The sequence below is a fragment of the Pholis gunnellus genome (assembly GCF_910591455.1).
Source record: "Pholis gunnellus genome assembly, chromosome: 9".
NCBI classification, from domain to species: domain Eukaryota; kingdom Metazoa; phylum Chordata; class Actinopteri; order Perciformes; family Pholidae; genus Pholis; species Pholis gunnellus.
Window position 1 is genome coordinate 24,378,445 of NC_136535.1, and position 141,523 is coordinate 24,519,967.

The 141,523-nt window shown below is 43.8% G+C and overlaps 6 protein-coding genes across 6 annotated transcripts; 3 read left to right on the forward strand and 3 right to left on the reverse strand.

Annotated features, from left to right (window-relative positions):
* Window positions 1–26,143: 26,143 nt before the first annotated feature.
* pax3b (paired box 3b) lies at window positions 26,144–50,598 on the reverse strand. Its single transcript, XM_079165691.1, has 9 exons — window positions 50,515–50,598; window positions 49,771–50,006; window positions 49,438–49,564; window positions 48,837–48,980; window positions 35,265–35,464; window positions 34,394–34,559; window positions 33,611–33,825; window positions 30,375–30,654; window positions 26,144–26,779 (listed from the first exon to the last, which is right to left on the reverse strand). The coding sequence occupies exons 1-9, from the start codon at window positions 50,567–50,569 to the stop codon at window positions 26,745–26,747; spliced, it is 1,458 nt and encodes a 485-aa protein (XP_079021817.1). The 5' UTR covers window positions 50,570–50,598; the 3' UTR covers window positions 26,144–26,744.
* A 7,242-nt stretch (window positions 50,599–57,840) lies between these two features.
* rnf228 (ring finger protein 228) lies at window positions 57,841–58,611 on the reverse strand (the record flags this gene model as incomplete). The annotated part of the gene is made up of 1 exon (XM_079166835.1): window positions 57,841–58,611. One exon carries the CDS (start codon window positions 58,609–58,611, stop codon window positions 57,841–57,843), a length of 771 nt encoding a protein of 256 aa, XP_079022961.1.
* Window positions 58,612–61,228: 2,617 nt separating this feature from the next.
* sgpp2 (sphingosine-1-phosphate phosphatase 2) lies at window positions 61,229–73,744 on the forward strand. The gene is made up of 5 exons (XM_079165936.1): window positions 61,229–61,554; window positions 63,418–63,579; window positions 70,553–70,732; window positions 72,443–72,532; window positions 73,081–73,744. The coding sequence occupies exons 1-5, from the start codon at window positions 61,318–61,320 to the stop codon at window positions 73,624–73,626; spliced, it is 1,215 nt and encodes a 404-aa protein (XP_079022062.1). The 5' UTR covers window positions 61,229–61,317; the 3' UTR covers window positions 73,627–73,744.
* Window positions 73,745–74,253: 509 nt separating this feature from the next.
* On the reverse strand, window positions 74,254–87,537 carry farsb (phenylalanyl-tRNA synthetase subunit beta). The gene is made up of 18 exons (XM_079166029.1): window positions 87,443–87,537; window positions 86,955–87,010; window positions 86,616–86,770; window positions 85,692–85,764; window positions 85,454–85,569; window positions 85,018–85,168; window positions 84,830–84,938; window positions 84,674–84,744; window positions 84,527–84,588; window positions 84,324–84,375; window positions 83,973–84,034; window positions 82,093–82,300; window positions 81,928–82,008; window positions 81,570–81,662; window positions 80,902–81,019; window positions 80,407–80,559; window positions 75,564–75,711; window positions 74,254–75,188 (listed from the first exon to the last, which is right to left on the reverse strand). Exons 1-18 carry the CDS (start codon window positions 87,498–87,500, stop codon window positions 74,417–74,419), a joined length of 2,538 nt encoding a protein of 845 aa, XP_079022155.1. The 5' UTR covers window positions 87,501–87,537; the 3' UTR covers window positions 74,254–74,416.
* A 7,694-nt stretch (window positions 87,538–95,231) lies between these two features.
* acsl3a (acyl-CoA synthetase long chain family member 3a) lies at window positions 95,232–113,885 on the forward strand (the record flags this gene model as incomplete). Its single annotated transcript, XM_079166779.1, has 14 exons — window positions 95,232–95,627; window positions 96,892–97,069; window positions 100,669–100,778; window positions 101,729–101,867; window positions 104,158–104,308; window positions 106,090–106,213; window positions 106,312–106,383; window positions 109,255–109,394; window positions 109,492–109,664; window positions 110,554–110,628; window positions 111,088–111,279; window positions 111,514–111,628; window positions 112,079–112,236; window positions 112,314–113,885. The coding sequence occupies 14 exons, from the start codon at window positions 95,232–95,234 to the stop codon at window positions 112,469–112,471; spliced, it is 2,181 nt and encodes a 726-aa protein (XP_079022905.1). The 3' UTR covers window positions 112,472–113,885.
* A 1,203-nt stretch (window positions 113,886–115,088) lies between these two features.
* On the forward strand, window positions 115,089–117,198 carry kcne4 (potassium voltage-gated channel, Isk-related family, member 4). The gene is made up of 2 exons (XM_079166099.1): window positions 115,089–115,156; window positions 115,663–117,198. The coding sequence occupies exon 2, from the start codon at window positions 115,705–115,707 to the stop codon at window positions 116,248–116,250; it is 546 nt and encodes a 181-aa protein (XP_079022225.1). The 5' UTR covers window positions 115,089–115,156; window positions 115,663–115,704; the 3' UTR covers window positions 116,251–117,198.
* The last annotated feature ends 24,325 nt before the right edge of the window (window positions 117,199–141,523 follow it).

The following is a 141,523-nucleotide window of genomic DNA, read 5'->3' on the forward strand; positions in this document are numbered from 1 at the left end:
CGCTCTGCTCTTCTTATCACAGAGAGTTAATTAGAGCTCAACGTGTCAGGTGACTAAGGTGACATCACAGCTCAGTTTACCGTAAATCATTGAAATGGTATTGAAATGCATCGCATCAGACAATCTACTAATTCAACTGACAGACAGTATACAGATGCAATATCAGTAGAAACATAAAATCAAAGTAGATTTTCTGTACAAACAGAGCTCGACTCTTTTTAAACTCCAGGTACGTTTTTTTGTCTGTGAGTGGACTTTCATTGTTTCGACACTGGTACTCATATTGGTGGTTTGGTAACACTGTCCCATTGAGGGTGACCTGACACCACTGAGGGGGTCAAAGGTCACCTGGTGAAGAAAGGGGATACCTGCAGGATTGGGTCAAAGGAGGTAAAGAGGTGAGAGGTGGCAGATTTGGTTTTGAGAGAGGCTTTATGACCTACTTTTTGTCTCAGTGTTGCCGTTTGGAAGGAGCGATGTCAGACCACCTTCCTCCACCAGAACCTAATTTCCTAAATTACCACCAAATTAACCGGCCCAGTGTGTGTGTGCGTAGGGGAAAATACAGATAGCTGAAGATGTGTGTTAGTGTTTTTCCAGTTCAAGTTCCAGTTGTGAGACCTAGAAATGTCTGGAATGTTTGCGATTAACGACTTTTGTCGTCACACCAAGTGCAAAATTATGGAAAACATTCTCTGACCACAAGCCACTAAGCATGCCACAGTTTAACGAGGGGCTCACACACACTAGAGCGCCACAAAGAAAGAGAATGAACAAGAGCAGGAGACCCTGCCTGGAGTTTTGTTTTCTGGACTCTAAGCCCATCACATGCCAAGCAGCACCTGTGATTCAGCGGCTGTTGGCTGATGAGCCGACTGATAAGTGAATATTTTCTGCATCTCATCCTCCCTCGGTTAGAAAGAGCAACTGTGTGTTCGCTGCGCCTTTAATCCCTAAATCCCCGGCGCTGTCACCCTTTCACCTCTGTCTCCCTTGGGACACCAGCCTGCTCTAACCAACTGGACACCAGAGTCTTGAGGCCGAGACGGCTATTTAATTGACCCCTCTGTGAATGAATAGGGAAGCGGAGGGGAGCATTGCTCTGGTCGTCAATAATTAGAGCGGCTTCTGTATTATCAGCCATTGATTATGTGCGAGTCATCCTCCGAGGCCGGAGCCAACTCTCTCCGCTTGCGTTTAGCCCATTGCCCTGGATTGAATGACGAATCACAGATCAATAGAAACGGTTTGATGAATCCCCACTTGGGATGGCACCAAATCTGGATTTTATTTCCTAATTCCCCTTGATGTAGTGCTAAATCTGCCTTTTATTGGCCTCTTTTTTTTACATCCTGCGGTGGTGTTTCTCTTCAGTCTTGGCAGGACTGCGAATGAACCGCCGTAAAAAAGGGCAAAACCTGTAAAACACAGTTTAAAGATGTCATGTTTATAAATAAATAATTAGCAAAGCACCATAAGGAAGAGTGGGGGGAAATGTCTGTCATATTTATGACGCTGGTATGAAAAAACAACGTGTGAAATATCACCATGAGGACATGTGAGCAGCCTATTCATTTGGCTAAGTGAAGATGAAATAATGCGGCAGAGGGTGAGAGTGGGGGCCCTGCCAGGGGCCCGTGCCACCCACTGGTTTACCCACAATTCCTGTAGTTGATTGAGGCACCCCATCGTCCTTCATTACATTACAGCTTGTGAACCACGGGGCCAATTAGAAAGATTAAAATCATAAAAGCGCCCAGAGCCATCCCTCTTCTTAAGGTTTAAGCAAAATCAGGTTGACCATGAGCACAAATGTCCTCATTAAAGCGTGATAACGTTAAGTTCCTGGATGCCTCTGGAAACAGTTCAGGTGGCACTACCGTTTCCTCCGTGCCCTCTTCTCCTCCAGGAGGAGCCTGGCCCCAAAGCATGTCAATGCTATTATCCAAATGACTGAGGTGACCTTTAACATTGGCGCCATCACGTTCCCGGTGTCCCGTTGGTACAATATGTGTAGCTGGTAATTACATATTTAAATTCTGCTTGCTCTTGGACGCAATAAAAGCTACAAATAGAGAAATTTGCTGCAAGTGTGTGTGTGTGTGTTTCAAGAGGAAACAGGAAATGGCAAAAGCTTCATCCAAAGCGTCCCTCCCAGCGGGCACAAATGTAAACACATTCCAATCCTTTCTCCTGCGGGTACGCTCCAAAGAGAATAATTTCAATCTTTTATTCATGCAGTTTAATGTAACCCTTTAATCTGGGTGGGAGCCCAGGGGGCCTCTAATCCAGGAGTGCCAGCCGCCTGGTGTGTGCTGTACACCGCTCTGAGTACACGAGCCCCTATTGTGGCTCCAATCAATCACACTCTCATTACACCGGCACTATAAATGCCAAGGCATGCCAGCAGCCGTGCCCGAGGCCCCCAGTCGGCAGCTCTTTCCAGATCATGTTTCTGCCAGGCCTGCCAGTGTGTGGGCATGATTGCCACCTCGCCCACCCTGGCTGTACTACCGTGTCAGTATGTCCCGAGCGTGCCAACGCTGTATTGTCATGATGCATGGGCGCTGTCTTGATGCTGCAACAGTGCTTTCAGGCTGTACGAGCCCTCTGGTAATGCTAATGTCTGTTCCAACCACCTGTGATTATTCATTCTTCATTTGCCCGCCAGCAATCTGCCGCGTGAATGGAGAAACGCACAATGGAGTGATTGGGTTATTGTCAGATTTGAAACGATCGGTGTCTTTAAGTTTCTGTGTCATTCGGGAAGGAGCAGCGCCGGGGTTCATCTACAAAGAAAGCTATCGTCTCAGCCGGCGAGGCATTTGCTTCACAAGCAAACCTAAAAACACTAAAAACGTCTTTTGCTGCCGCTTCTCTGTCGGTCGTTTCGACGGCCATTTGAAGAGAGTGCCGGTGACACCTCGCAGCAGTTAACCTCCTTCCTCTCGGATAGTAACGACCCGCACGCTGCCAAGAGGCAGGAGGCTGCTGGACAGAGGGGAGCGCAGGAAGGAGGTGAGGAAAAGAGGACAAAAGACCAGATCCAGAACATTTGGAGCTACCTTTACCTCCCACAGCTGTTTCAAAGCAAGTACATTACCAGCCTACCATTGCTAAGCTATGATTGCACAATAATGTTTTTTTTTTAGGGTAATGGTTTAGCACAGTGGTTCCCAAACTTGTTCACTTCAAGGACCCTAAAATGACACAAATTAGACGACAGACCCCCATTTGATAAGATTTTGGCTTTTTCGAAATTCTATTTCAGAGAGTGTATGAAACCCATCACCCGAATCATCTGTCATTGTGTCACTCATGGATGGAATTATATTGAAAATAAATGATTCCCCTTTTTTTGGCTGGGGACCCCCCTGAACCTCCTCAAGGACCTCTGGGGGTCCCTGGACCCCACTTTGAAAACCACTGGTTTAGCGAATAGTTAGCTGTACCAACTGAACAGAAGGTGATAAAGATGGTTAGCATTAGCGGTTCATTTCAGTGACAGAAATGAGCTTCACCTCCACAACACGTGATTAAAGGAATAAAAGCATCAGTGGTGTCCACTCTGTTTAAGTGGCGAGCAAAAGTCTCCATCATGTGTACAAGATTCATGTCTTTGTCCAGTAATGGTCCATTTTTTGGCACGATTGCATTTTAAAAAATGATGTATAATGTTCCTAAAAATATAAAAACCGACATTTCATTCCCTTCTAAATGTCAAGATGCAGCAGGTTTAATTCAAGCATAAATCCCGAACAATATATTGTCATAACTATTGGATTTGTGTGCAATTCATCTGGATGAACATGGTGTACAGGGACACGCTGCCTCGGTTCATCTGCACTTGATCTGAGGCTTAAAATAGAAAATGGATAGTTAGAGAATGTACCGTACACTAATGTAATAGCTTTTACGTTTGGTTTATTACAGCAAAGTTAATGGTGTACCTCAATGACAACAATCTAAAATGAAATAGGAAGGAGTCCAACAATGCATTTGGGGGTTTAAGATCAATGGGGGACACGGAAGAAGGCCGACAAAAATTTCCCTCAAAAGCTATAACCTCTGCAATCAATACCATTAACACAATTACTGTTACTGCCATTTCCTTTTTCCACATTACGACGTTGTACTTCTTTCCTTTTCAGCCTCCAACCACGTGAAATGAGGTCACGGCTGACTCACACTCTGCTGCTCCTCCTGAAGCTCATCTCCTCCGTTTCTGCTCCGGTCACCTGTAGCTTGTCCCCCCCTGGAGGCCACTTCGGCTAACTCACACAGCGAGTGGTCAGCTGTAACACAATAAGATTTAAGAGGGTTATTGTAACACTTTTGTCTTTGATTCAAGGTAATCACACTCTTTAATACGCTTTATTAATAAGTAATAACTATCCACTCAATTGGTAAATAATTGTAGCAAAGCATTTGGTGACATTAAATGAGCTGCTGGTGTTTTGATCATGATTTTAAAATCACTTCTTAAATGTACAGGATGTGTTAAGTGTGATGTGAAGTATGTAAGAAATATAAATATAGAATAAAAGAAAATTACAATAAAAATATACTATAAAATTAAAAAGATGTACAATATATCTGAATAAAAATATAAGCTGAGGAAAAATTCAGTGAAGGTATGAAAATACTTTATAAATATGCACAAAATATCTGAAATACAATGAAATAACTGTGCAGTTTTTTAAATTGGTAGAAGTTGTATCGTGTGCAGAAATGTGCAAAACTGTCCAAGGGATTTGTCAAAGTTTACAATATGAAGAATAAAAGATAAAATGCAGATCTATAGTCCCATCAATGCATTAGTGTAACGCATACAGACGGTGCTGTTGACTGAGGCAGGAAGACAGAACGTTGCAGTCGTCTAGTCGAGAAAAGATAAAAGTATGTGTGAACTCTACAGCATTGAGAGATTTCATTTAGGAGAAGCAGAAAAGAGGCCTGAACAGTTCTCTTTAAATCATTCAGTGGCCCCTCGTGTTCTGTACAGAAGCTTCTGTATTTGTTGTGTTTCTCCACTCGTTCCCTTTTTCCCCTTTTCCTTTGTGTCCCATTAGTCTGTTCAAATATAGTTTGACTTTATTTCATTGATAGACTGGATAACACTAAGCCTACGAGTCATTACATGGAACATTTGTATTTAAATGCTTTTTGGTTTTTCATTTAGTGGGTAGACATATTATTGAATGTTGAAAAAGACATTTCTTTTCAGATAATATGAAATATGAAGTATGAGAAAAAATCAAATATTTAAATGTTTTGGGAATAATTGATATACAATAAATAAAACATTCCATTCAGGATATCATAAGCAGCCCATGAGCCAGGCTGATAGTGAACCATTGCCACCATGTGTTGTATGTATTTGACTTGGTGGCCGGCCCAGCACCGGCCCTAAATGAACAGTATGCACAGAGCAGGGGATTGAACCAACCATTAAAAAAACCAAGTGGGTGTACAAGAATAGTGACGGGGTTGATAATAAAGCACGGTGCAGAGAGTTTGGCCCCTGAGCCGGGAGAAAACTAGAGGCCCTGTGTTCTTCCCTGGAGTCATATTGACCTTCCAACAGTGACAAAGATTATTAGGATAAGCATGGCTGCGGTGCCAAAAGGAACACTGTTAAACCATTTTGCTCCTGGCATAGTGGGATATTGTGGGACAATTCATTGGCATTGCTCTTTCCTTATTCATGCCTTTAGGACCTTTCCTGATTGGCACTATTGTCTCTAAAAGAAAAAACACGCTGAAACTGTTTTATCTTTTCAATTTAGCTGTTTCACCTCTTGTATTGTGTTTAACTGCACCCAGGAAAGTGTCTTGCCAGGGGAAATCAGTTGAATTCCAATATTTCTATCATTCAGCGTGAGACCGGCGAACGGCTGAAGGTATCAAGGGTACAGACAATGTCAGCGGAGTTGTATTGGCAGCATCCTGCAGAGCTTGCCAAGTCGAAGCCCGTGCTTTAATGGGTTTTTTCGCTCAATAACAATGGAGAGACAGAGAGCACCATAAAGACACGATTCAGCCAATCCTTTCTGAATCTTAATAAGGATGGGTGCATTTTAATACGAGCATAAGCCCGCTTTTCCGTGTCGGTTCTCTCGTGCGCTGCCAATCAAACAAGTTGCAGTCATTTACAGTCTGGCAAGAGTTTTTGGAAAACAGCCCGGAGCAGTTATAGTTACAGTATGCGTTTTCTGTACGAGGCGAGGGAGCAGAAAGGCTTTTCTAATTACAGTCGCTGAAGAGGAAAATATGTCCCAAACAAGTCCCCGCTGAAATCTGAACCGGAGCAGCCGCACCCAGCCGCAGCATGCATGAACAATCAGAACATTCACGTTGTCTCCTCATGCGGCGGAACGACACGTCAGGCCTCGGACAATCAATCACTCCGATGCATCGTGTGTAACTCGGTGTTTACAGAGTGCATATCGCTGTTGTGACTCAAGTGGAACTTTTCATGCATTCTTTTTTTCTTTTCTATCAGTCAATTATTGATGTTACCCGGTTGGACGGTAGAGACAGCTTGTGCGCAAACTCAGGGGCACTTTAGCGGTTATGACGGCATGCAAGATACATATATCCATATGTATGTATATATATAAATATATATAGTATATGAAGAGGGTACAAATATAGGCAAGCAGGTGGTGTGAGCTGAACAGCACATGCTGCATTGCACGGCCGAGCCGTGAAGCTGCTGGTACGGTATGAAATGGGTCAGTGGGTCGGAGGCTCGCTATACCTTCCACACACGCTAGCTGCCCGTATACGTTGTATTTATTATCTCCACACCGTAGAGGTTGACTCAGCGTACAGCATCCAAGGGGCAATAAAACTTCCACACAGAACGGTGGGAGGGAATTTGAAGTATACAAGCCGGATTCAACTTGTAGAAAGAGAGTTTTTGCGCTTTCACCGATATTACATAAAAGGGTGTCACAAAGATGGAGAATATTGCCACATTGCCTCACATATATTGCCCCTTGGTAGATGTTTTTCTTTCTTCTATTTGAGGGTCCTGAATATGGAAAGAAGTTCCCCTGATGCTGTTGTGTATCTTTTTTTTTGAGGGGAGAGGTTCTTGCTGACTCACTCACGGAGAAAAATCATCTGAGGAGCAAACTGTGTTGAAGCAGCGTCAGCAAGGATGTTTGCTAAGCTGGAGATAGAAGCACCGGGAGAGGCAATCATCAAAATGTGACACTTGATTGAGTCCTAAGGAAGGTTTGCCTCTCCCCCACTGGGGAGGTCAGATCCAGATTTGAGCTACTAAACAACATATTCTCACTCCTTTTATAAGTTATCAGTTTGGGTTATTCTGTGAAGAAGTGATTCACTTTTTTCTGTCAGGACAGTGTTTTTGCTACTTTTACTTCAGTTTCTGAATTTCTTGTTCCCAGAATGTGTTTGCACCTCCTGTTCAAAGCATGTGGCTGCATTGCAGCGTGTTTCTTTTTTGTTGGAAAATGTGATAAATATGTGCTTCTTATAATGGAATTGTACCGGCTGCAATGTAACGTTTGAATCAGAGGGACTTAGCATCACATGCTGGCTCACTATTTGTCCTGTCAACAGAATACACAACAACAGCAACATTGATCCAGTACTACAGAGCACACTGACACTTTTAAATCCCCTTTAAATCAACACCTCTAACTTCAATTTTTTAACATCTTTTCGTGTAGTTTCTCCCATTCGTGGCTCTCGGGATTGCAACGTCGGTTTGTCTGTTGGTTGATCTGCCACTTTGGTCCAGACTGAACTATTCTAACAACCACAGGATGGATCGCAACTTACATTCATGGTCCCGAGAGGATGAATCCTTGTGGCTTTTGTGTTCCTAATCCAAGATTGTCGAAAAATTTGGTACAGACATCCCTGTTCCTCTCAGGATGAATCTTAAAAATGACATAGGACGTAGTTATTTTGAATATTCGACCTCAGACTTTGTCTTCTTTTACTTTTATATTATCAGCTTTGTGTTCTTGTTCTATATTTTTCATCCATCTCTTGCAATTTTGGTCCAAGCAATATATATATATATATCAAATGAAAGGTTATTATTGTAAACAATACATAATCTGGCCATAACACCATCAAATACAGATGCTTGTTTATGTAAAGAGTGTGAGGGAAATCACTGTGGGTGAGAATAATATGTGAAGCGCTGCTCTCTCCTCCTCTGCTCCCCCTCTATTTTCTGATTTGAAATCTCCTCCACCTTGTCCCACTCAGTTGTATGCTGAGGGCAACAAATTGCAGCGAGACCCAATTCCCCCAGTGTTTGTGTTTCCACAGCAAATTGCCTCATCTGTTAAAAATGGGTAGGTGATGCATCTGGAGGGATGAAACATTTATCGGAGGACGATTTTTCATTACGGCAAGGAGAGAGCCTCCATCAATATTTCAACGGCCATGCCTGCCCTCGGTGTGTCCGTGAGGGCCAACCTCCGTGTGTGTGTGTGTGTGTGTGTGCATTTTAGAATGACCAAATGTCCTCACAAGAACAGACAAAATCCTCCAGAGAGAGGACAATATGGCAGTTATCACTTCTTCAAAGGGCTATAGGTTAGAGTGAGAGACTTTAAGATTTGAATCAAGACTAGATTCAGGTACAGATTTTAATACAAATGTATTTCAAGTAAATACATAGGCCGGCAGTTTTTATTCCCTCTCATCGAGCTGGTCATAATCTGCCATTTCCCTCGTAATACATGTGTTTGTGTCTTTCTGTACGCCACAGTTTGCAGCCTCTACACACTCACATGCTGCCTCCCTCTCTCACAGCAGCAGCTCTCCCTGCGCTTTGCCTCTGGATGGCTCTTGTAAGCCGCTCTCCTCCGAGCATTTTCAGCTGTCACACTTTTTCAGAGTTCATGGAGCTGGTTTTAGTCGCTGGCATCAAATATTCATAGAGGGAGAGAGAGACAGGAGAGGCAGGTTCGCAATGTGCTCGTCTGTCCTCCTCCCATCTGACTTGCATCCCTCTCTCTCTGGGTGCCCCATAAATCTCCCTGACTAACTTCCCTGTTGTTGTCCACGGCTGTTTTCTTTTTTTTACCCCCGTTTTGGTCTCCACCGCCAAATTTCATGCTTTATGTCCAACACATTTTTAGACATGAAATGCTTTTGGCGTTTAATACGATCAAAAACGGTTCACAAAATGTTTACAAGTCGTACCGTATACATCAGAAGACTTTTAAAAGAGTTATGAAAGTAAAGATGAAGCTGTCTTTCCCCTTTCACCTCCTGTTTGAGTCCATTGATCGTAGCCACACATGACTCCATAATTAATAGCTGCTAACCTCGTCTGCCTGCTTTTTGGAGCTTGGCAGGTCGTGTACTGTAGGTTTAAATTATACAGTCATTTTATCCGTTTTAATGTAAGTGGAGCTTTAAAGTTTAAAATACACAGAGGGCCCGTTCATAATGTTTAATAAGGATTAATAATACCGTTGCATTAATGTGTAAGCACTGATGTTGGAGATATTTAAACTTCTCTGTCTCTTCTGCTGCAGTTTTATAATCTGATCGTATATGTTTTATGGGTAAAATCGTAATATTCAAAGCAACTAGTAGCTGTCAAATAAATATAGTGTTAAACAATAAAACAATATTTATCTAATATTTTTAGGGTAGAAGTAAGAAGCAGCATGAAATGGAAATAGTCAAAGTACAAGTAGCTCAAAATGTTCTGAAAGTAGTAAAGTAATCTCCTCAAGCATAACTCCAATCTTCCTTAAATGTTCTTACAGCGACTTTCAGCGCGTTTATCTTGTCTTTTTCTTTGCTCTGTATGCGCCCCTGGGTAAATATGTACTGTTGGGTCCCTATTGGCTCCCCACCACCACCCACCATCTATTACCTCAGTACATTGTGTATGTAGCCTGTACCCATTAAGTAAAGTGCTTACTATTACTTTACATGGCAGGTTTATTATGCACCCAGAGACGTATTCCTATACGCTGCGATGGCCCCAGGTTTTCAGTTAGTTTACAGCACAAACACAAGGTTTCTTTTAAATGCGTGTTAGTGCAATATATATTAAAATAAATATGTTTTTAAGACTGGATTGTGTCACAGGGCCAGACGAGGTAAAACAACACATGCCACCACTGTAATATTTCTTTTTGTCTGTGTTTTTGGGGGGTTAAGAACAGATAGCTGCATGTGTTTCATAGGACAGGTGAGTGTGATAGTTAAGCTTCCACTCAGCATGCTTCAGCCCGATGTTATTCTTTCAGCTCCGTCCGTTTTATCATCACGTGTATATCATGTTTGACAGCGTCACACTGCTCCAATATTTTCCTTCGGGGAAATGCTGTGCATGTCGCTCCGACGTGTGAACTGCATGTGAAGTGTGACCCATACACGACACACATACACTTACAAAGGTTTGTATGGGAGTACGGGAGTGAAGATGTGAAACGTGAGGGGGCTAAAGAAGTGAGAGTGACTAGAGATGACATAATGTGGGGGTTAAACACACTGGGTAATGGAGGGAGGAGGAGGGAGCGGGGTGATGGGAGGGCATATGAATATTTGATCTTGCGGTATGAGGGGGTTTGGCGAAGTGGGGAGGGCCGTCCCAGAAGCCCTCGTGATGAGCGCTGCTGTAAAAATATTTACCTTAAAACACAGCACACGAGCAGCAAGGAGGGAGAGCGAAAGGAGGAGAAAGAGGAGAGCTGTGATGTCCTTCCTTCCTTCCTTCCTTCCTACCATCCATCTCTCCTTTCCCTCAGCCGTTCCTTCCCTCTACCCGGCTCCCCGTCAAATAAAGTGGGTCAGCATTACACATCAGTACAACACGCCGGAGGGGAGGATTTAAGCGGCGAGAGAGAGAGAGATGGATGGGGAAGATGGGAAGAGGTAAGGAAAAAGAAATGTGCTGCAAAGAGAGAAGAGTGAAGTGTACACACACAGAGAATGAATGGTGAATCTGGTAGAAGCGAGGAGAAGGAGTTTGAGAAAGAGCAGAGATGGAGGAGTAACGGGTGACGAGAAGCATGGAAGAGAAGGCAATGATTAATTCATTCATTTTTCGGTGGGCCACGATAGCAGCACGGATCTGGCGGCTGAAGGCCCAGAGAGGCTCCACGTGACGGAGAGTCGGCCGTTGCCACGTTTAAAGCGCCGCCTTTCAACATTCTTCTCATCCTCCTCTCACTCCTTCACTCATTTAGATCTTTACACAAGTTTTGTTTTCAAAGCGTGGCTGAGGATGAAGTAAAAGAGCCGAGGGAGTGGAAGAGAGAAGTGAGAGGTAGATGGAGGGTAAGATTGAGAGCCGGATTAGCTCGGTCACGTGTCAGCCTTGTGGCCGTATTTACCCGTATCCGGTATCTCTGAACACATGTTGGGCCACCTCGCAAACATCCGCGGGCCTTCGTCATATTTCCCTGAGACGGCTCTGCGTGCCCAACACAGGCCAGAGCGACATCAGAGCGGGAGAAGATCGTCACTGACTGGTTCTCATTCTGGGCAGAGCGGTCACTGATACAAACACAGGAGGAAAAATAGGAATAATTCTAAACAGTTTGTGTACTTCACTTTGAGCAGTTTTCATTGGAACTACTTTGTCTGGAAGAAATAGTCCAGATAGCAACAGTTTACTCTGTTCTCTGTTCTTCTATTTTTAGGAAAGAGATGTTGCTGTTACATTTCTCAACTGTGAGGGGGAAAGAACTGGACATTCTGAATGGTGTCAGTAAGAGACTGAATGGCCAGCAAAGGAGGGCAACAGCTGATAATAAACACAGTCAGTGTAACATCGTCCCCCCCTGAACCCCAAAAAACGCTCCGGCGGGATTGAAAAGCATATTTTATTTAAACAATCAACCAAAAAAAATAGACAGTGCATCACAGCCAGGAGCTGTGAAAACAGACTCTCGTCGGATTATTATCTTTCCCACGGTCCTTGAACATAACATGTGTGACGAACGCTTCCGTCAGTAAAAGAAACCAAATGGAAGCTTAACATTTCTAAAGTCTCATCAAAAACACTTAATTATACGTGTTTCATTTAAAATAATGAGCAGTTTGAACTAAACAGATCCTAAAAACGTTAAATTCTGCGCTTTTCTGCGCAACTGTGAAGCCTCGATTGACTCTCCTGAGACCAACAGTCACGTGACAAAGAAATCCGCGAACTTTGACTGCAATGGTGGATTGGAGAGGCTGTAAGGAGAGGAGAGGAGAGGCTGTAAGGAGAGGATGTAAATATGTAAATAGTTCAATATTTGAAGCACGCGGAGCATCGGTTTTCTTCCAACATTAAGAACAATGTTGTTTATGTGCATTCTGTTGTTTTCTAATTGTTGTCAAATAGATTATCAAAGAAGGAATTTAAATTGTGTATTTTTATTAGAGGTGCAGAACTTATATATTGCAGTAAAAAAAGAGTTCTGTTGATATGTTTTCTCTTGCTTGAATTAGTTTTGATGACTGAGACATTGAGATTGAGATTTTTTAGGGATTTTTTTCATGACTACATTATGATTTTTTTTGTATGTTGTAAAAAAATCTTTAAAAATATAATTTAATCTAATTATGCTATATTTTGTTGAATAAAATATTTTTGCTATGCATTATCATCCCACTTATAACAATGAGCTCATTCCCGGTCAAACACACTATCCCTCAATGACAGTTGATAAATGGTAGATGTTGACGAGCTATGGAGAGATTTTGAGTTGTTGATTTTGCCAAACAGACTGTAACTCGGTGTAGTTCCAGCTCCTCTCTGTTTACCACTACATCACCTCTTCCTATTTCTCTTTCAGCATCTGCCAAGACAAATCCAGCACATCTTAGGCATCTCAAACTGTGCAAACCTTGGTGATGTACCTTTGCCTGATGCCATCCAAACCCACCTCGGTCCCTCTAAGCCTGCCAGCGGAGGGAAACATCAGGACTTTTTTTTTAGGCTTTAAAAAAAAAGAAGAAGAAGAAGAAAACTACAAAGCAAAAAGGGTCTTTTTAAGTCTGGCGCCGGGACACCGTCGTGGGCGCATCGCTGAGCTCCTCGCCGACATCAAACGGTTGGCAGAGGGTTTGCCAACCAGCTGGTGCAGATGGCCGGACTCAAACGGGACATTCTAATGAGAAGCAGGTAGGACATCAGTAGTCTGGGCAGGGTGGCAGCGCCCAGGAGACCGCAGCAACACACACACACACATACATGCAGCGCGAAACCAGCAATATGCACACAAAAAAAGGGAAGTGTGTGTGCATGCTTTTAGGGAGTGAGGAGGGGGAATAAGAAACCAAGATGGACTCTTGACGGCTCACTTTATCCTGCAGACATATTCACATATATACCCACACACATCCACCAGCATGCATACAGAATCATCCCACGGCCCAGTCAGGCAGCACACAGTGTCAGACTTTAAACAGCATAAGACAGGCTCATATCTCTGTCACAGTGCTGGGAGGTGGAGGATTCTCTCACTCTGGGGGTGGAGAGTGGGGGTTAATCGGTTCACGAGCTCCAGTTCAACAGCAGGCTACCACTGCCACCTGGTGGGGCTGATGGGGAGGAACTCACCCTGCTAGGGAAGATGGGGAGCATTTGTGAGCAGAAGTAAGAGGATGCATCCACGCTATATGTTGAGGGCTACTTTGAGGCGGTGTGATGTGAATAATATTAGAACTGTCTTCTGATGGAGTTGGTCACAACGTAAAGGAGAACAAACAAAAACAAGATGCTTCCATCGAGGGCAGGAGACACATTTGTAGAATCTAGGACGAGGAATACTGAATCTTGAGGCAACACATTATTAAGACAAACTTAATTTGTTAACCATCAGTATCTCGTTAAATAAACAATCTGGACATTTTCTAAATAATCATCCAGAAAGTCAGACAGCTATGAAAGTTTAACAACAAATCCACAACAATATGAAGAAGTCAGGTGTGACGTAGAACCTTCCAGAAGAGGAATGGAGATTCAAAGTCAGCATTGGCTCACAAAACTAAACAGAAGATTCGTTCAGTGTGGATTTTCCAAATGGAGAAGCTAGAAAAAAAAGTGAAATGTGTAAAATACGTTGGTGTATTGTTTCTATAACTACTTCGTATCGGTAGATTGTTTTGTATGATATGATACTCAAAGCTTCACTGCAGTTTCACACTCAAAGGTAATGTCTTCTGTGGCTCTGGAGGAAATGTATTTCTCAGCTTGAGACAGAAAGTCTGATCGGCTGGAAGCATTCATCAGGCAAGATGCTGAGGTGCATTGTGGGAATTGTAGGATCCTGTGTTTGACTCACTCCAGGGACGAAAAGTTAAGATATCTCGGCCTCTGCCGAGGCAATTTTCACCAATAATTTTTTGTATTTGTCTCTTAAGAGCCTTCAACACCAAATCACTGGAGTAGCCCTTTAATACCTCTACAACTTAGCAGTTTTAACTTCAAACTAATAGCTTTATTGCTTACACAATATTGCATTTCAGCACAATATTAATACAAACTAAGATCGTTGTATATTGGATAATCCGATGCAGTTCGAGGGTCTGATTTGCGTCCAGTGGGAATCTGTACTATGAAACAGCTCCAGTATGTGAGCTGTTTTTGGATGAGTTGGAGTTGAACTCCAGTGTTGTTTACAACAAGTGTCCAGCAGAGGTCTGTGTTCAGCAGCGTACGACGAGCCACTGAAGCTGGAAACCAGCTCCTGTGGAGAACGCTGCCCTCAAGGTAACTTTCTAACCCCGAGTTTTAAACACAACACAGCATGTTGCACATTTAGGTGCTTTAAATAATTGGTGTTATTTAACATTCCGACTGAATGCAACAAAGGCGACATCAGAATGTAGTTTAAAAAATAAACTGAATTGTATTTATTCACCGGACAAAAGTAGAATGCATGAATGGAAGCCTTTATTCCTCCTCAGTGTGTGTTGCATTAAGCCACCAGCACACATGTGTATGATGAACATACATTACACATTAGAAGAAGAAAATAGAAAATATACATTATATGACTTTACTCAAAAAGAGACAGAAGGGAAAAAAGATTTCAGATGCATAATAAACTCTTTCTCAGTATTGTAACAACAAACAAACATAAGATCGTTGATACTGTAATAAAACATATTATAATGCACTGATTTCAATAACATCACCTTCACTGTTAGTTTCTCACATGGTTTGTGAACTCTGCATCATTGGTCACACCTCAATAATTTAGATTAAAACGTTTCATCCTCCTCGTGGGATTTTCTTTGTTGGGTTAATTGTGTGCATAAAACATCAAATTGCATTGTTTCCAGCTGTACTTGAAGGCAGCACAACGTGGAAATTCCTTGGGAAAATATAGGCTGAAGTAAGCTTTACACTGGGATGTGCATTGAATGAACATCAGTGAGGAAATTGTTTGAATAGTTTTCTTTCTGTGTATTAAGTTGAATGAAATCAGTGTTTCCATTCAACTGAATCACAACATATTGCAGTTTGTGAAGCGTCTTTGTTGTCTGAGCTGAAGTTAAAAATATCTTTTATGTGTTATTTCTGTTCATGTTATTGCTGATGATAAATCCCCCGCTGCAAGTTCTTGAGGAAGTGTGATGTTGTTTGCAGACTTTAATTCAGTTTGATGTGTTGTGGATATTTTGGAGGCCCGAGCGTCTGATCAGTGTCACTCAGCTTCTTCCATCTGAAAGGTTTCATTTTTCTATCTGTTTATAATTAGCGTCCTTTGTTTTGCCCCCCCCCCCCCCCCCTCCGGATTGGATTCATCGGATTTATACGACAACACAAAAAACAACTCCTGCCCCAGCGATGTGATGGATGCCAATGGGTCTGTATTTGATAGCAGATTATAATTAATTAGCAGACAGTGTATGAAACTGTGGAAATGTTTTACAAACTCCATCACAAGCAGCCGCGCATGTTTATGGAGCGTTGTTGTGTTTTCTTACATACAAACCATGGTTCCGTGTTTGTGGATTTATTTTCAGGAAAATGGAAAAAGTGAGCAGATATGTGGAATCTAAACGACCTCCCAGAATTTGTTTTTATTAATTAACACATTCAAAATAATAACAAAAATATATGTGGTAATTTAAATAGATATTTAGTTTAAATTATTGTTAATGCCTATTTGTCTGAGCTGACTTGGGAAAAGAGCTAAATCGTTTCTTTATTTATCTAAGCTATTTGCAAAGTTTCAACTTTTTTTAAAACTTTTTTTTAACTTTTTGTGTTTATTGAAAGAAAGTCTATAAAAATCTGCACGTCCGCGTGCCTTTGTTCCAGAGATGACCGCCGCATAACGCTCGATAATTATCTGAGTCCATAAAAACGCGGCCCGTCTCTTTTGTGGCCCGTAAACTCGGATCATATGGGTTCACTATGGGTTGGAAATCAGTCACAGTCTGTCTAACTTAAGTCAAGCAGACAGGGATGATGGGCTTTAGGAAACCATTCATTGCAGCAAACATACACTTTTCAAGCCCCATTGAAACACTGACCTGCTCAGATGATCAGAGGGCAGAGTATCTGTTGCGGTTACATCACCGCTCCCTCCTTTTGTCTTTGTTGTTTTTACCCCTTCTTCTTCTTCTTCTTCTTGCAGTTCTTGTTTCGTGTGAACCAACTTAAAAAGAAATATGTGTGATTTTTTTATATTTTACTTAGTATTTGTTAGTTTTTCTTCTTTTTCTAAAGCACTAAAAACTTTTAAACTACTGAAGTTGAACTTAATTCACAATGAAACTCGAGAAGTTGGACAAAACTTAGCCCATAAGTCTTCATTATTTAAACACAACGGAAAATAAATCTTTGTAGTTATTGTTTTATATTTGACATTTTGACGTAGTTGTGTGTGATTTAAGTTTTTATTCTGCACAATGTCAAGTTAAACAACTTCTAAGCTGTTTTATAAATTAGCTAGTTAAATGAGTTAGCTTGTTAACTTTGATTGTGTTTGCGTACCGTGTTAAATGTTGAGCTGTTACTGTGCCAGACTTCACACAGTGATGCTACAACAGTATATATATGGCTTTCATTAAATGCACTGGCTGGTGTAGTTTTACAACAAACCTTAGCTGTAGCTTGTTTACTAGCTGAAAAAACTGCTTAGTTAGCTAGCTGACGGTGCAAAATAAATAATAATAATTTTATAAATAAAATAAGTTTTGAGTAGAAGATTAAAGTATAAAGTACAAAGCTTTATATTACACTCTAATGATTTAACTAACAATACCAATGATATTTTAGACTTATCTCATAACCTTTTCCTGGCATTTCCCAGTTCTGAGGTTCCACATGTGCATCTTCACCGTGACTGTGTGTGTTACTTGTTTCTGTCACTTTGCATATTTGATGTGCTCTTCATGCATATAAATGTTAACTGTTTTATATAAAATGTGTGTGTGGCTTTCAACCACATTTTCAGGTTTGTATCTGCAATGCACATAAGAGCCAGTTTGTTCCCATCATGCCTCTGTGTGTGTGTGTGTGTGTGTGTGTGTGTGTGTGTTCCTTCATCCCTGCCAGTGTCGAGCCAAGGGCCCATCTGGCTCCTGTGAGGGCCGCTGCTTCACGGTGCCTCAGCCTGATTCATGGGCGCTGGACAGCGTCAGCTGCTATCCCACTTCCACCGTTTTACATCACATACCGCTCCAAAAAACACTCTGCATACCTCCCACCTCCCACCGCTCTCCCATCCGACAAAACAAGCTCTGCAGAGACGCTGTATTTTCTCAGAGTACGGGTAGTTCCCTCCAAAGAAATGTTGGCCATCATTGACATTTGCTTCTGTCAATCTGCTTAACGAAATCCCTGCTTGTCGTTGATGCGGTTACTCTGCAAAGCCAACTTTGTCTTTTCCTCTCCCTGTGCTTTCTCTCAGAGATTACAAATGTCCCCTCAAACGCCATCCCTCTGTGCCACGCCCTGATGGACGAACGCGTGTGCTAATTACAGCCAAACTTTCTCCCCCATGTGTTGTTTTTTTACTTTCTCTTCCCTTTAAATCGCTCCGCATCTTGATCACTCACTCTCTTGTCTTTTCGGCTTTCACACTCGCCAACGTGACGCAACCGCAAATACAGGGTTTGCCAGTTTGTCCTCAGACTCTCGGCCAAACCTCGTCGCGTTGGCTGTGCAACTCGCAGGCGATTCTGTTGCATGATCTGCACCCACGAGACACATGTGAAGTCTCAGATATGCGCTCGCCTGTCAATCATAGAGCAACGCCGCAGAGTTCCTGACAAGACAAAGGCAAATAAATAGCATGCATTGTGAGCGCATGTTGACAACTGGATTGGATTCATGTCATTCGTGTGACAGTCCTGGCCTGCAGGACACAGAGAGGCACACTGGTTCAACAGCTTCACTTGTACTGTGGGAAAGAAAAGCATTCTGGAAGAAAGCTTATACTGTTTATTGATGTGAAAGCAATGCATTCTGGGAGTCATAATGATTGGTCTCAAGTGTTTTGTTTTCTTAGTAATTATGGCTTACCTCTGACAAATTACTGGACATTTTGATTACAATAAGTTACCGTGTTTCTTCGATATATGAAATTGCTGCTGCTGATTTACTGTAATTTTACAGTAACAACATGTTACAGTGGATTCTTTGGCCCAGATTACAAGTTGTTAGGCCTTATACAAAGTCAGTGCTGAGTTTTTCAGTTTCACGTCAAAGTGATTGTTGGTAATCTTGAGAAACTAGCAAGAGTACACTATAGATTATTTCTAATTATCCAACCGAGAAACTCCGCCAAGTGTTGCCAACTCTTTTTCCAATGAAAATAGCTAGCAGCACCAAAAGTTGCTAAATATAACGAGAAAGTCGCAAAGTCGGCAACACGGACAGCCCGTCCCTTCCATTGTTGATGCAAGTCCTGACAAAGACTGGTATCCATTTCAAACGCTCCCTTGGCATTAAAGACACGTTGTCATATGCAACAATTGTAGCCCTTAAAAGATCAGATTGACACTGATTTCCTCAAATACAAACCCAGCTGAGACCGTAAAAAATAAGTGGTTGAAATGTACAAAAGTAAAAATTCTAAGTTGAACAAACTAAAAAAAGTCAAATGTATAACTTTGTTGCAACTTTTCAAGTTTGAGCTTGAGATGTTACAACGCACACCTCAATGCAATTGTATCAAAACGGAGACAAAATGTGCCAACAACCTTATCATCTTAATAATAGATGTTGATGGGGCAATTTCCATATTATAACCAGAATGTCTTTTTGCTGTTGTTAAGTCTGCAAACATAATTCTATATTTATGTAGATAAGGTTAGAATGATTCATCATTACATGTAAAGCTATCCGGTATGTCGGAGAGGATGGACATGAACCCAGAAGGAATGCACTCCTGAGCATTTCATATACGTTTAGCTTCTTAGTTATTTCTGAGCACATATGGTATGCATAAGGGATTTTAGGTCATTCTTAGTTGGCATCTTTCCTCTGCGTTAAGTAAAATCTTTGAATCGGCAACATCATTCTGTACTGTCAAAGTGTTCAACATTTTGTGAAATATGCTTATTCTTGCTAATATTAGATAAGAAGATCGATACCACTCTCATGTCTATCCATTCAATTTGAAATTACAGCTGGTTAGCTTAGCTTAACGCAGGAGTACAGCTAGCTTAATAGGTGCCGTATTTCTTTCCATCAACATTCCACGCAGCAACACAACCCACATGCCTTTGTTTTGTATTTGCTTTTTTTCCTCCAATGCAGCTTGCTCACAGTGACTGTTACTCATCATGAAATACAAACAAATCCTAAACATAAAATGCATCACTGCCCGTGACCCAGACACTTATATTTCCACTGAAAGGCCTACTAACAGAAAAAGACCCAACTGGCTACTGGATGAGTGGGACATGGAGTAGAAAAACAGGTACGATTTGTTTCAGATTTTTCTTTTAAGCAAAGCGAAAAGTCTATAAGTAGAAGCCACGGGTTAAAAAAAAAAAAGTCCACATGAGCAGGGTTTTGCCGACAGATGTCTCTATGTTGGTCCAGATGACTGTCGGGAAAGATTAGAAAGAAAATAAGCCCTGCCAGGAAGTCTGTTTTAACTTCTCGCGTTTCCGGTGCTTTCCTGTTTGTGCATGCAATCAACGCTCCATATCATCACCTAGTCACATCAAAAACTGTTATTGCATCACTATCACGATATTAACATTGTTCCTTTAAGTCAAACACTGCACACAGTAGGCCCCCGGAGTCACCGTTTCACCCTCTGACAGTTTCAGACATGTGATTTTTTTTCCTCTCGGTCAAGTAAGCTCCTAAAACCAATGCTGAAGAGCGCCACAACGCTCGTATTGATGCAGTCACGTTGCTTTTGTTTTGCCAGCCGCCATTCCTGTGAAAATCCCGTCTGATGTCATTCCTCCAGCCCCTTTCCCTCTGAACTGCATCACCGTTGGCCAGTTGTCTTTTCGCCTTCGCAGAGACGCAAGCTAGAACGCACACACTGAAGGCTAAACCGCTTCCGCTGACATACAGGAAAATAAAACACTGTACATATTGTTGTCTGCAATGCTCTGCTCGCTCTCCTTCCCTCGTGTAATTTCCCTCTCATCATGTGATTCCATAAATACTGAATCAAGCCAGTCCTGATTCATTTCTTGTTGGTGCTTTTGCTCGGCTCCACCGCTGTCAAAACAGTCTCTCTTGGCTGCTGTGGATTAGGCCCACCCTCAAAGTGATCCTCCACACAAAATCTGTCATTTGAGTATCAAACACTCACTCAGTGTTGGCTTGAAGATGGCTGTAAAAAGGTCTGTAGTTTCCTCGTTAGAACTGCAGCTGTGGTCAGCTTGGACTCAGGTCGTGGCAAATCGGCTCCAAGTTTTCACGATGGAGAAAATGAAGGTATCAAAACATCTTTGAAAAAGCTACACCATGAAACCGATTCGGAACTGTCCATCAATGAGCAGCATGTTCCAAACATTCACAGCTTTGCCAATATGGCTTCATTTACAGCTTCCAGCAGAAAAGTGGCTATGATTTTATACCAAAGGAATCATTCTAATTTTCAGCCTATTCACCTTCTTGCCAAGTGTAAGACGAGAAGAGCGATACCACACACACGCTCGTTTGTTCAATATGAAGCTACAACCCGCAACTGGTTAGCTTAGCTTAGCATAATGACTGGAAACAGGGGGAGAAAGCTAGCCTGGCTCTTTCCAAAGACTTACACCAATTCTAAAGTAATGAACATATTATGTCTCGCTTGTTTAATCCATATAAACTGTACACTATCTGCTCAGCACCAAACAGCAGACGGACTACGTTAGCGACTAGCTGGTGAATATATTAGCATTTAGCAGCTAAAGACGGCACAAGCTAAGCTAAATGAGAGGGAATGTTACTTTCAGCTAATAAAAGTGTTACCAGAGCATCGTGGAGCATACTGACAGTGGAGAAGTGGGAATAAAGACATATTTTCTTTCTTATTTCTCAATAAGTTCGACTGGTTCCGTTTCTCTCAAGGGGCCAAGCGTGGCCGAGTCTGGTAAACAATTTCTCTCACAATATTTCTCTTTGTGCCTCTTTTAGTTCAAATTATATATACGGCTAAATCATAATGACGCTTCACTGATACCCACAGGGGGGACTGCGGCTGCGAAGCAATAAATATATCGAAATTCGAGGACATTTCCACTCAAAGTCTGGAGAAAGAACAAACAGAGGAAGAAAATACAACATCAAATTTACTGGATGGAAAACCCTAAATGTCAAACTTCTTTCTCATTAAGACTGTTTGTAATTCAACCACCATGTTGTCGTTTTTTCTTTTCTTCTTATAAATTCTGAAAGGGTGTCTCCTAATCCTCAGAGCTGTAAAGTCAATCTTAAGAAAGCCAGGTAAGGGAAATATATGTATATGTAGAATGTTTTCACATGACAAAAGAGATATATCGTACAGACGGAGACGAGACATTTAACAAATGAGAGCAATAATGTGTCACTTTACAGTTGAGTATCATCTGTTGGCTGTCTGCCAGTCTCTCTCTCACACACACACACACACACACACACACACTGATTTCCCCCTCTCCTCCTCCTCCTGCTCAGATGCCCTCCCTCTCCTCTGTCGATGTGTTTTTCCGTCTGGAGGTCCAGAGGTTAAGTTGTCCCCAGCATGTGTTAGTGCTCAGGTCAGCAGCAGCCAGGGACCTGTGATGACAGACTGTGTGAATGCCGGGGAGTGTCAGGGGTTAAGTGTGTGTACAGGGATTGCATGGCAGGCCGGGGGTATGCAGGAGACACCCCGAAAAATAAAAGAATAACGCTTCTTTCCACCTGGTTACCTCCTGTGTGCAGAACGGTTGCGACCGTGAAAGAGGAAGATGGGATGTTTTGATGGGTGACATATATCATAGCTACTAATGTATGTTGATAATAAGGTAAAAAATGAAATGGATAAAAAACTAAACATGGGTTGGTGCATGAAAACATCTGTAGTTGAGGAAGTCTAAGGTCAATAATCATTAAGATACCTCACTACACACCAAGAACCTGGACTTTGCCTATTAACAGGGTTCTGTAGTGAACGTTTTGATATTTATCTGACAACTATGATGGGTTGCGTATGCAATAAAAGATGATATTTACATCATAGATAATACGTCTCATTCTTTTTTTTTTGACTGCTCATTGTGTTTAGGACTCATATTTAAACGGACACGTTCACAATCATCTAGCTGGAATTCACATGTCTTTGCATCTTGCATGTTTTTTGGTCAGTAGAAGGAAACCTGAACATCTGGGGCGAACACACACCAACTCGGGGAGAACATGCAAACACCAGCCAGCTGGTCGTCCGATTCAAACCGAAAACACCTTCTACCCCAAAAACACAGAGTCAACGTGCCAACGGGTTTCTCTCCAAACTATTCTTTTTACGTTATCTACCCAAACAAAGAGCCGCAGCACACATGGTGGAGACGTAGACAATCGGGGAAAAGGGTTCAAACGCACATTTAACGTTGTGAGAATGACAGAAGCAGCTGCTGGCGTGATCTGGAGGTCGTGTTAGATCACAACACCGAAGAAAAAAACAAATTCTTTAACCCAGGGGGCTGTCTAAAGTTACTGGATCACATGCTTATACAACAATACACGTGTTTCCCTCAGTGTGTGTGTGTGTGTGTGTGTGTGTGTGTGTGTGTGTGTGTGTGTGTGTGTGTGTGTGTGTGTGTTATGGGGGTTTTACGTTGGAAATGTTTTTACTTCCTCCACTTTACTACATTCATTTCACTCAGAAGTCTTTTGTCTCAGCGGGAGAGTCTTTAAAACCATCACCTCACACTTTGCAGAACGTTTAATGAATTTGATGAGTAACTATATCGTAGCAAAGAGCCAACAATCCAAGTTCTCTTGGAGCTCACACAGGTGTGAACCTTGAGCCAACAGACAAACGAGAGATGTTTTATTTTCATGATTTTAAGTGTGTGTGGGGGGAGAGAGAGAGAGAGAAAGTGGTATAACCTGCAACAAAGGCCAGAATCGTATCTTGGACGTTGCGGTTATTTGGCATGAGCTGTAACCACTCGGTTATCTAGGCGCTCCGAGGGACGATACTATTTTGTGTACAGCTCTAAAAACTAAAATCACGTAACACATTTGTAAGCCTAACACGCACACGTGGCCTGTGCCACATGTACATATCGTCTTAAGAAGAAAGGCTGCTTGTTTAATTTGGATTTATTTGGACTACAGCCGTGTGTGTGGAGCTGCCAGACGAGGGTCCGACAATCCAAAAATCTGTCATTATCTGACAGTATGAAATGTCATTAAAATAGTTCCGTTTAACTACACTCTGGGGTGTATTAAAGAAATAACGGCCTTTTCAGTACCGGGGAGGGTTCATTAATAAAAGTAATGTCTGAGCTTTTGGAATTTCGCAGGTGTGATTTGTCTTCATCTTTAATGGTATGGACTGATTAAGAAAGCAAACAGTGTGTGAGTGTGTGTGTGTGTGTGTGTGTGTGTGTGTGTGCGTGTGTGTCCAAATGTACCTACATGCAGTGTGTTCACATCTGCACGCCTGTAAGTGTGTATCCGCAGTGTTTGTGAGCGCCGCAGGTGATTAGAGCGCCACTCTGCTTGTACTTTTCCAGTGAGTGTGTGTGTGTGTGTGTGTGTGTGTGTGTGTGTGTGTGTGTGTGTGTGTGTGTGTGTGTGTGTGTGTGTGTTTGCTGGCGCGTGTGTCTCTGTGTCCTCTCATTGGCTGAATTATTGGGGCTCAGCAAACAGAGCTGACAAGACTATGAGTGATCCTTGACGTTGTTATTGACTTAGACTTTATTTATAGAGCGTGTGGCCCCGCCCCTCTCCGAGGCCTGTAAGCAGACACGATTAATCAGAAGAATGTTATAATTAGGCTCAATACCCTCAGGCTGCACGAACACACACACACACACACACACACAGTAACTATATGTGAAAATGAACATAATGTATGAATGCGTGTGGTGCACAAACACACACACAGAGTGGGCCCTGTCTATGCAAGCAGGCTGGATGGGTTGCAGAGGTTTATTTGGAGGGTCCGGGTGTTGCCGTTTGTCCAAAAAACGCTTTAAGGCTTCGTCATTGGAGAGGTTGTTAAACAAAAGTCAGTTTGTTACAGTACTGGGGGGGGGTGGGGGGGTATTAATACACACCAATGCAGATGTTGGAGCATTTACAGCCGTCTGTGAGAAAAGCCTGTTGTGTTCAGTGTCAAAACGAACGTCTGGTGATCCCGATTCGTCCGGGCCTATTTTTGGTTGGAGGGTTCATGAACGCCTTCAGAGTACACATTTGTCTCTGAGTGCTCATGCTATTCTTCTACAGAGTCAATCGCGTTCTTTTTTTCTCATGTCGTGGCAAAAAAAAAACACACACAAAGACTCTATTTAGTAATTAACCACCAGATGAACAACAACAACAACAAAAAGAATGAAACAGCAGAGGCAGCTATTTTCAGAAGTTTTTTTATTTTATTATAAATAGTAGTGATAATGCACTTGTACACGTGACGTTATGTCATATCGCTTTGTCAAATAATACAAAAAAATATATCAAAGGAATGAAAGGACTGTTTCATTCTAACAGACAGACGGACGAACAAAGCGAGAGCGCTGGTGAAGGCACTCGTAGTTCGATGGATAAAGTATTTGCCACTCACTTGTACATCGTGGGGGATTTATTTTTTTTTTTTACGACACTGTCGACATACAGAACATTTTTGAGACAATAAATATGTCCGGAATGAAACCTAATTATTATTATTTATATCATATGCAAAAACGGAAAAACAGAAAAAAAGAAATAAAGAAATAAAAAATAAAGTACGGTTTTGGCTTTGTCATTCCTGGTTATTTTCTGTTTACGTCGGCATTTCCCTTGATTCGTTCTTTTCCTCGTGACACCGCACTGACTTAAGTCCTTACAAATGTGGTGCTCGGTGTGCTATGACAGCAGGATTAGCAATGTTTCATATTTGTCTTGGACCCAAGAGCCTTCAAAGGCACATGTGTTGTTTCTTTTTGTCCCAAACTAGATCCAGAGAATGAATCCAAAGGGTTTCGTTCGACTTTAAGACGTTTTTTTTTTTATTGTTTTAATGGTGAAGTCGACTCTAAAGATACATGATATTGCACTTCTGGTCAGCTGGGAGGATGGCTGTCTTTAGTCTAAAACTCTCTCGGTCGTGACTTGTGACCTGGTGGCTTTTTTTCTCGCCGGGAGAGGATCTTTAAAGGGTTTTTAACCCCTGTGATCGATCTTGCCTATCACCCCCCTCCCTCCCCCCTCCCCCCCTTCCTCTAAAGCCACTTCTCCGCCGCCCTCCTCTACTGCTCTCTCATCTGTCACTTTCCCTAAAGTCACCCCCTGACCTCCACCGAGTCGCTCTCTAAAACTACAAAAGGGCCGAGATTCCTCCTGCCTCACCCTCCGAAACATCAATGAGACAGAGTGAGTAACAGAGAAAGGCGAGAGGAGAGAGAGAGGGGGGGGGGTGGGGGGGGGAGGAATGTTTGAATGAACTTTCGCTGCAGTACAGCTGTGATGTACATTAAGAGTTTCTGATGCAATAAAACCCCACAGATTCTCTTGCTCACGTTTGTTTTTTCTCCGTCCCTTGGAATTTCTCTCCGAGCGTGGGATGCGGAGATCTCAAATAAATGCAAAAAAAAAAAAAAAAAAATCAACAAAGCCCTTTTCTTTTTCCCGTTTCAGGATGGATACATGGGAATTTTCATATATACTCATGTGGCCCTAAGATATGTAAACATTTTCCAAGGCTGGCAGATTATGACGAAAGAGATTTGGGTTCGCCGTCCTCACAAAGACCCCCACAGGCGAGAGTCCACGGATGGTGTTTTGGTCACTAGAGCAGCCTGTAGATGGTCTGAGCTCCGCTGCTCCAACCTCAGTCAGCGCCGACGTCTCTGCCGTTCATCTACAAAAGCACCGACGCAACGTTCACAGTCGAGCAACAGTTTTTTTCGTCACATGTCAGTCGAAAGTTTTTTGGTCTGATATTCCTTCTTGTGGTCCCTTCTTTTTCTTTTTCTTTTTTTTGTCCATTTCTCCAACAAGAATTAATAATAAAAAATGTCCTGCAGAGGAGAAAATGTGTCCCGGTAAATGGTAGCAAAATAAAATTTGGTCCAGATAATAAAAGATTTCCTTCGCTGTACAAGCAAAATGTCCCTTCTGCCAAGTCCGAAGCTCACGATCAGGAGATTTCAGGCCTCAGATAAGAAAGGGCATCTGTAAAAGAAAAGAAGAAGAAGGGATGAAACAGTTGTTAAATTATTAGTGAAAAGGGATTTCCACCGAAAAATAGAGAGATGATAAAAGAGATATATAGCCGCAATAAATTTTGGACACATGTTTTTGCATGACATTCCACTCACATATGGCTATTGTTAGCATAGCATGTGCTAACAGTGGTTCGGGGTGTAAGGTCAAAGACAAGCTTTTTTTTTTCACACTCAGAAGCTCAGAATCTTATAACCAGGGTGTGATAAAGGACACGTGCATCATTCAGTGTTGAGCGTTACATAATACTCAAGTCCCGCCCCCAAGAAATGTTTAACCCGACGACGGAAAAAGTCTCTAAAATGTTTTATAAATGCGGTTGTAGTTTATGTATTCAGTTAAGTGTTCACTTAAACGTTATTTCCTGACGTGGCTAAAGGCTGCTTTAAAGCTTCCTCTACGCTGCTAGCAATGGGTTTCTGAATAATGTATATTCTGTGCATCTATGTAGTAAATAAATAGTACAATTAAAAAATACCGGAATCAGCGGATTAAATACCCATCATCTAATATTTCTAAATAAATGCATTGATTAAAACTCAATATATAGAAAAGGTTTGAAGAGGTAAAACTTTATTTTTGATGAAGGTGACAAAATATGGAAATTACACAAAAATAATGTTAAATATGTAATAATATGTGTAAATATATTATATGCATGAGCAAATATGCATTTTGTTGTTTAGGTTACAATAAATGCACAATAAGTTATCCTTCAGTCCAGAGAGGTCAAACCAAACTGTTACACAGCTCCAATAAGAGAAATAAATGCACTTATTAGTGAGGAGTCCAGTCAACACTGACCACAGATACAGAGGAGAGGAGGATCTATTGTTTTGTATTAAACCATGATTTACAGCCGGAGTCTGGAGACCCAAAAGACAAGTTACGTGTAAACATGTAATCACTTCAAAAAGTCATGGTTATGAGCGAGTAGAACACGCCTGATAAAGAAGGCCCCAAACAGTTCAATAAACTATTTTTACTCTTAACGCGCATTGTGGTTGCAGACAATAGCTCCGACGCACAGGAAGTGACGTGTTTCATCGTCTCCGTTCCAGGAAGACGTGACCGTGAAAGAAACGCCATCACCAGAAAATCCAAACAGAAAGATTCAGGACTGACAGGTAACCGCTGCAAAACGTGCTGTGCAACAACAACAAAAAACAAAAAAAACAACACGACCCGCTTAGCAACAGAGACGTTACCTAAATAAAAGCAAAACAAGTAGTTCGTGGATTACCGCTGTAGTTTCCGAGAGGCGGTCCAGTGGAGAGCTACATGTCGTGCACGGGCCGCTTCCACTGGAACCCTGGAGCAGCAGTCTCCACCGCTGCTTCCCCAGCTGACCTCAGTCCTAGCACCTGTTTCTAATAGCCTGCCCTGCCAGAGGCTATTAGGATCCGTCCACCCCCAGAAAGGACCTTTTCCTCTGCAGCTCCAAACCCAACCGCACACCGGCTATCCAGTCGCACTGATTAATCACATCAAGATGGCCCGCTTGGTGCTTGCAACGCTGTGGAGGTGTACGTGGGTGCGCGTGCTGTCTCCTGGTGGCTGCCTTTGAGCTTGTGTGTGTGTGTGTGTGTGTGTGTGTGTGTGTGTGTGTGTGTGTGTGTGTGTGTGTGCGTGCACGGCGCCACATGCCAGAGGCTTTTCCACGTGTGTCGCCCTAATTCTTTATTCTGTTCACTTTGAGATATCCGACCGAGATATTTCATTAGACGTTTCGCCGCTCTCGGATATTAAGTCAGATATTCATTCGATACACGCGGAGCGCCATGCAGTCAGACTCGCTGGGCCGCCGCCACGCTCTCTTTGAAGGGCCCCGGGTTTTGTCTCCAGGTCGCGGCAAGGTCAGTGGATGAACCTGATTGGTCAGCCCCCCCCCCCCTCCCCCCCAGTGGACCAAAAATTGGAAACGGCGGCCGCTGTAATCACGCTGTGACGGAGAACGACGTTGCCCCTCCAGAGTTTGTTTGAAGTTGATTTTAACCCTTCAGGTGACGGTAACGTGAAGTGACTCTCGCTGCTGGACAGGTAGGTTTCTCTAACAGTCCGAGGAGGGCCAGCAGTCACCACCGGAGCTACTCCTCACCCTGATGGGAGCCGACTCTGCGGTCTGCCGAACCGCAGATTTCAGGTATCAGCGCCGGGCCGATCGCTTCATAGATGGAATCAGATCCGCACAATTAACCCCAACACTCGAGACCGCATGATTGGACCCCGCAAAAAAAAATGTCAGCTGCCTTTAACAAGCAAAACCTGCAGCAACCTGTGTTGTGCTTCATTTTCTTCCCCATCGCTGGAATCAAAGCGAGACATTTTATATACTGTATCGGTGGACTTGGTTCAAATTTTCATCTGACATTGGAAAACTCTTCCAATTGCTTACGGTCATATATTTTAAAAAACAATCCTGTGGCTTTGTTGTTTGAAGCCCTGAAACAAGGATATCCAAAAATATGTATTCTTCCAATATTTTGACAGATAACTCAAGTTACATCCAACATTTCAGCAACTGCGAGAGCCGTGCAACCGTTTTGTAAAACTCATCACAAAAAAACGTGCTAATCATCACTGATTCCCCGTCATCTTTATACCGTCAAGCTATGTCAGTGTTGGTTTTTTTTCATTGCTTTATTCCCATTTAGTTTGTTCAAACTAATTGTTGCACGAAGAACTAAAACTACAGAAAAACCCAAAGAGGGCAAAAGAAAATGTAATTTATCGGATCTCAGTTTGAAACCCCAAATGTTCAGACTGCAAATACTCTCAGACAGAAACACATGAAGCTCATCAGCCCGTCAATATTCAATATGATTCAAGTTTTCATGTCGGGAAAACGTGGCCCATTCTTTGATGTCGAGCATCACCTGAAGATCATAAACAGTTGGTGTGAATCGAGTCACCTGACAGTGGTTTACTTGAGTACAATTTTAAAGTACTTGGCTTGACCAGAGTATTTCTGTTTTATGCTACTTCATACTTCTACTCTGCTACATGTTGGAGGAAAATATTGTACTTTATAAAATTGTGCTGTATTTACTGACTATACTTTGACTTATTCGAGAGCTACAGTTACTATTTATTTTGTAAATTAAGATTTTTACACACAAAACATATGATGAGCTAATAAAATATGACACATTGTTTTAGATTAAACTACCCAAGAGTTTACACGGTAGTTAAAGCAGCAGCCGATTGGTTAGGGCTCAAAATGACCTGAGCAGCAAATGGTCGGGCCGGAACCATTTGTCGCTTTCCCCACATTTCCTGTCTCTCTCTCTCTCTCTCTCTCTCTCTCTCAATATCAAATAAAAGCATGAAATGCCCACAAAAAATCTTTCAAAAATGTTAATTAAATTTGCTCCACCTTGACCAACCAGAACGTGGTTTATTTATTTAATAGGGACAATGATTTATTGCACCCGATATAGCTGAAGCTCATTTTTTTTCATTAACGGCTCTTTAAAGCTCTTGATTTTTATTTTAGTAAATGAGTAAACGGTGAGAATAAAAAGGTGGAGTCTATTGACCTTACTTTGTCCGTACTGGCCGTACTGGTAGGACGCCACGTGGTCGACGGTGTAGCCCGGTGAGCTGTAGGAGGCGGGGCAGTAGGACTGGGAGCTGGGCAGGGAGGGCAGGGCCGACATGGAGGGAACGCTGGTGAGGCCCTCCAGGCCCTTGATGTGGTCCATGCGCTGGCTGCAGCTGGTGGCCATGCCGGCGGGGGGCTCCAGGCCGCCCGTCAGCGGGGAGATGGCGTAGTCGCTTTGGGGCTGGTGCGGCACGCCGCCCGGGTTCAGAAGACCCATCACCTGACGGGAGGGAGAGAAAGAAGGAATGAAGGAGAGAGTTCAGTTTACTGTCAGAGCGGCTCTAATGTCAGTCAGACGAATACGGTTCACTTGAGTTGAAAATGAGCAGAACACACTGGATTTCTCCCCTTCTATATGTTTGCTCATGTAGACTTCATCAATGGAATTATGTGGATTTTTTTTTTTTTTTTTAATCAGTGATCGGCCCCCGACCCCAAACCCTAGCCTGCAAAGAAAAGGGGGATGTTCTCTGTTGTGTTTTTAGTTTCGGACAAGGCCTTACAATATATTAAATATCTCTCATTTTTCGTCTACAAGCACCGGGAGGGGGCAATATGTATCAACACAGACGTCGAGACAAGCACACAAAGGAAATCCCCCCGTCGCGGACATCAAACGAGCCCGTTTCCAGACAGAGATAGCACCAGAGAGGAAGAATTAAGCAATTTGTCTCAGATCCGCGGTTCCACTTACTCTAAAATTCCCTTTTGACACCGCTCCAAAAAGAACCCGTGGCACAAGATAACGACTTATCTCGGGGGGGAGATATGCCGGCAAAGATAACACAAAAGGAAAGAGGCCTGTGTGAGCTCGGGCTCCGTTCAACCTCCCGAGTAGATTTTAGCAGTTCTGGAAATCCGTTAGCTCTTGACCTGGTCTTTATTAGCGACCAGATAATCAAATTTGGGGGAATATTCGTTGGCCAGCAAAGGACGGAAAAGAGCCCGCGGGGAAAAGTGTTTCAACTGGTTTTCAAAAACAGACTTACCACCGACCCCCCCACACACACACCCCCCCCCCCCCCCCCCCCCCTCTTCAACGCTCTCTGACTTTACCTGTCCACATTCAAAGTCCTCAGCAGACCGTTAGTAAGGAATCAAGACTGGCTTTATTACTTATGAAAGTAACTCTTAACTGAATCTGCTACCTCTAAATGCATCGCGTCCCGCCTCCTTTCTCAACAGAGCGAAGGCCTCAAGGCTCCTCCAGTTGTCCTAATAAGAAGCAGGTACGCTGCTCTTTGGGTCCTCTAAGTGACATATTATTCCACATCCACACATACACATGGTCCTGCTTAAATCATTTCCCAAGTAGGGGAGGTGAATGGAGGAGTCCATGTTGATTTGGAGAGGGGAGTTTGTGTTTCCTCTCGTGCCGGGTAACGTTTTCCTAAAGGAATTAACCTGCGTTTGGAGGGTTTGGTTCAAACGGAGAGAGAGTGAGGACACGCTTTGGCTGAAATAAGCCACATGCAGACGGGAGGCATGCTCTTTAAAAGTGACGGATTCTAGTTTGGTGACTTTTGTCTGTTTGCCTCTCTTTAGCCGATACCCATCGTCCCTCTCTCTCCCTGCCTCATGACATGCCTGCTGGCCCGGCCCATCCAGAGTCTTTCATATTGGACCTCTTGCCCGTCGCCAGCGGCCCCGAATCAGTGCGTCCACGACTTAGCATGGGAAGAATGTCGGGACGGTTGGGGCGAAACATCTTGAGACAAGACATTCCTTCCCCCGCTGTATGAAATATATACAGATAAATTAGAACTTTAGAGCTTTCTGGTGGAGGAATGTCGAGGCAAACATTTTGAGAATGCAATCACGGGACGCTTCCCTCGGGGCTGCGCGGTACAGCGTGGAGCCGCGTTTGTGCACGTATACGAGACGGCGAGGAGGCCGCGTCTAGCCGCCTACGTACACACAACGTGGTTGGATCCGGTTATGTGCATGCAGCAGAGTAGCTCTGCATGTTTTTAAGGCTTGTTCAGTGTGTTAACATAAAAACATGAGGACCAACTCTGCAAAAAGTATTTTTTAAGAGGAAGGAGTTCCTGTCACGACACACACTTATTGTCCCAAACACATACAAGAAAATGGCCAAAAAATCTAAAAATAGTGTGAACTTATTTGTAAATAAAAAGTGCTTGTTGCTTCTGTATTTTTATATATTGTGAAAAACATACAGTTATCAATCTTCCAATCTAAAGAGAAGGTTGAGGAGCGGACTTAGCCATGCTGCTCAACCATGTCGTGTACTATTTGAGTAAAAGATGTAGCAAAATCCTTAACTGATCCTCCAAACGTCACGGAGTTGATCAATTATCTACAGTGCGTACGTGTGTGTGTGTCCCTGTAATTATGAGGACCCGCGAGCGTGAGGGTGTTCGTGCGAGCTCGTCTCCGTCCTCACACGGCGGCGGCGACGGCGGCGGCGGCGGCGGCGGCGGCGGCGGCCCGCTCTCCTGAGGAGTCGGACCGAGCCGGGGCTGGAATCTCATTTTCTGCCTGTTAGGGCCTCTGACTCCTCCGTCTCCTCTGCTGCACCCTCTGTCTAGGTGCGGAGACCTTGGGACTTCATGCCTGGGTAATTGGCTGTAATTGTCTTTTCACTTCTCATTTGTCACACACTCACTTGTCCTCTGTCCTTCTAGAGTCATCTTACTCCCCCCCCCCTTCAGACGGTGACCCTCCAGTACAGCCGGGGGGCGATTGTAGAGCGTATAGTTTATAAGACGAGTGGATGAATCGGGGAAGCGTCTTTGACACGTGGGCGAAATATTACTCGAGAAGTGTTTGACTGTTTTTGGAGCTCTTGATGTTTAGTGTGCGGCTGTGTGTCTGAGGGGAGATCGTGTGCTTTGAAATCTAATTTGAAGCCTGGGTGTGACATCCGTGCAAGTCAAACTATCTCAGTCTCTAGAGGCATGATGTACAGAATCAAACTCACACGTCTTACTCCTGTCAAACCAATACACTGCACGAAAACACACAAAGTTGTGTTTTATTTAAAACAACAACAATACTTGTGTTTAAGAATTAACAATTTCAACATTATTAGTATTTATATGGAATCAAATCAACTTGTCTCAACAGATTTCCTTTAAAAAGCTGAGTTGAATTATATGAATGTATTAAATAGACTGAATGAACTTTAAGCAGCTCAAACGCTGTGGTCTCACCTGTGGGGAGAGTCCGTTTCCTAGGGCGGGGTTCATGGGGTTGGCCGGTCCTCCGGCGCTCACAAAGCCGTCCGAGTAGCCTGAGAAGGAGTGGCGTCCGGAGGCGAGGCAGTAGGCGGAGCCTCCTTCCACCTGCCCTCCGCCACCACCGGCCTGGTGGCCCGAGGAGGGAGGGAGGGGCTGGGGCCGATGCAACGTGCTGGGGGGCTCCGACACTACGGGAGGCATCGCGGAGAAAAAGTTCAAACACTTGTGGGGACCGTCAGTTAAAAAGTTGCAAAACATAACTGCTAAGTTGTTGGAACCTGGATCAGGGAAAAGTGCAATTAAAACCAAAGCGAACTTGTTGTTCCTGTGTTTGATTTTACACTTAAGTAGAAGCAAAACTGCTGGATTCTATATAAACGTACAGTTAAAAACACGTCTGTTCAAAATGTATGAAGAGTAAATGTTTAAGTTTTTTAGATAAAAATGATTTCTCATGAAGGTGATTTAGATGAAACTATTCCAAAAGTAATTGTTTCAACAAATAAAGAATAGTTAAGCAGGAAATAGCAACACTTCTGTCAAAATATACTTATTTTAAATATAAAATTATGGATTTCAAAAAAGCGCCTCAAAATAAAAGCCATCAGAAAAAAAACAGATTTTTAAATCTTAAATAAACGATAACTTAGTTATTTCTAATAGATGTTGGCTCATTCCCCCTCCCCTCACATATAGTTTATTGTTTGAATGAATACTTTGAACCGCATTATTCCAGCAGCGAGTCCCGTCTCTGACCTTGTGCTATAGATGAGGGGGGGTAGGGGCTGTCAGAGAGCTGGTAGGGCCCGATGCTGGACATGGCTGAAGGTGGGAACCCTCCTGGGATCAGGTGATTAAACGCCATCAGCTGACTGGCTCCCGCCTGCTTCCTCCACCTCGCCCGCCTGTTGCTGAACCAAACCTAGAGGGACGACGGTGACGACGTTCGATCAGACAGTGTGTGTGTGTTACAAGCTACTGTGAGACATTACAAGTGTTCCAATGATCAATGTAAAAAAGAAAGGAGAGAAAAGAAGGTTGTGTGTTTGTTAAGATTGACATGCAGTGCCCATGTGGACGGGGCTCATGCTGGGCCTGCTTACACTTCCCACATGGGGCCTGTGGAGGAGAATTTACTGGACTCCAGATCAGAACTAGAAAAAAGGCCAGATTGGGCCCCTGGGAGTGAGGATGAGTAATCGCATGTGTGTGTGTTTTTATGCTGTTGTGTGGCGCAAACAGATCAGCAGGTTGCCTTCAAACGGTCGGAGTGTGTATAAAACCACGAGGTGTAAAAGTGTGTGTGTGTGTGTGTGTGTGTGTGTGTGTGAGGGATGTTCGTGATGGGTCATTAAGTGCACGCTGGTGTGTCGGGTCAGCCAGAAGTGAAAGTGTGAGCAGAGTGTTGCTGCCGTCTTGTAAACACGTTCATGTTTGAACTCCTGTTGAAGGATTTCATGGTTCCCCGTGAAGCTGAGGTCAAACTCACAACCCTCCAGCTTATAAAACCCTTTTTTTTCGCAAACCCATCATAGGAATTCCTGTGTTTCACGAGCTGGAATCTGCTTTTAACTCTCTGCAGTTCTTAAATGTAAGTGCGTGCGGTATTGACGTGTCGCCGGCGTACCTGGACCCTGGCCTCGGTGAGTTTGGCCCGCTGGGCGAGCTCCTCCCTGGTGTAGATGTCGGGGTAGTGGGTCCTCTCGAAGGCCCTCTCCAGCTCCTCCAGCTGCTCCGCCGTGAAGGTGGTGCGACTGCGCCGCTGCTTCCTCTTAAGCGGCAGATCGGGCTCTGACTCCACGTCCGAACCCTCGTCGGAGTGACTCGCTGCTCAAAACAAAAGGAGAAGGAAAAATAAGAAAACAGGATTTTTCTTTTCCCCCCCAAAAAAAGCAAAAGTTGATGTTTTTTCCTGATCCGCACATACACACTCGCAGATTTACAGCTTCACTCTATAAATCCTGAAGTGAACTTTTTAACGTTTGAAACTGTTGAAGAGCAAACATGCTGGTGTTGTGGAGGTGGATTATTGTGATAAGAAGGGCTGAAACATTCACTAAATGTCAACTAATTTGCTCTCTGCTTTGTTTACTTATAGTTTTCACTTGGTGGGTTATTTCCTTTCTTTACACACACACACACACACACACACACACACAAACATGCACCATAAGGCATATCGGTCCTCCTCGTGGTCTTGTGGCCAAACAGACCTCCATTCAGAAGGAATATTCTGAGCCTAAGGAATAATCCCAGTGGACGAGATTCCCAGGGCACCACAGGGGGACTAAAAGCCACACAAAAGGCTAATTTGGATCCAGGGGCCATTCTTTGAGCGTGTGTGTGTGTGTGTGTGTGTGTGTGTGTGTGTGTGTGTGTGTGGACAGTAGCAGCGGCTGCCTGGACGAAGGACAAACTGTTCAGTCAGGTGAATGCTGGTCTGCTTTTCTGAAAAACCGAGTAGATGGGAATCAGTTTTTCAAATCTCTCTTTCTTTTCCTCTCTCTGTCTCGTCACCAGTATTCAGTATTCAGTGCTTCTGCTACATTCTGGAAGTGATAATCAGATCTCATAGTGGGTCCGTCTCAAGTCTCAAGATGGAAGTCGTCGAGTCCAGAGTCTAAATGGGGCTTAAACAGTTTGGTGAGGAAAAAAAGAGAGTTCTTCACCAATTTACAGTGATAAAGAAATAGATCTTATAATTGAAGTCTTAACTAGAACACAACTAATTATTACTTATTATACAACTAGAGTCTAATGTCAAGCTAATCGTATGTTGACTCCCCTAATGTCTGATACAAAAACACAAAATAAACCCTCAGTGCAAAACTTTCATTACCTATTCCTTTTTGAAGAATTATTTTTGTCGTCTAAATGTCAGAAAAAAAATGGAAAATGGCCAGAAAAAAATCCTTCAAATGACTTGTTTCTTTCCGACTAACAGTCCAAACCCCAAAGTTATTAGATTTCTGATCATATGAAACTGAGAAAAACGTCCTCGCACCGAATATTTGGCTGTTTTGCTTGATATAAAAAAACACAAAGTATAACTACAAATGTTGTCTAACCATTTTACATCCGCCTACAAATATACATAAGAAATACATAAGTTGTGTTTGTGACTCGTGATCCTGGGCCCGGCTGAGCTGCAGTGATCTTATGTGACAGCTTTTGTGTTCCTGCTCTTTATCTCAGCCTCAGATCTGCATCAACACTGTAGCGAGCTGCGTTCTATCCGCTCGCTTCTCTGCTCACTACTTCAAACACTCCGTCTAAAGTTCACCGAGGCCAAAGCACCCACTTTTTGTGTTTTTTTTTGTGTTACACTTAATTAATTCCCCCTCAGCGTAGGGGAAGTTTTGTGCACCAACACTGTATTAGTTCCCCCTCAGATGCAACAATAAAATACAAGAGAATCCAAATATCTCAGGGCCCCTCATGTGAAACTGATCCTCTCTCCCCCTTCGGCGGTTTTCTCCTTGCAACACCAATAGCAGTGGGAGTCAACTTAACATGCATTAGGGGCAAATTGGTAAAGAAACATTCAAGCATGAGGGAGGCAATAAGTAAAATATTTTCAAAGGTGGGGGGGGGGGATGGAGACATTGCCTTAAGCCTCTGCTGAGTATCTCGCAGTTTTGCACTCGTCGATTTCTAGCCTCTTTATCAACCGGTGTGTGTGAGTTTAACACTTTAAGTCATTTCAAAATGGCCACCGTGGATTAAGACTCAGTTTCATCAGCTGTTTTGGAACTTCACAGCAGTGCGGGCGACAAAAAGCTTTCTAGTTTCGCAGGCCCCACGTCGCTCACACCCAAACTAAAAAAACAACCGCGACGATTAATGTGACTGGTGCCGGTACAGGACTCGTGTTTTTCGATGGCGGGGGAAGGAATTCAGCTAGCTTCGGATAGCTTTGGAGTTTTTTGGACGGCACGGCTGAAAAACAAGAGATGAGGCCTTTTTTTGTTTTTTTGCAGCCTCCCCCTCCAGTTCCTGCACGGAGGAGGGCGGCTAGGAATGCTTCCTCGCAACCCCTTCCCCTCCCCGCACTAGAGCAGCATGCAACGTTCCTCGGCATTTCACAGGGATTTGGGTTCCTGGGAAAGCCGAGGCGGCCGGGGGAAAATCCTTAATCACTTTGGAATTACCTATCGGTTATGACTGCTACCGGGGTTTCCAGAGCCCTTCAAAAGAAGCGACAGAGTGGCACCTCTGGAGCCTCGGGAGTCTCGTCGTGGTACGATCCTGAGTCATATCATTGGTTTACCCCGCATTGTCAGATCGCTACATCACTTGATGTTAAGATGCAGACGATGGGGCGAAATGATAAAGATGATTATGATACCACGAGGGTAGAACACTGGCTGATAAAAATGTCTACCAGCATGTATAAAAAAAATAAAGCCGCACTTCAAAACAACACCAAACTCCTAATTCGCCAACACAAACTTTTTTTTTTCCGCACACCACCCTCCGTAAACAAGCACCACCTTCTCCTCCCTCTCTCGTTCCTCCCTCCTTCTCACCCTCTCTCTCTCTCTCTCTCTCTCTCTCTCTTTGTCTCCCCATCTCTCTCTCTCTCTCCCCTTTTTTTCACCCATATTTCTCTCTGTGACTCTCGGGGGCTCTTTGTTGCTCCACAGAGCCGAGGTCTTTGCCCGCGATTTCCACGCTCCATCTGTGGAATCCGTCATGGCTCCCTTCGGCCCTTCACAGTGGAGGGCTGTCACCTGCCCCACGGGGGAGCTGAAGGGTGGGGGTGGGGGTGGGGGTGGGGGTGGGGGGGCGTAAAGAGGCTCGGCAAAGGGGATCGGGGGGGGGGGGGCTAGATGGGTGCACAGCCGGGGGCATTTATAACCCCCATTCCACCCCCAGAAAAAACACCCCCTTCCTCCAGAGGGAACCGTAGGAGCACCTGAGGGGTGAGAAGGGCAGCGGAGTGGGCCGACAGGGGCCGTTGTTGCCGATGTAAATGTCCCCGTGGGGATAGTCCGTCTGGGCATCTGTGTTGGTTTTTGTTGTTGTTGATGTTGTTGGCGGAAGCGCAGCACATCCACTTGTTTGTGGGCCTTTTCTCAATGCTGTGAACACCAGCTGAGCTAAAAGGAAGAACTCTAAGTGAATAAAATCAGCTGTTTGTGCCTTGTTCAGAAAAATACACGCGTTTATCGGTTTACTGTGAATGATTAAAAGGTGAAAATAAGATGCGAACAAATATGTACAATAGAAATTAAAATACCACTTGCATGGTACTGTTTATTCATGGTTAAACCATTTATTTTACACTTAAATTATAACGGGATATATCATGTTTTCTCACATTTCTTTAGGAAGATACCCGCGCTCATGACAGATAAGAGCAAACTGTCCTCATCACAAGAACACCGTCACCTGTTTCAATGGAAATAAACTTTTGGACGCAGGTGGACATAAACTCTGGGTGAGAATCAATAAGAAAGTAATTTGCTGCTTTTGAATGTCTGGTTACTGCAAGGCAGAAATCACAAAAACCTTAAAATCATGAGTCTATATAAAGATGGTATTTACATACAGACTCCCTACTAAACGTAACTTTTACTGTGGCTTTCAACTGAATGCAACTTATTCTGGCGATGGATGATAATCTTTCTGACATGCTCACATTTTTGAAGACACCAATTAGAGAATTATACAGTTTTAATTTAACCATATCTGGTAATTGCAATACAAACTGACAATAACTTCCTGGATTTGGTTAAACACTTAGCTAAGCTTAGATTGCAACAACAACAACAACCTAAAAGAAGTTAATTATCCCGCCGCACGAAGCACCCACATGCCTAATACTATATATACTATATATAATACTATATAATGTGATGCAAATTAAAAGAGGCAGGTGATGAAGGTCCACGGCGTGGACGCGTGGGGTGAAGAGGGTGTTTTGGTGGCAAACTTGTGCCAAGACGGAGGGGCAGCCACCCAGTCACCCCTGAAGCTCACAAACACACACAAAGACTCGCAGCACTTCGAGCACATGACCCTGTCGGGGCTTCCCCTCCCCGATTCCACGAGCACTTTTGAGGCTACGTTAATCGAGCTTGTCAACCCTGGAGGCGTCTCCAATTTAGCGTCCATTAACAGTGATCCCCTCTGCTCACAGGCCTTTCAGTGTGGTCAAGCAAACACACACACACACAATACTCCAAAAAAAAGGATCTTAGTATTGATGAAACATAATGCCAACTCAGCATCAGGTTGTGTGTTACCTCTCTGTTGCTTGAGACAAGGAGAGGGCCGAGTAGAGGAGGCTGAGACCTTTCCCCCCTCTCCCCTCCTCGCTCCACGGATCTTATCCAACCTTGTAAACCTGTGGTTTCAGAGTGCCCCGTTTGCCGTCATCGCCTCGCTATCCCCAAGATCTGATCACATCGATTTGGCACCGTCAAATAGCCTTAGCCAATCAAATTATCCACTCTAACCTTCGTATCGCCGCCTGGTACACATATGCTATATCTTAAAATACTGTATTTATGGCCCCTGTAAACACTCGACTTCTCTCTGTATACTTTTTCTCCACCTCAGCTTAAAGGAGCAGGGGGGGGGGGGGGGGGGGGGGGGGGGGGGGGGGTTGCAGACATGTTGCTGGCTCTTGTCAGTTCATCGAAATATGAGAAAATATGAGCCTTAAAAGGGTCAAATTATCTGAGAAGGGCCTGGAAAAGCGGGATCGCCCGGGAGCCGAGGAGCATTAAGCCGCAAAATAAGAGAGGAGCAGTTGGGAAAGAGGGGGGGGGGGGGGGGGGGGGTAGGTAGCTGGGGCTGGAGGAGAAAAGAAAACTGTTTAATTTAACCAAACTGAAGCCCTCAGAGGCACACAGGGCACGGGACTCCGAGCCAAAACAACCTCTCCGAGGGCCAAGAAAGCCCCAAAATGGATCCCACCGAGCAGCGCCATCCCAGGGAGGAGGGAAAACAAGGAAGGAGAGGGAGGAAGGAGGAGAATGGAGGGCTTAGCTGAAAACAGACTGTTGGAAAGACTTTCAGCTTTGCTGTTTTTGTTTTGAGACAGTACCGCGTTGAGCATTTTACACAAGACAGATAGAGAGGGAGTGAAAGTGGGACGTGGCTTTTGGGGGCTTTGGGGAATTGATAGGCCATATGGGAACAGTTTACACCCCTCTTCGGACATCCCAGTAACTCTTCTGGGGCTCTGGTTAATAGTGATTCCCCCCCCCCCCCCCCCAAAACAAAAGGCAGAGGAGACAAACGCAGCGTTTATTTTGGGCGGGCCGACCGTGCTGCTCCCATTCAGGAGCCGGGGGACTAAGTGACTGGCCGACTGCATTAAACAGTATATAGAAGTCAAGACAGGCAGATGCTGGGCCGGATAATGGCTTTACTGACAGCTTATGGACCCATCTGTGACTCTTTCTGGTGGGTTGAGGAAAAAAAGATGCTGTGTGTAGGAGGAGGAGGGGAGGAGGGGGGAGAAGGAGGGCGAACTCACTTGACTTGCTAAGGAGGAGTTTCAACCTTCACAGCTGCCCTGTAAGCGAGAGTGTGCCAGAGCTGTGTGTGTGTGTGTGTGTGTGTGTGTCTGTGTTTAAAGCATAGGGTTGTGATTACACACACACAAAAAGAATGATGTGAGCAAACCATCAATAAAAATGACACGACAAAGTGTGCGAGGCTGTCATCAACAGGACTTATGGGAGTTGTGGAGGACGGAGGGGTTATCAGGAAGTGGTTACCTGTCATTTGGAGCTAAATGTGTTGCTAACCCCGTTTCCTGTGCAGCGCTGGGGGAGAGTGACCCCCCGCGACCCCTGCGGTTCTTCTCCGTCTTTTTAACTCACAGCTCCAGTCGGCGGAGCGATCCAACAAGGTGAGCTGTCACTCTCACTTTTTCTTTCTGTTTTTTACACTAACAAGGAGGATGTTAGACAGATTCATCTCTCTGTCAGCCCCCCCCCCCCCCCCCCCCCACTGACTACAGCAGCTATTCATCCTTTCAAGAAAATGTAGGGTCGTCATCAACAACACAACTGTAGTAGTACGTCACGTATTTCCTCCTTAAAGGGACAGTTCATCCCAAAAATAAAAAAATACTTGTTTTTCCTTTTACCCTTTTTGTGCCGTTTTTTAATCTTGGTTGTTTTGGTGTTAGTTGCCTAGTTTTGGAGATACTGGCCGTAGAATTAAATAAATAAAAAAATGAAAAACTCAGCAGCAACTTCTCTTTCCAAAACAACAAGAGCAAAATCATGTAGGAACTATTTTCTTTCAACCACATTTCCAATATGAAACTGGTCACAACAAAGTCTGTGGACTATCTTGAGTAACCGGGTCATCGCTGTTGAGTTTTTCAAGTGTATTTTTACATCTATATATATATATATATATATATATATATATATAGATGTAATATAGTTCTATCGTATTGGTAAGAAGGCGAATAATTCCAAACGTGAACACTTAAAACAATCTAGATTGATAAATAGCACTGCAGGTAAGAGGAGAAATAGGTATTTTTGATTTTGGGGTAAACTGTCCCTTTAATATCGCGGTCATGCTTAAAAGAAATTATAGAAATTTGGAAAGAAAGGAATCTGATCCGGTTCAACTCCTTTCTTTTAAATTATAATGCAAAAACTCAAGTAAAAAAAAATCCAGTGAGGCATGTAGAATAGCGGTAATGTACTGTATAATGCTGCATTCATGGGACACGGGTGAGTGCAGATCTGAGTTTCTTTTCCTCAACTTTCAGATGGCAAATATTAAGGAACTCCTGGTTTTGGCAGAGAATCCCTATTTAAACAGGGAAATACCTGTAATCCGGTTCTACAGAGCCGTACATTCATTGGAAAAGCCCGAAACCAAATTGATTGGTTTCATCCCAGCGCTGCGCTGTCCAACACCATGTAACGACTAAGTGTGACACACAGATCTATCACAAAGTTTGAGAGGGATATTCCCCACATGGCACCGAACTACAGCGTCGAACACACATTTCCGAGCCTCTTCGTCGACGCGGCACAAAAGCTTCGGGGCTAATTAGTCAACAGAGCTCTGAATGGAAAGTCAGGCGTCATCGGCCGGGTGATTGACAGCTGCCTGTCCCCCCGTCAGCGGCATAGATGCTGCGTTTACTGGCCTACGGCTGGCCTCTGCAAACTTTGACACTCAACCCTAACCCGCCGATACACACTCTCACACACACACTCTCACACACACACACATACATACACATTATGCAAACACATTTTTAAAAAACGACAGTATACTCGCAAACCGACAGCAAGGCGACGCACTCACATTCTTCCTTATACTTTCTCAGAAACACACACAAACACACTCATTGCACATTAAAAAACAACCTCTCTCTCCCCCCTCCCTCTCTCTCTCTCTCTCTCTCCCCCCCCAGCTGTTGTGCCTATAGTGCATACTTGCAGCAGATAAAGAGGGGCCTTATTCTAAGGCGAGCCATTCTACTTGACCTTCGCTGGGCCCTTTTCACTCTTTCACTCCCTTCAAACCGTCTTTGGGGCTCAATGTGGCTAGTCCATCACGGGTGAAGGCTGGGGCGCTACAGCCAGCCTTGAAGGGGGGGAATACCCCAAATACCCCCTTCCCCCCACCTACACACACACACACACATACACACACACATGCACGCACAAGCCTCCCTCCCTCCCTCCCTCCCTCTCAGAAATCACCCTGACTTCAAAGTTGGTGTGCATTCATTAATTGCCCTTTGAATTGATATCAGAGGGTCACAATAAGAGTGTGAAAGGAAAAAGAGGCTTTAATGAAGCATAGAGCGGCCATTCATTTGCAGATAACTATGTTTTCACGCTTGAATAGTCATCGTGCATGGGCTTATTAGAAAAAGCTCACGAGAGAGGGAGGAGTGCGGGATGGGGAGAGAGACAGAGAGAGAGAGAGAGAGAGAGAGAGAGACGGAGAGAGAGACGGAGAGAGAGACGGAGAGAGCCCCCGGGGGGGAAGAGGAGAGTGATTTGGCCACTTGGCCCTCGTGCCCCTCTTGGCCCTCGTGCCCCTCTTTGCCCTCGTGCCCAGGGACTCGCTGAGTGACGCATTCATTCTTTCAACAGACAGACAGAGAGCCCTCTTCACCAGACACTTGGCTCCGGCCAGTAATAGCCAATAGCTATTCTAAGACCCAGTCCAGAGCTCATTGGTTCTGTCTTTGTCAGGTTTGACGGGACGGGAAGCAGCAACGGGCGATTTATTAGTCCTGCTGGGGGTTTTTGCAGATTATTCGATCAATCATCTGGTCTATGAAACGGTTAAAATTAAACTTAAAAGTCATAAAGTCCAAAGTGTTGTCATCCGTTTTGTTTGTCCAACAAATAGTCCAAAACATTACAGATAAAAGCACCAAATCCTCACATTGGAGAAGCTGAAGCCACAGAATTTGGGACATTTTTGCAAAAACATTTTTAAAAAGAAAGAGCTCAACTATTAATCCTTAATCTAAATTGTTCGTATTCACTGACTCATCGCTTCAGCTTCATCACATACTCATCATTAAACTGAAATATCATGTATAATATGCGAGTTCATTCTGTGTGTTTGAAGCACGTCTTAACTTTGCTCCCTACAGTTTGTGAATATCAGAGCACAGGCTGCTTTTAAAAGACACAATTGAGCTCATTGATCAAAACAAAAACATGTGCAGCTGGAAAAACATGAAATCTTGTCATTGTGGAAAAGTTTTATCAGTGAACACTTGAGAGTCTGAGTACTTGACGTTCTTCAGATAACAACTGCAAACCGCTGATTCAACGGTTAACGTGAAAACTCTGCAAAACACCCTGGCCACTAAACACACTGCTCCGCCTGTGCTCTCCAACCCATTCTCTGCTCCCTGGCTCCTCTCCTTCATCACTCCTCTCCTTCCTCCCTGGGCCCTGGCGCTGATCCACTGTGTGCCCACATGTTACTTTTTGCAGCACGCCATCCTTCGCCACCCCCACCCCGAGTGGCGGAGAAGGAAAAAAAAAACCACGTTCTTCATTCACTGGCGTTATTTACACAAACAGAGTCCCAACTCCGTTTCTGTGACAAAGCCAGCTAAATCTTTACGGCTCTTTCATGTATTGTCTGCCCGCGGTTCCCTTTTGTCCCCCAGGCCATTGGCCCGGGCCCTGGATACAATGAGCCCGGGGGAATGGAGGCAGATTGAAGGAATGCGCCTCAATAAACCTAATTATGACATGATGACTGCGCTCACCATGGTAGGGGTTTTTCAAAGATCCTGGGCTTATTCAATTAGCCCTTTCCAGGATCCCCTTTCACCAAATAAAGTTATCCCTTTGACTGTTTGCATTGCAGAGTGGAATGTGCGCGTACGTGTGTGTGTGTGCGTGTGTGTGTTTGTGTGTATGTGTATGCATGCGGTTGTCTGTATGTGTGTGCACACACACATCTCGGGCCTAAATGGAAATGTATCGGCCCTCAACAAGGCTCCTCTGTATTATCTGGCTAATTTCACCTAAGTATGGACTCTAGAAGATACACTGTGAAAATGTGGAGCAGGAGGAGGGAGGAGGAGAGAGGAGGCGGGGTCACCGTGACTGTTTTAATCATTAACTTTGTCTCCGGGGTTAATTACTATGAAGCTGGGAGTTTGGTGTGAGCCCAGCCACAGGCCTGGAGGGCCAATGTTGCTGCCAGATACATAAATATTTGATGGAACGTGGAGGGGGCTGTTTTTTGAAACTCGACTTATCGTACAGGAATTTTGGAAGAAAATGTAGCTTCTTTATATTTATTATTTATTTATTTATATCAAAAGACAGTGATGGTAATAACTCTCAGCTTTGGCTATGTAACTGTGAATATTGATGCCGCCATTCAAGACACACAACAGTTTGTAAAACTGGGCTAAACGTTTCAATGTTTTGGTTTGTGTCATAATATTCATCTCAAAACGGTATAAAATGCACTGGTGTTATTTTAAAAGTTTGCAGTTATATTTTTTTGTTCATGAAATATACTAACTCAAGATATTTTGTATTGAAAAGTCACAACAAATATTTCTTGTTCCAAAGCAGACAGCTTCACACACATAAAGATAAAGGTGGTGGCCAAAATATAAAACTAAAACATATTTCATTTATAAATACTAATCAGATCTAGTTACTGCAGTCATTTTAAAGCATGTTTAATTGCAACTAAATATATTTAAAATCAAACTACAAAATGTTACAATAAAGAACTTATTGAGACACTTTATGGAGTGATTTGACTTGGTGCGCTCCGCAGGATGGAGCCCAGATACGAGACGAGCCGCAGGCTGAGAGAAACAGAGAGGGGGGAGAGAAAGGGAAGGAAACAAGAGGGAGAGGGGCGGTGTGGCTCTCCAGATGAAAGTGGGATGAAATAAAAGGGTCGATTTAATCTGCTTGAAGAGATTTGGTGAGCAAGTGGTGGAGGAGAAGGAGGAGGAGGAGGAGGAGCGGGAGGAGGGCGAGTTTTTTCGGGAGTTGCGCGCATCAGCGCAGGACGGGTGGCCGGAGGGGGGGGGGGGGGGCATTGTGAAGCTGCGCTCCGGGCCAGACCGGGGCTCTCCGGGGAGAACATTGGTCCCCATTCACCGAAACCACTCTTTAATACACTCCCTCCGTCATTTAATGTGACATAGCACAATATCGACATCATTTAGAGGACATTATTAATGTTCCGAGGGGGGGGGGGGGGGGGGGGGGGCAGCGAGGCCGGGATTCATCAAAGAATCAATAATAGATCATGAGCTGCAGGCCGGAGACGGCTCCGTGTTCTTGGCATCAAGGCGGAGAAGCTTCATCAAAAGCTGCTCGTCTTTTTCTGTTAAAGCTCTGACATAACAAATGCAAACCGGAAGTAAACAAAACAACATGTAGCCTATGTAACTTTTTTTTTTTTTTAGATGAATCTAAATTATAACTTGACCTAAAATATGTCTTACTGGCTTGCCAGCTTTGTTCCTCTTCCTGTCATATTATATATTTATTTGCATTTTTTCACTTTAAAAGTGGCACATCTTACATCTGCATTTGTGCGCGCGCACGAGTGCAACAGCCAGGTTTTTAGGGGGCGAGCACGCATCCTTGGGGCAATACGTGAGTGGGTTTCAGAGGCCTCAATTGTCCCTGTGAATGGCAGACGGACCCCCAAAAAGGGAAACATTTTGTAGGTGAAAACGGCCATTTTCCCTCGCTGAACGGGGCCCTCTAAACCGAGCCGGAGCTCCCTGAATAATTCATCCTTCATTGCGGCCTCAGTGTGTTTTGTCGGGCTTTTTTCTCTGTGGAGAAGCTTTTTTTCTCTCTCTCTGACTGAATTATAAACAGGTTGCCTTCTTCTTATAGCGCGGCGGCCAAAGCTGTTTCCAAGCTGGCCTTTTGTCCGCGCGCAGGCAGCCCAAGCGTGAGCCTCAAATGGACTCTCGCGCCTTTGTCTCCCAAGTTCATCCTTGAGCGTCCCGTTGTGCGCGCGAGGCGCGTCTTTGTGGGGAGTTGGAAACCGTTGAACAAATGTTTGATCAACTCATCTGGGGGACATTTTGTCTCCTCCGACTAGGGTCCCTTATCTGTCCTCCCCTGTTGTTGACATTTCGCTGCTTAAACTGTTTCCCAAAGTGAAAAGAGAAGAGATGGAAACGGTTTGAACGCCTCATGTTAGGGGCCGTAAGTCTCCGGTGATAGATTATGAACTGGCATGTTAAAATATGAAATATAATAAGATAGTTTTTCCCCCGGAATGAACCCGCCCCGTTCAATTTAGCTGTCACGCAGCGTGCCCACCTATAATCAACTTTCCCAAAGTAAAAAAAAAGAAAAATATTTGAATGGATTTCATCCTCACCGCGAGACGACTGCTACCCCTGAGAGGAGAAGATGGAGCCATTATGGAGGTCAGTGATAATTTGGAAAATACCAAATTAAAGTGTGACGAATTGACACACTAATGACGTAGGCAGATACTGACATTCAACATATTAAATGGGCTCCAAACCGCTCTCACGTCTACCGTCTAATGAGGCAAATGAAGAACATTTTATTCCTTGGCTTGCAACACATCCTATCCCACAATATAGTTTCCACTGAAACACCTGGGCTGAGGCCAACAACACTGGAAAATATTTAAACTATTTTAAAAACGTTTTTAGCAGGAGGGGGATTGTTTTTCTTTAAAAAATAATAAACTTTCTAATTAAACTTGTTTCGAAAAAAATCACTTTTAAAAACGTCAGTTAGATCAGTCTATTGCGCCTGCTCCAAATCTACTACACAGTCATTACATTACATTTGTTTTTGTTTAATAAATAAAAAAGTAATTATTTATTTGGTGGTGCACGTTTTACAGTGAACGATGTCGTTTCAAACATTAATTAAAAAATGTTTTTTTTTGTTGCATGAAACTATAAAACACAAAGCAAAGCAACGGGCCAAGACACATGTGATGTGTTTATAATTCATTAAAGTAGTTAAATATATTGATTCATAATGTCTCTCTTTGTAATCCTGCAGTCCACGAGAAATAAATAACAAAGAAATCTATCTTTAAATATGTGCGTCCATACAGGCTTACTGTGGCTGTTCATCCACACCAAACACTGCACGCTCTCCCTTCCGCACAGAGAACGTCACCTGCTGTTTGATTTACGCTGCACGGCCTCATGGGGGGGGGGGGGGGGGGGTGCATTAGACGGAGAGATATGGTCGATAAAGAATTCCTAACAAAGGACGAGACAACGCTCTCCACCCCCATCCAACAACTTTACAACATGCTAAAACTCCACAGAGAGGCTCGTTACGCGGCTAAATAAAAAGCATTCTCTCCTTTACGCTCTGCTCGTGAGCAATCAACAGGTTGGAGGTGCTGAACACGAGACGTTCACGTTTGTTGAGGAGGTTAAGCTGCGAAATGGGAATGTATCCCTCTATAATTCAATACTGGTGGATAAATAGCCTGTTAGCTTTCCACTTTCATCCTAATATTCCCCAAAGCACGGCCTAAATAGGCGATTTAGCGAATATATAAATAAAAAGCGTGATTAAATTCCTCCCACGTGGCCTCACTGTATCTGATCAAACTTTGCGCTCTAATGTGCGCGTGAGGTCACTGATGTGACCCCCAGCTACAGCGAACAGCCAACTATTGTCCTCCACATCACCGGCCAAAGAACTTGGAGAGGTTCACTCACATCTGTCTCCCAGGATGCCTTCAATGCTGTGTTTGGCCCTCCGGTCGTTCTCCTCCAACTCCTTCCTCTCGATCTCCTCTTCGTCCTCCTCTTCATCGCCTCTCCCCCCGAACTTACTCCGCATGGTGCGACTGATGGAGCTCACTGCGAACGGTCGTTCAAAAAGTGGAAATAATTACGAAAATAGAAATACAAAATAAATCATACATTAGAAAAAGTATTTAATATTAAATAATTAGCACTACACCAAAAGATGACAAAACATACATTTTAAATAATAATAACATAACATATATTATATATTATATATTAATACGGTTTATTTATTATATATATATAATTAATAATTAATTTATTATATATATACACATAATAAATAAGCGTTATAAAGTTGTCGAAAGTTTCTAAAAACTAAATTACTGAAAGAAACGGGGCTTTTTTAAACTTTACTTATAGTTTTTTTATTATTATTATTTTAAAAGTATCTGACAACCTGTTGTGGTGGCAGTTTAACTTGATACATAAAGAAATAAGAAAAGGTAAATAAATAATAATATTAATAATAATAATGTGTAAATTCATCCATGTCTGCCCTTTTTACCTGAAGGTACGTTGTTGCGGTCACATATCCCATCCTTCAGTAATTTATCCCGAATCTCCCAGCTAAACATACCCGGGTTTTCCCGCTTGTAATCTTCTATTCTCTTGTCTACGTCCGGCGTTGTTCCCTGCTTTGAAAAGGTCAGAAGAGTCGCAGTGTTGATTCACTTTGTTGTGGCCCTTGGGGCACAATGCATACATCGCCTTTATGGGCAATGAAATCAACAAGTTAATTAATGTCCACGTTAAGCATGCAATGTGAATGTGCATCAGTATTATTCATAAGGTTATATTCTGCATATCTGCAATACAACCTTATGATCTGAGGGTATACCTTGGGTTTGCTGCCACCGATGGCCCCGGGTCTGATGGAGCCCGTCTCCTGGTACCGGCACAGGATTTTGGACACGCAGCCGTGGGAGACCCGCAGCTGTCGGGAGATGACACACGGCCGGACGCCGTGGTGGGCCATTTCCACGATTTTATGTCGGATGTGGTTGGGCAGAGGTCTGCCATTTATGAAAACTCCCCCGAGCTGGTTCACACGGCCTTGACCCAACGGGGTAGACACTACATGTAATCCCAAAAAGAGAAACATATGAGAGGAAATTGTCACCAAAGTTGATCCAGTGCATGTTACAGAAAAGTTGCGTTTAACAGACCCAAAAAATGTACCTGAACACATCAATAACAAGATAACAAAGCAGCTGTTTTCTTTATATAACTGCTCCAAAAAAACAACTGACAATAAATATGTTTAGGCAATAATGTAAAGCACAAATATCCCCTTAAAACATCTACACTATTTATTAAAATATAGCATCAAGTTAATAGACTAGCCTGCAAAACAATTGTGCTAAAAGTTGCTTCAATTAAATTAAATGTGAGGAAAAAAAACAGAAAAGCTGTAAAAGTAGATGAAACTAATGATTTGTCAGCTCAGCTATAGTGAAGTAAGATGTAGTTCTACTGCTATAACACGTAGAACTGCACTACGTTTTGCTGGAGAAACGTCCAGAAAACAGACATATATCTTCCGTCAACATCCTTTTGGTGCAGTGTGATGCTTTCACGTTACCTTCCAGAGGGAAGCCACTGCGGGGATAGTTGTGAGCCAGCGTGGGTCGCATCATCCTGGTATCGACCCCGCCAACGCAGTGATACCACCAACACCCCGCGGTGACTCCGGATACCTCCTTTAACGGGGAGGTCGGCTGCTGCTCCAACACAGAGATTGTTCCGCAGTAAAAACAAAAGTCTCAAATCGCCTGAAGAAGCTTCCTGGAGGAAGAGGTTAGCCTCTGTTAGCCGCTGTCGGGCTACACAAGCCAGGCACCAGAGTCCCGGGACGGCCGCAACCCTCCGAGGAGTCAAACGGGACGATGAAGAAGAAGGAAATTGGATAATGTTTTTAAATGTTAAAAAGAGTTTCTCAGTCTCCTCGGTTGTTGTTTTCACTCTCCGGTGTTTGTGCTCTTGTTAATGCGGGTTGCCACGGCGGTGCAGCCGGGGACGAACATATATTGTTGTTGTTGTTTGTTTGACACCGGTTCAAAGTGAGAGGAGACCGTCACAAGTAGCGGAGCTCCTCTCTCTAAACCCGGGTCGGCGCTCCCCGGCTGTGATTGGTCGAGAGGGGGTACACCGCGAGTACGCAGCGCGGCGCCGATTGGCTGTGGGGCTGACAAACTTTCGTCCTATCAGGAGAGAGAGACGCTGTCACAGTTCCGCTCAGATGGAACAGGGGCGTCGATTCACACAAAAACAAACTCAAAGTGACTTTATGGAGGAAAGCAGAGCAACAAATAATGACTGAGGAGGTATAATTATGTAGTTAATGTGTTTATTATTATTAGCACTGGTGGAAGAAGTATTCAGATCATTTACTTCAATAAAAGTACTACCAAGCTCTGAAAATACTCCAAAAGTCCTGCATTCATAACTGTACTTAAGTAGAAGTATGTAAGTAGGCAGCAAAATGTACCTAAAGTATGAAGAGTAAAAGTACTCACTGTGCAGTAAAATGATCCGTCAGTGTTTTACTGTTATATATATATATATATATATATGATGTGTTTTGGATGCTGTAGTATTGCTGCATGTTTTAACTCCTTTATGCACTGTTGGCTGGTTTAATTATATTCTATAAGATCCTCGTATTTGTAGCATCGCTGTCCTGTGTAAATAGTTTATGTAGCTTTAGGAGAAGTTTCTCAAATCGTAAAGGAACATTTCATCCTTTATAGTTTACCACAAACATTTAAAAAACCAACACATCTGGAGATACGTTGCTTTCACTGGACAGGAAGGGGATGGAAAACTGTAATCTATAAAGTAATTAAAGATGTCAGACAAAAGTAGTGTAGAGTAAAAAGTACTATATTTACCTATGAGGTGTAGTGGAGAAGATGTATAAAGTAGCATAAAATGAAAATACTCAAGTAATGAACAAGTTTACTTATTAAGAGTATTTGAGTAATTAGTTACATTCCACCACTTATGAGGTCACAGACGCACACTGGTCCTGGTGTGAGCTTTTTCCAGTAAATTACTGTCAATGAAAAAAAAATGTATATATATATATATATATATATATATATATATATATATATATATATAAATAATAAAGGATGTAATTAATACATAGACTGTCCATTGGTATATGCACTGACTTACATTAAATGTTACGCAATACAACAGACAATAAATACATTTCAATAACTTTTGCTTGTGACGTATTGCTTCTTTCTATTCAATGAAGGGGGGGGGGGAATATTAAGAAACACTCTCAGTCTAAAACCAGCTCTGAGAAGAACAAAAACAACAACAAACACACCTAAATGTATTAACATTTAGAATGAAATAATTGTTTTGTTGCATTATATTGTATGTCATCACAGACTCTATCTATGAATCTAAAGATAATATGATTTGATACCAAACACTTGCAGCCACGTTTTAACCAGCAAAGTAAAGTCAATATTGAGTCACTTTATCTCACATATAGGCCATCAACATGCTCCTGAAATGTTCGGCTAGTCTCGGATTGGGTTTCAGCTCTATAAGTGTAGAAACCAAAACCGAACCATGGATTCTGTCCTTATTCAACAAACCAGTAGCTAATGAGCCACATGTGTGACTTTTGCTTGTGCAGATCTTTACGCATTGATAAAAAAAAAAACATTAAACAAAATCACTGAGACTCCTCATCTTGTCACCAATCTGTGCGTAAAATCATCCGAAAAAACACGTCCAATGCATGCCGTCGCACACGAGCCCTAATTTGTTTCCACCCCGTGGCCTCATATATGACACAAATGGTGCTAAAGTGTGTGCACCTCGAGGAATTTATTGTGGGGTTTTCAGACCGAGCTCCAGCCGGCCGAGGACAGTCTGAATGGGGGGACGTGCGCCACAGCAGGATACGACGCCAGGGCGGCCGTAAAGACAGTCTAGAGATCAGTGCCGCAATGGACAAGTGGGTTTATTTGTATCCCCAAATGTGTAATAATCAGTACTGTCACCGCCCCAAAAAAGAGAATGAAAGAGCGAGGAGTTGTTTCTGTTCAAGTCCACCCACGGGCCCTGTAGTATCGTGTGTGTTACTATATAATCAATCACTGAAGCAAAGCTCTGAAATCAGAACATAAGATGTTTGTACGTCACCCCTCACCATTTCACCTTTAAAGCGCAGTCTCTGCACCAACGAACGAACAGGTTTTTTCCCCGATCAATTCAAATCTAATCATTATTTCAATGTACGTCTTGACTGTGGACACATGGCAGAGCAGCAGCAGCACGGGCCGACCCTTCATTCAGTGGAACAGGTGGGTTTTACCTCTTTAGGCAATCAAGGCGCAGTAATGAAGACAATCTTCGGGAAAAAAAATGTTGTGGATGAGAGTGGGGTTAGAAATATGTTGTTCTGCCTCTCCACCTCTGTGTGACTCATGCGAAACTAAAGCTGAAAAGCCCCCCAGCACCTGATCAGCCCTTTCATGGGGGATTCCCTGTCATTCACCTCCATTTACGCAGAGGTATCCCACAGGTTAAGTAGGTTTCAATTAACATTCGCCTCTTTTTAGTCGCTTTGGAAGAAGAAAGAATTAAAAAAAAACGCACTTCAAATGTTGACTTTGCTGTCAAAAAGAAGGCGCGCGGACAATAGGTGGACGCTGGGTTTAAAATAAGCGGGGGGCCCACGGGGGGTCTTTCACCTGCTCAGGGGGGATATGTCATTATCTTTTCACGAGGAAGATAATTATCTGTATCACGCGTGGAAATGAATGACATCACTGCAGGTTGTGAAAACGGCTTGAAGGAAGGAGAGGGGGAAACGCCAGTTAGTTTCTGACAGATCTTTTTCTTAACATTCGTATTAAAGCAGATAAGATGATAATAATCATCAAATGAGCGCTGTTGTGGGCTTCGGGCAAACAAGTGAATCCGCAACTGTTAACACGTGCAGCTTCTGATGTTCTGCAAGTCGAGCATCAGCATAAAGGAAGAACTATTAGGCTGCAAGTGATGTAATAGTAATGTTTGTTTTGTCTTATACTGAGACCATCAGTCTGACGAACGTGACGATTTGGGAGTGTCAGTGATCTTATTTGAAATTGGATATTACAGCCCAAAAACAAAAAACCAGAGGGGCAAATGGAAAACAGAGGAGGGCATGATGCATACCTCGGCCCCTTTCTTTAAAGGCGACACTGAATCTGCGTGTCCAATCCATTACCGGAGGATGAAATCCAAAGTCAGAATCTCTGCTTGATGAGAAATAAACGAGTTGCGTCACGTGCTCGTGCGTCGAGGCCATTTCGCGAGCACACAATTGTCACATCGATCAGTTAACATCGCACCCTATTACGGTAATAATTCAAAGATAAAGCCGATAATACATGGTGATGTCATTGAAATAATTATTTATATGTTTGACTTACAGTGAGTGTGATCTAAACTTTATTCTTAACACTTTAATATTTACTAATAGAGCAGTGAGTATGCAGGTACAATCCTGCATTAATTATTATCTGACTTATAAGTATTGTTTGTATTCAGGCATGAAAGAAGTATTTTGATATTAAGTAACAGTAACAGTACATAAGAATCAGAAGAAGAATGTAGTACTACTCAACAGTAAAAGTACTCATTAGCTATTATTGGAATATTACTACAGATTCATTAACTTGTTACACTGTTGGGTAATTTAATACAAGTTTAAAAACTCATAGTGTTGCATATAAAAAATGTATGAGAAAAGTATAAATGACAGCATGCAGCCAAAACAATATAGTGAGGTAAAAAGTATATCTTTCCTCTTGAGTGGGAGTACAAGTACCTCAACACTGTCGGCCTACAGACTCAGTAATATTCCATACATGTTTATATTATAGGTTAATATTGCTTATACTTCTTATAAAAGGCTGATAAATGTATTTATCATAGTTAGAACTGATTCATTGTCTCCTGACGCATTTTAAATGCAGTTTTGTTGAGTGTTTCAGTAAAAGTTTGTGTTTTTACTCCAAACTGAATACATCACCTTTGTAGCTCCTGACATGGAATACAAAAAACAAGAAACAAGTTAGAAGCTATACACGTAAAGTATGTTTATGCTACTGTGGTGCTTCATGTCTAACGAGAGCCATTGACATACATTAGCCAGACTTCCTCACAAAGAAACTCGTCGTCTCATCTTGTTTGATGACGGTAAAAGCGAGCACTCGCCTTAATCAGTGTAACTGTAGCTCGGCTCTGATACAATAGTCTTTAGTGTTGTGATCTGATCAGTTAACAGACTTGTTTACATGCTGCTGAGAATATGAAAGAGGGGGGGGGGGGGGGACAGCTTTAATTTACGGCCCATGAAACTTCTGTCCTTCATAGTAAGCTGTAATCAGACGGTGCTTTTCTATCTATTCTGTTGCTTTATGAGGGCTGAATGACTTCATTTATACGAAGGGAAAAAGGGAGCCTCACAGTTTATTAACATATTGAAAAAAAGTATTTACTTTTAATCAAGTTTCAGCCACCAGAAGTTTACACAACTGGACCTGCATGAGAAGTGCAATCAAGTTGACACATTCTTTTGACATTATTAATAGCATGTAGCACTGTGTGTCTACCAGTAGGGGGCACATTTGATCTTTGAGCCTGCACTGACACACTGGTTTAATATTTAACATGTGATTCCTATTTAAAACACAATGTGTTTTACTTGTGTGGCCATGGGATCAACTTGTTCACACAGTTATTATGTAAGACTGAGCAATGATTAGCAACAAAAGAGGCTTTTCTGTCCTGAGACAAATGACGGACGCAACCAGATATTCCACGTATTCCTTTATTACTGAAATGTGTTTTTTTAATTTATTTTATGTATGTAAAACAGCACATAAGGAACATTTCTCTGTGCAAATACTTTTTGGTACTTCAACAACAACCACAGATTCTCATTAAAAACCAAACGGTCCTCTGAAATAAATACAATATACGCTTACATTTAACAAAAAAAGGTGTTTTACCTCGTTACTTGAGTCAAATACGAGGGTGAAAGTGCATCATCTAAAAGTTTTTTGGGAAGAAGGGGGGGTTGGGCAGGATGATTGACACGAGCGTGGGACTCAGATTGGAGTGGGAGTTAACAATCAAGTTGAATTATTGTTGTTTTATTCCCCATGCAGTGAGGAGGGATACCATGAGTGTGTGCGAGGGCAACACGTGCTCACATTAAAACCACTTCGGTGTCCGAATCCTACACCGAGTGTTGACAGGAAGGTCGGGGGGGGGCAGAAACACAACACAGGCGTGTAACTCACATTTCTCAAACAAATAAGGTAGCACTCTTCTCCCCATATTCAAGAATAATAAATAAATAGTTGTATAGATTAGCAACGATTACACACACAGAATTTACCAACGGGTTCACAGTAATGTTGAGAAGAAGTTTCACGTTTTAGCCTTTTTGATGCGTGTGTTAGTTAAGTGTTTCTGTTTTATTTGTATTTCTGAGGGCAAAAAAACGTATAATGTGAATTTTATTCTGTTTTAGTTTAGGCAAATGTAATATTTGTTACTGAAATAACACAAACACATGAATCTCTCATATATGCCTCTTTCTGATCACAGCCACAAAGCTCATGGGGCTCGTAACGTTTGCAGATGTAATTAGGACTCCTGACAATCTCAAGAGGAACCACAGCGACACCAAATCTGTCTTTTACAAGTTGTTCACCGTGTCTGGCCTGGAAAACAGATGCTTTACATTCTCACACTTGGAGAGGAAGAAGAGGAGTGAACGTGGCGCTGAAGGTGGCCTGGCTTATGTCATCTATTCTGACCTCTCTTCAAAGCCGGATGCAAAGAGACACATTTTTCATTTGATAGGCAGCTCCGTGGTTGGAAACCCTGTTTTTCAGCTTCCGTTTGGTAAACGATGTGACAGAAAGAGGAGATCTCTGCCTGTACTGAAACTCCAGCTGGACGCCGTCTGCGGTAGGAGGCCCCGTGCACCATCGTGATCATACAGTGAAGTTTTGTTTTCGTTACTTCGTTCAGCAACAAAGGTGAGGTACACGAGTCAGGAGACACGATGTCCCTCCTGTTGATAAAAACAAAAGAAGTAGAAACAAAAAGCTGTGACCTTTCAGGAGCCTAACATGCACACAAAGTAGCCAAACACTTTCAAAATCACAAGCGAATCCCTTCGAGAAAACAAAAACAAATAAAACCCGGAAGAGGTGCAGTGTTCACGGTGAGAGAACAGGAAACAGAGGCATCCTTTAGGAAAAAGTTCAAGCACAAAAAGGTCATCAAGAAAGATGGACGACACCTTATAGTCCTGCTTCTCTGTGAGCTATTTACACGACTTCCTCGTTAGGGAGCGATACTTTGGAGGCTTCTCCTCCGTGAAAACCTAAATCCATCAGCTGAATTGTTAAATATCTGTACAGTACATTAGTGCTCGGTTGAGATATAAGAGTGGATCCTCGTGGACAGTTATCATACAGTGAGTGGCATTGTGGGAGATGCATATCATTTATAGCAGGAAAGGGCGGGGAGAGGAGGAGGGGGGGGGGGGGGGGAGTCAAAACCCTGGAAATAAGCACTTCACTAACATTCAGTCATCAAACCAGCTGAGATCCAACACCAGGGGTCAATACTGGCAATTCAAGTGCACAATTTAAGAACAAGATTATCAAGGATGATGTCGGCCTATTGCTCCAAACAACACGAAGGCCTTTTGGGTGTTTGCTATATAAGAAAAGGCCATTTTTGGACGAGATTTTGTTCCCTAGAAAAGGTAAAGGGAGCGGGAGAATCAGTTGCCAGTATTATGTACACAATCACACACACACACACACACCAGCGCCTGCGTCCAGAGTCAGAACCGGCGGCCGCGTCAGGCGTTTCTCCGGGAGTTGCTGGTGGCGGACGAGCGGCCCGTCTCGTGATCCGGTCTGTACTTGAGCCAGCAGATGAGCCACGTGACCACCACCGAGAACATGGCCAGGATGCTGGCCACCGACAGGCAAATGGGTCCCGCCGGCGAGGGCGGGATGCTGTGGCTGTGCACGAAGATCAGGCCCATGAAGAGCAACACCAGCATGGAGAGGAAGGAGAAGATCACGCAGACGCAGCCGGTGGTCAGCGCCACCCGCTTGCAGCTCTGGCAGCTGTCGTAGCGCACCGAGTCCTGGGAGAGGGTGGTGGCGGTGGACACGGTGGTGGACGGGGTCGTCTGGCCGACGCTGGACGTCCCCGACGCCTCCTCCCGGCGCAGGGCGACGAGCGCAGGGTGCAACGGGGGAGGGTACGGCGGCAGCGCGTCCTGGGGCAAGGGGTCCGAGTCGATGTAGAGCGGGAAATCCTCCGTCACCTTGGTGTTGTTGGGCAGGTTTTGGATCCGGTAATCTGGCACCGGGGTCCGGTGGCGGCAGACGGGGCAGCTGATGCGCCACGGCCGCTCCTCGCGCAGATGGAGCGTGTTCAGGCACTCCTCGCAGAACGTGTGCAAGCACTCGAGGATCTTCGGCGCGCGGCGGTCGAGGTCGAAGTAGTTGTAGCAGATTTTGCACTCGTACTCCTCGTAGGGGAACACCGAGGAGGCCTCACCGGGGGGTTCCGCTCCGCTCGGTGCCAGATCTACCTCTGCCATGTCATCTCTCGCCATTCACGCTCTCCGGCGAACACAAAGGGGAGCTGGCGGACAGATGCTGATGACGGTGCACGTCTCTCCTCCTCTCCCCCTCCTCTCCTCCCCGCTCATTGAAGCGCCATCATCCCCGCAGACATTGTTGATGTGGGCTATTTTTCTATATTTATATATCCATTAGCCTTCCCCCACTGCCGCGTGATGTATTACAGGGCTGCTGCCGCTCCGTCCAAATGATCGGGATCCCGGTTGAATATGAAAAAGAAAAGAAAAAGCTCTCGATTCCTGCTCGGCTGTGTGGGAATAGATGATGTAATGGTGGTGACTCCGAGCATCCCACAAAGAGAGAGAGAGAGAGAGATGATGATGATGATGATGATGATGATGATGTGTGCATCCCGTTAAAGAGAGAGCGTTGTTGTTGTTGTTGTCTCGTTTCCAGTGCTCTCGGTGTGGATCCACGCACTACGTACAGAGCATGCCAGGATGCGCTAATTTGGTCAAATGGGGGCGTCGATTCGCCGTTTCCGGTAACAACGAGCGTCTAAGCTCAACGTGTTCCAATCAAATACCTATTTTTGATTTACAGTGAGTCCACAGAGAGGAAAGAGGGATATGTATACACTTTAATATTCATAAGAGACCAGTGAGTAGTAAAATCCAGCATTAAGTATTATCTGACTTAAATATTGTGTATTCAGGTATGAAATAACTATTTTTCATATCTGTACTTCAGTAAAAGGAACAGTACAACTCCATCACAGCCCTGCATTGACATTTTACTGAAGTAAAAGTGCTGTACATGTAGTACTAGTCTATACTTCAACAAATAAAAGTACTCATGTAAAATGGCCCCATTCAGAGTTATTTATTCTAATCATATTTAGCTATTATTGGAATGTTACTACAGATTCATTAACTTGATAAACTGTTGGGTAATTTAATACAACACGCTTAAAAACTCATTGTGTTGTGTATAAAATCTTGATAAGAAAAGTATAAAAAACAGCAGTCAAATAAATATAGTGAGGTAAAAAGTATATTTTTCCCCTGAGTGGGAGTATAAAGTCTCGTAAAAAGAAAATGGCCTCAAGTACAAGTAAGTACCTCAAAACTGTAGGCCCACCTACAGTAACCTTCCATAAATGTGTATTATAGGATAATATTGCTTAAACTGCACTGTCTTACATTACAAGGGGTTGAGTGGAACAATGTTGACTAAATTATTCAATTCATATAAAAAAAGGGAAGTCAAGTTTATGAAGAGACTAAAGTTTCACATTTGTTCAATAAATCACGTCAAGAATCATTTGGAGCGGCTTCAGGCTTCTCATTATGTTGGTCTATAGGCCTACATGTTGTATTTGAACACTAATAAACAAAGTTAGACTTAAAGAAATATGTTTTAAAAACATATAAGAAATACTGCTCTTATACTAAAAGCCTTTTAATCATGAAAGAATCACAAATGAAGCTGCAGTCAGCTGACAAGTAGGTCATTGAAGAGGCTCAAATGATGTGAAACCCAGCGGTCACATTCTTCAAACTGACTCACACTCACAAGATTTGGCTCTGAAGCTGACGGCTACAAATTGTCAGAAAAAGTTTTGTTCATTCTATTTACAACACTGAGACAAGTATGAGTACCAGGTCAGATGTGACTTTAAGACACGCTTGGTGCTACGTGTTATACGATAAACATCCTGCTGTTCATTCCCATGACGTGACAAATGAAAAATGATCTTTTCAGCCCTACAATTGGCAAAAGTGTTATAACGAGAGGGGAATACAGTTCTGAATTAAGGGGTCGCCCACATTGACACAGTCCTCTTTTAGACACAAGCCTCACTGACCCAAGGAAACTAGCTTGACCTCCAGCTGATATTCCATTCATCACATGGTCATTCTCATATCCAATATGCAGAGTTGTTGGTGAACATGTGACTAAATCCTCTTTTATTTCTGGCACATTGATGCTGAGTGTTCCCCGGACTCAACTTTACAGGAACTCGTCCTCTGAATGTTGCTGTTTTGTGATTTCTTTAGAAAATGACCAAACAAATTGCTGGATCTCTGTTGGCGGGCGACTGATAACAAACAGAAGCAGCGCAGTAGAGCCTGAAGCCTTCTACACACAATTCCACAGCCTCATTACCATGGTGATGGTTAGGAAGCTGATGATGATGGAGAATCATCTTTTAATAATGTAGTCTTATTTTACCACAATTCACTGCAGCAGTTGTACGCAGAATGACCTGTTGCACTCTAAATTCTATTATTTGGCTCAATATGGTCTGTTGTATTATAACTGACCATTATATACATACATTATATTATATTATAAGTGACCTTATACAATATTTAAATGTCATATCTCATGTTAATACAATTGAATCCCACATCAGCCTGGTTTAGCTCACTTACTTTACAGCCTTATATTTACACGTTACTTATTATGGGCAAGCTGTTACATTGCAATAAAACTGACTTCTGCATGCCTTAAATACTGTGTGATAACGGGTGAACCATCCCCGGATAAAGGTCGGATAAACTTGGAAGACTTACCTGTTCAGTCTCCCCACTAGCCCCGCCCCGCTGCGCACACCTGCGTCGCACAGCAGCCGCACCTGTACGCAGCTCTGCGCCCTGCCCGCGGTGCAAACATCGACCCTGTGTAGGTCAGAGTATCCACATCCACTCCTGCCTCTTTCCCCCACCCCTGACATGCTGCAGTCCTTGGCTTACCTTCACGACTCGGAGCTCGTGGCCCGGTTCCAGAGACGATGCGGACTCGTCCTCGTCGAAGCCGCGCGTCATGATCGCAGCCGAGGGAGGACGCGCGCTCCGACTGGAACCACGGTCCACAACGGCGAACCACGTGGTGGACAGCAGGAGGGAAGTCGGGACCACCAGGATCAGAATTCAAACTTTAAACACAAGGAGAACGGATGTGCTGTTAGTGTAAGTCTGACAAAAGTTGGTCCACTAAGTGCTTTTAACCTTTAAATGATTTTAATTCACAAAGAGAAACCACATTGTCCATTAGCTACTATTTGCATTGGATTCCTTCAACATGTGAGATTAATTTAAAAGGAATAAATGGACAAAGATGTTGGTTCTAGGAAGTAAGAGCTATACGTGCAACAGGTTTACTCGCCCAGTAACGGATTTAAATAGTATGCAAACCAAACAGTGACTGGCTTTTCTCGTTTGTCTGGGTGTCTGAGTCAGCCTCGAGATCCTCATCGGCACAATGCCAAGGCGCGTGGGATGTTTACATTCTTCTGTGTCTTCCCTTCTCTTATGCAAACTATTTATGTGGGCTACTGACGAGTTGAAGAGGAACACAGAGGAGTTACTCACAGGCTCAGATGTTGAGGATGGGATTGATGTTGTGCAGGAATTTGGAGCTCCTTCTGGGTGGTGTTCAGTTCGGACATTGTTGTACGTTTATGCATATACAATAGTCAAATTAATTTCTTTAAATTCAAATCAAAGTGGCGTAGGTTTATGCAAATATAACCGAAGAAACTGATGGATGAGTTTGTTTTATGGCATTGCAGTTTACTCGTTGAAACAGTTGTATAATGTCTTTGATGGTTAGACCCACATCATCAGGGTTATCTTGGGTTGGGCATGGAAACTACAGATGCATGACAGAAAGTCTGCGTTATGAATTGGAGGTGTGGAGTTTGAAAGAAGTGTGGAATTTATAGGAGGTAAGGGGGTTTAATGAAAGAAGCCAATGTGTTGCATTTTTTGGAACGTGATGCTTAGAGGCTAACGGTCTCGACCTCGCTGCATCGATGTCTGACCACTCTTTTTTGGTTTCTCCCTTGGAGGAGTACCCTAACCTTGTGCACATGCAATACAAATGTGTGCTTGGTATTTATTTGTGTGCTACTTTCATCATTTGAAGAGAGAAAAACAGCAGATTCTGAATTGCTGGCTGGTAAAAATAATGAAATGTGACGAAAAGAAGCTGCAAACAAACAAAAAAGGTGACGGGTGTGGAGCCAACGTAGGGTGTGGCTGCACTGTTGGCTATTAGATGTAATCTGATATCTTTCCAGGGGCCTCATTACAGAAAAATATCCAAACTGCTTGTCTTATCTTCACTAAAAAATCCTATCTTCCTATTACAGAAATAATTCCTGAACTCGTGGCTGTGTCCTTAACTGAAGAAACCCTGACTCTAAGTAGAAATGTAATTGTCCAATCAGCACTCGTCCTGTCATGCCTGTGTTTTTGATTAGAATGCACCGGTTGGCTACTCAAGATGGACCAGCCGTCATATCATTGGCTCTTACTTGTCTTTGGCTCGCTAGCTTTAATGCTATCATGCACAAAAAATAAATAAAAGGTGGTTAACTACGAGGAGTCCGAGGCACTAATGGTCTCGAGTGATGAGGGGAAATCCCAACTTTTACTGGACGTTTCTCTTCCCAACTATCTCAATTAACCCTCATCAGAGCCGGACATCAAATGTAATGGTCTTGGCAGTCGGTCCGGGAGATTTTAAGCGTTCTCCCGTCTTCATTGTCATCACCATGAAGGCCTAACAACCGTGCTGCTTCCATTTTTAATAGCTATTTTGAATTCAGGACATCCTGATTTAGGAATCATAATTTGGGAAATCACAAAGTTAGGATGGTTCTGTAATGGCTGAATTACTATCCTAAGATCAGTTAGTTGTTTTTTTAAACTTAGGAAACATGTTTCTATAATACCAAAAAATGTCATCCTAAAGATGAGATATGATTTAAAATTTCTGAATTTTCCGGTGCATCACCTTTAGTGTTAATCTGTGTTTATTCTCTGCAGGCCTGCAGCAGACCTCAGTACGAGGTGAGGAACTGGCCTTTGCACTTCCTCTTCCTGTTGTCGGCGGGCCTGGGGCACGAAATCTTCTACATCACCTGTCTGCCTTGCATTCACTGGAGCCTGGACCCGTTCCTGTGCCGACGCCTCGTGAACATGTGGACCGTAAGTCACAGCTGGAGGGGGACATGTGCGCATCGGTCCGATGTCCGTTGGTTCCACAATGCCACCTCTCTTCTCTCTGCTCTTCATCTCCCTCACTTCACCTTTCAACCTCCTTTCATCCCCCCCCCCCCCCCCCTTCCAGTGACCTGTCTCTGACACCATCATGTTCATATATCCCCCAGGCCTGAGGGGCCAGCCTGGCCGAGGGCCCTTGACACGGCGAGAGGCCACACACGGGGACTCATTACCGAATATAAGAGTCTCCCCTTTTTTTAAAGATATTTACTCTGACAGAATCCAGCACATAACGACAAGACGGCCTGAAAACCCGTCAGACGTGAACCCGGAGGGAGCGTATTTGACACTTCATAGAGACACACAGTCGGCCATACACCCTCTCTCCTGCACTGTGCGTGATGGGCAGTGTGTTTTTGTGCCCTTTGTGTCCCCGCCTCGAGCGCTGGGTGGCTGCCCTGTGTCTGAACCCCTTGTTTGGACCCCCCCCCCACCCCCCCCACCCCCAGGGGGAAGAGACACCATTCTTCTGGCATCCTGGCTTCACCAGGCCGCTGTTTGAACTCCTTTTTAAACTGCACATAAACAGCAACACACACATACACAGACGCGCATGCTCGCACTCCCCGCCTTAGCCTCCTAAACACACTCATCGCCGTCCCTCTAGTTAGACATTACCAGCTCCACTCTTGTGTTCTCCTCCCTCCCTCCCCCCCCCATAATCTACCAGCAGAGTGTTTTATCGGCCTCATCAGCGCTCTGAGCTTTCTCTCTCTCTGTGGAACGAACATTTGGTCTGTCAGCCCTCGGGGCGCATCACCCTGCACTCCCAACTTCTAACAGCACCCTGCCATTGTGCTGGTGGAGTTATCTGAGGGTTCACGGAGGGATTGAGCGCTTTCTTTCTTTCCCCTCCGTCTCCGTCTCGCACGCAAAAACTGGCAACTCACGCCAACATCTGAAGTGCACCCATGCACATTTAGACTGGTATGCATGAGCACACACATCGCAGGTCCATTACTGAAAAACACACTCATTATACCCCCCTCCCCCCATCCTCTCCCTCCACCTTGTGTCCTTCACTACTCTGTTACCTTTACTTGCAGCGTGACTTTGGTTGACTTAGAAAACAGTAGCTGTCATTAAACATATGGTCATGAATTACATTGCCGTGTCGTACGGCATTACAGTAGCACAGTGTTATGCAAATCATGCACCTACTGTGCTGTTTGGAATATCAAAACCCATCTAGTTGCACACACAGGGCATGAACTATGACGCGGACAGCAGGAGAATGTTTAGAGAAGGAACTGCACTCACTTTATTCCCAGAAGACGAAACTTGACCAGCCATCAGTGACGAAGACCAGAGGTCAGAATCTGTCCGTCTATGAATAAAACGGCAGTGTGACTCTGCCCTGTCGTAACTACAAGGAAGGTCACTGCTGTACTGGCAGTAATACCTACAATCGTCGGCCACAAAGTGCTTGAAAATGACCAGGACGAAAAATGCATATCATGACTGTTCCAGTCCGGATCAGTTGGTGTTGACAGCTGGCAGATAAAATGATAGAGTGTGACATGTAAAGATTGTAAGACTTCAGATACAGTCATTAACTTCTCAGTCTGCAGGTATGATGGAAGATGGCCCATTGTTCCGACGGCCCAATAGTCCGAAAAATGACGCATTCTACCAAAACCCAACTCGTTTTCCCGAAAACAAACAATTGCTCCGAAAATACACACTCTCCTTGCCACAGACGCACATGGCTAATTATTCTGCGTCATCAGACATAAACCAAACCAACTCAACCAATGAAGGCTAATGAGTACTAGCCAATCAGAAGCAGAGTAGGGCGGATCATGCCTTTGCTATAGTAAAAAAAGAAAATAGTACCTGGGAAGGTCTGATGATGTCATTCTGCATAATAATTAGCCATGTGCTTCTGTTTGGTTGTATTTTCTGAGCAATGGGCGTTTTTTTTGTTTGTTTGTTTTTCAGGATAACAAGCTGGTTGACAAATGGGCTTTCGGTCCAATTTGTGGACTAATGGGATTTTTTTTTTTGGACTATTGCCGTTTTGGGATAATGTGCTGTCTGAACAATGGCATAATGTTCTCTACCTTTGTTTAGCATGACGGCAAGCTAACATTTGCTAATTTAAACTACTGTATAAACTACAGAAGAGGCTGATGAAAATGTAGTTAGTTTTGCAGGTATAAGTATTGAGCAAATACAATTTTTGACCTGATATTTGTTATTGTTAGCATGCTGACATTAGCATCAGCCCTCTGTGAAGAGTTCTAGGAACAACATGGTGCCAAACCCCCAGGTCTGTTCGATGGCCACATCTGACCATCGAAATACAAGAAAATCTAAAAACTAGAGATTGAGATCATAAACTCATGTTTACAATGTTTACTGAGGTAATAAATCAAGAGAGAAGTAGAGTCATTTTCTCACAGACTTCTATACAACCAGAGGAGTCGCCCCCTGGTGGACATTAGAGAGAATGCAGCTTTAAGGCATTTTAAGGCGCTATTCACTTGTCATACCCGTAGGTTGCCGTCCCACGTTCTGCTTCACATCTTCCCTCGCTCACGTGCTCCCCACTTTTGAGAACTACTATTGAGAGTGCGTGAAAACCATTTGCTGCAGTTATTTATTTATTTTTGCATTAATGGAGAAGTGAAGGCCGAGTCAGCCGAAAACAGTACAAAAGCAATATAAGAAAACAGGCGGATTGGAAGTCCATAAGCAGGATAGTAAAGGCTGAGTGCAACTTTAAAACTGGACCCAGGAGAAATTCTCCCGCCTCTTTAGGGCTCTCTCAGTAACAAACCATGCTGTGAGGATATTATAGAGAAACTCTTGCATATCTGCAGAAAATACTTCTTGGTTCATGAGAGCAGGCTGCTGCATGAGTCCCAAAATACCCGTTGATCTAATGGGCCTCGATGTGCTATTGATGACTTCTACAGTCAGTAAAGTTAAACTTCTACATGGTTTTACATGAAAAACTAAGATCTTTATGAAGCAGAAATGTCACAGATATGATACTGCTTTGTGCGCACAGATCGATCATCAGATGTCATTTTATCCACACAACTTTAAGTTACCAGTGCCTTGGTGGTCAAAAGTATGAACCAGGAACCAAATCAGCCATCAATCATGTTGCTGTGACACAAAATAAACATCTTGTGTTTTTTCTCCATACAAACCTGTGACCTGTAGCGCCTCTACCCTACACACACACACACACACACACACACACACACACACACTCTCTGATCCACATGTTGACAGATCAAAGTCCAAAGCTGCACTGGCGGCCTCGATCAATACACTTATTCACGAGGAAACACACACTCAAGCACAACTCTCTCTCTCTATGCGTGTGCGTGTGTGTGTGTGTGTGTGTGTGTGTGTGTGTGTGTGTGTGTGTGTGTGTGTGTGTGTGTGTGTGTGTGTGTGTGTGTGTGTGTGTGTGTGTGTGTGTCTTGAACTGTCTTTAACTCTTCCCTTTATGTGACCAGACTTAGCCTGGGTCAGTCCTTTTGATGTGAATTGTACAAAGACACCAATGAGACGCTGGCTCATGAGCCAGTTGAATATAATGTTTGTGTTGATGGTGTGTGTGTGTGTGTGTGTGTGTGTGTGTGTGTGTGTGTGTGTGTGTGTGTGTGGGGGGGGGGGGGGGGGGGGGGGGGTGAGGGTGAGGGTGAGGGTATCATATCATGCGAGCACTTGAACTGGGAGGCAGATTAATTGTGTGAAGGCAGGGAGGGGGCGGGGCACAGTGCATGATGTGCACACAGTATGGCTTGTTGTGTGAATACGTGGTGAATGCATGAGGTCAGACGTGCTAAATGGGTTCACCGTTGTCTGTCCTCTGTTTATTGTCCACCTCATGGAGCCAATTATTCTGTCTGGGTGCACGCGTGTAGATACAGTGTATGTAGATGCCAATATGTGTAATAATAAACTTTATATTAATGCATTTGTAGAGGACAAGGAGATGTAAAATAAGGATTGAGCTTTTTGGTCAGAACAAAACATCATTGTTGGAAGGTTTAATCTCATTCGCTCTTATTCATGTTTATTTAGCTCTCTTGTTTCTCAACCATCAAAAAAAATAAATGATATGTACACTCTTTACTGTATACTTTTGTGGACGCTTGGTCAAAGACGCTAAACTCCAAGTATGGAGCTAGAGACTGGAATGGAGGATGTCGCATGCTGTACAGATTGTAAAGCCCTCTATTGCAAATTTTTGATTTGTGATATTCAGCGACACAAATACATAGAGTTGAATATTGAATTTGAGCAGGCTTTGGTTGCATGCAGGTAAACTGTCCCTCTGGAGAGCTAAATAGGTGGAACGTATTGACCGAAATGCAATCTGAGACGATGGTTTAGCTTTCATTGGTTGACAATGAGCTCGTAAACTAGCTAACTGTGAAACAACCCAGTCGTACCGGTCGTCTCCCAACTCCAACTACAGTCTCGCGTCTCCCCTCCAGCCCCTCGCTCCCAAAAACGTATCTGTCGTCAGACCGATGGGTTCTGAGATTGAACGGTCTGGCTCCAACTCTGTGCTTAATGCACAGATATGGGATCAATCTTCTTATTGAACTGAGGGCCTTTCCCAAACTATTCCCTGAAGGGAAATCTTAATGCCACAGCCCACAACGATATCTCAGAGAGTGTGCTTCCAACTGTGTCAACAGTTTGGGGAAGACATGACAATGTGCACAAAGCAAAGCAAAGCCCATAAAGAAATGTTTTCTCCCAGTTTGGTGTGAAAGAACCAGACAGTAACCATAAATAAGTCAGATTGTATAGAAGTCTATGAGAAAATGACTCTACTTCTCTCTTGATTTATTACCTCAGTAAACATTGTAAACATGAGTTTATGGTCTCAATTTCTAGTTTCAAGTCTTCTTCAATACAGCATGATGTTCATTTAGTAAATGATGGTCCATTTAGAGTCAAACAGACCATAAAGCAGGGGATGCTTTAGGGGCGGGGCTACACGGTGATTGACAGGTCTCTACCAGAGCCGTATACGGCGTCTCTACGTCACTCCTCCGCAGTCCAAATATGGTTACTTCCGTTCAACGGTTGCAAAGAGCCAAGATGGCTACGGCCCTAATCCAAGATGGTGACGGTCAAAACGCCGAACTTGATGCTTCAAAACGGCAGTTCACAAACCAATGAGTGACGTCACAACGAATCCATCCACTTCTTATATACAGACGTATTAATGAGTTAACGCGATAATAACGCGTTAACTTGCCCAGCACTAGTATATATACAGTGTGTGTATGTATATATATATATATATAACTCCCAGACTGGACAACACCGTGGTATAGCGACCAGTCAATCCCAAAGGTAGCCCCGCCCTAAAGCATACCCTGATTAATCGTCTGTTTTACTAGTTTGAAGAAGAAGACTTGAAACTAGAGATTGAGACCATAAACTCATGTTTACAATGTTTACTGAGGTAATAAATCAAGAGAGAAGTAGAGTCATTTTCTCATAGACTTCTATACAACCAGAGGAGTCGCCCCCTGGTGGTCATTAGAGAGAATGCAGGTTTAACGTATTGGGAAGAACTGGCCTGCACTGAGCCCTAAACTCAACCCCATCCATCACCTTGTGGGATGCACTGAAACACTGACTTCGAGGCCGGCTTTACCGCCCAATATTTGGACCTCACTCTTGTGCCTGAATGGGAGCACATCCCTGCAGCGATATGTTCCAAAACCTCTGCCTCCACTCTCAGTGCAGCCTATTAATACCCACAGTTTGGGGAAAAGAGTGTGTGTAATGTTCTGGTGTTCACAGATTTCTTCCCCATTCTGTGTGCTCCATCGTCTCCATCTCTATCTGTGGGCCTTTTATACGTCCACAAGCGGGTCAGCCGACCTTTTTATTTTTTATCCATCATTTGCCATGGGAACAAGCATTTCCTGATTACAGTGTCAGTAGAGATGGTAATGACAACCTGTCCATTCTCTCCCTTAAACACACACATTAGTGTCCTGAGCCTCGCTCTGCGCTCGCTGCCTCCCTGCTCCTCGCTAAGACAGCCATTCATTAAATATACAAGGCAGAGCTTTAAATAAACCTGGAGCCGGAGCAGGCCGCCCCTCCGAGGGCCGCTGGGGATCTCATGAAAGAGAATAGGCAGCACATTTGGCAGGGCACACACACACACACACACACACACACACACACCGACACCTATACAGCATCACACACACACACACACCTTGCACTGAGTGTGTCATTCTGTCAAGAGCCCTCTGTCTGACCCGCGCCAGCTGAAGACGCTGTGTCAGCAGATCCGGCCTTCTTCAATTCTCAGGTTCTTACAATAGATTTAGTTTCTGTGTGACTGCAGCATCTGCACTTTATACCAGAGGTGGGTCTCCACTCTTGCACAGTCTTTTTTTTTTTTTTGGAGTGGGAACAGTGATTACTTATTTATAAGACTGTGTGGTAAGTTTTAGAGCAAAGCCTTATCTTTGCTTCCTCTACTCATTATTTTATCATCTTCCTCCTCTGATTTCAGCGCTCTGCAGTTCTCTCTGTCCTTTCTGCTGTTTAATATCACGTCAGGTATAAAAGATAAATATATATTGTATCAAGCCAACAGTACTATCTAAATGATAAAAAAAAAAAATGTTTTATTTAAAAATAGTATAAAAACATGTTTAACGAATTTGACGTAAAGCAATAATTAAACACCAAAGTACGTTTACATTTTGTCGTGACTTATCGTTTGGAAGGGCCTTCATCTTTACAAGAGGTAATAGTAAAAATATAATATATCATTTTGTATCAATTCAGAGTGTTTTCCCTAAAAATGACACATTGAGGGAATAATCTTAAAAATAAAAACGCCACCTGGACACAATAAGATATTTGGTCGTCTCTCCTCTCACAGTTGGTGATGTACGTCGGCCAGGTGATGAAGGACACGCTGAAGCTGCCTCGCCCTCTCTCGCCCCCCGTGGTGAAGCTGGAGCCGCGCGTCGACGCCGAATACGGGCTGCCCTCCACCCACGCCATGGCCGCCACCGCCATCTCCTTCACGGTGTTACTGAGCGCTCCGTCCAGGATACAGGTGAGCATTCGCCGACTAAATGCAGTAAGACGGCATTAAAAGACTTACTAAAAATACAGCACTTAAAACGCAAATATATTGCTCCGTAGCCGAACGTGCAACAAATCTATGATGCGGTTTAAAGCGAGTGAGTCAAAGTCATCAAGCAGAGTGAGGGGATGGTGAAGAATGACCGAAGAGATCATTGACATCCAGTCTTGAACCAAGACGAGGGTTAGAACCACCTCGTGTGAGTGAAGTTCTACACATAGACAACCCCGTCTGGTGTGGAACAGTCAGTTTAAGTAGACGAGGAGAAGGTAAGACACAGACACGGTTTAAAAGCTCAGCAAAGCTACTAAGTGGGGATTTACAACGAGGATTCGGAGTGTACGTTTAACCGTAATTGTGACATATATGTCATTAACGGTGCTGTTAAATTGCCGATTTAAATTGCCGATCCGAATGAGCCGCTTCTCGCTCAAATGAAATAGTTGTGAGTTTGAGGCACTGGGAAGTCTGTGGACGACGGGAGCAGAGTGGGATGGAAGGGAGTGGCCCCCGCTGTCCATCACAGGGTCCCGACTGAGCCTGTTGGACAATGGGCAGGGAGGGGCGGGGCCAGCAGTCACCATCAGTCACACCCGGCCGCTGTTTGGTCTTCTGATGGACTCGACCGAGTCAATGACTGTCAGTCCGCGTCTCCTCCTCCTCCCGACTCTTCCCCCTCTTTATGTCTCCCACTCTACTGCAAAGTCAATAAAACACTCAGTGGCTCAATCATAGGCTGTCTTAATCCCCACACTGTGTTTTTAATGAAGGATCGAGTGAATGCCCAACCCTGGTTTTACAGCCTCAACAGCTGTCTGCTTGATTTGTGGTCAAATCACAGCAACTATTCGCCTATGATTTTCCTCGCACTGCCGTTCTCTCAAGGTCAGACGAAATCATCCCGGCAACCCCCCGAGACAACCCCCGCGTACAGTAGAGCACTTAACTGTGGCCTGGAATTCCTCCAGGATTCCCCCCTGAAAAGAAAAAGAGCCGTAGATGAGTAGCGAGCTGCTGCAGCAGAGAGGCTCCTGAATAGCCACAAGGCCTCGGGGCAGCTCGCCCCGGTTCCCCCGGAGCAGGTCGGAGGTCACGACAGTCAATCACAGAGTGCCCCCCCCCCCCCCCACTCCTGTCCCCGGCATCCTTTGTGGCCATTCAAAAAAAAATCTCTTCATGAACTACCAGTGAATAGGCTTCCAGCTGCAAAAGACAGGAAAAGACACAGGAAGAAAAAAAAAGGCAGAGAGGAGGGAGGGGAGGTGAATGAATACACAAGGCCTCTCTTCTCACTGTTATTGAAATGGTGGTGGTGGTGGTGGTGGGGGGGGGGGGGGGGGGACAAAAACCTGCCGCTTTAGGTAAAAGGAGGGAGGGCAGAGAGGATGGAGAGACAGTAGAGGAATAAAGGAGCAGCGGCTTGATGACGGGCACTACGTCAACCCGACAGAGGAGCTACACGTCGCCATTAAGAGGATTGACGAACGGATGATTTGATCACAAGCTAAGGGGGGGGGGGGGGGGGGGGGGGATAGGGGGAATAGGGTTTAAAAAAAAGAAAATAAACACTAAATGAGAAATGTGTTTTTTACTGAGGAATGTTTTCACGTGACGCACAACGTCTCTACTGTCACAGATTTCAGCGTTTGGTTAGTGATCCAAGTTGTGTTTGTGTCCCAGTTCCAGTTCGAGGTGGGTCTGCTGATCGCTCTGACGCTGTCGTCTCTGGTGTGTCTGAGCCGCCTCTACACCGGCATGCACTCAGTGTTGGTGAGCTAGTCCCTCCACACACACACACACACAAGCACACACACATATATATACTGCAGCGTAAAACATTCAAGCTCAACGCAGGATTCATAATTCATCAGTGGCTGGTTAAGCTGTCTGGCTGAGGCTTTGATCCAAAACACCTTCCATTTGAAACATCTCACTGTAAGGTGAAGTTATATAAGTTTCTTTAGATGAGTGATGTCTAAGTGCATATTTATCACATTTATCAGGGCGGAAAATACAGATTTGACGATAATTGTTTCCCCTAAATGTAGAAAATGATTTACCGTTTTGGGACATTACGCTTTTTGCATTCTTGCCGAGAGTTAGAAGAGAAGTTTGATACTCGAATATCTGTCGGCTAAAAATACTAAAACCAGTAGCCAGTTAGCCTAGCTTAGCACAAAAACCAAAAAGTCTAAAATGAACGAAATCTACCTCTAAAGCTCACTAATTAACACATACGAGAGTGGTATTGATCATTGCAATTAAAACTTTGGCTTTAAGCATTTTTATTAACTGTTGTCTCATTATTGTGCCTTCAGGATGTGATCTGCGGCGCTCTGCTCTCCGCCATCATCCTGTTCCTCACCTACCCGTACTGGGAGGCCTTCGACCGGTTCCAGCTCACCAGCTCCGTCTCCCCCATCGCGGCGCTGATGCTGCCTCTCCTCCTCAGCTACACGTACCCGGAGCTGGACCGCTACACCACCACGCGGGGGGACACCACCACCATCCTGGGAGCCGGGGCCGGCTGCTCCGTGGGCTACTGGGTGAACCAGCAGCTGGGTCAGACCTTTGAGCCCCAGGGGGCGCTGCCCGTACCCTTGCCCGCGCTCACCGCCGACGCGTTGGCGCTAGGTGGCGCCCGCTTCCTCGTGGGGGTGGCGGCGTTGCTGGGAACTCGGCTGGTGGTGAAAACGGTGACCCTGCAGGCGCTGTATTCGTGGTACGGAGTGCCGAGGAACGACGGCGGTGCCAGGAGGAGGAGGGAGATCGAGGTGCCGTACAAGTTTGTCACGTACACGGCTGTTGGACTTGTCAATTCTATATTAGTCAATAGAGTGTTTATTCTACTGGGGCTGCTATGACCTTTCCATAACAAATGTACCTTATATTTATTTCAATGTTTTTACACGTTAACCCAGCTGTGACTGACTCACACAAACGTAACTGAACTGAAAGCAAATAAAATGTTTTGTGATGACATTTTTTTTGACTTGATCATTATTTGACTAACGTAGTCGAGGCTGGAACACGGTGTGCAATGAAGCAACACATTTACAATGTTTTCCCCAAGCTAGTTACTGCTTCAACTGGGAGAACCCCACCTTGAGCCAGACGTGCTCAAACCAGCCGATCGAAAACCAGTTTGACCGAAACTTTTGATTTGGCAACTTTCCTTTCAAATGGCACCAGTCTTTGTCATCTGCTCCATCAGTTTGAGCCGCTTTGTGTATGTTCAGGAGCAGCGCGGTACCGAAGGAGTTAACCTTCGTTTTTTTTTGCTACAGCAGAGTTTGAGGGAATGCCGGAGCAACCTGTCAGAATACATTTACAAGACGGCTCGTTATCCGGTTTTCACATGGGAGGCTACTGGCTGCAAGAATTCCTCTTTGAAAACAGACAGTGAAGCATCAAAATACACAGAGAGGACGTCCGTGTCGGATATGAACTAGAAATAAATTAAGATTGAAAGCTGGAAGTCACAACTTAGAACGGCTTTATTTGATGTTTCGAGGGCTGTATTTTGTATGGAAGCATAAACAGATGAGGGACCTGAGCTTCCTTGACTGAACACAGCGTTTCATATTAAAATCACTCATCTTTAGCCAGAAAACCAGCTGCTACCATTCAGTGACGCTATTGTGGGAAAAGATTCTAGATCTTATTGAAGGCGGCCACGTCCACGGACTGGACGTGTTCCTCGAAGGCGGTGATGGCTTCCTCCAGCAGGTCCGTGCCCACTTTGTCATCCTCCACCACGCATCCGATCTGGAGCTTCCTGATGCCGTAGCCCACCGGGACCAGCTTGGACTGCCCCCACAGCAGCCCGTCCATGGCGACGCCGCGGACGCGCGCCTCCATCTCGGCCATGTCCGTCTCGTCGTCCCAGGGCTTGACATCCAGCAGGATGGAGGACTTGGCGACGAGCGCCGGCTTCTTGGACTTCTTGGCGGCGTACTCGGCGAGGCGCTGCTCCTTGATTCGGTCCGCCTCGGCGCTCTCGGCCTCGTCGTCCGAGCCAAACAGGTCCAAGTCGTCGTCGTCGCCGCCGACGTTCGCCGAAGCCGGGAGGACGAACTGAGTCTTAGCCGACGGGAGGCCGTCTCTCTCCCTCTGGAAGGACTTGATGTGGTTATACCAGCGCGCGAGGTGGCGGAAGGTGGAGGCGGGAGCGGAGGGGATGGCGTCGAACATCGCCGCGTCAGCCTGGGACGCCGCGAAGCCCTCCATGTAGCTTTTGTCAGCCAGAAAGTCATCGAGCGCTTTAAGGCCGGCGGCCGCGCTCACGTCACCGAACACGGTTTGTGTGGAAGTCGGGCGGGAGGAGGAAGGCGGCGGCGGCGCCCGCGACGGTTCGGGGAACTTGTGCTTGAGGACTTCCTGCGTGGGGACGTCGTGTGTGAGGAGGGTTTCGGCAGTGTGGCCACTGGAAGAACCAAGGCAACAGGTGATGAGTCACTGAGCTTAATCAGCATGCACTTAAACCACCACGGCACAAGAGACCTAAATTAAGACCAGGCATGCACGTACAAGCCCACACAGGAGATGCAAACCATTCACTTCACAAACACAACGGTCTTGTTCATTTTTAATTTGAGTAATAACAGCCTTGTTACTGATGTATAAAACACAATGACTCCACACAATGACACTGCAAAGATTGGTCTTTTAGTTTCCCTCATGCACGTCATGCACACTTCAACACCAAACGTATCAAGCCTCATGTATGTTTTCTGTCTTTACAGTGGTGTAAACAGCTGTGCATGTTTTTAATGTTTAGGGTTTAGGAAGGGGAAATCACAGGAAGGGCTCGATGTCTATCTCCAGGGCCGAGCAGGGCATGGTCAGCTCGAAGCGGTCGATGACGTCGGGGTGCAGGACCCCGAGGCGCCCGACGCTCTTCCCACGGACAAAGATCTCCGCGCAGCGACCGGGGAAGAAGGTAGAATCTAAGAGAAAGAACAATAACTTAAAATTAATCATTATCCTAAAGTCCTGGACGAAAATGTCATTAGCTTCTGCACTGCGAGTATTTCCTGTGTAACAGAATATTTCAGCTGTGTACAGGCACAAGAGGGATTAAAATCAAACCCTTCACATTTGATTGCAATCCGTTTGTGTCCTTTGTTACTATCTAACATGCCATGTGTCTGACCTGGGTGCTTCTTGGGTCACGTTTCTGTGGCTGCACAGCTACAACACGCGCACACTTCAGATGCTTTTTGCACTTGTAGAGGCATTAGCGTTTCTTTTAGAGGACGGATGACATCCACGGCGTTGAGCTCAGGTGGGTTTTTGCACATCGTATCACAGAGATGAGTCGATCGTACAGTGTGGGCGGCGCTGTGCCGCCTCTCTTGCTCCTTTTGATGAACGGTTTCATCTTCCAATTTAAAATCTGATGGTCTGGTATGTGTGAATGAAGGTCACTACAGTCCAGATGGGATTAAAAAAAAAAGCCTCCATCGACAGCGAGACGAAGCAGCGAGAGGATCCACGAGAGGATCACTCTGTGTGAAAACAAACAAAAAAAAACACTGACAGACAAAGACGGACTTGTCAAGAGATTTCACAAGATGGGGGGGTTGCGATGACAACAGCCCCCCCCCCCCCCCCACACACACACACACATAGAGACATGGCATTCTCCCATGGTGCACTGCTCCTTCCCACGCTGCCTTGCTAATGGGTTCCACAGCCCACTGCTTAGATGCTCACTCATCACTATGGATGAAGGCTCACAATTCACATGGATTGTACTCCATGTGTGTCTGTGTGTGTGTCTGTGTGTGTGTGTGTCTGTGTGTGTGTGTTAGGTGTGTTAATATCTGCCTGCGTCGGTTCTCACATCACCTCTTCGCACCATGAGTGGGATGCCATGGTAACTATATAAATAGCTCCGGTACATCTTAAATAACCGATCAGTCAATGAAAAGCCTTCACTTGAGCCGGGCCTCTCTCTCTCACTCTCTCTCTCTCTCTCTGGTAAAGGAGAGTCAGGCGGTTGGATCAGATAACTAATACAACCGGCTGATGTCGCCAAACGGATTTAATGCTATTTTAGGCGATTGGACAGAAAACCCCACACAGGTTCTCACTGGATCAACAGTAGAAACTGTAGTTTAACGTCACGCCTCCTCCTGCAAATCAGTGACTTTCATGGATGATTAGTACAAGCTTCAACATTCAGTTTTAGGACCTTGTTCTCAAGGTGTTCCACGATGAAAAGAACATATTTCTGGGCTAAAACGATGAAATGTGTTGAAAATCATCTCAGTAAAAAGGGTGATTCCAGGTCTTGTTTTCATAGTTTGCCATCTTTTCTGTTGGTTATAAGAACATTGTGGCCATCAAAGTAATTGCCCCAGATAGACGTTTAAAAAACACAACCAGTGGGCAATGTAGTTCTTTAACAAACGTTACTCAAACAAGAGGATATTGTGCATTTGTTGGGGACTATTTTCAGCTGCGGATTAATACACGTGTTGCTCTATTTACAGCAGCAGTACGTAATATGTGGCACTGAGTCATGATGTGTTCAGAGCGTGATGATGTGTTTTTAGTCAGTGGGTTCAATTCATTTCAGTTCTGGTCTTTTCATGGATTCATTGACAATAAGAAAAGTTTATCAGCAATTACTGTGCGAGTGCATCGTCATTGTTTTGGTTCACTCTCGTAGCTTCATTTTTGGCTGCACCCGGGAGTGGTTATCAGTACCAAACAGCAGACAGACACAGTTAGTGACTAGCTGGTGAACATACGGAGCATTTAGCAGCTAAAAGAGACAGATATCTCCCTCAGGGATCAAATCAGAGCGAAAACAGAGTGAATATTGGACAGAAATATGAATAACAATGGTTCGCTCTCCAACTACAGCGTAAATAAATAAGCAAGTTTTGCCAGTAGTATCAGTACTAACCTTCAAAAACACATACAGGACGAACACTTACGGTCAATTACTGATTAAAAAAAGTGACCGTGACGGTCTCTTTCCTGACAAAGGGAGTATGGGCCAAGACTCTGCATTGGACACAGTTGTTAAGTGAAACGAGGGCGTCTGTCTCTTAAGTGGTTTCTTCCTCCACTTCTGATCCCCTGACTCCTTGTTCCATCCCTCCTCCCTCCCCCCTCCTCCCCCCCTGCTGAGTGGAGGTAACTCCGCTGACATGTATTCCCTCAGCAGGGAGTGATGGGGAGTTGCAGGCTGATCCTCACATCCTGAGGGTGAACGTATCTGCGTCAGGTGAGCTCTTAGACCGGGGTCACAACCTCGTAATGGGGTTAAGGACACGCTGACATATGTGGTGGGGGTGGGGGGGGGGGGGGGGGGGGGGGGGGGGGGGGGGGGGCAGCTAATGGTGCATAAAGCGTGGAAAGAGTGGAGTGGTAGAAAGTGTGTTGCTGCACTGCATTAGTGCGCACTGTGAGAGCACGCTCCGCTTCTAAGTGTGTGCCTGTCAGATGGACGGTCCGAGCGCCCGTGGGTGGGTGGGTGCTGTGTGTGCCCGTCTCAGTCTCGCTGCTCGGCACTGCAGTGGGTGACGTGACTCCCGGGCTCTCTCCCACTCTGCAGTCTGTAGACGCTCTCTTACCCTCTCTTACTTACACCCCCCCCTCTCTCTCTGGTCATCTCATTCCTTCTTCCGCCCCCCCTCCTCCTCCTCCTCCTCCTCCTCCGTCAGCCTCCCCTTCTCCTCTCTGATACACTGATACTTGAGCCCATTGATTTGCAGTCTAAATGAGACACAGAAGATATCCTGCAGAGTGACCTTGGGAGCATGCATGGCAGGAGAGATAAATAGGAAAAAGAGAGAGAGAGAGCGAGCGGATGGAGAGAGAGAGAGGATGGAGAGAGAGAGAGCGAGCGTGAGGATGGAGAGAGAGGATGGAGAGAGAGAGAGAGAGAGGATGTAGCGAGAGAGAGAGAGAGCGAGGATGGAGAGAGAGAGAGCGAGGATGGAGAAAGAGAGCGGGGATGTAGCGAGAGAGAGAGAGAGAGCGAGGATGGAGAGAGAGAGAGAGAGGATAGAGAGAAAGAGAGAGAGAGTGAGCGTGAGGATGGAGAAAGAGTGCAAGGATGGAGAGAGAGAGAGAGAGAGAGGATGTAGAGAGAGAGAGCGAGGATGGAGAGAGAGAGCGAGGATGGAGAGCGAGCGTGAGGATGGAGAAAGAGAGCGGGGATGTAGCGAGAGAGAGAGAGAGAGAGAGAGAGCGAGGATGGAGAGAGAGAGAGAGAGCGAGGATGGAGAGAGAGAGGATGGAGAGAGAGAGAGAGCGAGAGAGCGAGGATGGAGAGAGAGAGGATGGAGAGAGAGAGAGAGAGAGAGAGAGAGAGAGAGAGAGAGAGAGAGAGAGAGAGAGAGAGAGAGAGGATGGAGAGCGAGAGAGAGAAAGAGAGAGAGAGAGAGAAAGAGAGAGAGAGAGAGAAAGGAAGAACAAGAACTGAGCGAGGAATACAAAACTCAAATGATGTGTGAGAGTCTCTCTGGGACATCAGGAGCCAGAAATGCAGATTTATTGAGACCCTCAAATCAAACTTTTCTGATTTCTAATCTTCGCATCAGAAACATGAAACCCAACGGAGTCGCATTTCTCTGCCGGTTAGTTACGACTCCACCTCCACGTATTACTGAGCCAGTCGCACGTCACCGTGTCACCACGACAGATACAGTTAACCTCCACAGCTTACGGTGTTCTCGTCCTCCTTCCAGAGCAAAGCTCGTCTGAAGTCTCGTGTCATCGTGTTTTCCTGATATATTAAAGTACGGTCGACGCAGTTGGTGATTTTGGAGGACGAAGAGGAGACACATGAAATGGAATAGAGTGAACTGTGATCGATGGAGAGCAGGTTTCCCTCACAGTGGGCCGGAGAGCTTTTTAAAGTCGGACCCTGTGACCTAAAGTCCACTTCTCTGATTTTCCCTGAAGTGATGTTCCACGACTGTCAGTTGGAAACCTTGAAATCCGCAGCGATGGCATTTATTTTAATGGGTACAAAACTAGATCTGGTATCTTCTGAGCGTTCCATTTTATCATTTAGTACTTTTTATGTTGTGACGGTTCCTTCCAGAAGCAGGAGAACGTGGAGGCTTCATGAGCCGACAGCTTTCCACAGTGTGAAGTATCGTTTTTATAGATTATTTATAATCTACAATCACACTCATGATTTTAAGTGGCCAAATAGTGAAATTATTATAGCATATTTTATTTCCTAATCGTTTGAAAAGTGTGGCGTTTTTATGCAAATAACTACTATAGATGACTTTAACAAAGTAAAAGGAAATAGTTATTAGCTATATCACAAATATTCTGATTAAAAATAAAAACCTTCCGATAATAATCGTGATGTTAAAATTGTATATCATCACATCTGTAGCTGCATGTCACTGCCATAGAAACTGCTGTCCTTCAATAAAACATGTCGCTGCTCGTCATGCATAGAAGCCTTCTAACCTCACGTGACCCAGATTCATTTCTTCACCAGCACGGCGAGTAAACAACTGTTCTAAATGATGGGGGTTGAAATGACGGGGATTTTCTCCTCCCTGTGTATAATCCAGGCTCAAGATATTTACAGCCAACGCTACAGCTCTGTATTATGTTCCTGTAGTTCTGATTGGCGGGTCCCTCTCCGGGCTTCTTACCATCCGCAGCCTGGATGTGGTACCCGTCCCCGCGGGCCGACTTCACCTGCAGCAGCTGCATGGTCCGGTCCAGCAGGCCGTGGATCACCTCGAAGCCCGGGCTCTTGTTGTAGTAAACGGCACAGAACCGCCGGCTGTTCCTCGCCCCGACATCTGGAGGGACGAGGAGAAGGGAGCGTTAGGGACATAAAGAACAGAGCGATACCAGTAACGTCAGTGTTGGGTTTGTGCCAGTGAGTGTCAATCCCTATCTGATATATGGAAAAGATGCTTTTTGTGTTTATTTTCTTATATTTATCAAGAAGATTGGGTGTCTATGATGAGCTCTTAAAACTAAAATGTATTATAATTAGACATCTCACAAGTGTAACATGTGTGCGTGCATTCGGTACGGCGGTGTGTGTGTTCGGTACAGCGCGTGTTCGGTATGGTGTGTGTTCGGTACAGTGTGAGACGATTTCCGCCTCCGTCGCTTCACAAAATGCAGACGCCCACCTTTGGTGTCGTCCTTCAGCACCACGTCGGATATCTCGAACAGTTTGAGGGGAAGAGGCATCTTCCTGTTGGCAGCGATGGTCTTCAGCAGGCCTGGCAGCAAGGTGGTGCGCGCCACCTGGTGGTGAAGAACAAGTGGTGACACCGAATACAGTACCGTCAATATTTCAGAGAGGACAAGAGCGCCCTCTTCTGGAGAAATAACAAGAGTGAGGGAACGCCTGACACCAACCATTCCTGCATGATCGTCTCTTTAAATGAGTGCTTTTTTAAAGCATCCTCCAGTGTTTTAATTACATTTTTACACATTTATCAGATGGCACATAACTTAAGAGTGTTCATCAAGCACACAAAATACAACACCACTTGTGAATATGAACATTAAAGAAACAAAGTCTTCTGCACTACCACATTTTTAGAGCCAAAGGCGACAGCACAGGACTTTAGATTATCATCTTTTCTCAAGACAAACTCAGATGCATTTATTTTTTTTAACCAAATTGTGGATGAAGTAGAAAATAAGTTTCCTTTTTAGGCTTAAAGATGACTCTCAAATCTGTGAATGTATCCATTTCCCTCCCGGTTCAAACAATGCTGCTGCGGTAACAGCGCTGCTCTACATCTAACACATCAAAGCGTTGCAGAGTTTTATTCGTATTCATCTCTACCTGGAACTCGGCTGTCTTGGGGTTGGCGATATGAATCGCTCCGGTCTCTGAAATCTTCTTTCCCAGCTTGTCTGCTATATCTTCTTTAGAACACTGCAGGATGAGAGGAGACATGTTCACTGACTGATTATGGGGTGTTAAATGCTAATGTTTAGCATTTAACTTACAGCACTGTGACATGTAGTAATGCCTCTTATGCAGCAGTAGTTTGCTAACATTAGCCACCACAAGCTACTGCTCATACCAGACAAAACATGGCTGTAGCAGCAAAACCCCAGAGGGGGAGTTTTTCTGCTTATGAATTCATTTTTTTCCCTTCTTCCCCTCAAAAACATGTGTCCGTGTGTCTTCTTCTTACTAGGGCAAAGGTGAGGGCCTCCGTGAATCCAGCAGCTGCCAGGTCTTGTCTCAGCAGCTCTGTCAGTTTATTCACTGGGAACTGTGAACATGCAGAGCAAACATATGAGAACACATTTTGTTCCACACACACATTAAAAACGTGCAGGTTAGAACAGCCGGGTACCTGGGTGGCGATGGTGTAGGTGCGCGGCGTGGTGTACGGGATGTTGTTGAACCCGAAGGCCATGGCGGCGTCCTCCATGATGTCACAGGCGTGGATGACGTCAGAGCGCGTGGGCGGGATCTCCACTTCGATCTCGTCGCCGACGCCCGTGACCTCGGAGCGCAGGCACATCTTGGTCAGCAGCTGGGCGATTTTCTCAGTTGACTCACTGTCGGGAGGAAAAAACCCCAAAAACAAACATACGTTACCGAGGATACACTGACACCAAGCAGCAGTGTGTGTGTGTGTGTGTGTGTGTGTGTGTGTGTGTGTGTGTGTGTGTAGATGAAAATCAGACAGAATGGCAGTACAGCAAAACGAAACGCGCATGATGAAATGTTGCCATGATGACGTCGTGTTTTGTTGTATTTTTAAAAGAATGTAATTAAATATAAATGATTTCTTGACTATTATTTAATGGAATTATTCTAATAATGGATGTTATAAAACGCAGCTTCCTCTTAATATTCGAATGCAAACTAAAACAACTTCCTCCGGTGGTAAATAGTTTATTTTGCTTTTGTTGTCCCTTCCATTAAAATAATATCTGGTTTGCAGTCAACCGTCTGCCTGACTCCATGTGAATGTAGGTTTAATAATAATAATAATAATAACAATAATAATAATAATAATAACAATAATAATACATTTACTTTGCATAGTGCTTTAAAAAGTACTTAACAGTACTTTACATGGTAAAACCTGAAACAGTAAAAGCATCAACAATAAAAACAAAGCGTATAAAAGACATTCTAACAGTAAAAGATCACATCACAGGTTAAAAGCAGCTTTAAATCTGAACGATAGGCCTCATGATAGAACCACAGACCACAGATCTGTTCTTAAGGGACACATCCTGCACAACACTGTGAAGCTCTCTCACTCTAAACAGTTGTATGTATTTGTCGTTAAAACTTTTCACATTTTAACTGTATCATCATGAAGTGCCCGTTTACAGAGAGGTTCAACAAATTCTCTTTTTCATTATTTTATTGGCATATGTTGGAAACATAAAAGCTAAAGTTGAGTAGTTCTCTCTCTGTGTCTGTATTCAGGTCTCTGTCACATCCTGACTGAACCTGGAACATAACGTGACCTGTCGGCTCACACCGTCTCGTCTCGTCTCTCTCTGACTGTCACGTCTCCTCGACCACATCCCATCGAGGTCGTGAACCGCGTTGCTGTAGCAGAACGTTTATAGCTCAAATTTTCCCTCCTCGTTTCCATCACATAGTTCAGCGCTGCTCTGATGATTTCCGTATTATTCAGTGTAACAACACTACTTAAATCTGCTTCACCTGTTGTGTTTTTGTCTGATTTCCAACATCAGCACTTGAAGCTCCACAGAGTGAAATCCCTCCTTTTTGACTTTTGGGCATCATTTTTGTGAATAAAAGTCTCCCTCAAAAAGAACAGAACAGGGAGCCTCGGATAGCTATAAATTAAGCAAATTCTCACATCTCACAAAACACTTGTTTCTGCATCTGACTTAAAAATACTTGTATGAGAAAATCTACAAGAAACAAAGAAGTTTAAGACAACGACACGAAAATGTTCTTCATGATGTAATAATGCAATCTAAGGCAAATACTATCATCTGTGAAGCTATCTTTAGTGACTCAGAGAGGTGCAGTTAGTATTGATGTAATGTATTAGACTGGTGTTTCTTATATTCTGTCCTCATATATAACATTACAAGCTTTGCAAAGGAAACATTTGTTGCAGGACGGATGGTGTAAGATAGTGCAGGTGTATCCATGTCTGTTTTAACATTTACCTGCAGGCTCTTTCTATAATCTTTACTTATATAATATACAGAGTAGTAGATCCAAATGACTCACTTGATGCCGACTTTTCTGTTGACGAACTCGCTGGACAACTTCTCCTTCCTGTAAGCGAGCTCCTAAAGGACAAACCAGGAAACACCAGCAGAGAATCAGGAGACAGTAGAAGGAACTCACGTGACATTAGCATTTCTAAGAAGTGTTGTTGGCCAAAAGACAACATGATCACCTTCCATTTACTTCAGAGTTTAGTGACTTATTCAAATCATAAACACATTTAGTGTCATTATTCTACAGCCTAACATTGTGTAATACATACATTTACTTCATTATGATGAGTTAAAGCAACAAAACATGTCTATTGCCACTTAAAGAAAGGACACAAGATGATGGTAGTGAATACATTACTGGATATTTGCAGGTCTTGCCGTCTGGGTAGACCACCTCAGCCTCCTCGACCCTGAAAGAGCACGAGACAGAAGAACACATCAGTTATGATGGATTTGGGTATATTTCCATCACTTAATATGAAGAGAATAAACCAGTATCTTGGACATAGGACACAAAACCTGTAGACGAGAAGCTGGTATTTGAGCCCGATAGTGACTTACGTGAAAGGCTGTGAGCAATACTCGCTGAACATGGTCACCATCATGTCCAACACGATCTTTGCCTGGAACAACAGAAGAAGAAGAGAACAAGTTGAAGACTGAACGACACATTGATGGGATTCCTCTGTTCTCTCCTCTCAGTCATACCTTCGTCAGGTCTGTGGCCGTGCACTCAATGAAGACGTTCGTCGTCTTGAGGGAGATTTTTGAATGGTCACCTGGGAAAACAAAAAAAAGATATTTAATATCATAAGAATAGGTTGAATCAGAAGTAAAGCCAGACACGTGGAGACAAGAGCTCACCATTGATGATGGGAGGCATGGACAGGACGATACCATTGCTGTCGTAGATGACGGGGTACACGGGCTTGTCCTCGATAATGTGAAGGAAGTGCTTCAGGTGGGTGTCCGTCTGCATGAGTCACAGGAACAAGAGCAGGTTAGCGCCGCTCAAAAACACACAAACTGCTCTTCTCACCGGCGTCCTTCACCTTGTAGAGGCTCATGAGCTGGGTGGCGGTGTACTCTTTGGTCTGGTTCAGGGGTTTGAAGCTGATGTCTCCCGGAGGTTTGGCTGTGTACGTGAAAGGACCGGAGATGGTGTCCAGGTCATGAGTCCCGATGGCCACCAGGCTCCTCTTCCTGCATGAGCACGGTTAAAACAACGACTATAAAACATGTCCTTGTGTAACAGAAGCGCCAGATGCAGCGGCTGCAACATCCCACAAATCGCCACCGTGCTGGGTTTTTAACCAAATTACCTCGTCAGTAAAAATTTCAGTTAAAACAACGAAACATTCAGGTTGTTGCAAAGAATATACACAGGTTGTACAAGTGGTAGTAACCACCTTTCCTGCAGGTTCATTTGAGTACCTGCGTAATAACTAAAGGGACTCTGTTGTACTCGGTAGCGGCAGCTGATCTGACCTGCAGACGTTTTGGTGGAGTTTGTCCTGCAGCTCGATGAAGCTGTCGTAGCGCTCCTGTGTGAAGGTGATGTTCCTCAACACCGCTGCCACGGCATGCGGTCGCACTGCCGCCGTCTGCATGCATCAAATCAGAATTAACAATACTCACATTTATAGGATCCATAAAGCAAACTAATGAACGCCTCAGGCCACAAACTGCTTGTTTGCCGTTAATAATTATGAACGCCAGCACCCACCTCCTTCGTAATGATCAGCTTCTGAGGCTCCCCGCTGACTGGGCTAACACGTCTGTAGCGAGGTGCCTCCAACCTGCAACACAAACACAATCTCTGTAGCAACAGTGAAGCAAGTGTGCATAAACTTCACCCATAATGGAGTTAAGAGTTACTGCAAGAAACTTTCATTTTGTGTTGGTTTTGGCGGTCCCTGTGGACGAAGGTGTCCCTTTAGAAAACCTCTCAGTTTACTGCAGCAGGGTCTGACAGTCTGCCCCTCTCAGTCCTGGTTCTGGTTCTTTGGTGCTTCCCCTCTCTCCAGCGGGTCCAGCAATACGTCCTGGGTCTCCAGCAGCGTGGTGTCGGGGACCAGCGGGGAGCCGAAGCTCTCGGAGGAGGAGACGCTTCTATCAGGTGCCAAGCTCTCCTCCTCCCACCCATACATCCGACTGCAGGTCTAAGGCTGCAGTAAAGCCGGCTCTAGGTCTGTCTACGGTGGACCGGTCTCTCCTGGAGGATCTGGGTCTGTCCCCGGTGGACCGGTCTCTGCTGGGGTTTCTGGTGAACCTGCATGATGTCATCTGGTTTCACCAGAATCCGACCCGGTGGCTCCGATGACGAGCATTAAGAATAACTCTATAGAAACAGACCATCTTCTCTCTGATGGTCTTGTTTACTGATGGAGGTCATAAAGACGAATCAGTATTACATTGAGACTGTTTCACAACCAGTTAAAAGTTCCTCACAGTAACTTTAACAATTCATTCACAAGAATGTTTTAAAACCATCATACATGAACATATCCGTCCTTCTAACTATGGAAAAGGTTGCTGAAATACTCTGTTGTGTCACCACCGAATGAAACTGGTCAACCATTGCATGCATTTAGCAATAGCATCCTTCACTTTAGATTGCCGCAGCCACAGCGGTGTGTGCACCACTCACTTGTTCTTGAAGACCTGCAGTCCACGGACCAGCCCCTCCAGACACAGCAGGTCATAGCGGTTCGCCGGTACGTCGATCTTGTACAGGACGACGTCAGACGCCCCCGATGCCTTGGAGTCGCCCTGCTCTCGGCTGATTATCTCCTTCTCTGAGGTCTGGAATCAGAACAGAGATCACAGCTCACTGGATGTTTTTAAACACAAATGCACAAGCAGACCTTTCTCATATTGGGCAATGTGACTTGTCACACACAGGTGTGTGTGTGGGTAGTGTGCAGATGGATTCACTTTCAATTATGCATTTATGCTCATATGACATAGTCAAACATAGTTTACTCACTATTTCATCCAGCTCCAGTCCAAATTCAAAGCACAGCTCGTCAAACTCCTCATCGGCTAAAAGAAGAAACAAACGATTTATTGCAAGCAAACAAAAAACAGCTTTATATACATCGCTAAGTGCTCACCTTCCTCAGATTTAAATGACAGGAGAAATAATGACGCAATAACGTTGACGTCCAACGCAAGACACGTCAGAGCCCTAACGAAGACTACCTTCTCATTGACACAGTTACCGGCAGCAATATGTTAATATTAAAACTCATATTTGGTAAATAAATGTCTTATAAAAACAATATATGTCTCATTCAAGACTGTTTTAGTAAAGCCAGATGCCATAACTGCGTGCGCAGCTGCTGCTGTGCTAACCATCAAGCTAATGTTTTCAGGCAGTATTCTGACTTCTTCGGTCTTTTAGGGACAAACTGACATTTATTAACGAGGCGGACATGTTGTTCACTACTTTAATATCTCGTAAACATGACTCACTGTATGTTCTGCCCAAAGCTTTGAAGAGAAGATCCCTTTTTACTCCGACAGTCGGCATGTTTGCTGCTAATCCTCCTCAGCGCAGCGGAAAAAGGACCCCAACGAGCCGGCTGTAGCTGCCTGAGGCGGTGCCTGAGTGAAATGCAGTTAAATGACAAACAAATCATTTGTGGATATTCAATGTTTACATTTGTGACAGTTGTAATTAATTCTCTACAAAATGAGGTCTCTTGTCCTCGCCACAGATAAGGGATTATAACCATGACATATTTCCTATGGTTTATTAAGAGAAGTAGGCTACAGAGCTGTATAATATTAAGGAGTTCCGAAGGGAGAAATTTAATTTAATTGAACTAATGTAACCTTTATTTATTTATTTATTGTTGCATTTTTTTATCTAATATAGCTCTATACATATATATTTTTCCATAATTAATATTGATTATTTTAATGAGATAAAATAGGGTAAATACTATATTTTTATTTACAAATAAATGCAAACTGCTCTTCAGTTATACAAAACAATTGAGCAACGTTTAAAACATAAATACGGGTGTCTAGTAAACCAAATTGTTAATTTCCATTTATTGTAATGATTGCCATATACTGTTGAGTATACTGTAAAAATGTTTAACTTGTGAATAATTGTTAGTCCAGAGGAACATCAGGAAAAGTATCAGTGATATATAGGTAGTAGTGGAATGTAACTAAGTACATTTACTTAAGTACTACAAGTACAAATTCAAGGTACTTGCTCTTTACTTGAGTATTTACCTTTTATGCAACTTTATACTTCCACTTCACTACATCTCAGAGGGAAATAATGTGCTTTTTACTTAGTGTGACCGCTTTAGTTATACGTATCTCCAGATGTGTACGTTTTTAATGTTTACGATAAACTGAAGGATGAAGTGTTCTTAGTGGGTTAGAAAATCCTCATTCTTCTTAAGTTAAATAATAATTTAAAAGCCTCTTGGATCAGCAGAAAACTGCATAGAAACACATCATGATCTTATAGAATATGATGCATTGCTGTAGGCCAACAGTTTATAAAGGAGTTTTAAAAAACATCTACAGCAGTAAAATGCAACATATACATTAAAGCAGGACCAATCCAGAAACATCATATAACACACTGACAGAGTACATTTTACTGCACAATGAAAATGTTTACTGATAATACTTCTACTTTTACTGAGGTAAGGTTTTGAATGCAGGACTTTTACTTGTAAAGTATTTTCAGAGTGTGGTATTAGTAAAGGATCTGAATACTTGTTCCACCACTGCATGCAGGACTAATACTGAATAACAGTGGAGTACATTGTGTTCTCTCATCAGAATCAAGATGCATTCAAATAGTATATGTGAGCCTGAGGAGAGCCGTCTCAGCGGAGTGTTTCTGCTGAAGGCCAGAATGGAAATCAAAAATACATCGCTATCATCCAGCACGTCTTAAAGTAGCCTAGAGAACACGATTTCAAGGATTTTGGACAAGAAAGCCAGCAAAGAGTCAGCAGGGAACATAGGCTGAATGCACTTTAAATAATGATGCAGACACAATAGAAACTATGAGGACAAATTGTTCCACAGCATGTAATAGATAGAACCTTCATATGAGAAATGGCAGATGGCAGGATTATCAGGATTTTGCATCAAATATTTGTATTGTAAATATGTTGCGTCATGTTTAGAGGAGGTGAGAAAAGAAGCCTGTACGAGAACAGGTGGTGTGAAAGAATCTGCTTGAGTTTTCTGATTTGGTGGTTCAAACTGATGACTTTCTCATCATGAAATGATGAATTAACTCTCTTCTCTGATTAGTAATTAGATGACGGAGTGGTGGGAATGCTGACGGCAAAGTGGAGACAGAGGGCACAAAGCCTTGTTTCACCGTTTCATTTTTTCCAGCAACAAGTCTGTCGGTCAATCTGCCATCTGCTCGTCTTTCTGTCTTCATAACATGTCACTCTGCAGAGTGAGTCACATAGCGCCATATATTCTTAGGTATATAACAAAACAGCAGTCAACATAGAAAGAGTACCACAAACAATGCATAATCATAATGCATAAAAACAAGATATTTTACATCAGATAAACTGTCTTCCCTCTGCTTTAGATCAACATTATCATCAGCAGTGTATGCTGAGGGCTACACTCACAGCCCTAAATAAACATTAACATACATATGAGGAGGCCCCCCTGGTAACTTTGCATGTGTACTGTACATGTGTGTGTTTTGGGCTCGTTGGGGGCTTTTTTGCTGAATTACACCATCTGGGTCAAAGGGGACCATTCTCAGTAGGACATTGAGCCAGGATGTTACAAACTGAGTTTTTTGTTCTAGTTCTGCATGATCGGTGTAGTTGTGGTGGGGTAAGTTTGATAGTGTCATGATGATGAACCCCAGCGCCAACCTCCTGTCAGGGTTTAAATTAAGACCATAATCACACTGCGGTGCTGCAACCATGACTCTACAAACAAATGAAATACCTCAGTTAATATGGGTCCAGTCCAATGGAAGAAAAAAAAAATTATAATAATATAATTATAATATTATTATTAATAATAATAATAATATCAATAATAATGTTTGTATTGACTTTCATATGAGCTGTAATGGCTCAAGAGATGCATCACACACGACAGCTTTAACATCAACGTTTCCTGAGTCTGTGTGCGCGTGGGACTGTATGTGTGAGCGCACGTGCGCGTGGCCTCTACCTCCTTCTGAACCCCATGCAGTCACCCCGAGCCCTCCTTTTCCAATCTAGGCCCGGCCTCTAGCACGCGCCACCTCATCTAGTCCAATCACAACGCAGGGAATTCCCTCACCCCCCTCTCACCCCCTCCCCTCCCTCCCCTACCCAACAGCCAGCATCACGACGCGCGTGTCACTTCCGGACTCGTTTGGATGAGAGCCGGTGGATGTTGGGAGTCGTCTCTCGCCGCTGCTGCAGCCCGGATGAACTGACAGCCGTGGTGAGTTCTCTTTTTGTCGTTCAGGTGCCCGATTTGTGATGCGCGTTTTTATATCCAGATGTGCGGGATGCTGCTGCGGTGCCCCCCTTCCCGAAAAATAACAGAGACAACTGTAATTCAAAACCTTTATTCTAAAAATAAATATATAACATTAAACTTCCTATGTGCTATTAATTTGTCATTTAAAATGACATGTCTTGCTGTTATACTACATTAAATTGCCTTCTTTAGACATGATATTCAGCTTATGCCCATCATGCGTTAATCACCTCGTATGGCCAGCGCCTAACAAATCATTTTGCCAAACAAATGAAGATGAAATGAATCATTAACAGCAACAGCTGTTTGAAATCTTTTGTTTTGAAATGCTAAACAGGAAGTTGACTCGCCACCGTGGCGTGGGTGACCCTCGGTGCGTCTGGATGTTGCAGCCTGAACATCTGTTGACACAACCATTATAATTGCATCTAAATCCATCATATGTTGTGTTTCCTTTGTTCTCATCTTAATCTTTTAGTATTTCACTATAGCTCATATACTCATATACTGAAATACAGCATATTTTAACCCTTTTAAAAAATATATTTCTTTTGTTAGACATAATTATACATTTATGAAATGCACACAAATACGACACACTTTTACAACACGTGTTGTAATAAAAAAACAGAACTTAGAATCTGTGTCACCTCACCACAGTCGTCACTGGACGTTTAAAACCTCCATCTGCTGCTGGTCCTCTTCTAAAAGACCCTTTTTTTTTTAAACACAGCTGACGTGAACTGGCCTGTGGCAGCGGTCACCAAATGATGCGAGCTCCCGTAAACTCCGGACAGAGACGCTATTGTCTTGCGAGGAATGGTCCGACATGATTAGAAAAACACGCAGACGCGCACTCGTCCTCCTTGGAAAGCATGTCTTCTCACAAGTGCGAGAGAGGAGAACGCGAGTCAGAGTGACAACTGCAATAAGTACAAGTTTTCTTGGTTTTTATGTACTTTACTTATTTTATCTCCTAGAGAAACTTGCATAAAACAGATGCAGATACTTTTTTAAAACATTTTTTTATAATTAGCTGAAAGTAAATAGGCCGTCACGTCTGCTTATGTTTGCACACAAGAGCAGAGAAAAGCTGCCGTCTGATCCACATAATCCAGCTGGCTGTGTTTTCACTCTCAGTGAAACCACCTCGGTTGATTTTTTGCAATCGCTTAAATATGTCCCTATTTCAAACAGCCTACATTCAATGTGTGCAAATCTGTTCTGCACCTCCACACACCCACGCACGCACACACACACCACAGACATCTCTTTCTCACACATACACAGTCTGACCCTGGAGACTGAGTCGTGTGTCGCTGCAGTCGTTTTCACCACAATGGCCATGTTGAACTTTCTTGCGAGGCTGCAAAGGCCGGCCTGCTTAGCTGAGTGGGCCGAAAGCTACGATGACGTCGGTGCACAAAAGAGCCCATTCACACAATCTCTCCGAGGAAGCAAATACACAAACACACACACACGCCAGCCAGCTCACCCCACCACTACACAGACCGTGTCACAATATTACCCAATTAATCCTGCTTGTTGCATAAAGCCACCTACCCGTTTCTTGTCATTAAAAGGTAAGAGATTAGAGTCGAGCTGTGGTGCAAAGTTTTTAATCAGCTGGTAAATCCGGGCTTAGTCGAGTCTTCCATATGAATTAAGAGGTGATCGTTCTGCTCACACAGATGCGTGTTAAACGGCAACGCGGTGCGACTACAAGGTGGATGTCTTATCTTCATTCATGCGTTGAGTCTTCACTATTCCTACAGGTTGCAGCCTCCTCCCCTCTGTGACCTTATCTGTCTGTGTAATCTGACTCGTGGTACCCGGTACCCACACAACAACAGCACCCGTCGCTGTTATGTCACGCAGGGCTGAAACGATTAGTCGATTGTTTACCAGAGGATTAATCAACGTTTACTGGTCCCAGCAGTGTTCTCGGTGTTAAAATCATTGCAACTTTAATATCTTCCGGTTTATGGATAATTGTCAGCCCCGAGCGAACGCTTTGAAGACACCACCTTGTGTCAATGCTTTGATTTTGACCGGTCTTTAACATCACAAAGCCTTCAGATTCACTCCATACTAACCAATACAATGAGAAACCAAACAATTGAGCTGCTAGTTTGCAAAAAAGAATGGAATTTAAAATGCTGGCTGCATTTAAAGGAGCGGTATTTAACATTCAGAACATTAATTTAGCAGCAAACAACTACCATCTATGTAAAGATACAGTGGAGTAATGTTTACCTGAGCAGAGAATGAAGTCTCTCTGTGTGTGTGTGTGTGTGTGTGTGTGTGTGTGTGTGTGTGTGTGTGTGTGTGTGTGTGTGTGTGTGTGTGTGTGTGTGTGTGTGTGTCTGTGTGTGTCTGTGTGTCTGTGTTGTTATCAGAGCTTCTCTGTTCTTTGTTGACATAGCCGAGTCGGCCGAGCATGCTTTTTGTGCAATGTCTGTTTGTATAGAAGTCTATGAGAAAATGACTCTACTTCTCTCTTGATTTATTACCTCAGTAAACATTGTAAACATTAGTTTATGGTCTCAATCTCTAGTTTCAAGTCTTCTTCAATACAGCATGATGTTCATTTAGTAAATGATGGTCCATTTAGAGTCAAACAGACCATAAAGCAGGGGATGCTTTAGGGCGGGGCTTACTGTGATTGACAGGTCTCTACCAGAGACATAAACAACGTCTCTACGTCGCTCCTCCGCATTCCAAATACGGTAACTTACGTTCATTGGTTGCAAAAAAAACAACATGGCGACGGCGAAATTGCCGAATTCAAGGCTTTACAAAAGACCTTCAGCTCATTGTCAAAACAGCAGAAGAAGAAGTCTTGCAGCACCGTGCACCTGTTGATGCTCTGCTCTTTTCTTCTATCGTCTGATTGTTTGTTTACCCCAGTTGTTGCTCAGACTACCTCTCTACGGCCTCTATTTCATCAACATTGACTTTCTGCAAAAAGTTAATCTGATTTGAAAGAGACAGTGAAACCGACTATCAAACAGTTGGATGATAGCGGCCGATGCATCTCGTAGTGAAGCCTGCTTCCAGGCCGGGAAACAAGACACCGAGCACAACAACAGCGCCGCAGAGTCCACATCCCACAGGGAACAGATGGTCGTCTGGGAGAGCCCCGCTGATTTATTTATGAGTCTCAAAGGGACACTTGAGAGACGAGTGTTTTTGGGAGACGAGTCGTGCAAGTCAGAGGACAGTTTAGTGAGGGGATGGATGTGCTGCTTCAGGGGAGCAAGATGAGCCTCTCCCTCCAATAAATAATGTATTATTACTGCTGCTAGACTGCCTTCAGAGTGTGTGTGTGTGTGTGTGTGTGTGTGTGTGTGTATTCTCACACCATTTTGACAGGGGGCCTTGCTTATTTTAGCTGCACGACTGACAGTTGATGGACTGAGTAGAAGTGTCAATAAGCATGAAGGTTATTTCTCACACTGGTGGCCTCAAATGGCAGTTTTAAACCATTTAGACTGTATTAGACCCTGTTCGATAATAAGACACCATATATTTACAGAACAATGTAAAAAGACTTGAGTTAGTATATGTTACAAAAACTGCCTTTTTTTCATCTTAAAATCATCGCCCATCGGCGCCCCGTCCACCAAAATCCTCAACAGAATACATCCAAACCTCAGCCGTCCGTCTGCTTCCTTCAGAACCTCCACTGGGTCCCACGTCGATGCCAACGATTATAACAATAATAATAATAATAATTATCATAATAATAATAATAATTAAGGTAGCAGTAGTAGTAGTATCATTATTATTAATAATAAGTATACATATAGAGAACTAGTGCTAACAGGAAACCTTTCATCTCATGGTGATGAGATAACCTTAATGCTGATCTCAGTTCAGAACTCTGGACAGCTCCCAAAAAACTCCATCACCTCCCTCGTCGTTCATGATGAGTGTCCAAAGATACAGTGTTGTTCCAGAAGACACACTCCTACAGTAAAGCTGAGGAGATTTGAGGCAGTTTATGTCTACGTCACGGAGTTTAATGGGTTCAGAGTGAACGGTGGATCGGCTAATGGGCAGTTCAGACACTTAACAGTTTGTTCTTTCTGTGTTCTGTCACTCACATTTGCTCATTCAGAAACCTCTCATGCACCTCCTCACACTCACTGTCGTCGGCGTCTGTTAGAGACGTTTTCCAGTCTCCATTTTTCCACTTTAACTCCTCTGTTGTTTCTCGTAGCTTTTCCTGCTGCTTTCTTTCTTTTTCTTTCTCTTTGATATTAACACTGTTAGCGACACCGACAGTTGCTCGCGCTGCGTTCACGCTGTGTTCTCGGTGAGCGAGTGCGTTGGATCAATATGTGCGGGAGGAAGGAGAAGGAACATTTGAAGCACAGAGCCGGTCTGTTTTTGTCGCGTCGTGGGTTTGCCAGTGACACAAATCTCCCTTCTGCTTTTTGCGAGTGCTCGAGTGCATGTGACTCAGCGTTTTGTTTCGCTTTCTGAATGAGTCGAGATTACCGTACTTTCAGGGATCGCTATGAGCGCAGGCACACTCTTGTTTTAAACCCAGTTTCATAATTACATGTTAATGCTCTAATGTCGGGTTAATGTTGTTTATTTTCCAGCAGTGTGGACCTGTGGGCCTTTCATTAAGTCAAGTTCTCTGAAAGAAAGCAAGAAGAAGGATAAGAGGACAGAAGCACAGAGGGACTGACTGCAATAGTTGGAGCTTTTTCTTCTTACCTTCCTCGCTGCTCTCCGACGTCTTCACAGCTCCACCGAGATGAAGCAGAAGGAGGACCTGAACCCCGTGCTGCTGCTCCTCTTCCACCTCATGACGTGGATCTACGCCTCCATCACCTTCCTGCCCTCCTACGTCCTCAGCCGAGTCCCCGGACCCGACGGGGTCCGCTACGGACCCGACGGGGTCCGCTACGGCTCCGAGGAAGAGCGGGCCAAGAGGGCGAAGGCCCGCTCGACGTCGGGACGTCCCGAGGGCCCCTACCGAGCGGTGAGCGCCGCCAAGAGGCTGGCGACGTCGCTGCACCCGGGAGTGGACACCCTGGATAAGGTGTTCGAGTACGCGGCCATGAGGTTCCCTCACAGAGACTGTCTGGGGACGAGGGAGGTGATCAGTGAGGACGACGAGCGCCAGGGCAACGGGAAGGTGTTCAAGAAGGTAAAGAGGGATGCAGAAAGGGTGTGTGTGTGGGGGGGGGGGGGTAGCAGTATAGTGACAGAGTATATGAAACACAACACTAAAGGAATAGTTCCACATTAAACTTATTAGCTTTCTTAGACTTAAATGAAAAGACTTTTCCACCTTTCATAACTGCCCATTGAATTTCAAAGCCACAGCCAGTTAGCCTAGCTTAGCATAAGTACTGGAAACAGGTAACATCATATTTAACATACAGTCACGAGAGTGTTATGAAAGTCTTCATGTAATTCTGTAAGAAATTAAATAAGCGACAAGTGTGTCAAGACATTTGCTTCACAAAGGACGGAAAAAAGAAGAATGAGTCGAAAGAATTGATTTGAAAATAAGTGAGAGGAAACTAAAAATAGAAGGATAAAGGATGTCAGCAGCATTTTAACTGTGGAGTCAAGCTGTAAGATAAATCTTCTTAGAATTGCAATATTTCAGCATTCAAATGTTTTTCTTCAATAGAAAAACTCTCATTTTCAAAGTTGACATTAAGTCTTGATGGCTTAAATTCCATCGATTTTACTGAATGTGGGATAAAAAAAGGAAACAGGATAGAGAGATTGGTATTTCTACAAGGATATAACCCAGAATGTGTTCAAAAAGAAGTGGGAGAATGAAAAAGAAGTTTAATTTGAACGAACATCTATACAACAAAAAGTGTAAACTCTGCCCGACGCAACACTTTGTGTGATCGGTGTGTTTTTGGAGTTTGCACAGCGACTGCACGGCCAACTTTGACCGTACGTCTGAATTACACCGCTAATCCCAACAGCCTGATCCCTCTAATCCAGTTAACCCCGACTGTTGAAACACTTAATGCTGCAAGAACACGTCTTAGCTGATCAGCTCCTGGCTATTGTTCCTCATGACAAGTGGAAAACAGGACTGTACAGTCATCATTACAGCGTGTGTTTGTGTGCACTACTGTTTATTAACCCCTAGGAGCCAGTATAACCTCACTGGTGTGACGCTGTCATCACTGTGTTTGAGTGTTTTATCTTCTTCTCATGCAGAGACTGAGAGTAGAAGAGGAAGCAGTTCTGTTTGGTAATAGTGGAGTGAAACAGGACAAACATGTGACTGTGGGATGTAACTCCTGTGGGTGTTAAAAAGAGATCACAGGATACTGGGCTTTAAATTGTTAAGATTGTGTATCCTCCCTTCCTTTTATCTGCTGTACCTTTGTTGGGAACTAAATGTGACCGTATACCTCTCCGTCCCCTCCCCCCTGCAGGTGGTTCTGGGCGAGTACTGCTGGCTCTCCTATGAGGAAATCCTCACGGCGGCGTCCCAACTGGGCAGCGGTTTGGCATCACTGGGTCAGCGGCCAAAAAACAACGTGGCCATCTTCTGCGAGACGCGGGCCGAGTGGATCGTCACCGCACAGGCGTGCTTCATGTACAACTTCCCGTGTAAGTCCAGTCCGTGAGCGTGGACAACACAGTCAACAAAAGACAAAGAAATACACGAAAAACTATTCAGAATAATCTGTCCAGCTCTAGTTTATGCTTAAAAGACTCTCATGCTCTATATTTGGTTTCAGATATTTGCCACTTTGGTTTTAAAAAGTCTTAAAAACACTGAGATCCACGGAGACGCTCGCGTCCATTGACTGCACCTTGTTAGCACAGCGGCTTTGTTTAACACAGAAACACTTTCCTTTGTACACGACTACCCTTAATACTTAAAATTATATTATCATTATATTTTACTTTTTTACCTAATTAATTAGGAATGAATGCTTGCAAATTCTAATAGTTGAAAAGAGTATTTTTGACTGACTTTTGTACTTTCAGTTTTGGTTGAACTGGACTGAAACTTTAAAGGCGACTCTGTTCTCTTCAGTTTGTTCTTTCCCGCTGAGAATACTTCAAATGTGTCTAAATAGTCTGATCTATAGCCTTTTTTGTTTGGCTGTGTGTGAACACACTTGCAACCTAGAACGACCCAGCTGAGACAGAAGAAGGTCAATTTGTTGCTTTGCTGTTACGTAAGTGTCCCACTTCCTTCCCTCCCTTTTTGTTTTTTCTCCATCTGTTTCATTTTCTTGTGATAGAAACACCCTCAAATGCTGGAAATGGTGCATTTATATTTTATACTTGCACGTCGCACCACTTACAGTTCTCTAAACAAAAAGAAAGCGGTTCTGTCAGCTTGTCGTCATTTAACAAATAATCAGAAGTGTAAAGTTGTCAGCCCCAAATAGTTTTTGTCTTCCAGATGAATCCTTTAACTTTAGCACAAGGCTGATTGTTACAGACATTCTAAAAACCTCTGACGTAAAAAAACAACAACCAATAAATTACTTTAAATAAATAGATTTTTGAAAATTTGAAGAAAAATGAAGAGGTGTTTCTTGTTGCACGTTTAGCCTTCAGAGAGCAGTACAGCAGCAGCTTTCTGCCTAAAGGAATGCCGCACTGATTCACTCCTTAATTTGTTCTGTGCCAGAGCGCACTTCCTTCACTATGAGCATCCACAGCAGCACTTTGAGCTCATTAAACCGGTTCGATTGTCCTTGAAGGACCCTTCATGTCCTCATGCGTGCTTTACTTCATGCTCCATTAAACTGACTCTTAAAAATACGCTGCATGCAAACAGTGGAAGGCCCGGCGCAGTGCGTGACACACACAGCGCGGGGGAGGCAGAAGGGAGTTAAGGGTTGGAGAGACCGATGGAGGGGGAGAGAAGTGAGGGGTGATGGCGTCGGAAGAGGGGTGAGAGAGTCTACGTGAGCATCTGATGTTGACAGAGGCATCAAGGAGTCAGCCAAAGGCCCCCAGTGAACTTAAACACTTGCTGTGTGTATGTGTGTGTGTTTGTGTGTGTGCACATTGTATATTTGCTGTTTATTGGCTCTTTGTCAGAAGGCAAACATGCTCATCATTTAGTTAGTTCTATGCACTTGTCATATATGCCAGTTAAATAAACGAGACACGCAGGCTGTTCTCACACAGACTTCCGATAATCAATGCTCTGTAGTTCGTAGATATCCAGCAAAAATCATAATCGTGAACCAGGACGTTTTAAGACCGCAAAAACCCACACAGTCAAAGAAAGTCTTTCACCCAGGAGACCTTTGTTCGTGTCGCGTGTGGAACGAGAAGTCAACTTTGATCTGTTTGTAACATAACTTCTGTACTTCAGAAAGGCTACTTCTGTAGTTATTTTAACCCAAACAACAATCTTTTTCTAAACCTAGTTCTGTTGCCTAAACCTAACTAAGTAGTTTTGTTGCCAAAAACGAACTAAGTAGTTTTGTTGCCTAAACCTAACTACGTAGTTTTGTTGCCTAAACCTAACTACGTAGTTTTGTTGCCTAAACCTAACAAAGTTGTTCCCTGTAAAGATGGAAGTTTATTTTGAAAAGACTGTATGCGTGTAATGAGCAGAAATTGATACGTGTTGCTTGACTTTTGTAGGAAAACGCATGAAAAATGAGCAGTAACTTGTGTTGAGTCTACAAGATATAACACACGGAAATGACACAGCATACATTCTCCTTATAAAACTGTCGTACAACAACACCACAACTCTTTATAAACCCCAACGACAAGGCTGAAAACCTCTTAAGATTCTCCGTCCGGTGCTACTGAGTGGAGCCTGGACATTCATCAAGTCTTCTGAATTAAAATGACCTGTGTGTGTGTGTGTGTGTGTGTGTGTGTGTGTGTGTGTGTGTGTGTGTGTGTGTGTGTGTGTGTCAAGCTGGAGCCCGACCTAGTGTTTAGATCTCACGGCTGGAGGTGTCATGGCCCTCATCCACACACACACACACACACACACACACACACAGCAGCAGCAGAGCAGGAAGTGTTGGAGCTCCATGACGCAGGAATGTGATGTCACTGAAGCCCCGGTCCCATAAGCCCATGTGTCTGTGTCAGTGTAGGGAGGAGGGGTTACAGACCTCACTACTCTGTTTGTCTGCCTCTCTCTCTACATCTGTCAATCCTCCCGTCACCTTCTTGGTGCAAAAGTTAAGCTGGAGACAGTTTTCTTCCGGAGCTCTGATCTTCCAATAACCACACACACACACACACACACACACGCACAAAACTAGCACACACTTATTCTCTTATATCTGATTTTAAGTAAAGGCAACAAACTCTCCTTAACCCTTAATAGCTCCAACTACTGATGCTCGAATGTGGACGCATGTATGCAAGCAAGCACACAAAGCAGCGCTGCACTTTGTCATAACACACACACACACACACACACACACACACACACACACATACCAATACTGTTTGTATCCCCAAAAAGATGGATTGTCAGGAACCGAGAGCTTGTGACCCATTGGCTCAGAGGCTGTGCTGAGGCCAGATGACGTCATCGATGTGGGAGGAGCTAAATCAGTAGCGGTGTACAGACAGAGTGCACATACATGATGAGTCCTCACACATGCTTCACGGGCTGTAGGATAACTCCGCACACACAGACGTGTCCCTATCAGCTGGTTTAAAGACATTTAAATGATTTAATATATTCACAAATGTAGATATTTAGTCCTCTTTTTCTGTATTTATCTGTGTATCATCTACTACACCTGTTTGAGTAAAACAAATAAAGCAACCCGAGTACATTATAGTGCAGTCCTATACAATAGATCTCCAATAGAGTGAATACACAAACACCTACAGCAGTAGTCTCAGATATATATATATATATATATATATATATACAGATATATATAAAAAGGGACCAAATTGAATTTGGTCCCTTTTTATATATATCTGTATATATATATATATATATATATATATATATATATATATATATACAGATATATATAAAAAGGGACCAAATTCAATTTGGTCAGTCTTTATCTAGGTTATCTTATAGATATGTACTTTCAGTCAGTTACATTATAGAGTTGATTAACTGTCTCACATAACTGATGTGTAAATATACTGAGGAAACAAGGCCAGAAGACTACTTATGATTCAGTAAGTTGTGATAATGGTTTGGTTTTATGTGTGTGTGTGTGTGTGTGTGTGTGTTGCAGTGGTCACCCTTTACTCCACACTGGGAGGTCCAGCCATCGCTCACGGGCTGAATGAGACTCAGGTCACCCACATCATCACCAGCAGAGAGCTCCTGGAGACCAGACTCAAGGTTGGAAGACACACCAACACATAAAACACAGAATCACTCCACATGAGTGTTTAGCCTTGATGAGGGAGCAGCCTACGCTCAGTCATCTGGTTGTAATATTTATGCATCGCCCAATCCTCCCACAGACTCGCAAATAAGACATATAAGCAGTGATGAATAGTGATTATCTTGTTTTTGTAGCCCAATATCACATATCTCAGTGGGCTGCACAGGCAAACACCAGAAAGAACACGTTCTGCTCCAAAATAGTCTTGTGCCAAGAAGATTAATAAGGACATCGTGAAAAAGTAGACTACCTTTGGTAAGACAAATGTAAGAGATCCCATCTTTATGGGCCCTTAGATGTGAAGTCGCAAAAAATATTTAAAGGTTTTTAACAATAGAATGAAAAAAAAGTCCAAAACAACAATACGACATGTTGAGATACATTTCACTTCCTCAGACTCTACAAGTTAAGGTGTGTTTACATCACTGGGTCCTTAGTCTGTCAGTGGTTCCTGGCATGTCATTGTCTCTGGTTTGTGTTAACTACAACAACAATATAAAGGCAGCTGTCTGGAGACGTGCACGTGCTGGATGTTAAGGACCCTTTTGGACAAGTTCAATCCCCAAAGACAAACGGTGCTCCGGCAATTCATCTCCCCTTTTATCGAGGAGGCATAAACACAGATCCTCTGCTCCTTTCACACATCCCCTCTGAGCCCAAATGTTGATAAAGACGATGTGCATGGCTTTTTTTTACTTGTCCAAACCTGGTTTTCATGGCATGTGGATGATTGTCATATTTGTGCTCATGCTTACGTGTGTGTGTTTGTGTGTGTGTGTGTGTGTGTGTGTGTGTGTGTGTGTGTGTGTGTGTGTGTGTGTGTGTGTGTGTGTGTGTGTGTGTGTGTGTGTGTGTGTGTGTGTGTGTGTGTGTGTGTGTGTGTGTGTGTGTGTGTGTTTGTCAGGCTATCCTAATTGAAGTCCCGAGGCTGCAGCACATCATCGTGGTGGACAGCACACCGACCTCGTGGCCCGGCTATCCACGTGGCATCAGCGTCCACAACATGGCTGCTGTTCAGAAGCTGGGAGCCAGGCCCGAGAATGGTAAGCCGCAAAACGGAGAAATATTTAAGCAAGAGGGTCCTGGGCCAAGATGGCAGCGCAAAGGTTTCATACAAGCACAACATAAAGAAGAAGAACAAAACGGCAAAGAGCTAAACTAACATAAAAAAATAAATTCACATGAAAGAGATAACAAACCTAAAACAAACCAGCAAACTGCATCAACGAAAGAATTGTCATTCAGTAACAGGACAAGTATCCTTAATCCTGTTTAGGTGTTCACCAAAAACAATGCAGGTTCTAGGAACTCATTTGAATTCATTTGAAAGCATGATCGGGAGGCTGCAAGTACTGTTTTTGCCGCCAGTAGAGAGCGTAGATACGAAGGCAGTTCTTGTAATATAGCCGTGTAAAGAAAAACAACATTTTCATACAAACTGCAATCACGTGTGCGTAAAACCGAATCAGAGACAAATCGATGAACTTGCATGCATAAATAAAATATGATTATAATCAATTGCTGATAGAAGCGTCATTTTAATTCACTTTTTCCTTGCAGCAAAAGAAAAAACAGCCTTTGTTTCTGTAGTAGAAACATCATTTCACTCTTAGTTTGTTTGTAACACTCCATCCACATGAAAATTGAATTTACATTAAGAACATTGCAACACAGATTATGAATATCAATCGTGAATGGAATAGGACCCAATATGGACCCCTGTGGGACACCATTTTGTATATTTAAAAAGCTTGAAAATAAACCATCAAATTGGACACTTTATGTTCTAGTTTTCAAACAGTGTTTGAAGACAGGCCTTAACAAGCCACGACATTTAGTAGCTCAGAGGTTAGTAACAGATAGTGCCTCTCTTAATGGGATGGTCGCGGTGGGTTTTTCCTTGGTATCGGTCCCATTAGGTCATGTGAATGAGGAAGTGTTCACATCTGTATCAGATTAAGGGGCGATACGATGCTTATTCGGCGAGTTGATTGGACGGATGACGAGAGGTCATCGCCCACTCTTCGCCTTTCATTGTGGCCGCTTGAACTGAGTGACCTAAAACAAGAGAAGCTGGTAGTGTCATGTGCAGATAAAGAGGGAAGGAAGTAGGTTTGGGAAGGGGAGGATGGCGCTCTGGGATATAGGGGAGGGTCATGTTTATACACAGCACTGTTAACTTCACATGACATCAACTCTCAGAGCACACACTCCTACGTACCTCGTATCTGAGTAAGAGGAAAGAGGAAGAAGAGAGGCCCTCCCCTCGTGACTGCTGTGTGATTTATCTTCATCCTCTGTTTGGGTTTTGTTTCCGGGGCGCTCAGACGTCTTAGTTCTGTTTTTTTTGTTCCACACCATGCTGAACACGGAGGAATGAAGTGAACGCTGCTGCTAGCAGAGCAAACCACCACCTGGTTTTGTTCCCCCCTTCAACTGTCATTCCTTGATTTCAAGAAACATTTGCGCAAAATACGCATCCCTCTCATTAATTTCAACGCCTTCTGGCTAGACGCTGTATTGGCATATCACGTACATGCATTCACACATTCCTTTGTGACGAGGACAATGTATTTATACTGTCCATCCAGGGATCGTCACCACAGAAGATAGAATATTTGCTGTTGTGGTAACTTTTCCAGAGTAGTAAAATCCTGTTTCACAGTGTTATAAACCGCCGTGCAGTATTTAGGTGTCTGATATGCTTTCAAATTCACAGATCTGCGACTTAAGAGTAAAATATTTTTTGCTTGGATGCCATATCAAAGATTGCATCCATGCAAAAACTTGATTTACGGCCTACAAGACGAGAGGAAGTCCAACGTAAACAAACACTAAACTGACAGCCAGAGCTGGATTCAACTGAAGATAAAATAGTGCCAACAAATGTGCACAGTCTAAGTCCTGATGTGATGAAAGAGCAGAGACGGAGAAAAAAAGAAGAAAGTGCAAGAGAGTCAGAGGAAGATGAGAGAAAGAGGAGAGATGGTGTGTTTTTCTGGTCAGCACAGTCAGACACAAACTCTCCAGTGTGCCAAGAGTTGTTTAATATCACAGCTGACTATTTTCCATCCATGCGTTTGAACACGGCCTCAATTGAATTACAGGAACTAAACATTTCCTCGGCCTTTGACACTCAGTGCGTCTTCTTTTATTAATGGAACACACGGAGGCTTTCATTCCAAGAATGTGTCTGCGTGGACAAAAGCATGGCTGTTACTCTGTGCTCTTGTGTGTGTGTGTGTGGTCAGTTGATATATAAATGCAATATATACACAAATCACAGCGTGATGTCACGAGCCATTACTGCGATGCGGTTTTGTCACATTGCAGCAGCACGTGAGCGTAAGCAGCCGCTGCCGTCGGACATTGCGGTCATCATGTACACCAGCGGATCCACGGGCATACCGAAGGGCGTCATGATCTCTCATAGCAACATCATCGCTGGCATCACGGGCATGGCCGAGCGGATACCCAACCTGAGGTAGGTGACGCAAACCCGTGAATAAAAATCCATGTGATGTATGTATGAGAGTAAAGTATGGACTTTATACTTGAACATCGTTTGGTCAGATTTTGTCGTCGAGTTTAATTTTTCTTTAATCAGATAATAATTGTAACTAATTGTAGCCAAAATTCCTGTATGGCTCCTTGTGTTCAACCATTAACATTTGAATATTCTGACTTATTTTGTTACATTTTTAAAAAAATGGTTTTGTACAAAAACATGCTGCCCGTGCCAAGAAATAGTCCAAGAAGTAAACCCCTCTCAAATCGCAAGTTAATCGTTTTTTTATGAGCAAGTTTTTAGACAGATTGTTACCTTTGGGCAGAGTCGGTCTAGCTGTTTTTCCCTGTTTCCAATCTTAATGCTAAGCTAAGCTAAGTGGCTGTAGCTTCATATTCAGCATACAAACATGAGAGTGGTATCAATCTTCTCATCTAACTCGCATAAGCATGTTCCCCAAAATGTTGGATCTATTTCTTTAAACTAAACCAATTCAAGCTATTCGACTGGTGGACCTTTTGATGGAGGAAGTGATATTTCCGGGACCGGTACACCTAAATCCAAACAAGCTGTTTAAATGTCATTCTATCAGCACAGTGAGGACAGTAACTTCCTCTTCTCTGCTGCTTCAAAAACTCTGCTCTTTGATTAATCTCTGCTGTCTCTGGCTCTTTGCTGTCGGCTATGAGGTCAGACCAGACAGCGGTGGGAGGAAATGCAGACGGAAGGGAGTGCGTTCAGTATGAGCGGAGGAAGAAACTGGGAGGATGGGAGTTAGGGGGAGAAAGATGGAGGTTAGAGAGGTTACAGATATCACAATCTCAATCAGACTTCTAATGAAAGGGATGGCTTTCCTGTGTGTGTTAAGTAATATGACTGTGTGTGCTCGGAATTGATCCTTCGCTAAGCCCCCCCGCCCCCCGTTGCTACTCCATCGAGCCATCAGAGCTACGATGGAGCCCACACTGTCACTAACTGCACTTCCTGAGCAAAGATTATCCATTAGAAGCAGACAGAAGGGTCTACAATATGTGTTTGAAGGATATATTCAGGATGACAAACTGATTAAAACGATGAAGATAGAAGCTAAAGCTACAGATCACAGTGTAAGAGTGAACCACCGCATCAGCTGGAGATTGAGACAGAAAACAATGAAATTAAGGAACAACACTGTTCCTGTAAAGTCGGGTTTTTCACTGTTTCAGTCATTAAAAAGCTAATTGTGTAGACATTCAGTATATCTCAGTAGCGTAGCATAAAAGTGCTGCCGCTAGTTAGCTAGTTCCAAATCCACTAAACCAGCTTGAAAAATACTAAAATATGACACGACTGCATAAGAGTCCACGGAGGTTGCTACGCTAACCAATGCTACGCTATAATTGGCCAGTCTGCATTCGAGGGGCAGGACTTAGCGAACGGTCAACTGCAGACACGTCCAATTGTGATTCCTGAGAATCCAGAAATACTTGAGATAAAGAGAAGGCCAGCAGATCATTTTTAAGTCCAAGCAAAGGAAAAATATGGCCCCTATTTTGTGCAGACAGTCTTTCTGATGCACTGCATTCATCTTCTAAAGATTGTAACTACATGATTTATGACTCCAGAGATCATGAAGGTTTTGTATTAAAACAGATATTTCATGTGTGGAGGACATTTATTCAGCTTGGTGAACTTCACCAGGCTTGAGTGAGATGTCACTGACTACTTTCGGGTCTCAAACAGTGCATTGAAACAGTGTGTTCCATGTGTGTTCACAGCGAGGAGGACACCTACATCGGCTACCTGCCTCTCGCCCACGTGCTGGAGCTCAGTGCGGAGCTCGTGTGCGTTTCTCACGGCTGTAGGATCGGCTACTCGTCACCTCAGACTCTAGCTGACCAGGTAACTGTGTGACTGAATCTGGAACGCTTTTTTTTTTGCATTTCATGCAAAAATCCCTCTGGGAACCAATTATTGTGCTTCTTTTTCCCCACCCAAAGTCAACCAAGATCAAGAAAGGAAGCAAGGGGGACACCAGCGTCCTGCGGCCCACTCTGATGGCAGCCGTCCCGGTACAGTTCACTCAACACTTTGCATCGTACAGTGTAACGTTTGAGAAGCCTCAAACCTTTACGGTGTCTCTCATTGAGTCTCTGCAAGTGGTTCAAACGCTGCTTTTTTTTAATTTGGCAGCAGGTCAGATTCCACTCTCTTTGTTCGTAGTCCAGCTGTGGAGAAGCAGTGACAGATCTAACAGGTCCAGGCCTGCTGGACTCTGTCTCTGGACGGACTGTGACGTACATACTGTCCTACTGCTGGACAATCTCTGCTCTTCATCACTAAACAATGTTAAGACGCCCAGGGGCGTAGAAATGGCGTATTAATCCGTTTTCAGCAGCGAGGACGCCAGGATGAGCTTTACTCAAAACCCTGCAAGGCTGTATTTATTTAGTCACTCAGGAGGTGAAGGGAGTTCCACTCTTCTTGAAAGGAGTAATGACAAAAGTTGAGCTGGGGTCTACTTTTTGTGTGTGGCTAATTTCCAGTGGTTGATGAGATTGTGTAAGGGAAGCATTACGTCATGATGGGCTTTCTGAATTAAGTTTAGAGAGCTACGAACTTTGCTGCTGTCGTCTTGTTTGCCAATATTATTATTTTTTTATCTAATAACTCAAAGTCAAAGGTCATGTTAAGTGTTGAGTTAACGTTGAATGACGCAACATTTTTATATTCGAAGATATGACGGAACTTTAACTGCCGTGAAGATATTTTAAAAACGACTGAACCCGCCGACGATAGCTTATAATTCCATTTCTCTCGTTGGTTGAACTGTAAGCCGGCTAGTTCTCTCCCTCTCTCTCTCGCTCACATCATGCGCTCCACCTCCTCCCCCGTCTCCCAGTGGTCGTAGTGTAAAGGGCAGAGGGCCCCAGTGTCTGGAACCATTCACAGCTGTAAACAGAACGTGAGAAAGCCCCATGTGGTTATCCCCACGACGCACACACACGTACAAATTGTTTGCTGTGATATGACAACGGGCTGCTGCGTGAATCCTGTGTCGACTTCCTCTCTCACTGCTTTACCCACAAACACACACACACACACACACACACACACACACACACACACACACACACACACACACACACACACACACACACACACACACACACACACACACACACACACACACAGGCCAGCTGTTTGTTTTGTTTTTATTGTTTTTGGTTTGTGCTCTTTTCCCCATTTAACTGAATCCTGCTTTTGAAGACGCTCTGCTGATTTGGATGATGATGTGTTCTTGATCTGTGGGCTTCAGTCCTCTCCGCTGGAGGCACTTTGTCAGCAGGAAACTCAAAAACCAAGTCAAGTCAGGAATGAAACTGAGTCCTGGCCAAGAAACGAAATTATACCAATTCCTTTGATATTATGGTTCTCAGCACAGTTTTGTTGCTTTGTATTCCCATGAAACAAAAACTGCATTGCCAATTACATTTTTAATGTATTTTCTCCCGGATGACGTTTTTTTTTCTATCACGAATAAGTTTGTGATCATGGCGTAGAGAGGATTTTTTGGGGTGGATAGATGTCTCAAACAAACAGGACTTTCACCCAGGAGACCGCTGTTCATGTTCCGTGTTAAACAGAAAGTAAAGTTAATTTACATCCGTAACTTAAATAACCTAACAAACTTATTTTAAATACACAAATCACTTAATTCACTCTCATGAACTCACTTTAATCTACATGCTTTGCACCAACCAGGCGAAGTAAATTACTGAGAGGCTGGTGACGTTTTAGCCATAAACTGGTGATATGTGGTGACTCAGTCGTTCAGCTTTTTTCTGCCCCCTAGTGGTCAAACATTAAGTAGTGCAGCTTTAAAAGCCTCAGTTATACTTTCCGCATGGACGTTAGCTGACGTGGAATCATGACGAGGAAATGTCGGAGACAAATCTTTTACACTCTGGTTTCTCCTGATGACAGTATGAGAAAAGTTATGTTTTTTAACGAAGCATGTAAACATCTTCTAGTAGAAACCCAAAATACGCGTATGAACCTGAAAATGAACAAAAGGCAAATAATGCAAATTCAACCTTTTGCTATTTCACAAAATTTTGATTTGTTTGTATTTTTTTTGCTAATTGTTGTACTTTTCCCCAAACAATAGTCAAATATATTATACCATTCACACATCTTATCTACCTTGGCCTTAACCAAACAATGACGGTGGGAGAAGTTAACTGCAGAGCTCTTCTGCTACACAGATCGGCTCTCGTGGATTCCCTGTTCCCCTCTGGTTTAGTGGGTCACTTGTGAGTAATCCGTAGGGGAGACTTGCTGTTATGCAACTAAATTAAAGAGCATGCGTGTCCCACATTCATGTGTTCCTCTGGACTTATATTAGGAGAAAGTTGTTCCGTTCTTTAAGAGTTCTGTTTTTTTTACGAGCTCTGGCATTCTTGAATTTAACATTTGGGGATTTTGATCAAAGGAACATTTGGCATTGAGAGGTTGACTACAGACTTCAGCTTCCTTACGCTTTTTTTTGTTCTTAACCCTCGAAGAAATATACTAAAAGAAAACAAGCCATGCACTTGAAAGATATTCCAAATGTCTTCCACAAGAATAGATGATCTGTGCTTCAGATCCCATACTTAGATTCTCCATTTAAAAAGGTGCTGGCGCTCTGGCTGGGCCCCATATTAGGAGCTGCAATGCACCTCATATCTCTCAAACTCGTATCTTTTTACCAGGCAGATAAGTGCAGAAACAAGATTTACTGGCCAACATTTATCTTATCCTCCCATAGCCGCGTGCTTCTCTATCTTATCTGCTCCTCTCAGTCGTACATATTGCCTCTGCTTTTTCTTCTTATTGTGCATTTAGTCCCACCCGATATCTCATCACCTCTCTTTCCTTCTCCACCGTCCTGGTTCCAGGAGATAATGGATCGCATCTATAAGAACGTGATGACCAAGGTGGAGGAGATGAGCTGTGTGCAGCGAACGCTCTTCACTCTGGCGTACAACTACAAACTGGAGCAGCTCGCCAAAGGAAACAGCACACCTCTATGTGACAGGTGTGTTTGTTTTTCACTTTGACGAGAGTTTATAAAGAGCTTCTTCACGGTATTCGTCAGGTTATTCTCGCCAATCATTTCTGTTCGTTCCATCCAGGCTGGTGTTCGGGAAAGTGCGCGCTCTGCTGGGAGGTCGGACGCGAGTGTTGCTGTCAGGCGGCGCGCCGCTCTCCGCCGCCACGCAACGCTTCATGAATGTGTGCTTCTGCTGCCCGGTGGGTCAGGGGTACGGCCTGACGGAGACCTGCGGAGCTGGGACCATCAGCGAACGTAAGCAGTAAAGTCAAAGTGGTTTATCGTTAGAGAAGAAGAAATAGGAATAATAAGAAATAAGATATCCCGGCACAAATCGGAGAAACAAATGACATTCCCATCAGCCTCAGCTCGATGCTAACAACTACTTATTAACTACCAATTTAAAGTAGTCATTTGTTCCAAATGAAGATTCATTAACTGGAAAAAGTTGCGCATTATTGTGCAACTGTGGGAAGTTGCTTGGAAAACGCTGGAGTTTCCACAGCCTGGGGGGCAGAGATAAAAGCAGGCGGAGGGACATGAATACAAGGATAAGAAATAGGAAAATACTGATTAGATGAACCGTATTGTGCGTGGGTTGTAGTTAATGTTAACTGTTTTGAAAAAGAAGACAGTGGTGTAGAAAAAAACAACAACATGAGCAACAAATCTGCGCTGAGAGCCGAGTTAGCATCACGATTTTAGCCTGTTGGGAAATTAAGGGATGTGAGCTCATGTTTTGTAAAATAAATAAAAAATGATTGTCCCTCCACAAACATGCAGACATTCCTCACTAAAGAGGGAAATAATGTTCTTTTCTCTCAATAATGTGCGTTAAAGAATGGCGCTCATGTCTGTGGTGGAGACGGTTGTCCCAATAATCGTTTTTTTTAACTTTGCAGCTAATCTATTAGCTTTCATTGACGACACATTTGTCCCCAAAAAAATAAACAAAGACCAAATGGAAACGCTTCCGGCGTTTCCCAGGCAGACCAGCTGCCCGTCGCTCTCCGCTGCGGTCTGGACAACACTGTTTTGTGGACATTCCTTTGGGAACAAGTGAGGTTGCGTCGCTATGGCGCTAAATGTCGTGCCAAGCGATGCTAGTGTGTTTCCTGATCACGTGTGTTTCGTCTGTTTCTAGTGTGGGATTACAGCACCGGGAGAGTGGGCGGGCCACTGGTTTGCTGTGAGATGAAGCTCCAAGACTGGGTGGAGGGTGAGCCACACACACACACACACACATCATATCCATAACATCCATGGAATGACACAGCGTTGAATGGATTCTCAAGGACATGCATCAGCCCTTGTTTGCTTTTCTTTCTTTGCATGTAATCTCATGCACACTCTCTTCTGAGTTTACCAATCCATCCACCGTTAATCATTCCCCAGACCAGTGAGACCTAACCTTGTAAGGAGAAACATTCTTCTCGTCTTTCCACTCCCGCACAACTTCAGTCTTTTTGTACGTCAAGGGATCATAACTCATTTTGAATACCCTCAGTTAAATCTTGATACTTATCAAGTTGAGTTTATTGCCTGCTTGGCTCGCAGAGCAGAAATAGAATTCAGAATAAACAATAAGCATGTCAGAGTGTAGCAGAATCTGCATTTTTTTGTTTTGTTTTATTGCATTTTCATTCTCAATCCGCTGAATTTTACTTCCTGCTTTCAGGTGGTTACCGTAGATCCGACAAGCCGCATCCGAGAGGAGAGATTCTGGTTGGCGGACCCAACGTCACCATGGGATACTACAAGAACGAGGCGAAGAACCAAGACGACTTCTTTACGGACGAGAACGGCCAGAGGTGGTTCTGCACAGGAGACATCGGGGAGTTTCACGACGACGGGTGCCTCAAGATAATTGGTGAGGAGAGGCAGAGGATATACAGCTAGTCGCATAGATGCAGATCAACACGTGGGGTCATCTGGCTTTGTTCGGTTGCTTCTACATAAACATTATTACTCAAGACTCCTGGATTGACACCGGTCAGATACACACAGATCAGTGTCCTCTTCCCTTCTTTTTCAAGAAATAGAAACATATCCACACTTGAACTACAGATCGTGACAGAGCAGCCGTCTCTGCTGTGTTTTCCAGATCGTAAGAAAGACTTAGTGAAGCTGCAGGCGGGCGAGTACGTCTCTCTGGGGAAGGTGGAGGCCATGTTGAAGAGCTGCTCTCTGGTCGACAACATCTGTGCCTACGCCAACAGGTGTGTGTGTGTGTGTCTGTTAGCGCATCCATTATAAAGTGAGTTTAATGTTTCAAACGTGTATATCAACACACAAATTATGAATTACAGCTGGAATAGGCTGTTAAAACATGGTTGTGTGGCTCAGACTTGCTAGGATTCATGAAGTTGCTTCTTCTCCATCACTTACTAAATGTTAAAACTTCACAAAGTGGCTAAACCCGTTTTTTAAAGATATTTGGAGAATGTGATCTGTTCGCGCTCTGCTCAGCCGTGTTTCCATTCCCTTTTACGGGAAAAAAACGTCACTTGGTGAAGAATTGATGTTTGGGCTCCATCACCTTATTTGGCTGAACCTTCGCTCGCTGGAATAACACACAAAACGCCAGCGTCGCTTCATAACCGCACTCTGTTCTTCCTTTCACTTTAACGGCCCTCTTTGTCATCCCCTCTCTCCTACCCGCTCTGCAGTGATGAGACGTACGTGATTGGCTTCGTGGTGCCCAATCAGAAGCACCTGCTGGCTCTGGCCGACCAGTACGGCATCCGAGGCTCGTACGAGGAGCTGTGCGGCAGCAAAGCCGTGGAGGAGCTGGTCCTCAAGGTCATCACCGAGGCCGCTCTAGCAGGTGAGAGGAGGGTCAAAAGGTGAGGTTTTTGTGAGCGCCAAGGGGTTGAGTTAACGCTTCGTCCTCTTCTGTCACAGCCCAGCTGGAGCGCTTCGAGATCCCCCGAAAGATCTGCCTGAGCCCGGACCCGTGGACCCCCGAGATGGGTTTAGTGACTGACGCGTTCAAGCTCAAGCGCAAGGAGCTGAAGACGCGATACCAGGACGACATCGAGAGAATGTACGGCGGGAAGTGACGCGTCGGTTATCCTCAAAAGCACAGACCAGCACTCTGACCTCTCTCAGTGCCCTCTCACTGCCCCCTCTCAGCCTTCCCCATGAACACAAGAGACCTGAATCTGTGAAGAAGCTTAAAGTGTAGGCAGTCACCGCTTCCATCATGGAGGCAACTTTTGTTGTAGAATTTGTAACTAAAGAAAGGCTGAAAAAGAAAAACACAAACACTGCTGCCTTCCCCCCCCTGCTTTTTCCCCTCCTCGCCCAGGTGTATGACCTCTTTGTGGGGGATCTTTATTGTTCCAGATGTGAGTTATGAAACAGCTGATGTTGTCTGTTGAACTCTCTCTGAGTGCCAAGCAGCAGAAGCTCAAGAAGGTTGTGCGGACATGTGTGTCGTCTCGTTGTCTTTGTGCTCGACGAGACGTTAGATCGGTTAAATCTTTTCCTTTAGTTCGTTTCTTTCTTTTAAACGTAGAGGTATGAACATCCTTCCTCCTGCAGGTCAGGAGACGGTTAAGTCTTTTGTTTCTTTTTTTTGGTCCACATGTTTTGAGTTCTGTGGTTTATTTTGTCTCCCACCCACAGTCGGGACTTTGACTCTCACGGTCGTGGGACGTCCCGCCCGTCAGCACATCTTGATACCAAAAGCACAAAGTCATTTGAGGGCAAGCGAGAGCAGGTTGGTAAAAAAAACAAAAAGATGCCGAGGTCATATCTGGTCTAACAATTTGTATCTTTATATCATCAACATTATGGAATCTGACAGATGGCGCCTAATATTCTTATTTAAAAAGAAGAGAAACAAAGATGCACTGTTGTTTAGTCTATTGTACTTTCCTACAGGGATAGTATATACTTTTTTATGTGCAAAAACTGCACATGTACTTGCTTGTTTTACAGATGAAATGACTGTGTAAAACATTGTCACATTTGATAAGTCACCGTGCAACGTGAAAATGGATCATTTTAATGTCCAAATAAGGCCGTTGATTCCAGACGGCACACAAATGAAGCGTTCTCGGTGTGCGCGAGCAGGATTTAAGTAAAAGACAAGTGTGGCTAACGTTTGCTCTGCAGGACTGTCACCGCCAGCTTGAAGTCGCATAGTTTTTTGGTAACGTGCACGAGTGTGACTCATCAAGTTTGTACGCGGCACGAACGTGACGCCATCATCCCTCACAACGTGACACCTGTTGCCTTCTCTTGTGATTCTGAGTCACGCGTCTTTAAATTCTGTTGACCAGCAGAGGAATCACATGTACAGCCTCTACTGTAACTCGAGCTTTATTATCAAGCGACCTGTTTGTGGAGCTCCACTCCCTCTCTGTGCAGCGAGCTCGCCTTGTAACATAAGCGCTTCCAACTATTTATTTGTAAATTGCCATTTGGAAAAAAAATGACCCAAAATGAAGTAAATAAAGAATTGTGTTTGGTCTACATGCAATGAGTGTTTTATTGTTTTTGGAGCAATACATTTAATATCACTAAGTCTACTTAATTGAATTGACAGTAAAAAAGCGCTGTAATTCTTTTGTAGTCAGTGTTTCGGCCTCTTGGGGTGTGAAATTGATGCTGAAGTGACTAAAGACAGACATCTGATGATATTTATTAATGTCTGCACCGTTGAAACAAAGGAACTGAGTGAAATCAGCCGTCACTGATTCAATAATAGTCACAAATTCAAGCATTAATGCATTAATGCTCACCATTAATGCATTAATGCTCACTATTTATGCCGGTGTGGAGACGTACATCAGTGTTGTCGGACTGATTCGTGCAGTGAAGATCTCCAAATGACTGATTTCATTTGGAGATCACGTTTCTAAAAGGAAAGGAGCCATCCTTAGAATGAAATACAAGTTATGTTCATGTTACCAAACCTGCGCTGTTTTCCAAAATCTCAGTTACAACATAGAATTCTGCACTTCCTCGTAGTCGCTTTAAGTACATTCTACTGATAGTACCTGGGTATGTTTACCAAAGTGGGATTTTGAATGCAGGACTTTCGCTTGTAACAGTATTTTTGTATTGTTGTATACTTTAATTTAAGTAAAGGATGTGAGTACGTCTTCCACCACTGATCATAAACGTCCCTTCAGACTTATAGTAGACGATGTCATGGAATGATGCTCCATCTCTGCATCGCTCATACGCTGCTGGTATTGTGCAGTTTCCTGAAAGAAATACTTTCTACTTTTTGATCTTCGTTTCCACCATGCTGCTCTTGAACGTGCTACATGATTTTATTCTTAAGCTGTAGGTTCGGGAAAGGAAACTGAAAAGTTCTGTGTGAGGAGAGGAGGATGGGAGAGTACAGAAGCTTGAGACATGCGTCCTGATACACAGACGGAGAGATTTTGATCACCAGTTTCTAAACAGTTCTCCTTCAAAGTATTTTTCCATCACATCACCTCTGGTCTCTCTCTACGCTCAGTGAGTCTGATATACTCGTGGGCATTTCATGATTTCATTAGAACCCTCTGGAGGCTTATTTCTTCTTCTTCTTTAACATACTGTTCCTTCAGGGCTTCCATAGATTCGGGACTCATCTTACAAATCAGTCTCCGTCATGTGACTCGTGACACTCCGGGGTCTCTGTATAAATAACCTCACGCCTCATGTAGTAGTGCTGCCAAACTCCAGAAGAGCTGCAGGAAGATCTGAACGCTGAAGGTTCACATGAGACGTAGCTCCTCAGTTTGGTGAGTAGACAGTTTATGGATTTGGTTATTGTTATATATATATATTTGTTTGTTTTTATATAAACTCAATCATTGTGTGTTGCCTTTAGGTAACTTTTTCTAAATGACTGGACATTTCAATGTAAAATGTATGAATCAAAACTTTTTTTTTAAATTCAGAATTTTCTTATTTTGAAGTATCCTGATGGAAGCATAATAATATACTTTAAAGTTGCATTTAAACAAATGTAATAAATAGTAAGCTGTATGCACTGAATTGAATTTGCAACAAGTCAAAGTGAAGCATTGATTTCTATATATGTTCATGCTTTAAGTAGCTACTTAACTTTTCATTTCAGAAAGAAAATTCATCATCATTTTCCAAGTAAAGATAACTTTACTGATGTTTTTCATCACTTTGCAAACCCTTGCATAGCAAAACTGGGAACCTATCCTCGTGCGTAAAGCGTGCGTAAAAGGTAAAATAAATCCACATATTTATGGATGTATTTCTGTATCTTTTCCAGCGCACTTTATAGGTCCTCCACGTGAGCTGCACTGAAAAACAAATGGGGCACCTGGAAAACTCCACAGCGTTATCCAAACGGGTCCACACACAGAGCACCGCGCGCTCGCCGGCGGACAAGAGCGACGGGAACGCGTACCCGTACATACTGATAGTCATGTCTTTCTACGGAATCTTCCTCTGTGGTATAATGCTGGGCTACATGCGCTCCAAAAGGCGAGAGAAGAGGAGGACCAACGTCTTCACGCGCCTCCTGCACGAGGAGGAGCAGCGCGAGTGGGGCGCGCTGCCCAAGAAGCACAGCCTCACCTTTCCCGCCGCCGTCACGGAGCTGCGCGCGGTGCAGCTGTCCCTGCCCTTCTGCGGTAACCACGGCAACCACTTCGGGCACCTCCACTGCGGGGGCGCGCTGCCGTCTCCGCTGGCGTGCGCGCTGTGCGCGGAGCAGAGCAGCGTCAGCTCGCTGTGCTCGTCCGCGGACACGCGCTTCGCCATAGAGGAGGAGGAGTCGGGCAGCGGCGCGGCGGAGGAGGGATCGGAGGAGACCGTGAAGGGAAGGTCCGGGAACAGCGCGGATGATTCCGGCTGAATGTGTTACCCTCCCCGGCCCAAGAGAGGAGACACATCACCTGCAGAGGAAGCCAGGTGGCGCAAAAAGAGCCGCAAACAGTCCAAACACCAGCAACGCGTAAATCATAAGCCCCAAATCCTCCATGATATGAGATCCATAAAGGGCTGGGACAAGTCAAACAAGACTATGAGGCCTCTGTGAGAGGTATTAGACCGTAGAGAGCACATGCTGACAGTTTAGAGTGTGTGTGTGTGTGTGTGTGTGTGTGTGTGTGTGTGTGTGTGTGTGTGTGTGTGTGTGTGTGTGTGTGTGTGTGTGTGTGTGTGTGTGTCTTTAAGCATCATTTTAAATGACAAGATGTGGTGAGAGTGAAACATGACCTATAGATGGTCACTATTCAATTCAATACAACTTTATTCATCCCTGCAAGGACCATGTCGTGCAGCAGCTCACACCACCCAGGTCAACACACACACACACACACACACACACACACACACACGTCCTAACATAATACTAAAGTGATGCTCTCTACAAAATAATACACAATAATATTTAAAGCAGCACTGTTTACTATATTCTATATTGTGTCATTGGTTACCTACGGCTTGGTGGTGACCCCTCCCTGCTGGAGAACCAACGCTTTGCTTTCTGCTGATGACTCACCCTGCAGGGGGCTGACGGAGAGACTGGCTTTTTGTTTTTTTCATTTCATTTTTGGGGCTTTTTGGACTGAACTTGACTTGCTCTTGCCAACACGGTCTTGAGTATTGAAACGTACCTGGAACCCACTTGAAAGACTGTCTAGAGACGATAGAAATGTGTTTGTAGCTCCGTGATCGACACACAGTCAGTGATGTACATTTACTCGACTAAATGCACTGTGCGTATTGTTTGTACGTGTTTCGCTTCATGAGTCTTGATTTAAGTCTGTGCAGTGTTTCAAAATAAAAAAAAATGCTTGTGAATTGATATGAGCCTTATTTATTTGATTCTTTTACTGCGACGGTTCACCAGTGGAGGGCACTCCTGCAGTGCTTTGTTTTAATTGTGAGTACACTTTTAAAAGAAGCAAAAGAAAAGGGTGTCTCTATTATTATCATGTTATTTTTAGAGATAGCCTACATTAGATCATTATAGTAATGCATGGGGGGGGGTTATGGTCATGCAAGAGACCCCCTAAGGGGATCGTGGACTCCACTTAAAGACCCATCAGACTGTATTAGCTCATGTTGATTTGACAGAAGAGCCACTGAGGCTTTTCTCTCAAATAAAACGGGGAAAAATTCTATGATTCAGCTTCAGGTTTTCTGTTAGACCAACGCTCTTTTGTGTGTTTTCTCTGCTGTGTCACTGAGCCCTGCACACACACACACACACTCACTATCAGCGGCGCTGCAGGCTCCCAGTCACACAACTCACTGTAATGTCAGCTCTCCACACTGATACGATAATGGCCAGAGGGAATACACACATAGATTCTGTGACGTACATGTATTGACAGTGTAATGGCCTTTATAGGCCCAAAGGCGTCAGCAATGGCCCGGGGTTGGTTGTGTGTTGTGTGTGTGTGTTTGAATGGATTTTCGATCCGTCTCCTCTTTCATGAAGGCATTTTTAATTTAGCACCGTTGCAGATACATCTTTGTCACCTGAAAGGACTCTGAGCATCATTAGGCAACAGCAGCTGGCAGGAAATCAGCTACATTGTCTCAAAGTATTTCAGGTTTTTACTTCGAAAGTCATCCTGATTTATCCCGAGTACCTTCTGTATTTTTCAACCTGGACTCTATTTTCCCATGTTTTTTTGTGTCTAAGTGATTAAGGGGGACATTCGGTATTGCGTGAGAATGATGCAGGCGGCATCCGCTGAAACGGCTGCAGTGTAGTCGCTCGGGGCAACTCTACCGTCAACGTACGTCAACTAAAAATAGCTTGTTTTCCTTCCACTGACATGCTCAGATTGTTATTGTATATAAGTGTCTGACAACATTATGGAAAGAACCCCTCCAGAGAAAAAAAACATTTGTCTTGACCTTTCGTTTCTATCCGGTCTGTTAGTTATTGTGTCACGTGACTTTGTTGCTGGACGACAACGGTGGAATGAGTGAGAGTTGCAGAGAGGCGTGATCGCGTTGTCACAGTTTGTTGTGTTAAAGTTAGACGGCAACCTCCGGTTCAGAAAGGTGAAGTCAAAGCTTCGTGTGTTAAAGCTGCATTCTCTCTAATGACCACCAGGGGGCGACTCCTCTGGTTGTATAGAAGTCTATGAGAAAATGACTCTACTTCTCTCTTGATTTATTACCTCAGTAAACATTGTAAACATGAGTTTATGGTCTCAATCTCTAGTTTCAGGTCTTCTTCAATACAGCATGATGTTCATTTAGTAAATGATGGTCCATTTAGAGTCAAACAGACCATAAAGCAGGGGATGCTTTAGGGCGGGGCTACACAGTGATTGACAGGTTGCTACCACAGCGTTGTCCGGTCTGGGAGTCGTCCGTGCAACTTCAACCCTTTCACAGTTTGTTTTCATTTCAGAAAAGATAATTGTGCATTTTGGTCATCGTTCAGTTGTACTTAGCTCCACCCTCTCCTGTGACGTCCGGTTGTGAAAAAGCCAAGATGGCATCGACCAAAACACAAGATGCCGACGGCCAAAATGTCAAACTCAAGGCTTCAAAACTGCAGCCTACAAACCAATGGGTGGCGTCACAGTGACTATAATCCACTTATATAGTCTGTGGTACTGACTCACTCAGATCTTCCAGATACTGGTGTATTTATACTATAATCAACTGAAAGTTCATCTCCACTCAACTAATCATGTGACTTCTAAACCAACTGGCTGAGCCTGTAATGTCGTTGTGTCCTATTAAAAAGGAGGTGAAATATGTATATTTTTAATTCATTTAGAGATTTGTTTGCAATTCAACATTTTCTGTCGAACAGGGTAAAAAAAAAAAAAGGCACATTTCTATGAAGCAACATAAAAAAACGTGTGAATTGCTGTGAAAAGAAGAGCTGGAGAGGTAATTGGAAGCATTTGCTGTACCTCTCTCTCTCTCTCTGTGTCTTCTTATCCTCCGGACAGCTTGACACAGATAACAGACTTGTTGAAGCACTTGAAATCGTATTTCTCACAAAACATAAAACACCCCGACTGTATTTATACACAACGAACACACGGGGAACCATTCATTCATTATCAACAAGGAAGTTGAGGGAGGATGGGGGATGCACTGCTGTGTCTCTAGCAAGGAGCCGGAGAACAAAGTGCAAGCTGCTTTGCCCTCTTTGACGGTGCAACAACAGCTGTGTGCGTGAGAGAGAGATGGTGTGATCAGAAAGCAAGGGAGTTGTTTCTTTCTCAGGAGAAAGAACAAGTATGAGAGTAAGCAGGGTGAGAATAAACAAGCAGATGCGATGCACGGAGTTGTCTCCTGCACCGTGAAGCAGGATGTTTGTCATTAGTGTCCCCCCCTGTGGGAGTCGGTGGTGGGGACCGCGTCCTGCCTCAGGCCTCACGCCATTAATGAGTCACTTCGAACCCACCATCCCTCTCCCTGTTTCCAGTCTTACCCTCCTCTTTCCTCCCATCCCTCCTCCTTCCTCCCTCCTGTCTCCTGATAAACCTCTTTTCATCAAAGCGAGGAACCTTTAGTTGTGTGTTGATGTTGGCGGACCCTGTGGACGGAAGCGGTAATGTTTCAGAGCACCAGAGTCCTTTTAGAAAAAAGGATCTAATTTTACAGCAGCAGGGTTTGACAGTCTGACCCCCGAGACAGAGCTCCTCCTCTTCCTGCCGGAGCTCTGAGAAGACAGAACTAAAAGCCCATCATTTATGTGTTGGCACATCTGGCATGCAAATATGTATACTGTGCTTCACTCTTACCGCTCTCATTAGCATTTTTACAGCAGTTGGAGAAAACATGTTTGAAAGCTTTGATGAATCAGCTTCACACCATCTGTCCAGCATCAAACGACAGACGTGATGATTAGCAACTTGCTGGTGAGGAAAGTGAAGAAACAACTACCAAACTAAAGACTTGGTGGACGATGGAGACCAAAACAGAGCGAACAAGAATCATCAAGTCACAAGAAATACGACCAAAACTATCTGCTAATGCTTTATATCAACTTTATAAATGTGTGTGTGATTTTCAGATTATTGTAGATTTCTGCTCCCCAAGTGACCAAATAAAATATAATTCACCTTTTAAAGCTGCATCAATATTTGTTTACTAGCAACAGATCAAACAGTGATGTAATGCAGTGACCACACGTGAAAGGTGGGTTCGTCATTTTGCTTTTTGGCATCTTTCAGCTCACTGCAGACAGACAGAGTTAGCAGTAACTAGTTGGTGACTATATTAGCAACGGGACATTTGTCAGATCAACACAAATACAACTTCAAATTAATGCTAGTAGGACCATAGTAGGTCTAATGTGTTAAATATTTAGCTTTTATGGAGTCCTGGGCCAAAATAAATGTATTAATGCAACTTCAACACCGTATACTTGTCAATATTAGCAATTTATTATTTATATTTATTTATATTAACAATGGGCCAAATTATATTTTGCATCCTGACAAACCCACAAAGAATCTTTGCAGCCAGACAAAGTAAAGCAACGTGTAGATAAAGGAATGGAACTTTTGGAAGCAAAGGAGCAATTTATCCCTCAGAGGAGGGTGGAGACCAGAACAGAGCTAAACTCACAAACATCAGCCGGTTCACAGGAAACACGTCTCCGAATGCTGACGTTGCTCAGTGTCTGCTAGAAGTGTACACATTCACCAGAACAACTTTGATAAAGGTTATAATAAGTCGACGTCTTTACAGGTTCTCTCGCTGCCCTCTAGTGGCGAACAACCAATGAACCAAAGGTTCAAAGACAGCGTCGGGTTTCTTTTCTACTAAAAATTAAACGGTGAGGAATCTTCGTTGTAATTAATGTCCTTTCAGCAAAATGTTTGTTTCAGAATTATTTTCTGCAATGTTGTAATATCGCTTTTAAAACATCATCATAAAGCCGGTTGTTTGAATGAGTCCACCTGATAAAAGCCGATCTGTTTTCAGCTGATAAGTCACCGCCGGACCTTTATTTGGGGGTCGAGCTAAATTATAATATGACATCAAAGCAATCATAGCGATGCAGGAGAGTCTGCTCAGACTCAAGATTACCAACATCTTAGTGATGCTTTTATTATGTGTGAGTAATGAGAATAAAATGCCTTCAATTCATATTTAAATCATTTTCTCTGTGGCTGCACTCTTTTCACATTCAAAAGTGATTCTTTTTACTCTCCTTCCTTTCTCACCCGACTTGAGAAGATGCGCTCCGTTAGTTTCCGGCAGTTGGAGCTCATGTCCTCCTCATCCTGTTTTCTGTAGCCTACTCTCCTGTAGCTCACGGCCTCATCGCAGAGTAACAACGCAGTCTTTAGAAGCAGCGCTGCTGATGGAGCTTATTATAAGAACCACGACTTTCTCCGGAGTTCTCGTTTCCACTCTGACCTTTTGATTTTATCCCGGAGACTATTAGAGTCTGGCCTTAGAAAGCGTCTCATTATATTTGCTTAACGCACCATTCTCCTGAGCAGATCATTACGACTATTCCACACAACCCGCAGGCGCCCGCAGTCTGTTGAGACAATTAAACCTTGAAGGAATTAATGAGATTTTGGCTAAAAAACAGGTGGTGTCAACAGTCAACGGTCCCTTATCCAAAAACACACCCGCACACACCTGTCAGCAGAAACAAAAGAAAGCAAATGGGCTGAAATGTTCGTTTGTCTGCAAATTAAAAACGTGTCTCTGTCAGTGTGTGGAACTACAAACAGCAGTCGACCTAACGAGTGTTACTATGGAAACAAAAGCCAAAGGCTAATTTGCATATGCGTTGCTGGTTCCAGGGATCATCGCTACAAGTCACGAAGGGGGAAACGGCTCCGAACCGCTCAATAAGTGAGAAAAGACAAATAACAGAGAGAGACGTGGCACATTGCATTCTTCTGTTGGTGCTTGTTTGAGCTGCAGGTGGTTCCTAAAGCTGCTTTAATCTATTTGAGTGCATGTTTGATATCACAACAGATCAACTCTTTCAGCTGATTGTTCATTTCTAAGTTTTCTTCACCACCATTATGTAAATCTATTGAGTTCAAAATGTACCTTCATGAAGCATCCAACATAATAATGTTATAACGATATAACTATAACACCTTTCAGAGGCATTTATTGTTGGATAGGAAGGTCCATACTACTTTAGATCTCTCTACATATACAGTACAGGACTGTCTCAGAAAATTAGAATATTGTGATAAAGTTCTTTATTTTGTGTAATGCAATTAAAAAAACAAAAATGTCATGCATTCTGGATTCATTACAAATCAACTGAAATATTGCAAGCCTTTTATTCTTTTAATATTGCTGATTATGGCTTACAGCTTAAGAAAACTCAAATATCCTATCTCTAAATATTAGAATATCATGAAAAAGTATACTAGTAGGGTATTCAACTAATCACTTGAATCGTCTAATTAACTCGAAACACCTGCAAGGGTTTCCTGAGCCTTGAAAAACACTCAGCTTGGTTCAGTAAACTAAATCACACGTATGGGGATTATCACAATATTCTAATTTTCTGAGACAGTCCTGTATATCACTACAGCCACAAGACACTTAGCTTAGCTTAGCATAGAGACTGAAAACAGAGGGGAAAAGCTAGCTTGGCTCTGTCCAAAGGTAACAGAGTCTGCCCACCTGCTCATGTTAAGTTCACTAACACTTTATATCTTTGTTCAGTCAATCTTAAAGGACCAAAGCGTTAAAACAAACGCCTTGTGATTTTACGTGGGGTTGAAATTAAAGACTATTTCTTGGCCGGGTACAGTAACGGAGTCTCTCTTGGACAGAGTCAGGTAGACTTGGACGATATGACAACAGAAACGTTCAACACGGTGTCCGTTGGCCCCGATAATGTTCCTCGGGTATCCGTGACAAAAGAGCATTGTTCAATTACACAATGAATCATGAGTTTTGCCCGATATTCAGTCTCTTTCTCTTGCAGTATTTTCCATCAAGCTTCCACGTTTTGTCATTTGTTCCAATACCAACACACACTTCTTAAAAAAGTACCAGAGATATGTGATGTCTCGTTTGAAATATCATGTCACCCACTGCATGAGCTGTCCATAAGAGTCTGACTAATGTGAAAACACTGGGGGTGTGTGGACACGGCCATATACGTGTGACACCAAGCCAGGCGAAGCACGTCTTACCCAGGTCTGAAAATACTTGGTCATGGCTTTGTTAGTGCAGTGTGTGTGTGTGTGTGTGTGAGGCTTCGTTAAGTCAGTGGGAGGTGTTGCTCCTTCCTGCCAGTTTTTGTTTTTCCTGGATCACTACAAACGAGCACAGTTCACTGTCAAAGTGAAGAAAAGCTGAGAACCTTACATTTATCCCTCAGTGGAACCTCGCCGGACCAAAGCCATGCAGCGCCCACGCGATCCTTCCCTTTAATGGGCGAACAAAGGCGAGCGGCAGAAGGCGTGGCTTTAAGCCGGCTGATCACACCTGTGTAATGAATGAATTGTGCCCTCAAAGACCTGGCCCCCTGTGGGCTTGTTATCATGACAACCATACGCCGATGCAGGAGCCTCCATACATTACTCTGCATGAAGGCTGCTCTCCGTTACTGTCACTGATAAACACAAGTAAGAACAATCGGCTTTCTCCTGGTCGACATTTAGTGTGACTGAACTGCATCCCGTGTGTCTATTTAAGTCTGAGTCACACTAACGGGTAATTAACCGTGCACACTGGCACATAATGTGCAGATAGCAGACACAAATGTTTCCCCAACACCTCTGCAATGTTGCACACCTCATTCATATTTAAGTCTGCAATACAAGGATTCTAAATGTGTAGAAATGGAATATAATGTTCATAACTATGTTTTAATTAGTGTGTAATCGCCGGAAACTTTGTTAGCTTACAATGAGTCCTTCTTAACATATCAGGTTGCACCGCCTTGTTTCTACAGTAGCCCAGAACAGACAAAACCAAACACTCGCTCTAGAGATGTCGGCTGACTTCCGTTGCTCCTAAGAAGAGTCTTAAAGCTGCATTCTCTCTAATGACCACCAGGGGGCGACTCCTCTGGTTGTATAGAAGTCTATGAGAAAATGACTCTACTTCTCTCTTGATTTATTACCTCAGTAAACATTGTAAACATGAGTTTATGGTCTCAATCTCTAGTTTCAAGTCTTCTTCAATACAGCGTGATGTTCATTTAGTAAATGATGGTCCATTTAGAGTCACACAGACCATAAAGCAGGGGATGCTTTAGGGGCGGGGCTACACAGTGATTGACAGGTCTCTACCAGAGACGTATACGGCGTCTCTATGTCATGTTAAATATGGTAACTTCAGATTCACTGGTTGCAAAAAGCCAAGATGGCGACGGCCAAATTGCCTGAACTCCAGGCTGTAAAACATCAGTACACAAAGGGTGATGTTACGACGACTACGTCCACTTCTTACATACAGTCTCTGTGCTCAACACAAATGCTTTTGGCTTGAACTGAAGAAGTTGCTTCTGTATTCCCATCTTAACTAAACATGCCTGTGCTCATAAAACGTATATGATATATATTCAAGTCGTTGTTGTATAAGCAGAATTGAAGCAAGTAACATCTAATCATATTCATGCAGGTGTACAGCAGGGACATTATAAGCCGACACTGTTACTCTGATGGTCACATTAGGTTAATGTTTATATGTTTATTAAGGGGGATTCTGTGTCTCAGCAGAATTCTCATCACACTCAGATACTTTAAGAGCTCCCTTAAACAGAGGAGCCTCCCAAATCCAGGAATACAACTATCTGCTTTAAATGGACAATTTCTAAAGTGCTAAAAGTGTCATTATGTATCTAAAAGACAAACAGAGCTCCACAAGTGCAAAAGTTTTACACTGACTGCCTTAACTTCTTTTTCAAGGCTTTCAACTGTACGACAGGTTCTTTATCGATTTGCTCTGTTGTCAAGGAGATGGCTCTCTCATCCATTGCTCCACTACTTCCTGAAGCCGTGCATCTTTGCTGAAACCCTATATTTAAAACAATGCTCGCACGAAGGAGGCTGCATTGTCTTAAATAGTAAAGTACAAATTGCAGCTGCTGCTTTCTTACAAGCTGTAGTCTTGAAACACACTTTTGAGGAGAAGTTCCACCAACTCTACGTTTTCTTTTTGTTTTTAATTTTATTATCAAGGGAAATATTGGAAAGCTCCTCCAGAACCACAGAAGACTTTATAGATTGTTTTCACAGGCTGAATGATATTGTTTCAATTAACTTAAAGGTCACATATGGTGTGATTTACATGGAGGTCTTTTTTCTAATCATAAAGTATAAAGTCTCTGTGCTTTATCAATAATGTTTCAGACAGCAGGGGAATACGGTTATAATAAGGCCGACAGAATGAGAAAAATTAAGTGTTTTCATTTAAAACATGTAGACATGTCCAAGTAGAAACAACAAAAAAGAATTAGCATTATACATCTCCTATAACAAAATGATATAGGCTTTTGTAAAATCACTGACATTTATAACGATCCTGGTATTTGGTTCCTTCTCGGAGCACATATGTGATTAATCATGAGCTGTTCTTAAAGGTTACTCTCACATCTCTCTCTAATAAACGTGTCATTCTTCAATCTTAGTCGAAACATTTTGAAAGTAGCTCTTTGGAACACACTTTAATATTTTAATATAGACAGTAAAGCTCACACTGTGTTTATAAGAACGAAGGAGCATGAAAACGATAAGAAACTCAAAGTGATGTCAGGCAGAGCTTTATCTTAAGTAAAAAACACACAACCACCGGCCGGCTGAACAGTTTACATTATGCAACCGTTTCCCATTAACACCAAGATTGTGTAACATTTTCATCTTCCTAATTAGCAGCAGGCAGGTAGCAGCCTTCCACACACACAGAGCTGCTGGGTGCAGCAACAGGCTGCTCGGGGACTAACTGCATAACAACAGTGTGTACAGTGGCTGAGCAGAGGCAGACTGTTTATGTGCACGGGTGGGTCTGCAGAGCAGTAATTTATACTAATGAACAAGGTCTGTGCAGAGGTGTGTGTGTGTGTGTGTGTGTGTGTGTGTGTGTGTGTGTGTGTGTGTGTGTGTGTGTGTGTGTGTGTGTGTGTGTGTGTGTGTGTGTGTGTGTGTGTGTGTGTGCGGAACAAAGTAGAGAAAGATGGAAAGAAAGTCTTTAAGAAGAAAGACTACTAGCCAGGCATTTTATTGAACTGCTGCCACACACACACACACACACACACACACACACACACACACACACACACACACACACACACACACACACATGAATGCAGCTGAACTGTGTGCTAAGATTAAAAAAGAACCAGAAATACATCAACCTGCTCCTCCCTCTGTGAAGAACACGAGACAACAAAGGAGCAGAGCAGAGCCGAGTTGTCCACCAATCATACATCATTATGACTTCTTCTTCTTCTTCTTCTGTTAATTTCAGAGGCGTTTTCACCCTAAAACGATAAGAATTCTGCAGATAAGCTTTATTCTTGAATGTTTGCATATTGACTGACATATTTACATTTAAAGCTGCACTTCTATGTTTATTACATCTATAATGCACCAGATGATGTGTAAAAGGAAAGATGTCCCTCGCAGAATTCTCACCCATCTGTCAGATAACCGATCAGCTGTTATTCTGAAGGCAAACGCATCTGAATGAGTGACTAGTTATTAAATCTTTATTATATTTCTGTTGCATTTGTTTGATTAAAGTTTTGTTTCGCTCACAGCCTCACTTTGACCTGTTGAGTGTGCGTCTATGTTACAATACAGCAACAATAAAAAAGAAGTGACTTCTGACTCATCCACTCGGGGTATTTATAGACAAAAGGGACAAAACAGAGCAATAATCATTAGCGGCGGATGCCACGAATTGATAACTTTGCATGGAAACACGGTTCTATTGGTTTATCTTCCTGCCTCCAGAGCGCTTGTGAACTCAGGAGACGAAAAAAGGACCCGAATTAAGAGCTGTGCTTTGTAGCTCACTTCTTTCTTCACAGCAGTAACTCCCACATTTCTCTAACCAGCACCGCAAGTTTGCAATTTGCTCACTTTTTTCGTCAGGATAACGTAATTTGTCTGTTGTTTCCAAAACAAAAAGACAAAGACGGGTAAGTTAAGGGAAGGGGAGCATTGTCATCAAGGTTACAATAATAACCACGTGGTTATGGTTCGGGAACAATGGTTGTCATTGTTGTAATAAAGAGTGTTAATTTAATTACTGTAGGTTGGATACATGAAAACAAACCTCCCGTGTTTAAGTTGGTTTTCTGCAGGTTTTTTCACAGTCTGAGGTTTGACTGGCGCTTAATGACGTCATCAAGTAACGCCTTTTCTTCTGCAAAGGTTTAATGGCAGCAACTGGAGAATTACCTCGGCGCCATCAACTCCTAATATTTGCATAACAGTCAATTAATTCATTCACGTTGTCCTTTGCAGATTTTCAGGAAATGATCGCCAACTGTGTGAAAATAGGTAGGAGATTATGTATTCAACCGTGTGAGTGTGTGAGTGCATCTCTGTGTCCGTTTGTGCGTCTGTCCACAGCTAAACTCGTATAATACTGGACCCCAATAGAATATTTGATGTGCTCATTTTTGACTGTTTTATCACTGACTGCCGACTCCTCGCTACTCTTATCCAGCCAGCAGGGACTGCAAGTGTTCAACAATTGTTTTATTTTGGATTCTGCTGCGGATCACGCATTATTCCTCGTCTCGATTTGCACACCGAGGTAACACAACTGCAGGTATGTGCAACGGTCTCACCTTGAGCTCTGACTACAACTAAACGAAAACGTGTCTTTCCATGTCCGTAGCAGAGGAGAGCTAGTTAGCTGTTAGCAGACAGTGTGCAGCAGAGTCCCGCGGTGCGTTTGGCTAACAGAGCTAACAGAGCTAACAGCGCTAACAGCTAATCACACAGCGGGACTGAAACAGTCAACATAAAGCGTTGCACAGTGAGCTGCAGTTCAGCGACACGGTGCAGACAGCTGCACAGTTTAAAATAAGAGCGGATCTGTTGAGACGTGCACGTAAAAAAACACATCTGATACACTTTGTTGTCGAGATGAACAGGTGTGGTTTGCATTCACTCGATCAAACATAACAGCAGTGGTTTGTTGCAGACCGGGCTGAGATCTGCACTCTGTGTTACTTTTATTGCGTGCCGTATGTTCAACTTCGTACAAACACTCCAAACTAATTTCCCTCAGGGAGAATAAAGGGTAACTAATGAACCAATCGAGCCGTCGACTACTACAGCAGTGATGGACACTTAAATGTTCTCCTTAGATTTTAAACTGCGAGCAGACACATGCAGCTTGAAGTGAAAATCCTTCTTTATTGCACGGCTGCGCTTGTGTATTTGTTTGATAAATGGAACTACTTTTTACACAGAGGAAATCGTACCATAGAACATTTTTTAAATCCCACAGAGGTCTATGGATTATCCAGAATAAATGGAGCTTTGTTTCTTTTAAAGAAATGTTGCTTTTGAGTTCTTTAAATGTCATTTTCTATGCCGAGCACCATAACTCCAACTACAGCCACCTCCATTGAATTGGGATGGTGGAGGAAGCGCTATCAGTGTGGTTAGATATCCACCAGGGGTATGAAGGGGGAAGAAGCATCTTCTATGGGTGAACTGATCCTTTCAAGTCACCTTTGAAGTGCGCTGTGAATAAATGTTTGGTGCTCAAGGAAAAGACTTTGGATGGGAAAGTGCTCGGTTAATGAATGGATTGCAGCGACTGTTTCACCTTCCAGGTATACGGACGGAAACAAACTTATACGCCTTTCCACGACACAAAGGAAACCCTGAAATCCTGCGCCACTGATCCCCAAATCCACACAGCACCAAACGGACGTGTTGACCGCGGTAGCCTGACAATTTTCAGTATTTGAGGACCAATCTAATCCTCCTCCTCCTCCTCCAGCGTGTCCCTGATGGGTTTACTGACTACACTGACCTCTGCTGACGAGATGGGCTCCTCCAGATCTACCGACGTCATTCCCTGAAGGGTTTAAGTTGTAACTAAAAGTTCTCCTTCAACCATCCAACAGTATCCCCAGCTGGATTCAGCATTTCTCCACCTTTAATGAGAACAGTCTTTCACCTCCTTGATCACGGAACAGTTTAACTCAAAAAGGCAAAGTTTTAAGAGTGTGATACGCTTTGACACACACAATGAATCTCCACATCAGTAGCAACCTTTCAAGACACGTCTGTCATCACAAGACAGACCTGTACATTTCTCCGTTTGGACAGCACCATCACCTCCGTGACATTTACAGAGAGAAGCTTTTGATGAAGCCACTGGGTGAAGTCTGCTGCTTGACACCAACTATTACTTCAAGTGAAGCGAGCTACAACATTTGACAGGAATCTAATGATGTCACGTGGTGTCGGTGTACAATAACTAGCTACCAGCTACCAGCTAACGTTAACGGAGGCCACATCGATTTGCTTTATGATAGATTCAAGCTCTACTCAGTGAAAATGAGTATCGGGCTTAATTAAATTTAAATGAGAACGCTCTCATGATGTGTTCAAATGTGATGTTGTAAAATTTTGTTTTTGCCGAGTCACTTGAACAAATGTTGAAAGAGATGTTTTCGCCGATATTAAAGATGGAACCTGTTTTCCTAACATTAGATTTTTTTTTATCAAAGCAATGTTCCAATTAAAATACAATCATTTATTTGTTTTAATGCAAATAACCACTTCAGATGACAATAAAGTAAAGAGATAACATTTACAATTGTTGACGGTTTAAGCTGACTCTGGGACGGTGGGAACACATTTTCGGGACGCTTGCAGGACGGTGGTTAATCTCGCTGTCAGTTATAGTTCTTAGATAGAAAATCTTGATCGTCAAATATCCGAATCTGCCAAATCACGACTCCATAAACTCATGTTTACATGTTATAAATCAAGAGAGAAGTAGGGTCATGTTCTCATAGACTTCTATACAATCAGAGGAGTCGCCCCCTGCTGGTCAGTAGAGAGAATGCAAGTTCAAAGCACTTCAGCTTTGGCTCCACTTTTCAGAACTGGAGGTGATATAAACATGTTGTTGAGCTGAAAAAACAACACATTTGCTTCTTTCCCCTTATGAAACACTTCACTTTTAGGAGTGTGAAGTTTGTGTGTGTGTGTGTCTCGTGGCTCCCACGAGTATCACAGCCGATCACAGTGACACGTTTAGCCGCTCCTCAGGAGGGCATCCATCCAAAGAAACACCATATTTCTGGTGTCCATGGATACCAGCTGTGCACCTGAGCAAAGTGGAGGAGAAAAGAGAGCCTGGAGATGATGCACGAGATCAGCAGGTGTGCGAGTGTGTGTTCTGGTAGCGTTTTAACATCACTGTGTAACAGTTAAAGGGAGAGCGTTCAATAGAACATGCACACACACTCCTCGTGCACTTTCCCCCCTCTCTCTCACTCTCTCCAGTGACTCAGTATAATTGCAGTCATTTTTCTCCCCCTGTAATCAAACTCTTCGTGGGCATCAACATGACACAAAGAAGTACGGGGTCTCAGTTCTCCGGTGCCAAAAGGAGCTAATTGTATTTCACAGTGAACCTCTGTCGACACACCTCAGATAATCCAGTTGTTTTGACACCTTCCACGATGAATTCCTCCCACCCACAATGTATTGTGTGTGTGTGTGTGCTGTTCTGTTTCACGGTAAGTGAGACATAAAATGAAAAGGATGAAGCTGCTAATGAAGAGAGATATCAACTGAGTGGCTTCGACGGTTTTCGGGGGCCCCGCCAGCTCGTCTGGCGTGTGACGAGGGAGAGGAAACGGATGTGCGCACCGATTCTGACGGCCAAGAAAGAACCAATTTGTCGGTCTGCCCGGGGTGTTTAGTTAGCTAAATGATTTCCTGACTGGTCCAAACATCCTGCGGAGGAAGATTAGAGAAACGGAAAGGGAGGAAGACTTGTTTAATAATCCCTGGCGAGGCTAAAAAGAGCACGCAGTACAAAGTCAAAGTCAGTTTTTACATTTTCAATCATTTGTTTAGTGTGATTAACTTTTATTTTGGGTTTCATTGATTTACATATCGATGAGCCAGTCTGAAGTGGCTCAGCCCTGGCTGCTGTCTGAGAGCAGCAGCCAGTTACAGAGGATGAGTGTGTGTGTGTGTGTGTGTGTGTGTGTGTGTGTGTAAATCCTGTCAGCTCTGTCAAGCTGCAACCCCCCCCCCCCCCCTCCCGCTCACTGACGAGGCAGTCGACCTGTCATGACGCACGTCGGTGCTCAGACTTCCCGTGTGTTTGTCCCATAGCTCGGAGTTCATGTCATTTTTTCAAGTGACTCATTCAATATTAATAAACTGAATAAATTAGCGATGAGCGCTTTGTGTAGCAGCGGAGACTGAGCTGCTGGGCTCTGCAAGAATTGAGCATGTCGTTATGCACCGGGGCTTTACAGGCTGTGCTCATTGACAGCGTTACAGCCAAACACTGCACTAGTGTTATATATTTAAGTTGATATGGAGAACTTGAACACAGTTGCCAAAATGCAGGGAGAAACGGAGGGTTGAATACTAGTGGATTTAATGATAAAGAAAATGTTCAACACAAAACGTGCGAAGCAGAGGAGTCAAAAAATGAGCAATAAAATGTCCAAGAAAACAAAACTTCAAAACAGGGAACACGGCAGAGGAGCGCAGAGATGAAACGGGGAACGTACCAGAGAATATCAGCAGAGCAGGTGACACGACGGACCAGGAGGATGCACGACAGACGAACCGACAATGAGACACACGGGGCTTAAACACACTGGGAAGGTGCAGGTGATGACACACAGCAGGGTTCAATCAAGGGCGGGGCAGACAATCACAGAGGTGGGAAACAGACATGGGCAGGAAGTGAAGTGAACACAGGACACAAGAGGCAGGGAAAGTCAAAATAATACGGACGAAACAATTAAACACAAAACCGTGACGATCGTTCGTTTCGAGTGATGTCCTCGGTGGCCTGAATAGGTCCAATATTCACTCTCCTTTTAGCTCCATGTTTGGTCTCCACCAAGAAATATCTGTCTATTAACCTGCTGAATGTTCACCGGCAAGGTTCCTAACTCGGACTGTCGGTAGGTTCTGAACTTTTTCACTGGAAGCAGCGGCCTGCTGTGTCTGAAAACAATGCTGAGATCAGCCGTAGAAAACAATGAGCTGAAAGGTGGTGAAGCTGACTGGAACTGTAGAGTCAGGTCACAGTTTTCTTTGGGTATACGCCCAGGCGGCAACCTCCAGTTCAGCGGGTTGAAGACGATACAGAAGTGTCTTAAAACTTGCATTCTCTCTAATGTCCACCAGGGGGCGACTCCTCTGGTTGTATAGAAGTCTATGAGAAAATGACTCTTCTTCTACTACTCTATTATACTCTATTACTCTACTTCTCTCTTGATTTATTACCTCAGTAAACATTGTAAACATGAGTTTATGGTCTCAATCTCTAGTTTCAAGTCTTCTTCAATACAGCATGATGTTCATTTAGTAAATGATGGTCCATTTAGAGTCACACAGACCATAAAGCAGGGGATGCTTTAGGGGCGGGGCTTACTGTGATTGACAGGTCTCTGCCGCTACCAGAGACGTACACGGCGTCTCTACGTCACTCCTCAGCATTCCAAATATGGTCACTCCCGTTCATTGGTTGCGAAAAAAAACAACATGGAGACGGCCATAATCCAAGATGGCGACAGTGAAATCGCCAAACTCGATGCTTCATAACGTCAGTCCACAAACCAATGAGTGACGTCACGATAACTACGTCCACTTCTTATGCACAGTGATTACAGCTGCTTCAAGAGAACAAAACGGGAATATTGGGAACACGAGTCCATCGTGGCTTGAAGAAGTGAATCCGGTCCCTGCTACGTTATGCTCCCTGTAGCACATGCAGCACCAGATCTATTTACTTTGCATCTATCCTAACCTTTGCTATCAGAATAACATACAGAATGCTGGCAGTAATTCAGGGTAATCAGGACGGTTAGTAATAGCAGAGGCTGTTTCATGAGGTCTCCTGTTGAAACATCCCCGAGCATTACAGCGTCAAGAGTGTGAACGAAGCGAATGGAGACGGACTCGCGCCCGAAAGTGCACGTGTGGAGTGAAAATGTAAATGTTCCATCAGAGAGGTGATTTCATTCACGCGGATGCATTTTCATAATCAGCTGTTTGTAAAACCCAGTCAGTGAATGATTCACAGAGTGGAGGGGCGGGGGGGGGGGGGGGGGGGGGGGCTGGACCAGTGTTCTGCTCTCCTCCAGAAACAAATTCATGCAGAGGCACAACTTTGCATAATGTACAAATGCGGGTACACACACACACACACACACACACTTTCCTCAATTCAGTCTCGCAAAAATCTGACCTATGAGTCATCCCGGCCGTGCTTCCAGACGGCCCTCTCTCCCTCCCTCTCCAACCCGCTGGATGTCACAGATGGATGCTGCAGACAGCCGCAGTCTTAATGCTGCTTCCTCCCTCTCTCTCTCTCTCTCTCTCTCTCTCTCTCTCTACCTCTCTCTCTCTCTCTGGGCACTCAGTAACCACCGGGCTCAGGCCCATGCAGTTTAACCGGCAATTAAAGGAGCAATTCGTCATCGCTCACCGTCACGGAGAAGGTGCGGGGCCGGATAAAACAAAAACAGAAAGCTCTGAGAAATTACTGCCACAGACACTGAATGTGAGAGTGGATTCCAATCACAATACATCTCCAGCCTGAGAGGAGGGACTAATGTGGGGAATCAGGTGGGAAAGTGTTTGGTTTGAATCAAAACACGGCAGACTCTCTGCTCGGAGTGACTCACGGCTTTATGGGAATTTTAAATTGCTCGATCTGTTTCCTGAATTGATCCCCTGCGGTCGGGGTTATTGCTCACCGCGGGCTCGACAAGAAAGAGGCACCTTACTGCCTCTGGGACGATCACTTGTAAATATATATATCAGGGCGGTGGGAGCTCTGATGGTCCAATGTGGAAGATTTAGAATGCTTGAATAAAAACAAGTCAAACAAAGAAATAAAGTGAAATACAACACCTGTTGTATGTAAGCATTCACTGAGTCATAATTCAGTGTAATACATCTATTTAAAGGTGCACCGTTTGTGCACTGCAACATGTGTCAAACCTGTAGTTTCGCATTCATCACCCTTCAGGCAATTAGCGATCTGTCTTGCAGACATTTATTAGCATTAGCTTATCCTCTTCCAGTCATGTAAGCTAATGCTAGCTAACTAGCCGTCGGCTCTGCCAACAACATCCCTCAATGCCTGTACTAGTGTCCCTCCAGCCGGCTGCAGCCGACAGGAAACGGTATTTTTTTAAATGTAATTATAACAGCAATTGCATATATAAAAAGTAGGGCTGAACGATTTGGAAAAAATATATAATTGCGCTAATTTCGACACATTTTTGCAATTATTATCTGATTTGCCGTATTAGAGGGAATGGTCATTTTTACATCATTATTCTCATTTGCATTGAAAACCATAATAAAATGGTTATGATGGGATGGTGTGAGGGGAATCTGTACCAAACAAAGAAGTTTTCTTAAGTCTGTAGAACATAATGTGTAGGCCAAGACTTTTATTGCCTAGCCTTAATAAAAAGTGAATATATAACATTATTTCCTTGCTTGACTGGTTTTTATGTGGGAATGTTAAATCTTCCACAGTTCCGGAGCAAGTCAAGTTTATTCATGTGGTATTTTGGGGATTAATAACCAACATATGATAAAAGTTCCCGCCAGAATCAAACTGGGGACGCAACAACAAGGTCCCAGGTCACTGCTGCTGTGAGCACCTGTTGAATCTATAAAGTAAAATCCTCTAAATGCAGACAGAGGGCAGCGGAAGTCCTTCACGTCAGAGCAGTCATACTGTGTTCATCTTAGCAGCTTCTAATGAGTCTGAACATGTGTCCACTTAGAACGTGTTGGAGCTGTCAGGTCGATGTTAGTCCCGTATGACAGCAGTGTGGCGTTTCAGACACTACCTTCTAAACAGGAAGTGCCACCGCTGTGAATGTAACGTGTTATGGCAGCTTTTTTTGGTCCCGGCCGAGTCCAGAGGGAGGACTGGAGCACCGGCAGACCCGAGGGTGTGTTTTGAGAGACTGAAGCTGCTACAAACCCCGCAAACATTTGAGGCTTTTGTTTTGTTGCTTGCACTTTGTTGACAGTGGAGACAAAAGCTGGAATGAGTGCAACAATGCTCCCTAAATCAAAGTGGACATTGTGTGGCTCTCACCTCAGCTCACACAGCCCCCACAGTCATTTAGAGGTACATTCACGATGGCATTCAGTTTGTAGCTTGTCGTGCTGTTGAATTAGACGTTATATGGACAAGAGAGGTGGACAAAATATCTGGTACCTAAAAGAACAGTATTAAGTGAATTCAGCAAACGAAAGCCTTTGAGGGGCTATTTCTTCCAGGAGGGATATGTTGGCCCTGAACGCACCGCACTTAAATCACACAAGCCACGTACGTCATCACCAGAGGCCACGTTACAGGCATGAACAAGGAGGAACATTGACGGCATCGACGGTCATATATTCACACACACACACACACACACACACACGCACACACACACACACACACACACACAAATAGCAGACAGCGTTAATCAAGTGTGTGGACACCAGCGTCAACATGCCCGGTGACGTAAAACGTGACACTTTCTCATATAGCCACATAAACAACACACACAAAGATGGCAGTCGCAGCGACATCAGCATACAATCCAATTAAAAACTAAAACAATAACATTGAAATATGCAGCGGCAACAGCAACATAATTCATATGTTTCCAATACCCTTTTCACCCAGTGCATGCTGGGTGAGGCTCCAGCAGAGAAGATGGATGAAGGAGGAGATGTAAAGATGAATGCACAGCCACCTTTAGGGAGAGTGAAAGGCACAAACATATCAGATACCTGCAGACGGGCCGGGCTCCTAAGAGCATGTGGCACCTGAAGTAGTCCGTGTTGTCATTGTGCTTTGGGTAAACAGACACTGAAGTCAGTTATCATCCTATATGTCCAAAAATGTCCTATCACATGAGAACCTTGCAGCGTGATTCACTGGTGTCGGTGTGCAGCTGAACGGATAGAATTGATTAAAAGAAGAGCAGCACAGAAACCACACCACGTCAGACTGGTCTGAAAGAGCATAAAAAACAATGCAGTAATTAAGTAAATATGAATATCTATTGATATATCTACACGGTAACCTGCACCACAGGCGGTGTGAGAAAAAAGGAAATAGCTGATAATAAATGACTCGAGAGATCTGTGCACAGGCAGCTTTGGGATCGAGAGAGAGAGAGAGAGAGAGAGAGAGAGAGAGAGAGAGAGAGAGAGAGAGTCAATAACCTGAAGCAACTGATGCCTCAGCAACTTTATGAAATGGAATGAAAGAACGTTTAGCTCGTAGGAGCTGCAGGTCAAAGACAGCAACAAAACGGAGACGTAAAGGTTGAGCAGCAGGGTTTATGATTCAAGCTGATTCTTGTAGTGTGTGTATTCCCTGTAAGTAAACCATGAAGCCAGAGAGCTCAAACTGGGGCTTATTGGCTTCCTCCTCTGTGACACCAGTTCTCACCATCTCCTCCTCCTCCTCCTCCTCTTCCTCCTCCTCTGTAAGGCAATATGGTTTATTCCAAATTCCCGCCTCCCTGACAAGTATCCATCGCTGTTTTCTGATGCGTTTGCAGGAGAAAGAGGCTGTTTTTTTCACAGGAGAAGCCAGAGGGCAGCATGAGCGGGGGGGGGGGGGGGGGGCAGGTTTATTTGTGTCAGTCAGGAGGAGTTAAACAACAAATATATTCCCTTACGTGTCAACAGCACAACATCTGCTCTGTGACTTCAAGACGGAGGAATGAAGCACGAGTCTTATTCAAAAGCAGCAGCATCAAAGCTCGGCACCGCGAAGACGCAGCGTGAGGCTGGGTTTCAAAAGCAACCAAATGTTTTTTGATATATTCCTCAAACAAAATGCAGTGAACCTAACAGTGTAACTTGGCAGCAATAATATGAGAATTCATGTTGCGTTAAAGATGCAGAGGTCTATAAAACCAAGAGAGAAAGTAGACGTGCTCCCTTCTTTATAACCCCCGCAGACAGCTTCTCCATTTTTATTTTTAATCTTCCCTCTTTTTATGGGTCCCATCAGCTGCCCGAGGCAAAGAGAGACGGAGACAAAAGGAGAGGAGAAGATATCGTGCAGCATCACAGTGCAGCATCCCGGCGGTGAAGCCAAGTCGCCGTGTGATGTGTTGTGACAACACTGATGAAAAGTGGCCGAGAATAGATGACAATGAGGAGGAGGAGGACGAAAGAGAACATTGTCTTATAGAAACCACGAGACATCTTGTTCTATACAGGTGGAGAGAAGTTAACTTCACAGAAACCTCAGCTTGAGTAACATAGAACAACACGACTCACCACTGACCAGGAACAATAGACATCGTTGTCTCTTAAGGGGTCACAGTGTGGGTGCATTAAAAGGGGACATAACACGCTCATTTTCATGTTCGTACTTGTATTTTGGGTTTCAACGAGAACATGTTTACAGTCTTTTTCAACAGGAACTTCTGGCTTCACAGGAAACTACTTAGTTAGCTTTAGGAAAAGATCGTGTTTAAAGGGTTAAAATAACTACGTAAGTGGCGTTACTTAAGGACGGAAGTTACGTGACGAATAAATCGACGTTGACCTCGCCTTCCGCCAGCCCTGTGTGACATCTTATGGTCTTTGTACTTCCTGGTTAATGAACACATGGATTACAAACGATTGGCTTTTGTGGGATATCCACGAATTACAGAGCATTCACCCATTCTAGACACCCAAATGTATGTGTTTACTGTTCCTTTATTTGTTATTCTTGTTTAGTTGTTGTAATGTTACAAAATAAATCTCAGGCATGTACCATAGATGTAGTATGTGGAGCAGCTATTCTCAACCACCGGAGGAAATATGACCCTAAAGACATTAAATATGGATTCATGATGGGTGTGATGGGTGTGATGGTGTGATGGTGTGATGGGTGAGGGGAAGCAGACTCTGTATTTTGGTCATTACAGCTGACAGAGGCACGACATATATTTACAGCCCAGTTCATTTAGTCACGTTGTTATTCCCCTATTTTAAAAGGCTATTTACTGATGTGGTAGAACTTCACACATAGCTGTTAATGTGTGTGTGATGATGCAGATCCCATCACGTAGTCCCTGCTTTCATTTTCTCATACGTGGAAAATGTCGTCCCGAAATTCATTTTGATTTTCATAAACAGCCGAAGTGGCCTGATTATTTTCTGCTGTGTTCTCCTCACAAAGCGTCATCAGACCGAGTGACTCATGCTCATAAACCATGTTTAACCTGCGGCGGGCCTTTCCTGCTCATCGGGACGACACAATGGATTTGAGCACTGTTACATAAATGGTGTTTTTTTTTAGGATAAAGTACTTCAAGATCAGCACCCTGGAGTCGTTTGCTGGTGGCGACACAAAACAAACATTTATTAAATGTCAGGCTCTTTGTGTTCTCCGGGAGTCGAGCGTCACAGACAAACACATGTGGTGTTTGGGACGTTTCTTTGGGTTTTTTATCATCATTTCGGGGAAGGGTGACAAATCTGCCCCAGTGTGCTATAAATGCCTCGGGGGAGACGCATCTCACATTTCACAAAAGAGCAAAAAATTGATGCATCACACCTGTTTCCACACACACACACACACACACACACACACACACACACACACACACTCTCACACACACACACACACTCACGCACAATCGACCAGAGAAAAGAGGCTGACGTCAAACCCTGTAGAGTCGACCCATTCACAACCTCTCTCTCTCTCTCTCTCTCTCTCTCTCTCTCTCTCCGTCTGTCTGTCTCTCTCTCTCTCTCTCTCTCTCTATCTCTCTCTCTCTCTAGCTTGCCAGGCTTCTGACAACCCGAGTTAAGGAGCAGGTTTATTGGCTGTCAGGCCCGGTGGTAATGGATGGGGACCAACACACCGGAGGTCCAGAGGGGAGAGGAGATGACGCTCTTGACCAGGAGAGGTGAGTGTTTGTCAGTCAAGTGTCATCAAACCACATCTTAAATACTTAAGTGGCAGACAAATCTACTTTTTGTCCGACTTTTAAATCAAATGTTGATCAAGTTGCTTCAGTTAAAATAATAAAAGAACCATGATGGCATTATGTGCCAATGATGGTAATGGCTTCGGGCTATTACACCCTTTCAGCACAGACGATGTGCGCATGACCCCAGAGTTTTGTCCATCATTAGAAATTCTCTAAGATAATTGTGTCTCGTCTGGAAAGATAGGGAAACAAAACTCACACAGGAGGTGAAGCTGGTGAGTCTAATTCAATCAGAAGAACCACAAGTAAAACGATGAAGCAAAACTGACATAACAATCCCGACTCATGGCCCACTTACATGTGTTTTCCAGAGCTTTCAACTGTATCGAAAGGTATTCATCAGCAGATGGAGTTGCAATGGAGATGGGGCTTTTTAAAATGCAAGATTAGCAGCTGTCACGATTTCACCCATAGCCCTTTGAGAACTCAGCTTTAAAAGGTCCACTTACTGTGTTTTCTGGAGCTTTCAACCGTATTACAAGGTCTTCATCAGCGGATGGAGATTTAAAAAACCGACGAAGTATGTATTTTTTTATTTCATATATTTTTTCTGCTGCGTAATATGGTAGAACACTATGGAAAATAGTAAGTGGACCTTGAGTTTGAGAAATAAATCCCATCTTAATATGAGGTCTAATTTCTTGAGTTTCATTATTTTGCATTGGTGCCTCATAATAGTCTTTGTACAAAAAAATAAAAACTAGGACCCAATAAAGAGTCACAGCATCCAATCAACATTCTGCATGATGACATTATGAGCTGGGGTGACAGTAAACCACTTCCTGGGCTGGAAAAGTGACCCTAACCAGTAAAACCCCCGCTGCATGTGCGAAAAAGAAGAAACTACTAATTGCCTGCGAGAAACTTCCCATTTGACCCGAGTAAAACCTTAGGTTCTTTTATTTTTTTTCCAGTGGACAGGCCTGTGGAAGTGGGGGCGGAACTGAGCTGTAATTGGTTTCTGTTTACCAGTAATCCTGCCACAGAGGCACAACCACAAGCAATTAGCCAGACAGCTCAGGCTTTATCAGTACAAAACTGGCACTGTGTGTGTGTGTGTGTGTGTATGCATGCATGTGTGTGTGTGTTAGTCATGAGGGAAAATGTAATTAGGCCGAGATAGAAATCGGCTCTTTTGTCCTGGTTTCTTTTGGTCTCCTGGTCCTTAAATGTCCGGTATGAAAACATAAAACATGTCACAAGTCAGACTTTATTCTAATGAAGGTTACTCTCAATGCGGTCCTTCAGAATAAAAGAAGACAACAAAACGTTTGATGTGCCTCGATATGAATCCATGTTAAGCCGTGGATGTGACAAGACTGGGCCTTTAAACGTTCCTTAATACGTTTGGGAGGATGTTGGCGTGTGACTCATCACTCTTTGTCTCCACACAAAGTGTTTTTTTAAAGCACCAGAAAAAGAAAAAAAAGGATTTGATTGCTTTGTAATTTCTCAGAACTGTAAACCTTTTGGTTTCCAACAACAACATTTGATGAAAAGGTAAGAGATTGTTCTAAAAGCTCCAAACCCAGTAATATAGATATTTACCGATCACACCGATTCCTTCGTCGTTTACGTTTCGTGCTTCATTGCGAGTAAAATGTCAAACCTAAAATATGTCTAAAACCCTTTTCTTCTGTATACAGAGAAGTATTTATATACTGCAACTGTGACAAAGCTGAACACAAGATAGTTCCTCTGAATACCAGAGAAGCAGGTCAGTGGAGGATAGTCTGAGCTCTGAGCTCACATCAGACACGAAGACGACGAACGGGATTTATGAATGAAACTGCCCACACACACACACACTGATCCTAGCAGACAAGATTTGACAGGCAGCCAAAAATAGAGACCACAGTGCAGGCTTGCTGACGACACAAGTGCGCTCTCTTTCTTTCTCTCTCACACACACACACACACACACACACACACACACACACACACACACACACACACACACACACACACACACCCTCTG

Coding starts and splice junctions, on each gene's coding strand:
- pax3b (XM_079165691.1), bottom strand. CDS start 50,569: ATGATGCGACCCACGCTGGCTCACAACTATCCCCGCAGTGGCTTCCCT. Junction 34,560..35,264: donor TCACCGAGGCCAGGGTCCAG/GTACGCCGGCGA, acceptor TCGTCCCTCTAG/GTTTGGTTCAGCAACAGGCG. Junction 30,655..33,610: donor GAAACGGACTCTCCCCACAG/GTGAGACCACAG, acceptor CCCTCCCGTCAG/GTGATGGGTCTTCTGAACCC.
- sgpp2 (XM_079165936.1), top strand. CDS start 61,318: ATGCTGCAGTCCTTGGCTTACCTTCACGACTCGGAGCTCGTGGCCCGG. Junction 70,733..72,442: donor GCGCTCCGTCCAGGATACAG/GTGAGCATTCGC, acceptor TTTGTGTCCCAG/TTCCAGTTCGAGGTGGGTCT. Junction 72,533..73,080: donor CCGGCATGCACTCAGTGTTG/GTGAGCTAGTCC, acceptor TTGTGCCTTCAG/GATGTGATCTGCGGCGCTCT.
- farsb (XM_079166029.1), bottom strand. CDS start 87,500: ATGCCGACTGTCGGAGTAAAAAGGGATCTTCTCTTCAAAGCTTTGGGC. Junction 85,765..86,615: donor CTGCAGGTCTTCAAGAACAA/GTGAGTGGTGCA, acceptor TTTGTGTTGCAG/GTTGGAGGCACCTCGCTACA. Junction 84,745..84,829: donor CATGCCTCCCATCATCAATG/GTGAGCTCTTGT, acceptor TTGTTTTCCCAG/GTGACCATTCAAAAATCTCC.
- kcne4 (XM_079166099.1), top strand. CDS start 115,705: ATGGGGCACCTGGAAAACTCCACAGCGTTATCCAAACGGGTCCACACA.